This window comes from Anomaloglossus baeobatrachus, chromosome 8, assembly GCF_048569485.1.
Source record: "Anomaloglossus baeobatrachus isolate aAnoBae1 chromosome 8, aAnoBae1.hap1, whole genome shotgun sequence".
In the NCBI taxonomy this organism is placed as follows: domain Eukaryota; kingdom Metazoa; phylum Chordata; class Amphibia; order Anura; family Aromobatidae; genus Anomaloglossus; species Anomaloglossus baeobatrachus.
The window spans coordinates 4,973,072-5,117,250 of record NC_134360.1 but is presented as its reverse complement, the minus strand read 5'-3'; the positions used below and the strand labels follow the sequence as shown (position 1 = coordinate 5,117,250).

Genomic DNA, 144,179 nt, shown 5'->3' with positions numbered 1-144,179 from the left:
GTTGTCCACTATTTAGTACAATGATGATTTATCCCACGGATAAGTCATCAATATAAGATATGAGGGGATTGGACACCCGGCACCTGAACAGATCAGCTGTTATCAGCTCTGCCGGCGGCTGATGGAAACAATGTACGGAGCGGGGCCTACAGCTCTGTGTAATGCGTTTCCTCAAGTCCTGCAGCTCAGCTCTAAGGCTATGTGCCCACGGGACTATGTACCCGCGGATATATCCGCGTGTACGACCGCAGGTTTCCCGCAGCTGATCCCCGGAATACGCAGCTATCCATTGCTGCGGGATTCCAGCAAAACAGCTACGGTAAACCTGCGGACATTTGTGCGACTTACCTGCGGAAGTCCCAGCCTCTATCTCCATAGTGGAGACGTCCCGGCCTCTATGTCCATAGTGGAGAGGCGGGATTTCCGCAGGAATAATTGACATGCAGCTATGTGCGGCTGCGGGACATCCGCAGCCGTACATACCGCAGCATGGACACAGACACTCCCCATGTCCCATAGGATAACATGGGGAGTGTCTGTTGTGAGACAGGGGATATAGCTCAGCTGGGATCTTTGCGTTGGTCCAAGCGAGTGGCTATGGATTCACAGATGACAGCGGCAGGTTCCAAACAGATACGGCCACTGCCATGTTTATTGTGTACATTTATCCTTCAGTGTTACACATGCAAAAACAGGAAAATAAACGTCTAAGGCCGTCTGGCCACTAACAACAGAATGCTAACTACAAAATAAACCTATGTAACAAACAAAACAGTATTCTCTTACTGTGTGGGTTCCTCAGCACAGCCAGTGGAGGTATGGAGTCTCAGCCCCAGCAGCCATGAGCCTGTCCTGCTCTCCTCAGCACAGCCAGTGGAGGTATGGAGTCTCAGCCCCAGCAGCCATGAGCCTGTCCTGCTCTCCTCAGCACAGCCAGTGGAGGTATGGAGTCTCAGCCCCAGCAGCCATGAGCCTGTCCTGCTCTCCTCAGCACAGCAAGCAGAGGTATGGAGGCTCAGCCCCAGCAGCCATGAGCCTGGACTGCTCTCCTCAGCACAGCCAGTGGAGGTATGGAGTCTCAGCCCCAGCAGCCATGAGCCTGCACTGCTCTCCTCAGCACAGCCAGTGGAGGTATGGAGTCTCAGCCCCAGCAGCCATGAGCCTGCACTGCTCTCCTCAGCACAGCCAGTGGAGGTATGGAGTCTCAGCCCCAGCAGCCATGAGCCTGGACTGTTCTCCTCAGCACAGCCAGTGGAGGTATGGAGCCTCAGCACCAGCAGCCATGAGCCTGTACTGCTCTCCTCAGCACAGCAAGCAGAGGTATGGAGTCTCAGCCCCAGCAGCCATGAGCCTGGACTGCTCTCCTCAGCACAGCCAGTGGAGGTATGGAGCCTCAGCACCAGCAGCCATGAGCCTGTACTGCTCTCCTCAGCACAGCCAGTGGAGGTATGGAGTCTCAGCCCCAGCAGCCATGAGCCTGCACTGCTCTCCTCAGCACAGCCAGTGGAGGTATGGAGCCTCAGCACCAGCAGCCATGAGCCTGCACTGCTCTCCTCAGCACAGCCAGTGGAGGTATGGAGTCTCAGCCCAAGCAGCCATGAGCCTGGACTGCTCTCCTCAGCACAGCCAGTGGAGGTATGGAGTCTCAGCACCAGCAGCCATGAGCCTGTCCTGCTCTCCTCAGCACAGCCAGTGGAGGTATGGAGTCTCAGCCCCAGCAGCCATGAGCCTGGACTGCTCTCCTCAGCACAGCCAGTGGAGGTATGGAGTCTCAGCCCCAGCAGCCATCAGCCTGGACTGCTCTCCTCAGCACAGCCAGTGGAGGTATGGAGTCTCAGCCCCAGCAGCCATGAGCCTGTCCTGCTCTGCTCAGCACAGCCAGTGGAGGTATGGAGTCTCAGCCCCAGCAGCCATGAGCCTGTCCTGCTCTCCTCAGCACAGCCAGTGGAGGTATGGAGTCTCAGCCCCAGCAGCCATGAACCTGTCCTGCTCTCCTCAGCACAGCCAGTGGAGGTATGGAGTCTCAGCCCCAGCAGCCATGAGCCTGTCCTGCTCTCCTCAGCAGGCTCTCTGTTCTGAATGCCTCCTGATTATTTCAGCTGATCCAGTGAGGAATCAAAACCCTGGATTGAATGTGGAGAAGGGAGCAACTAGTCCCACTGCCATTCCTACTGATTGCTCCAGGAAAAGCCGAGCCCAAAATTACACTGAAATAAACAGGTTTCAGTGACTACCTTATTGCTGAGCCAGACATAACTTTCCCAACTTTTCCCAGCCCATTTGCATGGGCCAACCGCTCCACAATCAATACATGGAGACATATGAAATGAACCGAGGGGAAACATACCTGTTCTCTAGTACTTCTCCCCTCGGCATCTCACACTGTACTTGCTGAAACCTGCAGATTTATCTAGAAAATTAAGATAAATCCGCAGGTTTTCCGCGGCAAAATCCGCAGAAGCAAGCTCCCGTGGGCAAATAGCCTTATTGTCCGAGTTCCGTCACTAACGGAGTAAAGAGCCGCAGTACTCCGCTCCGTGCACCACTTACATATCCTCAACGCCAAAAGCGATAACTGCTGATCGGTGGGATGCAAAAGTATTGGACCCCTGGAGATGATGAGCTATTCTAACAAGAAGTCACAAATTTAATAGTGGACAACCCCTTTATTGGATTACACCGAGAGCTAAACTTTGGGGTCTTCCATTTTAGTAACAATCTATTAGGGTCAATAACCCCATGGCCCTTTGTACAAAATGTGCTAAATAGGTGCACAGACTGATCCCTTCAGTGATCATTAGTCAAAGAACTTAGGGATTGGGAATGGGGGTGTGAAGTGAAGGTTGATGGTAAAAGGTCAAACTTAAGTCAATTAGTTATAAATTGTCCCACAGCAGCCGCAAAACCAGTGTCATGGCTGCCAGGGTCTAGTAATGAGTGATGCAGAAGGTGTGCAAACAGGCTGAACAAACAAGTCACCCGAAAGTTCAGGTGTTATTGACATAGGTGCAGCTGTGAAAAACGAATCAAGTGTCACCAGACGCCGGATCGCTTACACAAAGCTAGTAACGGCCTTGGGAAACATAAATATATGAGCCGTGCGCTGCCGGAGAACACCGGCCGTCCACAGGAAAGTCCAACAAGTATCACCGATGAGCTGTGCGCTGCCAGAGAACACCGGCCGTCCATAAGAGACTCCAACAAGTATCACCGATGAGCCGTGCACTGCCAGAGAACACCGGCCGTCCATAAGAGACTCCAACAAGTATCACCGATGAGCCGTGCACTGCCAGAGAACACCGGCCGTCCATAAGAGACTCCAACAAGTATCACTGATGAGTCGTGCACTGCCAGAGAACACCGGCCGTCCAGAAGAGACTAACAATTATCACCGATGAGCCGTGCACTGCCAGAGAACACCGGCCGTCCATAAGAGACTCCAACAAGTATCACCGATGAGCCATGCACTGCCAGAGAACACCGGCCGTCCACAGGAAAGTCCAACAAGTATCACCGATGAGCCGTGCACTGCCAGAGAACACCGGCCGTCCATAAGAGACTCCAACAAGTATCACCGATGAGCCGGGCACTGCCGGAGAACACCGGCCGTCCATAAGAGACTCCAACAAGTATCACCGATGATCCGTGCACTGCCAGAGAACACCGGCAGTCCACAGGAGACTCCAACAAGTATCACCGATGAGCCGTGCACTGCCGGAGAACACCGGCCGTCCATAAGAGACTCCAACAAGTATCACCGATGAGCCGTGCACTGCCAGAGAACACCGGCCGTCCATAAGAGACTCCAACAAGTATCACCGATGAGCCGGGCACTGCCGGAGAACACCGGCCGTCCATAAGAGACTCCAACAAGTATCACCGATGAGCCGTGCACTGCCAGAGAACACCGGCAGTCCACAGGAGAGTCCAACAAGTATCACCGATGAGCCATGCACTGTCAGAGAACACCGGCCGTCCATAAGAGACTCCAACAAGTATCACCGATGATCCGTGCGCTGCCGGAGAACACCAGCCGTCCACAGGAGAGTCCAATAAGCGTCACCGATGAGCCGTGCACTGCCGGAGAACAACGGCAGTCCACAGGAGAGTCCAACAAGTATCACCGATGAGCCGTGCACTGCCGGAGAACACCGGCCGTCCATAAGAGACTCCAACAAGTATCACCGATGATCCGTGCGCTGCCAGAGAACACCGGCCATCCACCGGAGAGTCCAACAAGTATCACCGATGAGCCGTGCGCTGCCGGAGAACACCGGACGTCCACAGGAGAGTCCAACAAGCGTCACCGATGAGCCGTACACAGCCGGAGAACACTGGCCGTCCACCAGAGAATCCAACAAGCGTCACCGACATAAATATATGAGCCGTGCACTGCCGGAGAACACCGGCCGTCCACAGGAGAGTCCAACAAGTGTCACCAACATAAATGCTCCAAATCTATGGAAAAAATACAACTGCGACGTCTCATTCATCCAAAATGATCCCAGTGATGGAAGGCAGTGAAGTCCAGAATATTGATGCAGCACCAGAGAAGAGCTGGACGCAGAGGAATGCTCGATGCTTGATGTAGGCCACAAGAAGAAAGGTGGCAGAGAAGTCTGAAAAGTAGGAAGGTGCAGCACGGAGGAGAGAGTTATAGAATACTAAGTAGCTTTTCTATTTCGTTTTACAAGAAACCAATAACCTGAGTAACAGCAGTCAGTGAGAAGGGAATCCGGGGCATGACCGTGCAGGCACGCGGCCATTCTCACCGATACGGCGTCCGAATTCAGCCTACCGCAATGCCAGATCACAGGAGTCTGTCATTCAAGCTGATGTGACATAGGAGGGTTTCCATCTATACGCTGCACGGACCTTACAGCCAGCCAAAAAAGTACCGACACCCCATGGGCAAAAGTGCTGGGCCTCACAGTCATTCAATTCAGGTATTTTATTACAAACACTGTGCCTGCCAGGAGCTTCATTGCCGATCAGCTGCAGCAGACGTACATCACCAAGCACAATGCCGAGCCGTGCATCACCAAGCACAATGCCGAGCCGTACATCACCAAGCACAATGCCGAGCATCACCAAGCACAATGCCGAGCCGTACATCACCAAGCACAATGCCGAGCCGTGCATCAAGCACAATGCCGAGCCGTACATCAAGCACAATGCCGAGCCGTACATCACCAAGCACAATGCAGAGCCATACATCACCAAGCACAATGCAGAGCCGTACATCACTAAGCACAATGCAGAGCCGTACATCACCAAGCACAATGCCGAGCCGTACACCACCAAGCACAATGCCGAGCCATACACCACCAAGCACAATGCCGAGCCGTACACCACCAAGCACAATGCCGAGCCGTACACCACCAAGCACAATGCCGAGCCGTACACCACCAAGCACAATGCCGAGCCGTACACCACCAAGCACAATGCCGAGCCGTACACCACCAAGCACAATGCCGAGCCATACACCACCAAGCACAATGCTGAGCTGTATATCACCAAGCACAATGCCGAGCCATACACCAAGCACAATGCTGAGCCATACATCACCAAGCACAATGCTGAGCCGTACACCACCAAGCAAAATGCCGAGCCATACATCACCAAGCACAATGCCGAGCCGTACATCACCAAGCACAATGCCGAGCCGTACATCACCAAGCACAATGCCGAGCCGTACATCACCAAGCATAATGCCGAGCCGTACATCACCAAGCACAATGCCGAGCCGTACATCACCAAGCACAATGCCGAGCCCTACATCACCCAGCACAATGCCGAGCCGTACATCACCAAGCACAATGCCGAGCCATACATAACCAAGCACAATGCTGAGCTGTATATCACCAAGCACAATGCCGAGCCATACACCACCAAGCACAATGGTGAGCTGTACATCACCAAGTACAATGCCAGGCCGTACTGTTGTGAATGTCAGTTATGCTTTTGCTGCTGTGAGGCTCCCTCTTGTGGCCAGGAATGGTTTGGACAGAGACCAGGTGTGTTGAGCAATGGGCGTTTCCATTGCTAACTCTCTGCCTATTTAAACCCTGGTCTGCTGGCAGGCTATGCCGGATGTCAGTTGTTCTTTGTTCACCAGCCTGCTCCATCCTGCTCCAGACCACATATACCCCAGATAAGTGCTTGGCTCTTTATTTGTTGTTTGGTTCTTTTTGTTCTTATCTGAGTTTGTCATTTGCTGTGGTTGTTTTCAGTTTATTTGCATGCAGGAATCTTCCTAGTTGCTTAGCTGGGAAGCTCCCTGCAGCTATGTTTGGAGTATTGCTCCTATAGATCCATGTGTTTGTTGCTTCTTGAATTTGTAATGGTTCCTGCTTTCTGTTCATTGGTATGACAAGAGCGCCTGGTATAGGACGGAGTTCAGATCTAGCGATCTGAGGGCTTTTTTGTACTATCAGGTTTTTGGATTTTTGTAGGGTTTTTCTCTGGCCACCATCAGTCCCTTTCCTATCCTTTCCCATTTAGTTAGTGGGGGCCTCACCTTTTGCTAATCCTATCTTCTGTGTCTTGTGTTTTCCTATATCACCGCAGTCTTTGAATGTGGGGGGCTTGCTATTCTTGTCTATTTTCTGAGGCAGAGAGTTATTCATCTTTCCGTCCTTTATGATAGCTAGTTCTCCGGCTGGGTTCGCGGTGCACAGGATGTTAGTTCACCCCTCGGCTACTTCTAGTGTTGTTGGTTAGTAAGGGGAGGTCGGCCAGATTAGTTGCCAATGCTCTTGTCACCTTTTACCAATGGTTTATGGTGGTCTTCCATGGTTCCGGATCATAACAGTACATCACCAAGCACAATGCCGATGTTGGATGGAGTGGACACTGGAGGAGACCTGTTCAGTGCAGGTTCTCTATCTGGTGATCTGATCATCTGATGGACGAGTCTGGTGGAGAATGGATGCCGCTATGCAGATGAATAAAGCCCCTTATCCAATGCCTGCAAACCTTAATACTTCAGCATAAAAGCCCCTGTGAACAATTGTGGCTTTGGGGAAGAGCCTTTTCTGTTCCCAATGACTGGGTGCGGTGCACAAAAGGGGGATGAGGAATGGGGAATGAGGAATGGGGAATGGTGAATGAGGAATGAGGAACGGGGAATGAGGAATGGTGAATGAGGAATGGGGAATGGTGAATGAGGAATGGTGAATGAGGAATGGTGAATGAGGAATGAGGAATGGTGAATGAGGAATGGTGAATGAGGAATGGGGAATGGTGAATGAGGAATGGTGAATGAGGAATGGTGAATGAGGAATGGGGAATGAGGAATGAGGAATGGGGAATGAGGAATGGTGAATGAGGAATGGGGAATGGTGAATGAGGAATGAGGAATGGTGAATGAGGAATGGTGAATGAGGAATGGTGAATGAGGAATGGTGAATGAGGAATGGTGAATGAGGAATGAGGAATGGGGAATGGGGAATGAGGAATGGGGAATGGGGAATGAGGAATGGGGAATGAGGAATGGGGAATGCGGAATGGGGAATGAGGAATGGTGAATGGTGAATGAGGAATGGTGAATGAGGAATGAGGAATGGGGAATAAGGAATGGGGAATGAGGAATGGGGAATGGGGAATGAGGAATGGTGAATGAGGAATGGTGAATGAGGAATGAGGAATGAGGAATGGGGAATGAGGAATGGGGAATGAGGAATGGTGAATGAGGAATGGTGAATGAGGAATGAGGAATGGGGAATGAGGAATGGGGAATGAGGAATGGGGAATGGGGAATGGGGAATGAGGAATGGGGAATGGTGAATGAGGAATGGTGAATGAGGAATGGTGAATGAGGAATGGGGAATGAGGAATGGGGAATGAGGAATGGGGAATGAGGAATGGGGAATGAGGAATGGGGAATGGGGAATGGGGAATGGGGAATAAGGAATGGTGAATGGGGAATGGTGAATAAGGAATGGTGAATGAGGAATGGTGAATAAGGAATGGTGAATGGGGAATGGTGAATAAGGAATGGTGAATGAGGAATGGTGAATAAGGAATGGTGAATGGGGAATGGTGAATAAGGAATGGTGAATGGGGAATGGTGAATGAGGAATGGGGAATGAGGAATGGGGAATGAGGAATGGGGAATGGGGAATGGGGAATGGGGAATGAGGAATGGTGAATGAGGAATGGTGAATGAGGAATGGTGAATGAGGAATGGTGAATGAGGAATGGTGAATGATTAATGAGGAATGATTGGCCCCCGGATTAGCGCTTTGCTGGCTGCTAATAATGTTAAGACAGATAAATATGGAGCCGACCTCCATCGTACAGGAGTAGGTGACATTTTAGGCTTTGTTCTGGGGCCTCATCTGTTTTTTGGTTTTGCTGTTTTTTCGGGCAGGTTTCGGATGGAGGGGGGGGGGATTGAAGAAACAAACGAGCCAAAAAATGCAGCATCAGATACCGCATATGAGGAGGCACCAAAACCTGGGGGGCAACATCTGCATAACTGGGGCGCGGGGCGTCCGGCACCAACACACGGCGGCTTTATACTGAAAGCTTTATATCACGATGTATACGCTTCTGAGGTAAATGGGGCTGCGACACCTGCGCCCCACAGTCTGGGGGGTCTTCTCCATCTACCACCTTTATATATCGGGGTCTCCATGACACTAAGTCCTATGTGACAAGAGAAAACCATACTCACGTTTTTCATCATCTGCGTGGACTAAAGATGCCGCTCTCGACAGTACGTCTAATGGAGTCTCCATCCCTGGGAAGACCCTATAAAAAGAAACATGGGATTAGATACAAGGAATGTAGGAAGGATTTATATGGCACCCGGAGTCACAGAGCCGATACCGGGGGAAGATATGGGCAGAATTATGGACCCCCCCCCCCCCCCCTCATACAAGGAATCTGTCAGCAGGTTTTTGCCACCTAACCCGAGAGCAGCATAACATAGGGGCAGAGATCCTGATTCCAACAATGTGTCACTTACTGGGCTGCTTGGTGGAGTTTTGATAAAATCACTGTTTAATTAGCAGGAGATCATTACATGACTACTTGGCGTGCTGCAGGTAGTCCAGCATATTCATCAGCTCTGTATAACTGCGAGATCTGCAGCAGAGGAGACAGACAGCTCAGTAAGTGACACGTTGATGGAATCAGGGTCTCTGTCTCTACATCATGCTGCTCTCAGATGGTGGAGCAAAAACCTGCTGTATGTGTGAATTAGGACGTATTCAGGTAAAATATTCAGGTTACATGATGAGGGACAGGATACAAAGAAAGTAGAAAAATGAAAGTCAGGAACACTTTTTCCAGCGGAGTAAGATCTGCACCGGTGACGCCGCGTTCACAGGATTAACCAAATGCAATTCTATTGTGTCATAAAACAGGAATCATTACCAGATTAGGGACCATCCAGAAACCAACCACAGCACACAGTCAACCAGAGCGCAGCTCCGCAGGGCAGCGTTAACTATTCCACACCAGATTAACATATTGTACACAGAAATATAAACAAAGTATTCCAGATCTGTATTCATTCATTATATATAGATAGATAGATAGATAGATAGATAGATAGATAGATAGATATATGGTGGATGGGCTCTCACACACAGATCTGCGTCGCTGTCAGGTCCTCACCATTCCAGCTGCATTGCACTGCGGCTCTCACACACAGATCTGTGTCGCTGTCAGGTCCTCACCATTCCAGCTGCATTGCACTGCGGCTCTCACACACAGATCTGCGTCGCTGTCAGGTCCTCACCATTCCAGCTGCATTACACTGCGGCTCTCACACACAGATCTGCGTCGCTGTCAGGTCCTCACCATTCCAGCTGCATTGCACTGCGGCTCTCACACACAGATCTGCGTTGCTGTCAGGTCCCTCGCCGTTCCAGCTGCATTGCACTGCGGCTCTCACACACAGATCTGTGTCGCTGTCAGGTCCCTCGCCGTTCCAGCTGCATTGCACTGCGGCTCTCACACACAGATCTGCGTCGCTGTCAGGTCCTCACCATTCCAGCTGCATTGCACTGCGGCTCTCACACACAGATCTGCGTTGCTGTCAGGTCCCTCATCATTCCAGCTGCATTGCACTGCGGCTCTCACACACAGATCGGATACCAGAATCCCTCCGCACTAGTGATACTGCTTCCAGTCACCAGGGGGAGCCACCGCTGTAGAACGCAGGGGACCTGACAGTGAGGCAGATTTGTATGTGAGAGCCCATTCACTTGCCAACTCTAATTGTTTGGGGTCTGGTAAGTGTGATTCTTTTGGGGGGTGTCTGCTTTCTTTTGGGGGTAAACTTAGCAGTATATTGAGAATAATAAATGTTGCTCCAGAATATCATGGCATGATTATATGTGAATAAATGTGGCTTGTTGATGGGAAAATTAAGACATCTCTTGAATAAGCCCTAGCGCATCTTCTGGGGAACACAGTAGATCATGACACATCAATAAAAGGGAACTGCAGGCAATCAAGAGCGTGGGCCACCAGCCAAGGGGATAAATCAGCAGTACGGGGTCTGTGGGACCATCACACATCAGAAAGCCGGGTACCCAGATCTCCGTCCTGCCTGTGACAGCTCCACATCCGAGCAGAGGTGATCAGGAGGGGTACACAGCACAAAATGCAGTACTGTGATAGGGCAATGCCTTCACCCCTCTGTCCATGCTTCTTGCCCCAGGCGTGCGGCCCCAGTTCTGCGCATAATGGGGCGAGGGGCTGGTATGGATGCGGCCGGATTTCCCATCTACACTGTGACTGGCTACAAGCCGTTCAATCTGTACATGAAGCACGCACTGATCAGCGCAATGTGATGACGCCTCACCCCCTTCACTTGCATTGTAACACGCTGCAAATAGCCTGTAACATGCAGACAGCAGATACACAGCAGATACACAGCAGATACACAGCAGATACACAGCAGATACACAGCGTGTCCGCCACCTGTGACCGGGCCCCAGACATTGCTTTATACACAGCGTATCCGCCACATGTGAACGGGCCCCAGACATTGCTTTATACACAGCGTATCCGCCACCTGTGAACGGGCCCCAGACATTGCTTTATACACAGCGTATCCGCCACATGTGAACGGGCCCCAGACATTGCTTTATAGACAGCGTATCCGCCACATGTGAACGGGCCACAGACATTGCTTTATACACAGCGTATCCGCCACATGTGAACGGGCCCCAGACATTGCTTTATAGACAGCGTATCCGCCACCTGTGAACGGGCCCCAGACATTGCTTTATACACAGCGTATCCGCCACATGTGAACGGGCTCCAGACATTGCTTTATACACAGCGTATCCGCCACATGTGAACGGGCCCCAGACATTGCTTTATACACAGCGTATCCGCCACCTGTGACCAGGCCCCAGACATTGCTTTATACACAGCGTATCCGCCACATGTGACCGGGCCCCAGACATTGCTTTATACACAGCATATCCGCCACCTGTGAACGGGCCCCAGACATTGCTTTATACACAGCATATCCGCCACCTGTGAACGGGCCCCAGACATTGCTTTATACACAGCATATCCGCCACCTGTGACCGGGCCCCAGACATTGCTTTATACACAGCATATCCGCCACCTGTGAACGGGCCCCAGACATTGCTTTATACACAGCATATCTGCCACATGTGACCGGGCCCCAGACATTGCTTTATAGACAGCGTATCCGCCACATGTGAACGGGCTCCAGACATTGCTTTATACACAGCATATCTGCCACATGTGAACGGGCCCCAGACATTGCTTTATAGACAGCGTATCCGCCACATGTGAACGGGCTCCAGACATTGCTTTATACACAGCGTATCTGCCACATGTGACCGGGCCCCAGACACTGCTTTATACACAGCGTATCTGCCACATGTGAACGGGCTCCAGACATTGCTTTATACACAGCGTATCTGCCACCTGTGACCGGGCCCCAGACACTGCTTTATACACAGCGTATCTGCCACATGTGACCGGGCCCCAGACACTGCTTTATACACAGCGTATCTGCCACATGTGAACGGGCCCCAGACATTGCTTTATACACAGCGTATCCGCCACATGTGAACGAGCTCCAGACATTGCTTTATACACAGCGTATCCGCCACATGTGAACGGGCCCCAGACACACTGCTTTATACACAGCGTATCTGCCACATGTGAACGGGCTCCAGACATTGCTTTATACACAGCGTATCTGCCACATGTGAACGGGCCCCAGACATTGCTTTATACACAGCGTATCCGCCACATGTGAACGGGCTCCAGACATTGCTTTATACACAGCATATCCGCCACCTGTGACCGGGCCCCAGACATTGCTTTATACACAGCGTATCCGCCACATGTGAACGGGCCCCAGACATTGCTTTATACACAGCGTATCCGCCACATGTGAACGGGCCCCAGACATTGCTTTATACACAGCGTATCTGCCACATGTGAACGGGCTCCAGACATTGCTTTATACACAGCATATCCGCCACCTGTGAACGGGCACCAGACATTGCTTTATACACAGCGTATCCGCCACATGTGAACGGGCCCCAGACATTGCTTTATACACAGCGTATCCGCCACCTGTGACCGGGCCCCAGATTTTGCTTTATACACAGCGTATCTGCCACATGTGAACGGGCTCCAGACATTGCTTTATACACAGCGTATCCGCCACCTGTGAACGGGCCCCAGACATTGCTTTATACACAGCATATCCGCCACCTGTGAACGGGCACCAGACATTGCTTTATACACAGCGTATCCGCCACATGTGACCGGGCCCCAGACATTGCTTTATACACAGCGTATCCGCCACCTGTGAACGGGCTCCAGACATTGCTTTATACACAGCGTATCCGCCACATGTGACCGGGCCCCAGACATTGCTTTATACACAGCGTATCCGCCACATGTGACCGGGCCCCAGACATTGCTTTATACACAGCGTATCCGCCACATGTGAACGGGCTCCAGACATTGCTTTATACACAGCGTATCCGCCACATGTGAACGGGCTCCAGACATTGCTTTATACACAGCGTATCCGCCACATGTGAACGGGCTCCAGACATTGCTTTATACACAGCGTATCCGCCACATGTGAACGGGCTCCAGACATTGCTTTATACACAGCGTATCCGCCACATGTGAACGGGCCCCAGACATTGCTTTATACACAGCGTATCCGCCACATGTGAACGGGCTCCAGACACTGCTTTATACACAGCGTATACGCCACATGTGAACGGGCCCCAGACACTGCTTTATACACAGCGTATACCCAACATGTGAACGGGCCCCAGACATTGCTTTATACACAGCATATCCGCAACATGTGAACGGGCTCCAGACATTGCTTTATACACAGCGTATCCGCCACATGTGAACGGGCTCCAGACATTGCTTTATACACAGCGTATCCGCCACATGTGAACGGGCTCCAGACATTGCTTTATACACAGCGTATCCGCCACATGTGAACGGGCCCCAGACATTGCTTTATATGCAGGAATCATCGTGGTCACGATAGATTATAAACCGGACAGAAGTATTATCAGAATTCAGTTATCAGTGTAGATACAGAAACATGAGGATTTGTAAAAGATGACAATAACAAACATGCACCTCCTCCCCCCACAGCAGCGCAGTGCAGCGTCACACGTCCATGTGCAGCGGATCCCAGCGTGCACACTGTGTTCCCATAATAAACAGTGGAGTGCTGGGCCACGGCTGGTGACGGACTCCGTGGATGGCGATTGCTTCACTTCCCACCAGGACATTCCACACGCGTGTGACGCAGGAGGAGCCGGCTCATCGCTGTTACTGGAAGACAGCGTGTCACTGAACTTCCACAAATTGTTTCCAGAGAGAGAATGTGAAAAATGTGAAGGATTTCATCAATGCCACAAGAGCCGAACAATGCGAGCGCTCACCAGGCCGGCACAGCAGGCTGCGCGCAGGTCCAGACTACGGCTGACACCCAGGCCGAGCATCCACGGAGGACAGAGCCACGAATCACACAATAGCAGGCGGTCAGCACCATAATCCGGGGGACAGCAGCTCTGTACAATCACAAGCATTGTACCCAGCACAATACTCATCTGCATAGAGTATAATGGACAATGCAGCGTCTGCGCCCCCGAGAGATTCCGGGATGGTAATAATCCACACAATCATACTCTTTGCTGAGACCCCCGAGCACAGAGTGCTGTTGGCTGATCCCGCCGATATCACCAGGCTCGGCCGACAGTCTCATATTTGGGAGCGTTTTACGCTTGATGGTCGGCGGAGACGTCAATCACACGCATGACTCCGGAGATAAGCCACCGGCCGACATCTCAGAGAACATTGCCATCTAATGTGTACAGCGTCCTATTAAAGCCCAACATACTCTTCATCTCGCCGAGATTTCTCCACCTGAACGGTGGTTCTCCCAAAACCCTAAGATACCCCGTATCCAGAGAGGCGGATTGCTGAGGATTCAGGAGATGGACCCCGGCTATCCTGACAACAGGTCACTGTAGAGTTATAATTTGGATGGGGCAGAGGTAGTAGAGCTTCTCCTCTAATCATGGTCTATGGGACTTGTAAAAATAGCCGGGCACTGTACTCCGCAGCTCCAGCAGTCCCATAGACAATGCAAGGAGCAGAGGCCATGGGTGAGCACCTCCACTCCAGCAGTCCCATAGACAATGCAAGGAGCAGAGGCCATGGGTGAGCTCCTCCGCTCCAGCAATCCCATAGACAATGCAAGGAGCAGAGGCCATGGGTGAGCACCTCCGCTCCAGCAGTCCCATAGACAATGCAAGGAGCAGAGGCCATGGGTGAGCTACTCCGCTCCAGCAGTCCCATAGACAATGCAAGGAGCAGAGGCCATGGGTGAGCTCCTCCGCTCCAGCAGTCCCATAGACAATGCAAGGAGCAGAGGCCATGGGTGAGCACCTCCGCTCCAGCAGTCCCATAGACAATGCAAGGACCAGAGGCCATGGGTGAGCACCTCCACTCCAGCAGTCCCATAGACAATGCAGGGAGCAGAGGCCATGGGTGAGCACCTCCGCTCCAGCAGTCCCATAGACAATGCAAGGAGCAGAGGCCATGGGTGAGCACCTCCGCTCCAGCAGTCCCATAGACAATGCAGGGAGCAGAGGCCAAGCGGGAGCTCCTCCGCTCCAACAGTCCCATAGACAATGCAGGGAGCAGAGGCCATGGGTGAGCACCTCCGCTCCAGCAGTCCCATAGACAATGCAGGGAGCAGAGCCCATGGGTGAGCACCTCCGCTCCAGCAGTCCCATAGACAATGCAGGGAGCAGAGGCCATGGGTGAGCACCTCCGCTCCAGCAGTCCCATAGACAATGCAAGGAGCAGAGGCCATGGGTGAGCTCCTCCACTCCAGCAGTCCCATAGACAATGCAGGGAGTAGAGGCCATGGGTGAGCACCTCCACTCCAGCAGTCCCATAGACAATGCAGGGAGCAGAGGCCAAGCGGGAGCTCCTCCGCTCCAACAGTCCCATAGACAATGCAAGGAGCAGAGGCCATGGGTGAGTACCTCCGCTCCAGCAGTCCCATAGACAATGCAAGGAGCATAGGCCAAGCGGGAGGTCCTCCGCTCCAACAGTCCCATGGACAATGTAAGGCGCAGAGGCCAAGCGGGAGCTCCTCCGCTCCAACAGTCCCATAGACAATGCAGGGAGCAGAGGCCAAGCGGGAGCTCCTCCGCTCCAACAGTCCCATAGACAATGCAAGGAGCAGAGGCCATGGGTGAGTACCTCCGCTTCAGCAGTCCCATAGACAATGCAGGGAGCAGAGGCCAAGCAGGAACTCCTCCTCTCCAACAGTCCCATGGACAATGTAAGGCGCAGAGGCCAAGCAGGAACTCCTCCTCTCCAACAGTCACATAGACAATGCAAGGAGCAGAGGCCATGGGTGAGCTCCTCTGCTCCAGCAGTCCCATAGACAATGCAAGGCGCAGAGACAAGCGTGAGCTCCTCTGCTCCAGCCAAGATGGAGCCCGGAAGGGTCTGTTCTTGGGATTATTCCCCAGACATAATTCTAATACATTTCCCCACCTTCATAACATGAAAAAAGGTCCAACAACATAACCAAAACGGGTGCCGCCTTGTCATCTACACGCCATCACAGTCCCCCATAATAATTTTGGGGCTCATAGGGGGACACATTCCAGACGACAATGTCTATTACCAAAATCTCCAATGTTACACTGTATATTATTGCTCCAGCCGCATATTATTGAGCTCATGAACGTGGGGGCTAAAAGCAGCGAGCCTGTCCCTATGGATCTCTAGGGCCTCCCTAGTTTTTCACCAAATCACAAAGGTTCAGTCTACGAGCCTTACCCATCATCGCAGCGCCCCGGCCCCCGCCACACCCCTGTCTGTGGCGGCACTATTACTGCATTATACAATACAGTGGTCTCAGCCCCACGCCGGACAGACTGAGCTACCGGCACCCGCACGTCACCTTCATCACAGGGCACCCCACTATTACTTACACCGCGTATCTGGCATCCCACTATTCCTTACACCGCGTATCTGGCCCCCCACTATTCCTTACACCGAGTATCTGGCACCCCACTATTCCTTACACCGGGTATCTGGCCCCCCACTATTCCTTACACCGTGTATCTGGCCCCCCACTATTCCCTACACCGGGTATCTGGCCCCCCACTATTCCCTACACCGGGTATCTGGCCCCCCACTATTCCTTACACCGGGTATCTGGCCCCCCACTATTCCTTACACCGGGTATCTGGCCCTCCACTATTCCCTACACCGGGTATCTGGCCCCCCACTATTCCCCTACACCGGGTATCTGGCCCCCCACTATTCCCTACACCGGGTATCTGGCCCCCCACTATTCCCTACACCGGGTATCTGGCCCCCCACTATTCCCTACACCGGGTATCTGTGACCTGATTTCTTAGTCTTTACACTTGTTGATGAGATATTTCTTGGCGTTTGGACGGTTTCCAGCCATGACACACGCATCAATGTTTTATGTCCCGGGAGCAGCGGTGAGAGGACGGCCTTCCAAATCCTTCATTTGCAGCAATCTTCTTTACACTCGCATTAATGCAAGTATCAAATGTTCTACATCACCAGACGGTCATTGTAAATAAGGGGCCAATACACCCTGAAATAAAGGATCCCACACCCGGTGTGTTCAGACGACTCGGGGACATGGTTCTTTCTGAACTCTCCACCTCACAAATGTTTAACGATCAGACATGTTGGATTTCAACAGGCCCGATTGTTTTTCCCCCCCCAAGGGGTAAGCCAATACTAAAGGTGTATAGCGGCAGCGTATTCATAATTGTCAGCTGAAGACACAAACACTACAGCAAACAGCTATTAATAAGAGGAGCAAATAAAGCAAGTCATCGCTGAAGCCTGCACACGAGGAGTCGGGGGGGTGCACTGCTCACAGAACCTCCTTAAAAATGTATTTTATAGTTATCACATCGAATTGACCCCTATCCTTAGCGGTTCCCCTATAACAATACACCATCTGACAACCGAAATCCAAAAAAATGGTTAATATATTATAATATATATTACACACACACATATATATATCTACCTATCATTCAGATAGATTCAAACTAGGGCCTTTTGGGTGAGAGCCGCGGGCACAAGGTCGAGCGCTGCCAGATGCTTCTAGGGTAGTAAACTGTATGCACAGGTGTCCAACATAAGGTCTGAACAAGGGGGCGTGGCTCAGGACTTCCCTGGGGGAGCGTGGCTCAGGACTTCCCTGGGGGAGCGTGGCTCAGGACTTCCCTGGGGGAGCGTGGCTCAGGACTTCCCTGGGGGAGCGTGGCTCAGGACTTCCCTGGGGGAGCGTGGCTCAGGACTTCCCTGGGGGAGCGTGGCTCAGGACTTCCCTGGGGGAGCGTGGCTCAGGACTTCCCTGGGGGAGCGTGGCTCAGGACTTCCCTGGGGGGGGCGTGGCTCAGGACTTCCCTGGGGGGGGCGTGGCTCAGGACTTCCCTGGGGGGGGCGTGGCTCAGGACTTCCCTGGGGGGGGCGTGGCTCAGGACTTCCCTGGGGGGGGCGTGGCTCAGGACTTCCCTGGGGGGGCGTGGCTCAGGACTTCCCTGGGGGGCGTGGCTCAGGACTTCCCTGGGGGGGCGTGGCTCAGGACTTCCCTGGGGGGGCGTGGCTCAGGACTTCCCTGGGGGGGCGTGGCTCAGGACTTCCCTGGGGGGGCGTGGCTCAGGACTTCCCTGGGGGGCGTGGCTCAGGACTTCCCTGGGGGAGCGTGGCTCAGGACTTCCCTGGGGGGGCGTGGCTCAGGACTTCCCTGGGGGGCGTGGCTCAGGACTTCCCTGGGGGGCGTGGCTCAGGACTTCCCTGGGGGGCGTGGCTCAGGACTTCCCTGGGGGGGCGTGGCTCAGGACTTCCCTGGGGGGGCGTGGCTCAGGACTTCCCTGGGGGGGCGTGGCTCAGGACTTCCCTGGGGGGGCGTGGCTCAGGACTTCCCTGGGGGGGCGTGGCTCAGGACTTCCCTGGGGGGGCGTGGCTCAGGACTTCCCTGGGGGGGCGTGGCTCAGGACTTCCCTGGGGGGGCGTGGCTCAGGACTTCCCTGGGGGGGCGTGGCTCAGGACTTCCCTGGGGGGGCGTGGCTCAGGACTTCCCTGGGGGGGCGTGGCTCAGGACTTCCCTGGGGGGGCGTGGCTCAGGACTTCCCTGGGGGGGCGTGGCTCAGGACTTCCCTGGGGGGGCGTGGCTCAGGACTTCCCTGGGGGGGCGTGGCTCAGGACTTCCCTGGGGGGGCGTGGCTCAGGACTTCCCTGGGGGGGCGTGGCTCAGGACTTCCCTGGGGGGGCGTGGCTCAGGACTTCCCTGGGGGGGCGTGGCTCAGGACTTCCCTGGGGGGGCGTGGCTCAGGACTTCCCTGGGGGGGCGTGGCTCAGGACTTCCCTGGGGGGGCGTGGCTCAGGACTTCCCTGGGGGGGCGTGGCTCAGGACTTCCCTGGGGGGGCGTGGCTCAGGACTTCCCTGGGGGGGCGTGGCTCAGGACTTCCCTGGGGGGGCGTGGCTCAGGACTTCCCTGGGGGGCGTGGCTCAGGACTTCCCTGGGGGGCGTGGCTCAGGACTTCCCTGGGGGGCGTGGCTCAGGACTTCCCTGGGGGGCGTGGCTCAGGACTTCCCTGGGGGGCGTGGCTCAGGACTTCCCTGGGGGGGCGTGGCTCAGGACTTCCCTGGGGGGGCGTGGCTCAGGACTTCCCTGGGGGGGCGTGGCTCAGGACTTCCCTGGGGGGGCGTGGCTCAGGACTTCCCTGGGGGGGCGTGGCTCAGGACTTCCCTGGGGGGGCGTGGCTCAGGACTTCCCTGGGGGGGCGTGGCTCAGGACTTCCCTGGGGGGCGTGGCTCAGGACTTCCCTGGGGGGCGTGGCTCAGGACTTCCCTGGGGGCGTGTCTTTAGGCTGCTCTGCATAATTACCCTGTGAGTCACGCCCCCTTGTAAAGATCAGAAAAATTGGCTCCAAATAAAGAAGGCCGATATCTCTAACCATAAATCGGGATTTAACACTAGAACTACTGGACTTGTGACACCTATATAGAAATACAAAGTGCAAAGTGCAAAGTAGTCAAAATGACCACCTCAGTAGTTCTAGTGTTAATAGAAATGAACATTGAATACTTACTGGAGCAGCGGGAATAAAATAGAAGCAAAAACTGCCTCACTTTTGACTTCATTTGTTTTAGGCATTCTGGAAACATTCAGAAAGGAATTGCAGGTTTGGAAGAAATCTTGGAAAAGGACAGAAGAGCGCTGCCCCCGAGCCACCGATAGAAGCTAGTTTATCCTGGAATATTATGTGAGCAGCTGAGCGTAGACGGCGGCAGCGTGTGACAAGGTGAGGGCTGCAATAAAGACCACCATAGACTCACGTCCCGACCCAATCACACGGGCAGCAGGTTTGGGTCCCAAATTCTGTCACATTGTGCTCTGATGACCTTATGTTTAGCTTTGTTCCTGAAGGTTGTATCTGGGCACAAATATAATGGTTGGGTTTTCCCAGAAATGTTTATGTATAAGGCTTTACACCACGAAGACCCTCTGCTGTGATCGGTGGGCGTGCAGAGAATGGGGGTCCCATGCAGGGAGTGTGAATGGAGCAGCCATCAAGCATGGAAGCCACTGCCACACTGATGAGTGGTGGGCTCCGAAAAGGGACACGTGGGGCTCGGACACGCAATCCTAGAGATCTGTGGGGGCCCCAGAAATAGAAGCTAAATGATATTAAATGGCTGCATGTCAGGCCGTGTGCAGGGCAGAGCCATGTGCATGAAGACCAGCGCGGCACTCACATAGTCTACCGTCCTACACAGCTGGCGGCTTTATATGCTGCCATATGGCGCCTCCAAATAGCCCTGTACTAGATTTCCATGATACCACACCGGATGGACGCAACCTGCCACCATATCGGTTATTGGCTTTGTGCAAAGAGCAGTGGAGGGGGGAACCAAAAAAAAGAATATCGAAGGCCGGCACAAGAAATGTGATGGAGGCCGATAGACATCCATATTATAGCTCTGTACGAGGTGGGAGAATGGACAAAGCCATAATACAGTCGAGGTGCAACATACAGCCGGCGTACGAGGTGCAACATACAGCCGGCGTACGAGGTGCAACATACAGCCGGCGTACGAGGTGCAACATACAGCCCGGCGTACGAGGTGCAACATACAGCCGGCGTACGAGGTGCAACATACAGCCGGCGTACGAGGTGCAACATACAGCCGGTGTATGAGGTGTAATATACAGCCAGTGTATGAGGTGTAATATACAGCCTGGTGTATGAGGTGTAATATACAGCCGGCGTATGAGGTGCAACATACAGCCCGGCGTACGAGGTGCAACATACAGCCCGGCGTACGAGGTGCAACATACAGCCCGGCGTACGAGGTGCAACATACAGCCCGGCGTACGAGGTGCAACATACAGCCCGGCGTACGAGGTGCAACATACAGCCCGGCGTACGAGGTGCAACATACAGCCCGGCGTACGAGGTGCAACATACAGCCCGGCGTACGAGGTGCAACATACAGCCGGCGTACGAGGTGCAACATACAGCCGGCGTACGAGGTGCAACATACAGCCGGCGTACGAGGTGCAACATACAGCCGGCGTACGAGGTGCAACATACAGCCGGCGTACGAGGTGCAACATACAGCCGGCGTACGAGGTGCAACATACAGCCGGCGTACGAGGTGCAACATACAGCCGGCGTACGAGGTGCAACATACAGCCGGCGTACGAGGTGCAACATACAGCCGGCGTACAAGGTGCAACATACAGCCGGCGTACAAGGTGCAACATACAGCCGGCGTACGAGGTGCAACATACAGCCGGTGTATGAGGTGTAATATACAGCCAGTGTATGAGGTGTAATATACAGCCTGGTGTATGAGGTGTAATATACAGCCGGTGTATGAGGTGTAATATACAGCCAGTGTATGAGGTGTAATATACAGCCTGGTGTATGAGGTGTAATATACAGCCGGTGTATGAGGTGTAATATACAGCCTGGTGTATGAGGTGTAATATACAGCCGGTGTATGAGGTGTAATATACAGCCGGTGTATGAGGTGTAACATACAGCCGGTGTATGAGGTGTAATATACAGCCGGTGTATGAGGTGTAATATACAGCCGGTGTATGAGGTGTAATTTACAGCCCGGTGTATGAGGTGTAATATACAGCCTGGTGTATGAGGTGTAATATACAGCCGGTGTATGAGGTGTAACATACAGCCAGTGTATGAGGTGTAACATACAGCCAGTGTATGAGGTGTAATATACAGCCGGTGTATGAGGTGTAATATACAGCCAGTGTATGAGGTGTAATATACAGCCAGTGTATGAGGTGTAATATACAGCCGGTGTATGAGGTGTAACATACAGCCAGTGTATGAGGTGTAACATACAGCCAGTGTATGAGGTGTAATATACAGCCGGTGTATGAGGTGTAATATACAGCCGGTGTATGAGGTGTAATATACAGCCGGTGTATGAGGTGTAACATACAGCCGGTGTATGAGGTGTAATATACAGCCCGGTGTATGAGGTGTAATATACAGCCGGTGTATGAGGTGTAATATACAGCCGGTGTATGAGGTGTAATATACAGCCGGTGTATGAGGTGTAATATACAGCCGGTGTATGAGGTGTAATATACAGCCGGTGTATGAGGTGTAATATACAGCCGGTGTATGAGGTGTAATATACAGCCGGTGTATGAAGTGTATGAGGTGTAATATACAGCCGGTGTATGAGGTGTAACATACAGCCAGTGTATGAGGTGTAACATACAGCCAGTGTATGAGGTGTAATATACAGCCGGTGTATGAGGTGTAATATACAGCCGGTGTATGAGGTGTAATATACAGCCAGTGTATGAGGTGTAATATACAGCCGGTGTATGAGGTGTAATTTACAGCCCGGTGTATGAGGTGTAATATACAGCCGGTGTATGAGGTGTAATTTACAGCCCGGTGTATGAGGTGTAATATACAGCCGGTGTATGAGGTGTAATATACAGCCTGGTGTATGAGGTGTAATATACAGCCGGTGTATGAGGTGTAATATACAGCCGGTGTATGAGGTGTAATATACAGCCGGTGTATGAGGTGTAATATACAGCCGGTGTATGAGGTGTAATATACAGCCGGTGTATGAGGTGTAATATATAATAGTTGCGCTGTCGTGAGGCTGTAATGTGCGTCCATGCTGTGCATCTCCTGACAAGTCACTTACCGGACAAAACTCTCCAGGCGACATTGTAAGGGCTCATTCACGATCCAGAACAAAACATGGAGAATTGTACAAAACTGATGGTGAAATCTGACTGAAAATCAGATCAAAAACACCGGGGAAACTCAGAGCGCTTTTTGTGGAATTTTTTTCCATAAAATAAAAGTCACCGATGTCTGAATGAGGCCACGACACACACCGAGTATTTAGAGAGATTTGTACCTCAGAATTTGCAGCCTATACCAGGAGGGGTGATGAATCCGGCAGTGGACCTCGTGGGTCTATTATACGTCTCCTCTGATGGCTCCTCTTCTGGTTTTGGCTAGAAATTCTGAGGTAAAAACTGAAGTAAAAACCTCACTGAATACTGAAAGTGTGAATATGGCTTCAGTGCCTGAGTTGGGAAGATATCACCTCTCAAATAGGAATATACAGTCTCATAATACAACAGGCAGCGCACCCCCCCAGGGGGGGGGGAATATAGGCAGAGGCCCCCCGGGGGGGGGGGAGATATAGGCAGAGGCCCCCGAGGGGGGGGTATAGGCAGAGGCCCCCGGGGGGGGGGGCGGAATATAGGCAGAGGCCCCCGGGGGGGGGGAAATATAGGCAGAGGCCCCCGGGGGGGGGGGGGAGATATAGGCAGAGGCCCCCGAGGGGGGGGGGAGATATAGGCAGAGGCCCCCGAGGGGGGGGGTATAGGCAGAGGCCCCCGGGGGGGGGGGGGCGGAATATAGGCAGAGGCCCCCGGGGGGGGGGAAATATAGGCAGAGGCCCCGGGGGGGGGGGGGAGATATAGGCAGAGGCCCCCGGGGGGACACTCTCTTTGACCTCCTTTGATAGAAGCTCTGGAAGTACAGTTGAGCAGCGATTCACCAGACGCCGCCAGTCCAGCTCTATTCTGTGCTCCGGCTCAGAGCGCTGCGAGACTTCTACCTGCCGGTATCTGTGGCGCCTGCACTGATCCGCGGGTCCAGTCATGTCGCCCCACTAATCAGGATCCTGACAATCATCACCTACCTATAAACGGCAGCTTTTCTGGCCTCTACACCAAACACACAACTTGACGGCAGGTTCTCCATCCACATAGGCCGCCATTGCCATGTTTTATGTGGCGCACGCTGCTATTTGCATGGATTCTCAGGGCTCTTTTTTGCCGTCTCCTGCCCAGGCCTCATCATGCAAAAGAACGGATGTTAATAAACATCATAGAGAATTATTTCTATCTGGCGAAAGTGTAGATGTACCAAAAAGAAGGGAAGAAAATGCTCATTACCGGTATACGAGACAACAATTACACAAAATACCTCTTCATTGCTGCCACCAGAAGATCAAACCCCCCGAGTCTGCATCTGCTGAGCAAAGTGCTGGACCCGGAGAGCCGCCATACAGATTGTGAGCCGTGCGACTTTCATGCTGGGCACAAGATCGATGGTTCTCACTGGGACGTATGATATCGTATGGGACATGTCCAATTTTGATCCTAATGTTAAGTCCATGAGTCCGTGAACAAAAAAAAACAAAAACATCGTACAGCACTCGGAAGACACCGGTCTGAAATTCACAGACTGACAGAATGGAGAAGGTGGAACAAACGTTTTCTTCTTGTCCGAGAAAAACTTCTGCCACTGATCAGAAAAACCCGATACTTTGTTAGATGGAGTAAACAGTCATGTGCACCTTCCTTCAGAGAAAGCAGTCTGTATTCTGAACGTCCCGCGCCACACCCTCAACGTCCCGCGCCACACCCTCAACGTCCCGCGCCACACCCTCAACGTCCCGCGCCTCTTCAGAGCGGATTTAATATCCCATGAACGGGTCACATCCATAGTTGGCACAATTTTGGGAATGCAGACTGACTGTATGGGGCAATCCATAGAAATCACCTTCCAGCACGTTAGAAAAACTGCAGATTTTTGCGTTGCTGAAAGCACCATTAGGCCTCGGTCACACGTTCAGTTTTTGGAGTTTTATACCTCAGTATTTGTAGCCAAAGCCAGGAGTGGGTGATAAATCCAGCTGCGGTGCTCGTGTGTCTGTTAGGGAGGCTGCCCACGATCTGGACACGCTGCGCCCTGGACTCCGTCTCCTCTCTTCTGCGGAAACGCGAGTGTTATCCACGGGAGAACGCAGCGTCCGTTCACACCATCACGGTTCTGGGTGCTGCAGTTTTTGTTGTGTTCTTCCACTGAGAACCTTTGTGTCATGCTGCGGCTCGGGAAGCCACGGCGCAGGTCAGTTTACGCTGCGGAGAAAAGAAGCACAGAGGGCCGGAGATTTCTACTGTATAACGCAGCGAAAACACGGAGCGTCCAAACCACTGCAAAAACTGATCGTGGGAACGCGGCCTTATACGTCTCCTCTGACTGCTCCTCTTCTGGTTTTGGCTATAAAACCTGTGATAAAACTTCCCTGAATACTGAACATGTGAACGAGGCCGAACAGCGCCATAAAATGGAGATTTTACTCAGACCTCATCCACACGCTGCAGGGAAATCCGCAGAGAACGGACCCGCAGTGCAGATTATCAGTCTAATGTAATTAATGGTGAATTTCCACTGCAATGTACAGGGCAGATCTGCCGCATTTCCACTGCACAGTTCGGGGCAGTTGTTGCTGCTGCAGATCCGTTGCTTTCCATTTGTATTATTTCCAATTGTTGGAAACTCTCGGGCCTCATTCACACATCCGCGTGTTACTCACAGGCGCTGACTGGTTTTTTTCTCAGGTGTCATCCTAGTGGTTTCCAGTTGGTTTTTTTCCCTCACTGGAAAAAAAAACAAAATAAAACCCACACGGTGGGGTGAGACTTCCCGAAATCCCATGCATTTTGCTGAAACCGTAAGATGATGATTTTTTTCAGTGCAGAAAATGTTTGGGGTTTTTTTGTGATTTTTTGATATCACAATGGATTAATTTTGAGAAGTTGCTATCAGTATCTGCAGAAAAAAGATTGCACTTTTTATTTTTACCCCATAAAGTGCTTTTCAAAAATCTGTATCAGAAATTAGAAAAAGTGAAATGAATTGGAGAGTTTTCGGACAGCATTTGCTTACAGACGGATTAGGGGCAGGTTGTTAAATCGTGCACCGAGCATTGCTCACAAATGCAGCTGCGGAGCCCGGCCCATCACCCCGGGATGTCACCCCGGCATGTCACCCCGGCATGTCACCCCGGGATGTCACCCCGGGATGTCACCCCGGCCCATCACCCCGGCCCGTCACCCCGGCACATGCACAGACAGGAGCACCCAACACTTACCAGGACGCACAGCAGCACAGACAAAAACAAAACTTCTCTCCAACTTCCTTCATTCAGAGCCAAAGATCCCAGGAGCCGCCCGCCCTCCCCCACAGCGATGGCTGCTCCCCCTGCGTCCTCCTCCAGTGACTGCTGGCAGTGGAGTAACCCTCTCCTGGCCAGATGACCTCCAGTCTAGACGGCAGGACAGTGACCGCAGGTAGCGCCCTTCCTCAATGACGTGACAGCACATGTCAGGAAGGAAGAGCCGAATGCAAACTGCAGCAGAGTGCGCCGGCTCCACGGATCATTCTATATTTACCATGTCACATGGACTAATGGCAATCCGTAGCTGCAGGAGACAAACCATCCACAGGCCCGGCCCACGCGAGACAAACCATCCACAGGCCCGGCCCACGCGAGACAAACCATCCACAGGCCCGGCCCACGCCAGACAAACCATCCACAGGCCCGGCCCACGCCAGACAAACCATCCACAGGCCCGGCCCACGCCAGACAAACCATCCACAGGCCCGGCCCACGCCAGACAAACCATCCACAGGCCCGGCCCACGCCAGACAAACCATCCACAGGCCCGGCCCACGCCAGACAAACCATCCACAGGCCCACGCCAGACAAACCATCCACAGGCCCGGCCCACGCCAGACAAACCATCCACAGGCCCGGCCCACGCCAGACAAACCATCCACAGGCCCGGCCCACGCCAGACAAACCATCCACAGGCCCGGCCCACGCCAGACAAACCATCCACAGGCCCGGCCCACGCCAGACAAACCATCCACAGGCCCGGCCCACGCCAGACAAACCATCCACAGGCCCGGCCCACGCCAGACAAACCATCCACAGGCCCGGCCCACGCCAGACAAACCATCCACAGGCCCGGCCCACGCCAGACAAACCATCCACAGGCCCGGCCCACGCCAGACAAACCATCCACAGGCCCGGCCCACGCCAGACAAACCATCCACAGGCCCGGCCCACGCCAGACAAACCATCCACAGGCCCGGCCCACGCCAGACAAACCATCCACAGGCCCGGCCCACGCCAGACAAACCATCCACAGGCCCGGCCCACGCCAGACAAACCATCCACAGGCCCGGCCCACGCCAGACAAACCATCCACAGGCCCGGCCCACGCCAGACAAACCATCCACAGGCCCGGCCCACGCCAGACAAACCATCCACAGGCCCGGCCCACGCCAGACAAACCATCCACAGGCCCGGCCCACGCCAGACAAACCATCCACAGGCCCGGCCCACGCCAGACAAACCATCCACAGGCCCGGCCCACGCCAGACAAACCATCCACAGGCCCGGCCCACGCCAGACAAACCATCCACAGGCCCGGCCCACGCCAGACAAACCATCCACAGGCCCGGCCCACGCCAGACAAACCATCCACAGGCCCGGCCCACGCCAGACAAACCATCCACAGGCCCGGCCCACGCCAGACAAACCATCCACAGGCCCGGCCCACGCCAGACAAACCATCCACAGGCCCGGCCCACGCCAGACAAACCATCCACAGGCCCGGCCCACGCCAGACAAACCATCCACAGGCCCGGCCCACGCCAGACAAACCATCCACAGGCCCGGCCCACGCCAGACAAACCATCCACAGGCCCGGCCCACGCCAGACAAACCATCCACAGGCCCGGCCCACGCCAGACAAACCATCCACAGGCCCGGCCCACGCCAGACAAACCATCCACAGGCCCGGCCCACGCCAGACAAACCATCCACAGGCCCGGCCCACGCCAGACAAACCATCCACAGGCCCGGCCCACGCCAGACAAACCATCCACAGGCCCGGCCCACGCCAGACAAACCATCCACAGGCCCGGCCCACGCCAGACAAACCATCCACAGGCCCGGCCCACGCCAGACAAACCATCCACAGGCCCGGCCCACGCCAGACAAACCATCCACAGGCCCGGCCCACGCGAGACAAACCATCCACAGGCCCGGCCCACGCGAGACAAACCATCCACAGGCCCGGCCCACGCGAGACAAACCATCCACAGGCCCGGCCCACGCGAGACAAACCATCCACAGGCCCGGCCCACGCGAGACAAACCATCCACAGGCCCGGCCCACGCGAGACAAACCATCCACAGGCCCGGCCCACGCGAGACAAACCATCCACAGGCCCGGCCCACGCGAGACAAACCATCCACAGGCCCGGCCCACGCGAGACAAACCATCCGCAGGCCTGGCCCACGCGAGACAAACCATCCGCAGGCCTGGCCCACGCGAGACAAACCATCCGCAGGGCAGGGGAGGACGATCCTCATTCAGTGCATGAACATTTTTCTGCAGATTGCAATATTGCATTGTTGTGAATGCCTGAGCCAAATGTATCGAGGTTTTTACTCCGCTCCAAACTTAACATTGCAAGAAAAGGAGAGTGCCGTTATCCTTATTGAGTAATGTACGACATATTATTGTGTTTCTACATAAAACTTGCTAAAAACAAACAAACACCTGCATATTCTAAATGTCATAGTGGTCTTTAAAAAAAAAAAAGAAGAGGTGCGGAGCATGTTGATTTATTTTGCAGCCACTCCATATAAAAAGTTGCCATTTTGCACCAGATAATACCTTACAGTTCGGTATCTGACACATTGTCCTCAGGCTCTTATCGAGCATTATACAGAGGTTGTGCCGCAGCATTTTTTGCCAGATTTGGAGCTGAGCCAAGTGCACTGGAGATTTCACATAAATTTAGGCCTTTTTGGGAAGCTGTGGGCCAATCAGAATTCAGCTAAAAGATTCCCATTGCATGGGCCACAACATGAATTACTAAAAACAAGACATGAAAGGGGCCTAGAAAGCATCAGAAGCTCCGGGCGGTCCCGGCGGAGGGGAGACTGCCCCTGGTCCGGAGCCCGGGGGACGCGACACAACAACGTTTCCTGAACGCTACGCTTTCTCCACTCTTCCGGAGTTTCTCCCTTTTTAGTGGCTTTCCTATTGTAGCTTTATTCTCTACACTATTCAGGCCACTTTTTAGGCTGATTTCTTGTATTTGCGGCTTCATCTTTGCTTATCCAGGCTTTAGACAGAGTCACGCCATGCACCTTTTACCAAATGTCTCTTTTCTTGGCGCATCAAATCCGTTCTCTGCCGGGAGCAGCGTCTGGAGGAGATTTCATCTTGGTGCGGTAAAAAGACAAAAAATAAAGAATGTTTTTGATTTTACAACATGAAGCTCATGAACCATCGCAAAGAATCTGTGGCAAAAAAAAGTGACTTCAATAAATCAGAAGTGATGAATTGGGCCCGGTGCGTCCCGTCAGGTGATCCGGGCCGGCTGGGGAGGACAACAGAGGAGGCACCGGACACAGATCCAACTCCGCCCTGGATCTGCCCCGCGAAGGGCAGAAAAAAGAAATGTAACGACGTTGTCCATGACCGGCGCTGGAACCAAGGAAATCTCAGTGCAGAATCCGAGCAGAAATCTGACCCAATAGAAAGTAAAAAATATAAAGACATTTCACACAATCCACTGACAATGGGGAGGCCACGTTCTCCTCCACGGCCCCGAGCAGATCCACAAGCCACTGAATACAGCACCGAGGCTCAGAGCACGGAGCGGCAATCAATTCCCCCAGAAATAAGAGATGCCTGGGCTATATCACTATAATAACCATAGAGGAAGGGAAAGTGAAGAGGAAAAGAGAAGGAAAAAGGGGGACAAAAGGGAAAAAGGGAAAAGGAAAGAGAAGGAAGGAAGGGGAGAAAGGGAAGGGAAAAGGAAGAGGGAAAGAGAAGGAAGGAAAGGGAGAAAGGGAAGGGAAAAGGAAGAGGGAAAAAAGGGAAAGGAAAGTGAGAAAGGGAAGGGAAAAGGAAGAGGGAAAGAGAAGGAAGGAAAAGGGAGAAAGGGAAGGGAAAAGGAAGAGGGAAAGAGAAGGAAGGAAAGTGAGAAAGGGAAGGGAAAAGGAAAAGGGAAAAAAGGGAAAGGAAAGTGAGAAAGGGAAGGGAAAAGGAAGAGGGAAAGAGAAGGAAGGAAAGGGAGAAAGGGAAGGGAAAAGGAAGAGGGATAGATGATAGACAATGGGTAGGAGAAAGATGCAACACAGTTCTCTGGGCTGTAGGGTCACATCTCAGACACAATAAGCAGTGACAGATACTGGAGTCTCAGATCTGAGCCCTGACTGCACACTGTATACACTCTGCGCACACACACTGTATATACTGTATACACTCTGCACACACTATACAGATATATACACTGTTTACAGTCTCCACTCACTGTATATATACACTCTGCACTCACTGTATACACTCTGCACACACACTGTATACACATATAGACACTATATACCACACTCTGCATACTGTATACACACATATTCACTGTACACACACTGTATACACATATATACACTATTCACACTCTGCACACATGGTATATACACTGCACTCACTGTATATATACACTCTGCACACACGGTATACACTGTACACACTCTGCACACATGGTATATACACTGTATACACTGCACTCACTGTATATATACACTCTGCACACACGGTATACACTGTACACACTCTGCATACTGTATACACACATATTCACTGTACACACACTGTATACACATATATACACTATTCACACTCTGCACACATGGTATATACACTGTATACACTGCACTCACTGTATATACACACTCTGCACACACGGTATATACACTGTATACACTCTGCACACACTGTATACACTCTGCACACACTGTATACACTCTGCACACACTGTATACACTCTGCACACACTGTATACACTCTGCACACACGGTATATACACTGTACACACTCTGCACACACTGTATATATATACACTGTATACACTCTGCACACACTGTATATATACACTGTACACACTCTGCACTCACTGTATACACTGTACACACGGTATATACACACGGTATACACTGTACACACGGTATATACACTCTACACACTCTGCACACACGGTATATACACTGTACACACTCTGCACACACGGTATATACACTGTACACACGGTATATACACTGTACACACTCTGCACTCACTGTATATATACACTGTACACACTCTGCACACACGGTATATACACTGTACACACTCTGCACACACGGTATATACACTGTACACACTCTGCACACACGGTATATATACACTGTACACACTCTGCCACTCACTGTATACACTCTGCACACACGGTATATACACTCTACACACTCTGCACACACACGGTATACACTGTACACACTGCACACACGGTATATACACTGTACACTCTGCACTCACTGTATATATACACTGTACACACTCTGCACACACGGTATATACACTGTACACACTCTGCACACACGGTATATACACTGTACACACTCTGCACACACGGTATATACACTGTACACACTCTGCACTCACTGTATATATACACTGTACACACTCTGCCACTCACTGTATACACTCTGCACACACGGTATATACACTCTACACACTCTGCACACACACGGTATACACTGTACACACTGCACACACGGTATATACACTGTACACTCTGCACTCACTGTATATATACACTGTACACACTCTGCACACACGGTATATACACTGTACACACTCTGCACACACGGTATATACACTGTACACACTCTGCACACACTGTATATATACACTGTACACACTCTGCACTCACTGTATACATTGTACACACTCTGCACACACGGTATATACTGTACACACTCTGCACACACGGTATATACTGTACACACTCTGCACACACGGTATATACTGTACACACTCTGCACACACGGTATATACACTGTACACTCTGCACTCACTGTATATATACACTGTACACACTCTGCACTGACTGTATACACTCTGCACACACGGTATATACACTCTACACACACACGGTATATACTGTACACACTGCACACACGGTATATACTGTACACACTGCACACACGGTATATACTGTACACACTGTATATACACTGTACACTCTGCACTCACTGTATATATACACTGTACACACTCTGCCACTCACTGTATACACTCTGCACACACGGTATATACACTCTACACACACACGGTATACACTGTACACACTGCACACACGGTATATACTGTACACACTGCACACACGGTATATACTGTACACACTGCACACACGGTATATACACTGTACACACTGCACACACGGTATATACACTGTACACACTCTGCACACACGGTATATACACTCTACACACACACGGTATACACTGTACACACTGCACACACGGTATATACTGTACACACTGCACACACGGTATATACTGTACACACTGCACACACGGTATATACACTGTACACTCTGCACTCACTGTATATATACACTGTACACTCTGCACTCACTGTATATATACACTGTACACACTCTGCACACACGGTATATACACTGTACACACTCTGCACTCACTGTATACATTGTACACACTCTGCACACACGGTATATACTGTACACACTCTGCACACACGGTATATACACTGTACACACTCTGCACACACGGTATATATACACTGTACACACTCTGCACACACGGTATATACACACTCTGCACTCACCAGAGCAGCCGCTTTGTGCGGACCAGTCGCTGGCGCCGGGAGCGGAGCGGCCACTACACAGGAATCCGCCAATATCTGGAGCCGCAGACCTCGGAGCCCAGCGGTGAATGGAGCGGGGCTCTGCAGAGCGGCCCGAGCTCTCCGGTTGCTGAGCGGGCGGAAGTGCCGGCTCCGGGGGCCCCTGGCGCTGCTCGCGGGAGTGCGGGACCCCGGGATCCTCTGCGCCGCGCTCCGCACCAGGAATGTGAGGAATGGGGGAATTCTCTTCCTGGCAGGTGGGCAGCACAGCGCTCGCTGATTGGTGGAGCGCCGGGTGAGGTCAGCATACATTAGCATAATGAGAGCGTGACGTCACGGGCCAGGCAGCAGCTGCAGCAGGTAGTGCGGGGAGTGTGTGAGGGCAGGGGAAAGGGACGAGAGCGAGGGACGAGGGCAGGAGAAAGGGACGAGAGCAAGGGACGAGGGCAGGGGAAAGGGACGAGGGCAGGAGAAAGGGACGAGAGCGAGGGAAAAGGATGAGAGCGAGGGACGAGGGCAGGGGAAAGGGACGAGGGCAGGAGAAAGGGACGAGGGCAGGGGAAAGGGACGAGAGCGAGGGACGAGGGCAGGGGAAAGGGACGAGGGCAGGGGAAAGGGACGAGGGCAGGAGAAACGGACGAGAGCAGGGGAAAGGGACGAGGGCAGGGGAAAGGGACGAGGGCAGGAGAAACGGACGAGAGCAGGGGAAAGGGACGAGGGCAGGGGAAAGGGACGAGGGCAGGGGAAAGGGACGAGGGCAGGGGAAAGGGACGAGAGCGAGGGACGAGGGCAGGAGAAAGGGACGAGGGCAGGAGAAAGGGACAAGGGCAGGGGAAAGGGACGAGGGCAGGAGAAACGGACGAGAGCAGGGGAAAGGGACGAGGGCAGGGGAAAGGGACGAGGGCAGGGGAAAGGGACGAGAGCGAGGGACGAGGGCAGGAGAAAGGGACGAGAGCGAGGGACGAGGGCAGGAGAAAGGGACGAGGGCAGGAGAAAGGGACGAGGGCAGGGGAAAGGGACGAGGGCAGGAGAAACGGACGAGAGCAGGGGAAAGGGACGAGGGCAGGGGAAAGGGACGAGGGCAGGGGAAAGGGACGAGAGCGAGGGACGAGGGCAGGGGAAAGGGACGAGGACAGGGCAAAGGGACGAGAGCAAGTGACGAGGGCAGGGAAAGGGACGAGAGCGAGGGACGAGGGCAGGAGAAAGGGACGAGAGCGAAGGACGAGGGCAGGGGAAAGGGACGAGGGCAGGGGAAAGGGACGAGAGCGAAGGACGAGGGCAGGGGAAAGGGACGAGAGCGAAGGACGAGGGCAGGAGAAAGGGACGAGAGCGAAGGACGAGGGCAGGGGAAAGGGACAAGAGCGAGGGACGAGGGCAGGGGAAAGGGACGAGAGCGAGGGACGAGGGCAGGGGAAAGGGACGAGAGCGAAGGACGAGGGCAGGGGAAAGGGACGAGAGCGAGGGACGAGGGCAGGGGAAAGGGACGAGAGCGAGGGACGAGGGCAGGGGAAAGGGACGAGGGCAGGGGAAAGGGACAAGAGCGAGGGACGAGGGCAGGGGAAAGGGACGAGAGCGAGGGACGAGGGCAGGGGAAAGGGACGAGAGCGAGGGACGAGGGCAGGGGAAAGGGACGAGAGCGAGGGACGAGAGCAGGGGAAAGGGACGAGAGCGAGGGAAAAGGATGAGAGCGAGGGACGAGAGCAGGGGAAAGGGACGAGAGCGAGCGACGAGGGTAGGGGAAAGGGACGAGAGCGAGGGACGAGGGCAGGGGAAAGGGACGAGAGCGAGGGACGAGGGCAGGGGAAAGGGACGAGAGCGAGGGACGAGGGCAGGGGAAAGGGACGAGAGCGAGGGACGAGGGCAGGAGAAAGGGACGAGGGCAGGGGAAAGGGACAAGAGCGAGGGACGAGGGCAGGGGAAAGGGACGAGAGCGAGGGACGAGGGCAGGGGAAAGGGACGAGAGCGAGGGACGAGGGCAGGGGAAAGGGACGAGAGCGAGGGACGAGGGCAGGGGAAAGGGACGAGAGCGAGGGACGAGAGCAGGGGAAAGGGACGAGAGCGAGGGACGAGGGCAGGGGAAAGGGACGAGAGCGAGCGACGAGGGCAGGGGAAAGGGACGAGGGCAGGGGAAAGGGACGAGAGCGAGGGACGAGGGCAGGGGAAAGGGACGAGAGCGAGGGACGAGAGCAGGGGAAAGGGACGAGAGCGAGGGACGAGGGCAGGGGAAAGGGACGAGAGCGAGCGACGAGGGCAGGGGAAAGGGACGAGAGCGAGGGCAGGGGAAAGGGACGAGGGCAGGGGAAAGGGACGAGAGCGAGGGACGAGGGCAGGGGAAAGGGACGAGAGCGAGGGACGAGGGCAGGGGAAAGGGACGAGAGCGAGTGACGAGAGCAGGGGAAAGGGACGAGAGCGAGGGACGAGGGCAGGGGAAAGGGACGAGAGCGAGGGACGAGAGCAGGGGAAAGGGACGAGAGCGAGTGACGAGGGCAGGGGAAAGGGACGAGAGCGAGCGACGAGGGCAGGGGAAAGGGACGAGAGCGAGGGACGAGGGCAGGGGAAAGGGACGAGAGCGAGGGACGAGAGCAGGGGAAAGGGACGAGAGCGAGTGACGAGGGCAGGGGAAAGGGACGAGAGCGAGCGACGAGGGCAGGGGAAAGGGACGAGAGCGAGGGACGAGGGCAGGGGAAAGGGACGAGAGCGAGGGACGAGGACAGGGGAAAGGGACGAGAGCGAGGGACGAGGGCAGGGGAAAGGGACGAGAGCGAGTGACGAGGGCAGGGGAAAGGGACGAGAGCGAGGGACGAGGGCAGGGGAAAGGGACGAGAGCGAGTGACGAGGGCAGGGGAAAGGGACGAGAGCGAGGGACGAGGGCAGGGGAAAGGGACGAGAGCGAGGGACGAGGGCAGGGGAAAGGGACGAGAGCGAGGGACGAGGGCAGGGGAAAGGGACGAGAGCGAGTGACGAGGGCAGGGGAAAGGGACGAGAGCGAGGGACGAGGGCAGGGGAAAGGGACGAGAGCGAGGGACGAGGGCAGGGGAAAGGGACGAGAGCGAGGGACGAGGGCAGGGGAAAGGGACGAGAGCGAGGGACGAGGGCAGGGAAAGGGACGAAAGCGAGGGACGAGGGCAGGGGAAAGGGACGAGAGCGAGCGACGAGGGCAGGGGAAAGGGACGAGAGCGAGCGACGAGGACAGGGGAAAGGGACGAGAGCGAGGGACGAGGGCAGGGGAAAGGGACGAGAGCGAGGGACGAGGGCAGGGGAAAGGGACGAGAGCGAGTGACGAGGGCAGGGGAAAGGGACGAGAGCGAGTGACGAGGGCAGGGGAAAGGGACGAGAGCGAGGGACGAGGGCAGGGGAAAGGGACGAGAGCGAGTGACGAGGGCAGGGGAAAGGGACGAGAGCGAGGGACGAGGGCAGGGGAAAGGGACGAGAGCGAGTGACGAGGGCAGGGGAAAGGGACGAGAGCGAGGGACGAGGGCAGGGGAAAGAGATGAGAGCGAGGGCAGGGGAAAGGGACGAGAGCGAGGGACGAGGGCAGAGGAAAGGGACGAGAGCGAGGGACGAGGGCAGGGGAAAGGGACGAGAGCGAGGGACGAGGGCAGGGGAAAGGGACGAGAGCAAGGGGAGAGGGACGAGGGCAGGGGAAAGGGACGAGAGCAAGTGACGAGGGCAGGGGAAAGGGACGAGAGCAAGTGACGAGGGCAGGGGAAAGGGACGAGAGCGAGGGACGAAGGCAGGGGAAAGGGACGAGAGCAAGTGACGAGGGCAGGGGAAAGGGACGAGAGCAAGTGACGAGGGCAGGGGAAAGGGACGAGGGCAGGGGAAAGGGACGAGAGCAAGTGACGAGGGCAGGGGAAAGGGACGAGAGCGAGGGACGAGGGCAGGGGAAAGGGACGAGAGCGAGGGACGAGGGCAGGGGAAAGGGACGAGAGCGAGTGACGAGAGCAGGGGAAAGGGACGAGAGCGAGGGACGAGGGCAGGGGAAAGGGACGAGAGCGAGGGACGAGGGCAGGGGAAAGGGACGAGAGCGAGGGACGAGAGCAGGGGAAAGGGACGAGAGCGAGTGACGAGGGCAGGGGAAAGGGACGAGAGCGAGCGACGAGGGCAGGGGAAAGGGACGAGAGCGAGCGACGAGGGCAGGGGAAAGGGACGAGAGCGAGGGACGAGGGCAGGGGAAAGGGACGAGAGCGAGGGACGAGGACAGGGGAAAGGGACGAGAGCGAGGGACGAGGGCAGGGGAAAGGGACGAGAGCAAGTGACGAGGGCAGGGGAAAGGGACGAGAGCGAGGGACGAGGGCAGGGGAAAGGGACGAGAGCGAGGGCAGGAAAGGGACGAAAGCGAGGGACGAGGGCAGGGGAAAGGGACGAGAGCGAGGGACGAGGGCAGGGGAAAGGGACGAGAGCGAGGGACGAGGGCAGGGGAAAGGGACGAGAGCGAGGGACGAGGGCAGGGGAAAGGGACGAGGGCAGGGGAAAGGGACGAGAGCGAGGGACGAGGGCAGGGAAAGGGACGAAAGCGAGGGACGAGGGCAGGGGAAAGGGACGAGAGCGAGCGACGAGGGCAGGGGAAAGGGACGAGAGCGAGCGACGAGGACAGGGGAAAGGGACGAGAGCGAGGGACGAGGGCAGGGGAAAGGGACGAGAGCGAGGGACGAGGGCAGGGGAAAGGGACGAGAGCGAGGGACGAGAGCAGGGGAAAGGGACGAGAGCGAGTGACGAGGGCAGAGGAAAGGGACGAGAGCGAGCGACGAGGGCAGGGGAAAGGGACGAGAGCGAGCGACGAGGGCAGGGGAAAGGGACGAGAGCGAGGGACGAGGGCAGGGGAAAGGGACGAGAGCGAGGGACGAGGACAGGGGAAAGGGACGAGAGCGAGGGACGAGGGCAGGGGAAAGGGACGAGAGCGAGTGACGAGGGCAGGGAAAAGGGACGAGAGCGAGGGACGAGGGCAGGGGAAAGGGACGAGAGCGAGGGACGAGGGCAGGAAAGGGACGAAAGCGAGGGACGAGGGCAGGGGAAAGGGACGAGAGCGAGGGACGAGGGCAGGGGAAAGGGACGAGAGCGAGTTACGAGGGCAGGGGAAAGGGACGAGAGCGAGGGACGAGGGCAGGGGAAAGGGACGAGGGCAGGGGAAAGGGACGAGAGCGAGGGACGAGGGCAGGGAAAGGGACGAAAGCGAGGGACGAGGGCAGGGGAAAGGGACGAGAGCGAGCGACGAGGGCAGGGGAAAGGGACGAGAGCGAGCGACGAGGACAGGGGAAAGGGACGAGAGCGAGGGACGAGGGCAGGGGAAAGGGACGAGAGCGAGGGACGAGGGCAGGGGAAAGGGACGAGAGCGAGTGACGAGGGCAGGGGAAAGGGACGAGAGCGAGTGACGAGGGCAGGGGAAAGGGACGAGAGCGAGGGACGAGGGCAGGGGAAAGGGACGAGAGCGAGTGACGAGGGCAGGGGAAAGGGACGAGAGCGAGGGACGAGGGCAGGGGAAAGGGACGAGAGCGAGTGACGAGGGCAGGGGAAAGGGACGAGAGCGAGGGACGAGGGCAGGGGAAAGGGATGAGAGCGAGGGCAGGGGAAAGGGACGAGAGCGAGGGACGAGGGCAGAGGAAAGGGACGAGAGCGAGGGACGAGGGCAGGGGAAAGGGACGAGAGCGAGGGACGAGGGCAGGGGAAAGGGACGAGAGCAAGGGGAGAGGGACGAGGGCAGGGGAAAGGGACGAGAGCAAGTGACGAGGGCAGGGGAAAGGGACGAGAGCAAGTGACGAGGGCAGGGGAAAGGGACGAGAGCGAGGGACGAAGGCAGGGGAAAGGGACGAGAGCAAGTGACGAGGGCAGGGGAAAGGGACGAGAGCAAGTGACGAAGGCAGGGGAAAGGGACGAGGGCAGGGGAAAGGGACGAGAGCAAGTGACGAGGGCAGGGGAAAGGGACGAGGGCAGGGGAAAGGGACGAGAGCAAGTGACGAGGGCAGGGGAAAGGGACGAGAGCGAGGGACGAGGGCAGGGGAAAGTGACGAGAGCAAGTGACGAGGGCAGGGGAAAGGGACGAGAGCGAGGGACGAGGGCAGGGGAAAGGGACGAGAGCAAGTGACGAGGGCAGGGGAAAGGGACGAGAGCGAGGGACGAGGGCAGGGGAAAGGGACGAGAGCAAGTGACGAGGGCAGGGGAAAGGGACGAGAGCGAGGGACGAGCGCAGGGGAAAGGGACGAGAGCGAGGGCAGGGGAAAAGGACGAGAGGGAGGGACGAGGGCAGAGGAAAGGGACGAGAGCGAGGGACGAGGGAAGGGGAAAGGGACGAGAGCGAGGGACGAGGGCAGGGGAGAGGGACGAGAGCGAGGGACAAGGGCAGGGGAAAGGGACGAGAGCAAGTGACGAGGGCAGGGGAAAGGGACGAGAGCGAGGGACGAGGGCAGGGGAAAGGGACGAGAGCAAGTGACGAGGGCAGGGGAAAGGGACGAGAGCGAGGGACGAGGGCAGGGGAGAGGGACGAGAGCGAGGGCAGGGGAAAGGGACGAGAGCGAGGGCAGGGGAAAGGGACGAGAGCGAGGGACGAGGGCAGAGGAAAGGGACGAGAGCGAGGGACAAGGGCAGGGGAAAGGGACGAGAGCGAGGGACGAGGGCAGGGGAAAGGGACGAGAGCAAGGGGAAAGGGACGAGAGCAAGTGATGAGGGCAGGGGAAAGGGACGAGAGCGAGGGACGAGGGCAGGGGAAAGGGACGAGAGCAGGGAAAAGGGACGAGAGCGAGGGCAGGGGAAAGGGACGAGAGCGAGGGACGAGGGCAGAGGAAAGGGACGAGGGCAGGGGAAAGGGACGAGAGCGAGGGCAGGGGAAAGGGACGAGAGCGAGGGACGAGGGCAGAGGAAAGGGACGAGAGCGAGGGACGAGGGTAGGGGAAAGGGACGAGAGCAAGGGGAAAGGGACGAGGGACGAGGGCAGGGGAAAGGGACGAGAGCAAGGGACGAGGGCAGGGGAAAGGGACGAGAGCGAGGGCAGGGGAAAGGGACGAGAGCGAGGGATGAGGGCAGAGGAAAGGGACGAGAGCGAGGAACGAGGGCAGGGGAAAGGGACGAGAGCAAGGGGAAAGGGGCGAGGGACGAGGGCAGGGGAAAGGGACGAGAGCAAGGGACGAGGGCAGGGGAAAGGGACGAGAGCGAGGGCAGGGGAAAGGGACAAGAGCGAGGGACGAGGGCAGAGGAAAGGGACGAGAGCGAGGGACGAGGGCAGGGGAAAGGGACGAGAGCGAGGGCAGGGGAAAGGGACAAGAGCGAGGGACGAGGGCAGGGGAAAGGGACGAGAGCGAGGGACGAGGGCAGGGGAAAGGGACGAGAGCGAGGGACGAGGGCAGGGGAAAGGGACGAGAGCGAGGGCAGGGGAAAGGGACAAGAGCGAGGGACGAGGGCAGGGGAAAGGGACGAGAGCAAGGGACGAGGGCAGGGGAAAGGGACGAGAGCGAGGGCAGGGGAAAGGGACAAGAGCGAGGGACGAGGGCAGGGGAAAGGGACGAGAGCGAGGGACGAGGGCAGGGGAAAGGGACGAGAGCGAGGGACGAGGGCAGGGGAAAGGGATAAGAGCGAGGGCAGGGGAAAGGGATGAGAGCGAGGGCAGGAGAAAGGGACGAGAGCGAGGGCAGGAGAAAGGGACGAGAGCGAGGGCAGGGGAAAGGGACAAGGGCGAGGGACGAGGGCAGGGGAAAGGGACAAGGGGAGGGACGAGGGCAGGGAAGAAGGACGAGGGAGAGAGCAGGGAAAAGTGACAAGGCTAGGGGAAAGGGACCAGGGCAGTTTCGTCTGTTAAAAATCTCTGTTCTTTATTAATTTTCCTACAACGCGTTTCGGACGATGCATTTATCACAGCCATCACTATCGGTGGGATATTCAGCCAGCGTTGGTGTGATGTGCATGGGGCTTTAGACTCTCTCGGCGATGTCTGCAGTACATGGGGTTTGCCCACAGCCGCCCCCCGGTTCCCCCAGGCTTATCAGCGCTCACATTCATGCGCTTTCTTTAGGGTTATTCTCATCTCTTCTTTTCATGGTTGACTCAGGAACAATTCCTTCCAGTGCTACTATATAAAAATGGCCAAACGGCCAAGAGGTCGCCAGAAATTCCAACATGTATGTCGTAGGAGGTCGCAGGCAACAATGTGACACCATGGGAAATCATTAGCTGCGATGTCACAATGCAACGCTGCGGTTTCAGCGTCCCAGAGCACGTCGCCATGTAGTCCAAGCCTTATTACCTTTAGGAGACAGATGCCACAAATTTAAGAGAATATTTTACAATTTAAGAGGTGTATAATAAGAATATGGGCAAAAGAACACAGACATTGGACAGAGGAAGATTGGAAAAAAGTGTTATGGACGGACGAATCCAAGTGTGAGGTGTTTGGATCACACAGAAGAACATTTGTGAGACGCAGAACTACTGAAAAGATGCTGGAAGACTGCCTGACGCCATCTGTCAAGCATGGTGGAGGTAATGTGATGGTCTGGGGTTGCTTTGGTGCTGGTAAAGTAGGAGATTTGTACAAGGTAAAAGGGATTTTGATAAGGAAGGCTATCCCTCCATTTTGCAACGCCATGCCATACCCTGTGGACAGCGCTTGATTGGAGCCAATTTCATCCTACAACAGGACAATGACCCAAAGCAACCTCCAAATTATGCATGAACTATTTAGGGAAGAAGCCGGCAGCTGGCTGGTGTCTATCTGTAATGGAGGGGCCCAGTCACCAGACCTCAACCCTATAGAGCTGTTGTGGGAGCAGCTTGACCGTATGGTGCCAAAACGTGCCCATCAACCAATCCAACTTGAGGAGGGGAAGCATGGGGCGAAATATCTCCAGATTACCTCCGCAAATTAAAACCTAGAATGCCAGAGCTCTGCAAAGCTGGAATTATGCAAAGGAGCGATCTGTGCCGAAAGCCAAGTGTGAAGAGAAGATTATTATTACACCTAAAAATCATTATTTCTATTCAAATGAGTTTTATTAGGTTTTGTAGTTAACAAATCTTGAAATCATGCGTTACAAAATTTAAGGACATATAAATAGTAATAACAAGAATAAGAAAATGCACATATTTTGACCCTCCAGAAAATGCACATATTTTGACCCTCCAGTTTGTTAGTGTTGATACATCAGGCAGTATATTTTGTTGGTCAAATCAATTGCTTATGAATTAACTTTTTGCAAAACATAACTAAACAACAAATAAAAATCATTATTTCTCCCCTCGTCACTGTCTGCACGAGATTCTCTATTCATTATACAGCTCATCTGATAAATACAAGGAGGAGATTCATGGAAAAGACAGAATTGTCTGGTGACCCCAAACGTTTGACCTGTAGTGTACATACAGTGGCTCAGTGGTTAGCACTGTACTTGTGGCTAAGTGGTTAGTACTGTACTTGTGGCCAGTGGTTAGCACTGTACTTGTGGCTCAGTGGTTAGCACTGTACTTGTGGCTCAGTGGTTAGCACTGTACTTGTGGCTCAGTGGTTAGCACTGTTACTTTGCAGCGCTGGGTCCTGGGTTCAAATCCCACCCAGGAGCACATCAGCCAGGATTTTGCATGTTCTCTTCGTGTTCTCCTGGGTGTCCTAATAGGGAATGTAGATAATGAGCCCCAATAGGGACAGAGCTGATGCCTGTAAAGTGGCGATAGATAAGGTATATAAGCTGCCGGGAGAGCTTGGTATGTGGGTTATGAGTATGGAGGAGCCATGTCTCGACCACATACAGGTCCCACCTCTCCGTGGACCAGTGCATGAAGGAAAGGGTCTGTCCATCACTTTCTTGGGGACTAGCTGCAGCACCAGATAGGGCATATGAGCATTTGCTGCTATTTCTGGGAATAATAAGTTCAGGACACACTTTTTAGTCCTCGTTGGTCCTGGTAGGTCCTGTAGATTATTGGATGGCTGATAGCATTGCTTCTTACACGCTCGTTGGGCTGCATTCACATGACGGCTTCACACTCCATGCACAGATTGCAGTTTTCGCTGAACTCAGTGGCCTGACGGGCATAGATGTCGCAGGAGACTCCAGGTGAAGAGACCGGCGACCGGTCTGGAAATCACGGACCATGGATCGCGGTCAGAATAGACAATGATATTGTATCCGTATAATGGACCTGAACTTTGGGCAAAAGAAGCCGCGGTGTTAATTCTTGGTTTCCAAACAATTAATGATGATGACATAAGCCCAGGATTATGCACCATGGAAAGAAGGGAACAGATTCTAGTTGTCTGAGACGTAAAGGCTGGACCGGACGATGAAACCGCTCCCATCTAACAACCTGCAATAATGTGGAGCTGCACAAATCCAGGATCTCCGAGATCAAAGGCTCCAGGGAACAGATTCCAACAAGTGTCATACATGGAATGTGGAGAGGTCCGGAGCTTAGGAGCGAGCACCGGGATTACATTATTACCTTCCTGCTGCAGCCGAAGAGGGCCAAATACTGGCGAATCAACTCTGAGTCGCAGCACAGAGGGCAAAGCACGATGTCATGTTCAAAATCCCCCGAAAAATGACGGCTTCAGGCGACATTCACATTAATGCATTGTGTCAGACGCTAAATGGAAGCACTCCGGCCGACAGATATATGGAAACACTCCGGCCGATAGATATATGGAAGCACTCCGGCCGACAGATATATAGAAACACTCCGACCGACGGTAAATGGAAACACTCCGGCCAATAGATATATAGAAACACTCCGACCAACAGATATATGGAAACACTCCGGCCGACGGTAAATGGAAACACTCCGACCGACAGATATATAGAAACACTCCGACCGACATATATAGAAACACTCCGACCGACAGATATATGGAAGCACTCCGGCCAACAGATATATGGAAGCACTCCGGCCGACAGATATATGGAAACACTCCGGCCGACAGATATATGGAAACACTCCGGCCGACAGATATATGGAAACACTCCGGCCGACAGATATATGGAAACACTCCGGCCGACAGATATATGGAAACACTCCGGCCGACAGATATATGGAAGCACTCCGGCCGACGGATATATAGAAACACTCCGGCCGACATATAGAAACACTCCGGCCGACAGATATATGGAAACACTCCAGCCGACAGATATATAGAAACACTCCGGCCGACAGATATATGTAAACACTCCGGCCGACAGATATATGGAAGCACTCCGGCCGACGGATATATGGAAACACTCCGGCCGACATATAGAAACACTCCGGCCGACAGATATATGGAAACACTCCAGCCGACAGATATATAGAAACACTCCGGCCGACAGATATATGTAAACACTCCGGCCGACAGATATATGGAAACACTCCGGCCGACAGATATATGGAAACACTCCGGCCGACAGATATATGGTAACACTACGGCCGACAGATATATGGAAACACTCTGGCCGACAGATATATGGAAACACTCTGGCCGACGTATAGAAACACTCCGGCCGACAGATATATGGAAGCACTCTGGCCGACAGATATATGGAAACACTCCGGCCGACAGATATATGGAAACACTCCAGCCGACAGATATATGGAAACACTCCGGCCGACAGATATATGGAAACACTCCGGCTGACAGATATATGGAAACACTCCGGCCGACAGATATATGGAAACACTCCGGCCGACAGATATGGTATAAAGATAACAGAGCAGGTCAGGAACGTCTAAACAGATTCTGTGTCTGTGGTCTTGGGACTAAAGGTCCAGTCACACTAAGCAACTTACCAGCGATCCCAACAATGATAGGGATCGCTGGTAAGTTGCTAGGAGGTTGCTGGTGAGATGTCACACTGCGACGCTCCAGCGATCCCACCAGCAACCTGACCTGGTAGGGATCGCTGGAGCGTGGCTACACGAGTTGCTGGTGAGCTCACCAGCAACCAGTGACCAGCCCCCAGCGCCGCGTGGAAGATGCTGCGCTTGGTAACTAAGGTAAATATCGGGTAACCAACCCGATATTTACCTTGGTTACCACCGCACGCAGCTACACGTGCAGAGAGCAGGGGGCAGCGCACATTGAGCGCTGGCTCCCTGCTCTCCTAGTTACAGCACACATCGGGTTAATTACCCGATGTGTCCTGCAGCTAAATGTGCACAGAGCAGGGAGCAGCGCACAATGCTTAGCGCTGGCTCCTTGCTCTCCTAGTTACAGCACACATCGGGTTAATTAACCCGATGTGTGCTGCAGCTAAATGTGCACAGAGCAGGGAGCAGCGCACAATGCTTAGCGCTGGCTCCTTGCTCTCCTAGCTACAGCACACATCGGGTTAATTAACCCGATGTGTGCTGCAGCTAAATGTGCACAGAGCAGGGAGCAGCGCACAATGCTTAGCGCTGGCTCCCTGCTCTCCTAGCTACAGCACACATCGGGTTAATTAACCCGATGTGTGCTGCAGCTACATGTGCACAGAGCAGGAGCCGGCACTGACAGTGAGAGCGGAGGAGGCTGGTAACAAAAGGTAAATATCGGGTAACCAAGGACAGGGCTTCTTGGTTACCCGATGTTTACATTGGTTACCAGCCTCCGCAGAAGCCGGCTCCTGCTGCCTGCACATTTTAGTTGTTGCTGTCACACACAGCGATCTGTGCTTCACAGCGGGACAGCAACAACTAAAAAATGGCCCAGGACATTCAGCAACAACCAACGACCTCACAGCAGGGGCCAGGTTGTTGCTGGATGTCACACACAGCGACATCACTAGCAACGTCACAAAAGTTGTTCGTTAGCAGCGATGTTGCTAGCGATGTTGCTTAGTGTGACGGGGCCTTTAACCAAACCACAGCCCAAGGATAAGCAATTTTACCAAATTTTGGGGTAAATTGCTTTTGTTAAGTTGCAAAATTTGATTAAGCTACGTCCAGTCTCAAAAAAGTTGCTTGAACTGTTTGGAACTGGCAAAAAAAAACGGCAAAAGTTGCAACATTATTGCGAAGTAAGAGTTTTGAAAAATAATTGGCAACTTTTCCCAATAGACGCATTTTATTAACTGACTAGAATGACCTGTGCTGATGTCATACCCATGTGACCAGAAGGGGCGGCGCCTCAGCTAACATAGCTGATACCAGGAATCAACGCTATTTTTCTGTTGGCAGAGGCTCCGCCCATTTTGGTCACATGGGTATGACATCAGCACAGGTCCTTCTACCCACTTAGTAAAACACTTATATACAGTAATAGAATTAGCATAAATAAAAGGGGAGGATGGACAGGCAGGGGGCGGGAATCACTATGAATATCCACTCCAGCAATCAGCTGATCGGCTCATCCTGATAGTGCCAGTATAGCACTGTATGTATAGAATCAGCCTGATAGTGCCAGTATAGCACTGTATGTATAGAATCAGCCTGATAGTGCCAGTATAGCACTGTATGTATAGAATCAGCCTGATAGTGCCAGTATAGCACTGTATGTATAGAATCAGCCTGATAGCGCCAGTATAGCATTGTATGTATAGAATCAGCCTGATAGTGCCAGTATAGCACTGTATGTATAGAATCAGCCTGATAGTGCCAGTATAGCATTGTATGTATAGAATCAGCCTGATAGTGCCAGTATAGCACTGTATGTATAGACTCATCCTGATAGTGCCAGTATAGCACTGTATGTATAGAATCAGCCTGATAGTGCCAGTATAGCACTGTATGTATAGACTCATCCTGATAGTGCCAGTATAGCACTGTATGTATAGAATCAGCCTGATAGTGCCAGTATAACACTGTATGTATAGAATCAGCCTGATAGCGCCAGTATAGCACTGTATGTATAGAATCAGCCTGATAGCACCAGTATAGCACTGTATGTATAGAATCAGCCTGATAGTGCCAGTATAGCATTGTATGTATAGAATCAGCCTGATAGTGCCAGTATAGCACTGTATGTATAGACTCATCCTGATAGTGCCAGTATAGCACTGTATGTATAGAATCAGCCTGATAGCGCCAGTATAGCACTGTATGTATAGAATCAGCCTGATAGTGCCAGTATAGCACTGTATGTATAGAATCAGCCTGATAGTGCCAGTATAGCACTGTATGTATAGAATCAGCCTGATAGCGCCAGTATAGCACTGTATGTATAGAATCAGCCTGATAGTGCCAGTATAGCACTGTATGTATAGAATCAGCCTGATAGTGCCAGTATAGCACTGTATGTATAGAATCAGCCTGATAGCGCCAGTATAGCACTGTATGTATAGAATCAGCCTGATAGTGCCAGTATAGCACTGTATGTATAGAATCAGCCTGATAGTGCCAGTATAGCACTGTATGTATAGAATCAGCCTGATAGTGCCAGTATAGCACTGTATGTATAGAATCAGCCTGATAGCGCCAGTATAGCACTGTATGTATAGAATCAGCCTGATAGCGCCAGTATAGCACTGTATGTATAGAATCAGCCTGATAGTGCCAGTATAGCACTGTATGTATAGAATCAGCCTGATAGTGCCAGTATAGCACTGTATGTATGGAATCAGCCTGATAGTGCCAGTATAGCACTGTATGTATAGACTCATCCTGATAGTGCCAGTATAGCACTGTATGTATAGAATCAGCCTGATAGTGCCAGTATAGCACTGTATGTATAGACTCATCCTGATAGTGCCAGTATAGCACTGTATGTATAGAATCAGCCTGATAGTGCCAGTATAGCACTGTATGTATAGAATCAGCCTGATAGTGCCAGTATAGCACTGTATGTATAGAATCAGCCTGATAGCGCCAGTATAGCACTGTATGTATAGAATCAGCCTGATAGCACCAGTATAGCACTGTATGTATAGAATCAGCCTGATAGCGCCAGTATAGCACTGTATGTATAGAATCAGCCTGATAGTGCCAGTATAGCACTGTATGTATAGAATCAGCCTGATAGTGCCAGTATAGCACTGTATGTATAGAATCAGCCTGATAGTGCCAGTATAGCACTGTATGTATAGAATCAGCCTGATAGCGCCAGTATAGCACTGTATGTATAGAATCAGCCTGATAGTGCCAGTATAGCACTGTATGTATAGAATCAGCCTGATAGTGCCAGTATAGCACTGTATGTATAGAATCAGCCTGATAGTGCCAGTATAGCACTGTATGTATAGACTCAGCCTGATAGTGCCAGTATAGCACTGTATGTATATAATCAGCCTGATAGCGCCAGTATAGCACTGTATGTATAGACTCAGCCTGATAGCGCCAGTATAGCACTGTATGTATAGAATCAGCATGATAGCACCAGTATAGCACTGTATGTATAGAATCAGCCTGATAGCGCCAGTATAGCACTGTATGTATAGAATCAGCCTGATAGCGCCAGTATAGCACTGTATGTATAGAATCAGCCTGATAGTGCCAGTATAGCACTGTATGTATAGAATCAGCCTGATAGTGCCAGTATAGCACTGTATGTATAGACTCAGCCTGATAGCGCCAGTATAGCACTGTATGTATAGAATCAGCCTGATAGCGCCAGTATAGCACTGTATGTATAGAATCAGCCTGATAGTGCCGGTATAGCACTGTATGTATAGACTCAGCCTGATAGTGCCAGTATAGCACTGTATGTATAGAATCAGCCTGATAGTGCCAGTATAGCACTGTATGTATAGAATCAGCCTGATAGCGCCAGTATAGCACTGTATGTATAGACTCAGCCTGATAGTGCCAGTATAGCACTGTATGTATAGAATCAGCCTGATAGTGCCAGTATAGCACTGTATGTATAGACTCAGCCTGATAGTGCCAGTATAGCACTGTATGTATAGAATCAGCCTGATAGCGCCAGTATAGCACTGTATGTATAGAATGAGCCTGATAGTGCCAGTATAGCACTGTATGTATAGAATCAGCCTGATAGTGCCAGTATAGCACTGTATGTATAGAATCAGCCTGATAGCGCCAGTATAGCACTGTATGTATAGAATCAGCCTGATAGTGCCAGTATAGCACTGTATGTATAGAATCAGCCTGATAGCGCCAGTATAGCACTGTATGTATAGAATCAGCCTGATAGTGCCAGTATAGCACTGTATGTATAGAATCAGCCTGATAGTGCCAGTATAGCACTGTATGTATAGAATCAGCCTGATAGTGCCAGTATAGCACTGTATGTATAGACTCAGCCTGATAGTGCCAGTATAGCACTGTATGTATAGAATCAGCCTGATAGTGCCAGTATAGCACTGTATGTATAGAATCAGCCTGATAGTGCCAGTATAGCACTGTATGTATAGACTCAGCCTGATAGTGCCAGTATAGCACTGTATGTATAGACTCAGCCTGATAGTGCCAGTATAGCACTGTATGTTTAGAATCAGCCTGATAGTGCCAGTATAGCACTGTATGTATAGAATCAGCCTGATAGCGCCAGTATAGCACTATATGTATAGACTCAGCCTGATAGTGCCAGTATAGCACTGTATGTATAGAATCAGCCTGATAGTGCCAGTATAGCACTATATGTATAGACTCAGCCTGATAGCGCTAGTATAGCACTGTATGTATAGAATCAGCCTGATAGTGCCAGTATAGCACTGTATGTATAGACTCAGCCTGATAGTGCCAGTATAGCACTGTATGTATAGAATCAGCCTGATAGCGCCAGTATAGCACTGTATGTATAGAATGAGCCTGATAGTGCCAGTATAGCACTGTATGTATAGAATCAGCCTGATAGCGCCAGCATAGCACTGTATGTATAGAATCAGCCTGATAGTGCCAGTATAGCACTGTATGTATAGAATCAGCCTGATAGCACCAGTATAGCACTGTATGTATAGAATCAGCCTGATAGTGCCAGTATAGCACTGTATGTATAGAATCAGCCTGATAGCACCAGTATAGCACTGTATGTATAGAATCAGCCTGATAGTGCCAGTATAGCACTGTATGTATAGAATCAGCCTGATAGTGCCAGTATAGCACTGTATGTATAGAATCAGCCTGATAGTGCCAGTATAGCACTGTATGTATAGAATCAGCCTGATAGTGCCAGTATAGCACTGTATGTATAGAATCAGCCTGATAGTGCCAGTATAGCACTGTATGTATAGAATCAGCCTGATAGTGCCAGTATAGCACTGTATGTATAGAATCAGCCTGATAGTGCCAGTATAGCACTGTATGTATAGAATCAGCCTGATAGTGCCAGTATAGCACTGTATGTATAGAATCAGCCTGATAGTGCCAGTATAGCACTGTATGTATAGAATCAGCCTGATAGCGCCAGTATAGCACTGTATGTATAGAATCAGCCTGATAGTGCCAGTATAGCACTGTATGTATAGAATCAGCCTGATAGTGCCAGTATAGCACTGTATGTATAGAATCAGCCTGATAGTGCCAATATAGCACTGTATGTATAGAATCAGCCTGATAGTGCCAGTATAGCACTGTATGTATAGAATCAGCCTGATAGTGCCAGTATAGCACTGTATGTATAGAATCAGCCTGATAGTGCCAGTATAGCACTGTATGTATAGAATCAGCCTGATAGTGCCAGTATAGCACTGTATGTATAGAATCAGCCTGATAGTGCCAGTATAGCACTGTATGTATAGAATCAGCCTGATAGTGCCAGTATAGCACTGTATGTATAGAATCAGCCTGATAGTGCCAGTATAGCACTGTATGTATAGAATCAGCCTGATAGTGCCAGTATAGCACTGTATGTATAGAATCAGCCTGATAGTGCCAGTATAGCACTGTATGTATAGAATCAGCCTGATAGTGTCAGTATAGCACTGGCTTTAGGTTATATAGGAAAATCCTGGTGATTGGTGCGCTTTAACCAAAGTTCATAGACGTTACATATCTGAAGTTTGCCTGTTCCTCTTATATAGCACTGATGGGCGCAGTGATCTCTCCAGACTGTTTTCACAACACTGATGAGCATGGTTTTTCCAGCTCGGCCAGTTCGGAGCGAGGTTGCATACATGGTGTACTGTTTAGCGCTGGCAATGTGTTTGTTCATGGTCATGTCTGAGCTTGTCGATGACTTCTTCTCGGAGCTCCAGGTCTATTGAGCCGACAGTGGCAGAAACACAGCGAAGGGGAACGGCGCTCATTTACATCCGAGACTCACGGCCGGGGTAGACGAGCTGCAATTAATATGTAGGCCGATTTCAGAATAAAGACAGCATAGGGGGCAATTTTTATTTATTTTTTTTACTTAAAGGGGTTGTCCACCATGTTAAAAGTTTACTTAGATTAGGCCAAGAGTTTTTAATAAATAAAACTAAAACTCTAGTGACCTACTGGAACAGCGTCGCTCCTCCGCACTGAGGACAGTCTTCCACAACAGTCTCCTGGCATCAATATCCAGGGAGCTGTCACATGACCACTGCAGACGATCAGCACCCACCGATTGCCTGCAGCCTTCACATCCCATCACAGGTATTAACATGTCTGTTCCTAAGGAGACTGCGTGAAGCCCCCACTAGATAGACCGGCAGGAGCAAAAGCGCTGAGTGCCAAGTAGCGGCCCCGGTCTGGTAGGCGAGTATATATATATTATTTCTTACACCATATTAGGTTCATTCAGACAGATTTTTAAAGTAGAGCACAACGCTGTTATATACAAGCTCTCCAAAAGACATCCGGATAGGGAACTTAGATTGTGAGCCCCAAAGGGGACAGTGATGATGATGTATGTAAAGTGCTATGGAATATGATGGCGTTATATAAGTGAGTAAATATTATTAGTTTTTTACAATGGAATTTCCATGAAATTTCGGAGCCGTTTTGCTTCCACCTGTCCTGAGATCCCCTATATGTAACTGGCGGCAGAACGCCCCTGTGAATCCGTCTGTGAACTCACCCTGGCAATAGGGTTTGTGCCGCTCATCTTTCTTCTCCCGACCTCCTCTAAACCAATATTTGACCACATCAAAGTTTACCAGAACGTTGCATTAGCTGTAGTCTTGTGTTACTCCAGAGCTGGATTATACCCAAGAGCTGAATTCACAGTTCTGCTGGTTGTGGACGGAGCAGTCAGACACATTGTTCTCATACACATCACTTGTGTAGCTCGGCCTCTGTAACATTAGATTACTGTACGGTGCTCGGTAGAGATTACAATCCCCAGACTGCTCTGTGTTCTGGAATATTTCAATCTTCAGGTCTGCAGAAGTATGAATTCAGCTCTTGAGTAAACTGCAATTAGTGTTTTACTGTTGTGTTAATCACAGCTAGAAGTTACAGTCTCGGTGGTGGAAGGTTCTGAATTCTTATGCCCCAATGTTAAGCCTTCTTTTTCTTTGTTCCTCTTAGGGTATGTTCATACGTTGCTTTTTTGCTACAGTTTTTTTGCTGCAGTTTTTTTTGCATTTTTTCATGCATTTTCTGCAAATTAAAGCTGCTTTTTACAATATCAGCAAAAGCTGTGAGATTTCAGAAACCTCCTGCACACACTTGTTTTTTCTTCCTGCCTGAAATGAAAAACTGCTGCGCTTTTTAAAGAAGCGGCGGGTCAATTATTTCAGCATTTTCAGTTTTTTTCACCATTGAAAATAATGAGTGAAAAACTCCAACAATTGTTGTATTTTTTGCTGCTTTTGTGGTGAATTAAATTAAACATGTCCTGTAGACAAGTGACACCAAAGACGCAGGTAAAATCGGCACAGCAAAAAAAAGCAGCAAAAACGCTGCAAAACCTGCTTTTTGGAAGCAGTTTTATTACTGCCAAGAGAGCAAGTTTTGCTGCAGATAAAAAGCGTTGTGTGAACACGGCCGTAAAGTGATGTGGATCTAATGTTGTAGAATATATGAAGACGGCGTCACACCTCAGTGGACGCAGGGAGCAAAGTGGCCCAATCTTTAATATATGATCCAAATTATAACTCAACAGCCACATTCACATTGTTTGTTAATGCTTTTCCGCCATGTACGCTGGGACAGACTCTCTTCCCCGCCAGGGACGCGCATGTTCCTCTGTAGATACCAAACCCTTCCAAAGGCTGAGCCTTGGCCCAGCACAAATGTGGACTAGCCAGGTCGTCACAGGTAACACTCACACACCTCCACCCCCACTAGACAGTAACATTAGCCAAACATAAAACCCTTGTTGCCTCTCTCCAGAGTCTGATGTCCACACAAGGTGGGGCGGAGCAAACGGTTGGCCCCACCCACCGTGGAGTTCACAGGCCTGGAGGCGGGAAAAGTGTCAGTTAGAAGTTGGAGAACAGTGGAGGAGGTTGAAGTGAGAGGAGTGAAGTGGAGAGTGTCTGGGTTTGTGGCCCAGGTACTGACAACAAGGTTGGCAGATGATGGTGGCCGTCTGCAGGAGTGGTGAATCAACGCGGAACCGTAGGACTGGGGTCGGGCGTTGGCCCGCCGGTACCGACCGGGGAGCGAAGTGAAGCCAGCACACACAGGCAGGGCCATCGGACCCCGACCAGGCTTGGAGTCGCCGTCAACAGTCAAATCCGAGTGTGACAGGAACCCCAGGGGTTCCCTAACAGCCAAAGACCCGTTAGAAGGCAACCGCCCACACTGTGAGGGTATACAGCTACCGCCTAAGGCTAGAGACCCAAGGGCCAGCGCCTGCGGGCAAACGGGCTCCTCCGGCATCCATACATCGGGGAGCGGACTACCGTTGGGGATCCACCGTAGTCAAACAAGTACACAAAGGTGCAGGGAAAGACAGCCACCATCACCTGTCCGGGGAGAGACACTGCAGCCGGCTGCGGGACCCGTCCATCCAGCCGTTTGGTTTACCGAGGACTTTGTGCATCTCTTGCTGAGTGAGTACACCCGTGCCATCCGGCACCGAGCCGCGCTGTCCCTGCAACCCTGCACCTCACCAACCCTGCCTCCCCGTCACACCACCGGGCCCCGGGACCACCGATCCCTACCCACGGAGGGGGGAAACAACAACATCCCAGCTGCTCCCTACCATCGCTCCCGGGATCCCCGTCACCAGCAGCGGTGGTGCCTATCTTCACCACAACCCGTGGGTGGCGTCACAGACTAAATCCCCTAAACCGACCGCCCTTTTCACTCACGGGCGAGGAGCGCCGCTCGAGTCCCCGGATCCGGCCCACCGCTCGAGCCACTGAGCAGCAGCAGCGCCGGACCCGAGTGTTAGCGAGCACAGCGGCGTCCCCTCCGCCCGCGACAACTTGGCGTCACGAACAGAATTGGACCCATCTACTTACCAGTAGAAGTGCACCTTGTGGTCTCCACCGGCGGTGTCCAGCCGAAAATTTTGAAGCGCCGCCATCTTGGCGCAAAAATCTCCTGCTCGAGCGTCTTCTCCGAGCAGGGAAGGCGCGAAAGCAAAGCCCCGCCCCCAACAAGCGGAAGTGCTGAAGAGAACCAAGGGGGGGCGGGTGTGTGTCTGCCTAATGTAGCCGAGGCTATAGAAAGCGGGGACGCCAGGACTCTGCAAGATACCCGGTTCCTGGAAGCAGCTTGCAACATGTCCGCACCACCTGAAAGGCCCGTGTCTCCGGAGCCTGCCCCCGGGACGGCGGCTCGACTGAACACCCAAGTGATGCTATTGTGCTGCCGTAACCGGGCCCAAGTACGGGACCTGTTAGATCGCTGGACCGCTGAGATGGAGGAGCTGGCTGCGGTTGTGCGGGCGCATGAAATAGAGACCATGCTAGAGGAGTTGGTGAGTGACCTACACCCTTGTGTCCCTAAAGGACCGGCCGCTACGGCTGAAGGATTCGGTCTACCCCTGGCCCCAGCAGGGCCCGCTCCATTGCCTGTGCTGACCGTCCGTACAACCCCGCTCAGGCCGCCGTCCCCGATGGAGGTGTCGGAGTCCGTGTTGCCCCGCCAGGGCCCGGAGGCCCGAGAGGACGCCCGCCCATCAATGGCTGGATCAGTTGATTTGGAAGAACTGAGGGTGGGCCTCCGTACACCGGCTGACGACGGGTCACCTGCCACTGAGGAGCCACGAGTCTGGGCTCAGCTGGAAACCGTTACCGGCCTGCCGGGTCCCACCATTAACCCCCTGGAGTCAGATGACAGCGGCTCGGGGGCTGACACGGAGCCTGTCTTGGAGGAAGAGGGAGTCCTCGGCTTGTATGACATGGAGGCCACTTACATTCCTCGGAGCGGAAATAATGGATACCGGGCAGCTCTTCCTAGTCGCGCCTGCCGTGCACTGGAGGGGCTGGAATCCGTGCTTCTTCACCTGGAGCTGGGTGAGGAGTACGGAAGTGAGCAATAGTGGCAGCGGTCCTCCGTTGCAAGCAAGTTGTCCCCGTTGGGACCCTCAGCAGTTTGAATGAATCAGAATCAAAACTGAAGCTTCACCTGATTAGCTATTGTGATTATTCCGGCCGTTGCCGGCAAGTTGTCCCCGGAGGGACTCTGTGCGTTTTTACCACCCACTTAAGGAACTGCTCATGAACATGGCCGAGAACTGGCAGGCCACCCACGAACTGGTGGGCTTGTAAATAGTTTTGTGGGATGGAAATCGTTGCCGCCTCCGGAGAGGCAGATTGGAGGAAGGGCCCGCAGCAGAGCAGGCTGGGGCCCGGCCACCACCAGGACCGGTGGCCATCCTCCGGGGGTGAGGGGTCCCCCTGGACGTGGGGTCCCCTGAAGTGACAGCCGGGTGCGAGTATCCGTACCCGTTCCTGCTCGGGCAGCCTGAACCTGGACTGGGGTCAAGGGGTGCTGCCCACTTCTTAGGGGCAGCATCAGGGCTAGGTTGCTTGGGTGGGAGAGCAGAAGACATCCGTCCGTCCGTCATTATTAAAAGTGTTTTTATATGTGTAACGTTCAAGTGACCTGACAAAAATGCCTATGTTTGATATGTTTACATGTTAATTTATATTTTACAGTTTTGAAAAATAAAACCGGTGATGGACGGGCATCCCGCAGACGGTCTGCATTTCACCAAGGGGGAATGTGGCACCCTGGACTAGCCAGGTCGTCACAGGTAACATACATACACCCCCACCCCCACTAGACAGTAACATTAGCCAAACATAAAACCCTTGTTGCCTCCCTCCAGAGTCTGATGTCCACACCAGGTGGGGCGGAGCCAAGTGGTTGGCCCCACCCACCGAGGAGTTCACAGGCCTGGAGGCGGGAAAAGTGTCAGAAGTTGGAGAACAGTGGAGGAGGTTGAAGTGAGAGGAGTGAAGTGAAGAGTGTCTGGGTTTTTGGCCCAGGCACTGACAACAAGGTTGGCAGACGGTGGTGGCCGTCTGCAGGAGTGGTGAATCAAGGCGGAACCGTAGGACCAGGGTCGGGCGGTGGCCCGCCGGTACCGACGGGGAGCGAAGTGAAGCCAGCACACACAGGCAGGGCCATCGGACCCCGACTAGGCTTGGAGTCGCCGTTAACAGTCAAATCCGAGTGTGATAGGAACCCCAGGGGTTTCCTAACAGCCAAAGACCCATTAGAAGGCAACCGCCCACACTGTGAGGGTATACAGCTACCGCCTAAGGCTAGAGACCCAAGGGCCAGCGCCTGCGGGCAAACGGGCTCCTCCGGCATCCATACACCGGGGAGCGGACTACCGTTGGGGATCCACCGTAGTCAAACAAGTACACAAAGGTGCAGGGAAAGACAGCCGCCATCACCTGTCCGGGGAGAGACACTGCAGCCGGCTGCGGGACCCGTCCATCCAGCCGTTTGGTTTACCGAGGACTTTGTGCATCTCTTGCTGAGTGAATACACCCGTGCCATCCGGCACCGCGCCGCGCTGTCCCTGCAACCCTGCATCTCACCGACCCTGTCTCCCCGTCACACCACCGGGCCCCGGGACCACTGACCCCTACCCACGGAGGGGGAAAACAACATCCCAGCTGCTCCCTACCATCGCTCCTGGGATCCCCGTCACCAGCAGCGGTGGTGCCTATCTTCACCACAACCCGTCGGTGGCGTCACGGACTAAATCCCCTAAACCGACCACCCTTTTCAATCACGGGCGAGGAGCGCCGCTCGAGTCCCCGGATCCGGCCCACCGCTCGAGCCACCGAGCAGCAGCAGCGCCGGACCCGAGCGTTAGCGAGCGCAGCGGCGTCCCCTCCACCCGCGACACAAGCATCGACATGCCAGAGCCAAGGCTCCAAAACCTCGGCCCCCTTTCTGGTAGACACTATGGCGCTTTCCTTGCTAAACATCTTCATAAACTCTCAGCACAGGAGTCCTTCAATAGACCCCCTCATCTTCTCCCCTCCATGTGATGGCAAACACATGGGAAGAGAGGATGGTACTCCCATCATCCGCTGATCGAGGGGCCCATTAGAATGGACTGCTAACGACAATGCTCAGCTTTTTCTATTGGTCCCATAAAGACTGTATGGAGCATGTCTGGCCGCAGCTTTGATCACAATGGGCTCTTCAAAGACCCATTTTTAGGATTGGTCCAGAGACCCATTTTTAGGATTGGTCCAGAGACCCATTTTTAGGATTGGTCCAGAGACCCATTTTTAGGGTTTGTCCAGAGACCCATTTTTAGGATTGGTCCAGAGACCCATTTTTAGAATTGGTCCATAGACCCATATTTGGGATTGTTCCACAGACCCATTTTTAGGATTGGTCCATAGACCCATATTTGGGATTGGTCCAGAGACCCATTTTTAGAATTGGTCCAGAGACCCATTTTTAGGATTGGTCCAGAGACCCATTTTTAGGATTGGTCCAGAGACCTTTTTTAGGATTGGTCCAGAGACCCATTTTTAGGATTGGTCCAGAGACCCATTTTTAGGATTGGTCCAGAGACCCATTTTTAGAGTTTGTCCACAATCCATTTTTAGGATTGGTTCAGAGACCCATTTTCAGGATTGGTCCAGAGAGCCATTTTTAGGATTGGTCCAGAGACCCATTTAGGAGATCCAGTGGTGGGAACCGCACCCCATTGATCAAGTAATCCTTCTAAGGAGAGGTAATACCTTCTAAAGATAGGACAACCCTTAAAGCTCCATCTTGATGACTCGCAACCTTCATTTTTTTCTCTCCTTGAAGGAACGTCATGAAGACTCATGGATGACATGAAGATGCCTTGCATTGACCTCTTCTAGGTTCTTCGTAAAGTGGAAGCAGAAACTTTTTCATGTCGGGTAAATGTATTGAATTGTAAAATAATTGTGTTTTAGGCTAAGCATTGACTTCATTGTCCTGTGCCGGACGAGGCATGAATGAGGCCGTTACACCACACGGCAATATGCAAATTACCCATGTAAATTAGCTTGTCTATACAAATATCCTATTTGCATTTTATACGTTGATTTCTGCCATTTCTGGAAGGATTTTTTATCAGATAAGCTAATGTAAGCGTTAAACAACATTAGTTGGAACGAATCTGCGAAGGTGTCAGGAAAAATCCAGCTCCCGGGCTGAGACACACATGCAACGTATTAATGTCAGCAGCTCCAGTGTTCTCCGAACAATGACTACAATGCCGCCATTGTCACCCCAGCATTCATTAAAACCCAACACCAAGCCACCGGTGGGGGTTACTTCTGGGTGAATTGTTCTGAGTGAAGAAATAGCTGCTCTTGAGACCTCCCTACTTGTCACCTGAATTAAACCTGATGGTTAACCCCAACAATCCCAGACATCAACGGAAGGTCAAGTCTGAGATTGTACGGGGCACTATCACTTTTTGGATATTGCAAATCAGTGGTTCGGAGAAGTTTGCTAGGATCTTCTGCTTTCATTACCAACATAGTCTTGGCTTGTTTGTTTTTTTTCTCTGTTCTGAAAAATGTGACTGTGCCATATATAAAATAAATAGTATACAAAGATGTGGTCTATCAATGTCCACTCCAAAAAGAAAAAGGACACCGATAAACCTTTCTCCATCCTTCGAGACCAGAAGACTACAGTGAAGGACAATGAGCGTTGGCTTCTCCTTCCCAACACGTAGGACAAGCCGGTCATGCTCCCGACATCCACCTGGGTCACCACCACAGCGTGACTAAGTCGGCTCCTCTCCCCAAGGAATCAGATCAGGGGATTTGTAGGGGGAGAGGGACCTAATGGCCACACACCTAACCCCCAGACCGATCATGAAGGAGTCCTAATGGGAACCACAGCCTGAAGGAGCCTTGGTGACAGATTTCAGGTGATCGTGGCCTGGAGTAAAGGGGCCTTTTCTAGTCCTCACTTTGGTTCTTCATCAGATGGATTCAACAAATTCTGACCACACTTCATTCCACCATATCTATAAGCTGCCATACTGCACAGATTTCACAATGCTATGTTCTCGATTACTTTCTCTCATGGTTTACATCAGTGTTTCTCAACTCCAGTCCCCAAGACCCATTAACAGATCATGTTTTCAGGTTTTCCTCGATATTAGACAGGGAATAATTCCATCACTTGTGCAACCTTAAGGAAATCCTGAAAGCCTGCTTGAGGAAAACCTGAAAACATGATCTGCTGGTGGGTCTTGAGGACTGGAGTTGAGAACCACTGGTCTACATAGATTGTCATTCGGGAAAAAAAACCCACCATAAAGTATAAGGACAAAATCCGCGATCGTCTCCCCAGATCGGTTTTCTGGGTTTTGGGTTTTATTAATGGGGATGAAATGTTGGACACCGATTCCTTTCCAGTTGTTGAAAATGATTTCACTCAACGAGAAGCTAAAAATATCCAACATCTCAACTGGTGTATTTCACCGATAGTCGTCTCCGGTTGACGTCTGACTCAATCTTTCATGTCCCGAGATAAAAAATGTAGATCAAAGGCAACAGGTGGTCAAAATGTGAAATGATGGGGACAAACATGAATGGTTTGGCCGGTGGATCTTCCCTCACATACCGGACCATGCAGACGGTGAGATAATAACCGGACTGGTTACTATGAACAGCGGCTTCACTTGTATTTTCTTTGATTTCTGATTTTCAGAATTTTCCCCCAATATTGATTTTTTTTCTTTTTACCATCACAACAAAATATCCCCTTATATAAGAGCATCAGGACCGGGGTCAGATGTAAGTGTGCAGGACACAATGGATGGATGTGGCATTATATATACATTATATGCATTCATGCAGCTTGCTATACGCCATGATGACCACCTAAAAGAAGCCAAAACCCACAGTGACGCTCTGCTTTCCCTTCCCCTCTTCTCAGGGTATGTTCACACCTGGCATTTTTTTTCTTGTTTTTTTAGCGCACTAAAAACATTGTTTTGCAGAATCAGCAAAGTAAATTATATCTAAAAACCTCTTTCACACGCTGCCGCTCTCACACGCTGCCGTTCTCACGCGCTGCCGCTCTCACGCGCTGCCGCTCTCACACGCTGCCGTTCTCACGCGCTGCCGCTCTCACACGCTGCCGCTCTCACACGCTGCCGTTTTCATATGCTGCCGCTCTCACGCGCTGCCGCTCTCACGCGCTGCCGCTCTCACACGCTGCCGCTCTCACACGCTGCCGCTCTCACACGCTGCCGTTTTCATATGCTGCCGCTCTCACACGCTGCCACTATCACACGCTGCCGCTCTCACACGCTGCCGCTCTCACGCGCTGCTGGTTCTCACACGCTGCCGCTCTCACACGCTGCCGTTTTCATATGCTGCCGCTCTCACGCGCTGCCGCTCTCACGCGCTGCCGCTCTCACACGCTGCCGCTCTCACACGCTGCCGTTTTCATATGCTGCCGCTCTCACACGCTGCCACTATCACACGCTGCCGCTCTCACACGCTGCCGCTCTCACGCGCTGCTGGTTCTCACACGCTGCCGTTCTCACACGCTGCCGCTCTCACACGCTGCCGCTCTCGCACGCTGCCGCTCTCGCGCGCTGCCGCTCTCACGCGCTGCTGGTTCTCACACGCTGCCGTTCTCACACGCTGCCGCTCTCACACGCTGCCGCTCTCGCACGCTGCCGCTCTCACACGCTGCCGCTCTCACACGCTGCCGCTCTCACACGCTGCCGCTCTCACGCGCTGCTGGTTCTCACACGCTGCCGTTCTCACACGCTGCCGCTCTCACACGCTGCCACTCTCACACGCTGCCGTTTTCATATGCTGCCGCTCTCACACGCTGCCGTTCTCACACGCTGCCGCTCTCACACGCTGCCGCTCTCACATGCTGCCGTTTTCACACGCTGCCGCTCTCACACGCTGCCGCTCTCACACGCTGCCGTTTTCATATGCTGCCGCTCTCACGCGCTGCCGCTCTCACGCGCTGCCGTTCTCACACGCTGCCGTTCTCACACGCTGCCGCTCTCACACGCTGCCGTTCTCACACGCTGCCGCTCTCACACACTGCCGCTCTCACACGCTGCCATTTTCATATGCTGCCGCTCTCACACGCTGCCGCTCTCACACGCTGCCGCTCTCACACGCTGCCGTTCTCACACGCTGCCGCTCTCACACGCTGCCGTTTTCATATGCTGCCGCTCTCACACGCTGCCGCTCTCACACGCTGCCGCTCTCACGCGCTGCCGTTCTCACACGCTGCCGTTCTCACACGCTGCCGTTCTCACACGCTGCCGCTCTCACGCGCTGCCGTTCTCACACGCTGCCGTTCTCACACGCTGCCGCTCTCAGACGCTGCCGCTCTCAGACGCTGCCGTTTTCACACGCTGCCGCTCTCACACGCTGCCGCTCTCACACGCTGCCGCTCTCACACGCTGCCGTTCTCACACGCTGCCGCTCTCACACGCTGCCGTTCTCACACGCTGCCGCTCTCACACGCTGCCACTCTCACACGCTGCCGCTCTCACACGCTGCTGGTTCTCACACGCTGCCGTTCTCACACGCTGCCGCTCTCACACGCTGCCGCTCTCACACACTGCCGCTCTCACACGCTGCTGTTTTCATACGCTGCTGTTTTCACACGCTGCGGCTCTCACACGCTGCCGCTCTCACACGTTGCCGTTCTCACACGCTGCCGTTTTCACACGCTGCTGGTTCTCACACGCTGCCGCTCTCACACGCTGCCGTTTTCACACGCTGCGGCTCTCACACGCTGTTGCTCTCACACGCTGCTGCTCTCACACGCTGCTGGTTCTCACACGCTGCTGTTTTCACACGCTGCGGCTCTCATACGCTGTTGCCCTCACACGCTGCTGTTTTCACACGCTGCCGCTCTCACACGCTGCCGCTCTCACACACTGCCGCTCTCACACGCTGTTGCTCTCACACGCTGCTGGTTCTCACACGCTGCCGCTCTCACACGCTGCCGCTCTCACACGCTGTTGCTCTCACACGCTGCCGTTCTCACACGCTGCCGCTCTCACACGCTGCCGCTCTCACACGCTGCCGCTCTCACACGCTGCCGTTCTCACACGCTGCCGCTCTCACACGCTGCCGCTCTCACACGCTGCTGCTCTCACACGCTGCCGCTCTCACACGCTGCTGCTCTCACACGCTGCCGCTCTCACACGCTGCTGCTCTCACACGCTGCTGCTCTCACACGCTGCCGCTCTCACACGCTGCTGCTCTCACACGCTGCCGCTCTCACACGCTGCCGCTCTCACACGCTGCCGCTCTCACACGCTGCTGCTCTCACACGCTGCCGCTCTCACACGCTGTTGCTCTCACACGCTGCCGTTCTCACACGCTGCTGGTTCTCACACGCTGCCGCTCTCACACGCTGCTGTTTTCATACGCTGCTGTTCTCACACGCTGCTGTTCTCACACGCTGCCGCTCTCACAAGCTGCCGCTCTCACACGCTGCCGCTCTCACACGCTGCCGCTCTCACACGCTGCCGTTCTCACACGCTGCCGCTCTCACACGCTGCCGCTCTCACACGCTGCCGCTCTCACACGCTGCTGCTCTCACACGCTGCCGCTCTCACACGCTGCTGCTCTCACACGCTGCCGCTCTCACACGCTGCCGCTCTCACACGCTGCCGCTCTCACACGCTGCTGCTCTCACACGCTGCCGCTCTCACACGCTGCCGCTCTCACACGCTGTTGCTCTCACACGCTGCCGTTCTCACACGCTGCTGGTTCTCACACACTGCCGCTCTCACACGCTGCCGCTCTCACACGCTGTTGCTCTCACACGCTGCCGCTCTCACACGCTGTTGCTCTCACACGCTGCCGTTCTCACACGCTGCTGGTTCTCACACGCTGTTGCTCTCACACGCTGCTGTTTTCATACGCTGCTGTTCTCACACGCTGCTGTTCTCACACGCTGCTGTTCTCACACGCTGCTGTTCTTGTGAAGCCCCTCAGGTGTCGTGTCGGTGTCAGTGCATTACCTTCAGGGACTCCACGTAGCTGGATCTGGTCACAGGTAGGGAATCTTCGGTTTTGATCGTGACGCCACTCTCAGTATTGCGGCCAGTAGGGACCGCCACTGCAGGTTGAGGGTCGCCTGGGGCTGATGGTATGTGCAGTTAGTTGGAATAGCCTCCTGAGAGTGAGGCAAGCCCCAGGGCCCGATGTAGGTTTGTAGTACCACAAGTCGCAGAATGACTCACACAGGCAGAACTGTCTTTCAAGGGCTTTACTCACATTTGATGGCAGGGTGAGTAGCCCGGGCGTAGCTGAGATGAACCAGGTGGGAACCAGGTATCCTTCAGGCTGACTTTATGAGGGTGACTACCAACTCGCCTTCCTTAGCCCTTGGTGGTTTGGGGTGACCCCGACTTTGAGTCCCTATGGGGGTCACCCAGGGAAGTTGCTGAAGCCTCACTCCCCCTTTTGGTTGCCGTTTGCTTGTTCCCCGGACCAGGCCACTCCAGCTGCTTGCCTCCTGTGACCTATGGGCCCTCACTGCGGTTACGTGGCTGCGGCTTTTGTGGTGTGGGCTTTGAGAGCCCCACACCGGCAGGTTTAGCAGAAGAAAGCTGGATCTATCTTCGCTTCAGGATCTGCCGCCCGGTTGGGCCTGGTGCTCTCTAGCAGTCTCCTTACTTCCCACTCCGTGCTTTCTCTCTAGCTGAAGATGGATTTCGGGTAGCACTCCTAGTTGACCGTTCTCCCCCGTCGGTAGCCACTGCGCGGGCGCTGTTAGACAGCAACAGCCCCACAGGTCTGCTCCTCACTGAGCCCTATGGAGTTCTCTGCTCTAACTGACTCACTGCTCCTCCTCTCCTGTTCTTGCCTACGCCACCTAGCAACCAGACTCTCTTACCACACCCCTTGAGAGGAGATGGAGGCTCTACCCCCTCCACTATTCCAGTGAAGGTGAAGGCTTGCCCCCTCCTGGGATCCCCAGGGGTCCTCTCATGGGTACATGTGTGAGACCTGATCACTATGCGCCTGTGTTCCACACCCCTGTCAGCCTTCTGGATTACCTGTATTGTACTGTCCCCAGCATGGGTGCAGTACTCAGTGGTGCCTGACCAGGTCAGGGGCGCCACATTCCCCCTTAGTTATCACCAGCACGTCCTCGGGCTGCAAGACAACATATTAAAATGCATAAAACAGTAAAACATGTTAAAACATTTAAAAGCACCAGGTACCATACATCACCACCCTCCACCCACAAGTCCGTTAACCCACCCAAAACCCTTTCACGTTGGCCGCGACTTCAGCCACTTCTGGCAGGATGTAGAGGCGGCTTTCATGGGCTGGTGGTCTTCAGGGTATACCTGGCCTGGTGGATCCGCGCCTTCAGCCTCTTCTAGCAGGATGCAGAGGCGGCCTCCACAGTTGGTGCTGACCAGGTACCCTCTTTGTGGTGGAGAGCCAGGCCCCATAAACAGGCATGCTCTCTGGTTGCAGGTAAGCCAAGGCCCTATATACGGACGGGCTCCTCCTGGTTGCAGACGAGCCAAGCCCCTAAACAGGCTGACTCTGGTGGTGGTGGTGCCCTCTGGTGTAACTATTTACACTGCGAGAGTTTGTGGCTATAGCCAGTTCATAGCCTTAAAGTTTATTTCTCACAATAGTTTTTGTGGGCGCATTTCTTAAACGTTGCAAACAAAACTTGTCAAAACTGGTCAAAACTGTAACTTCTTACTTTCCTTTACTTTACTCCTCTTTTTCACCAGGGCGTGGGCATGTTGGGCACTGGCACCTGTGACTTTCTTGCTCTCCGTCGTCGTCCGTGGTTGTTTCATCTGTAGGATCTTTGTCTGTGGTTGTTGCATCTGTAGGGTCTTTATCTTTCCTTTCTTGGTCTTCGTCTGTTTCTTTTTCTGTATCTGTTTCTTTATCTCTGTCTTTTCTTTCTTGTCTTTCTTGTCTTTCTTGTCTTGGACATGGTGCTACGTCTAAGGCATAATAGCCCCTTTCTCCTTGATGTAAGGTGAACTGTACTAAGTCCCCAATTTTCAGATTTCTGCCTGAATGTCCTCTGGGCAGGTGGGCTTGAACATCTCTCCGATTTACGAATATGCCCTCTTTTATTCCTTTCACGACAATGAAGCCGTATCCGCTTTTCAGGTTGAAGTCCTCTACTATCCCTCTGTAAAGGGGTCCTCTAGCCTGGGCTTCGGACCTTCTTAGGCACCTTTTCTCCTCCAGGTCTCTGGCTGTGACCTCCCTCTGCTCTGGAGACTGTGGTGTTGGAGGATACTTTGCTCTGCTGCGCCGTGTCTTGCGGACTGGGTTCATGCTTGCAGGCTCCCAGGTGAGGTCTTTGGGCTGATCTTCGTCTGCTGACGGGGTCAGATCTTCCTCATCCCAGCGTGAATAGGGCAGCATCTCCGGCTCTGAGTATAGATCCACTGCTGGTGGCTCCGGAGTCAGCTCCTCAGCTTCCTGGCCTCCTCTCCCCCTTAGTTCTTCGCTGCACTCCTTTGGTGGCAGTGCTGGGGATGGGCTTTCTTCAGCTGGTCTGGGCGGTGGACTCTCTGGCGCAGCTGCAGGGGTTGTCTGAATCTCCTTGGGGGTATACGGAGGGAGCAGGTACCGATCCACCATCTCTTGTGGGAACTGGGCCTCTAGGTCAGCCTTCAGCTTCCAGTATTCGGGGTCCTCTCCTATCAGGGTCTTCCTAGCAGGGACCTCTCTGGACTGGGGAGCGGTGTCTGCTCTGGCCTTGCAGGCCGGGGAAAATAGTGATGCAATCTCTTGGCGGGCCGCGCCCTGTATGGCGGCGGCCTGGTCTTGGCGGGCCGCGCCTGGCATGGCGGCGGCCTGGTCTTGGCGGGCCGCGCCTGGCATGGCGGCGGCCTGGTCTTGGCGGGCCGCGCCCGGCATGGCGGCGGCCTGGATCGGCGTTTCTGTCGCGGCCGGTTCCTGGCGGGCCGGACTGGGCACTGCAGCCGCGGTCTCGCTTGGCGTCGCAGCCTCGATGGGGTCCGTGCAGGCTGAGCCGGGCGTCGCTGCAGTGATCGGAGCTTGGCGGGCCGCACCCGGCGGGGCTGCGGCCTGGTTCAGCATATCACTTGCGGCGCGGACGAGCGTCGCTGCTGCGTTGGGGTCTTGGCGGACCGGGTTTAGCAGGGTGGCAGCCTGGGTCAGCGTCACACCTGCAGCACGGATGAGCACTGCCGTGGTGGTCGGAGCCCTGCGGGACAGGCGGGGCATCGCTGCAGCGGCCTGGGCTTGGCGGGCCGCACCTGGCGTGGCTGCGGCCTGGCTCAGCGTCGCCGCGCCGGGCGCCTCTTCAGGGACCGCGAGCGTGGCAGCAGGGGTCGGGGCACTTGCACTGGCCGGGGCATCACTCGACTCACCCACCGGTGGCAGCATCGGGGTCTGCGTCATCGCCGTCCTGTCTGGCACTCGGCGCACGGCTCTCCTTTCATAGGCCCGAACCGCGGCAGCCATCTCCAGCAGTTCCATTCGTTCTTCCCGGATCTGCTCCACAACCCGGTTCTCCAGTCGGTCGCAGAACTGGGCCAGCTCCCGATACCACCAGGCAGCGGAGCCCGGTTCTGGATTTCTGCGGTCAGACGCCATTTCTTCTGCGCCCTCTTCTGCACGACTCTCCAGCTGTGGACTCGCCGTTGCCTCTGATAGCAAGCTGTTCAGTTTCTGCTCTGCCTCTTTCAGCAGCTCCTCTCCCAGCAGCAGGCTTGTGGCTCTCTTTCCTTCTCGCCGTCTCTCGACGCTTCCACTCTCATAGCTGGCAAGGTCAGAACTCTGCAGGGGATCTCTGGGTAGCCACACCTCTTCGTGGGCGGTAACTTCTTCCAGCGCGGGCTGCTGTTGTTTTTCAGCGCGCTTTTCATGGTGGCAATATGGCGGCGCTTCCAATTTTTCAAGCGGACCGCCCAGGCACATGGTCACCTGTCTCAACAGGTCTAGTCCTTATCCTGTTCGTGACGCCAGATGTGAAGCCCCTCAGGTGTCGTGTCGGTGTCAGTGCATTACCTTCAGGGACTCCACGTAGCTGGATCTGGTCACAGGTAGGGAATCTTCGGTTTTGATCGTGACGCCACTCTCAGTATTGCGGCCAGTAGGGACCGCCACTGCAGGTTGAGGGTCGCCTGGGGCTGATGGTATGTGCAGTTAGTTGGAATAGCCTCCTGAGAGTGAGGCAAGCCCCAGGGCCCGGTGTAGATGCGTAGTACTACAAGTCGCAGAATGACTCACACAGGCAGAACTGTCTTTCAAGGGCTTTACTCACATTTGATGGCAGGGTGAGTAGCCCGGGCGTAGCTGAGATGAACCAGGTGGGAACCAGGTATCCTTCAGGCTGACTTTATGAGGGTGACTACCAACTCGCCTTCCTTAGCCCTTGGTGGTTTGGGGTGACCCCGACTTTGAGTCCCTATGGGGGTCACCCAGGGAAGTTGCTGAAGCCTCACTCCCCCTTTTGGTTGCCGTTTGCTTGTTCCCCGGACCAGGCCACTCCAGCTGCTTGCCTCCTGTGACCTATGGGCCCTCACTGCGGTTACGTGGCTGCGGCTTTTGTGGTGTTGTGGTGTGGGCTTTGAGAGCCCCACACCGGCAGGTTTAGCAGAAGAAAGCTGGATCTATCTTCGCTTCGGGATCTGCCGCCCGGTTGGGCCTGGTGCTCTCTAGCAGTCTCCTTACTTCCCACTCCGTGCTTTCTCTCTAGCTGAAGATGGATTTCGGGTAGCACTCCTAGGTGACCGTTCTCCCCCGTCGGTAGCCACTGCGCGGGCGCTGTTAGACAGCAACAGCCCCACAGGTCTGCTCCTCACTGAGCCCTATGGAGTTCTCTGCTCTAACTGACTCACTGCTCCTCCTCTCCTGTTCTTGCCTACGCCACCTAGCAACCAGACTCTCTTACCACACCCCTTGAGAGGAGATGGAGGCTCTACCCCCTCCACTATTCCAGTGAAGGTGAAGGCTTGCCCCCTCCTGGGATCCCCAGGGGTCCTCTCATGGGTACATGTGTGAGACCTGATCACTATGCGCCTGTGTTCCACACCCCTGTCAGCCTTCTGGATTACCTGTATTGTACTGTCCCCAGCATGGGTGCAGTACTCAGTGGTGCCTGACCAGGTCAGGGGCGCCACATTCTCACACGCTGCCGTTCTCACAAGCTGCTGTTTTCATACGCTGCTGCTCTCAAACGCTGTTGCTCTCACACGCTGCTGCTCTCACACGCTGCTGTTCTCACACGCTGCTGTTTTCATACGCTGCTGTTCTCACACGCTGCCGCTCTCACACGCTGCTGTTCTCACACGCTGCTGTTTTCATACGCTGCTGCTCTCACACGCTGCTGTTTTCATACGCTGCTGTTTTCATACGCTGCTGTTTTCATACGCTGCTGTTTTCATACGCTGCTGTTTTCATACGCTGCTGCTCTCACACGCTGCTGTTCTCACACGCTGCTGTTTTCATACGCTGCTGTTCTCACACGCTGCTGTTTTCATACGCTGCTGTTCTCACACGCTGCCGCTCTCACACGCTGCTGTTCTCACACGCTGCTGTTTTCATACGCTGCTGCTCTCACACGCTGCTGTTTTCATACGCTGCTGTTTTCATACGCTGCTGTTTTCATACGCTGCTGTTTTCATACGCTGCTGCTCTCACACGCTGCTGTTCTCACACGCTGCTGTTTTCATACGCTGCTGTTCTCACACGCTGCTGTTTTCATACGCTGCTGTTCTCACACGCTGCCGCTCTCACACGCTGCTGTTCTCACACGCTGCTGTTTTCATACGCTGCTGCTCTCATACGCTGCTGTTTTCATACGCTGCTGTTTTCATACGCTGCTGTTTTCATACGCTGCTGTTTTCATACGCTGCTGTTCTCACACGCTGCTGTTTTCATACGCTGCTGTTTTCATACGCTGCTGTTCTCATACGCTGCTGTTCTCACACGCTGCTGTTTTCATACGCTGCTGTTCTCACACGCTGCTGTTTTTTTTTGTTGTTGGGCGATTCTGAAATCTGCAGCATGTCAATTGTTGCAGCATTTTTGCAGTGTTTCTCACCCATTGAAAATGATGGAAAAATGTGGCAAAAATACAACAAAAAACCTGATTATTTTTTTCTGCCAACACTTTGTTTTTTTGGCGCAAAAAAAAATATTGCACAAAGGCAATGTGTGAACGCGCCCTTAGGGTCCTCTTACAGCGGCTGATAGTCTGTACGTAGCCCTGATTGACCAGGTTTCCATTATTGGGCTTTTTTATCTTCTCATTTGTAGGATGGTCCCATGCGGGTTCCTTATTGTCGGCACTATACGTATGATATGGGTATGATATGTGCAGTGTATGGCGGCTTTACTCCCTATTTACACACTTTTCCCAGGAGCCATTGGCCACCCGTAATCTGAGGACTCGGATCAGGTTCAGTGACCGCTCTCCAAGGTTCAGCAGAGGACACCAATGTCACCGGCCACAAACAGACACGGGATTATCCTCTACTTAACATGTCAAAGGTTAAACACACGGGAGAAAAAGATGCTTTATCTTCCTTTAAGTGCTCTTGTAGCTCACACCGGCTTCTGGAGTAATAAACCTTTTCACTTTTTTAGGAGACATCTAGCCAACGGTCAGGAATGGGTCCAGAATCACTGAAGGACGATGGAGGGAGCGGACACATCAAAGCCACCACAGATACGTTCTTAGGTTGATGCTTCGCTCCGTTTTTCATTGATGGACATGGTAATGTTGTGTAAACAATGGAAAAATGGAAATAAAACATTCAAAACATCAGATTCATACAGCATCTCGCAGAGATCCCGGCCTTTCCAGTCTTGGCTGCTACCGGTGATGTGAAGAATGGTCGTCTGAGGAAAGTTCTGCCGAACTCCATGTACTTGGACGAATCATCAAGATCCACCGCTGGCAGCTCCATTTACAATTGCCAAACGATAACGTCCCAAATGTCTTTGATGGGAGACAAGTCCAGAGACGCTGCAGCCATGACATGACGATTAGGCCACGCAGGCGGCCCACAGGAACATGAGCGACACGCGGCCTGGGGTTGTCATGTTTGAAAACGGCTCCTGGGACACTTTTACGCTTCCTCGTGTGTTGTCCGCTCAGTCTCTGGCTATCATTGCATCCAAGTCAAAAGTGGCATTCATCATTGACGAGGCTAGACCTCCATTACATGATAGCCCTCTCCCCCATGATAGTCTTTGAGAGCGGTGAGTAAGGTCAATGCCTGTATCTGGACGCCCGGCTCATAGCTCAGTGCTGTGCAGACGCCTTCTGATGGTTTGTGTAGACCCTGACATCTCAGGCATGCCATGTGGTCAGATTTAACGTGCAGTACAGAATGGATCAGCTCCACCATGTTTCTTTCCTGATAAGGCTGCATGGGCAACACTGTCTATGAGGTGGTCTTCATAAGGAAACCTTGCAGCGGTCCTACTCATGGGATTATGGTAAGAGGTAGCTTAATATACAGTAGCCAGACTGTCCCAGGAGCAGTTTTTCAACATGACAATGCTACTGTGAGCATCCTGCAGTGCCTAAACGTGATACCATGACCTGCATCGTCTCCAGACTTGTCTCCCTGGGCTGCAGCGTCTTCGGACATGTCTCCCTTGGCTGCAGCGTCTTCGGACATGTCTCCCTTGGCTGCAGCGTCTTCGGACATGTCTCCCTTGGCTGCATCATCTCCGGACTTGTCTCCCTCGGCTGCAGCGTCTTGGGACATGTCTTCCTTGGCTGCAGCGTGTTGGGACTTGTCTCCATTGAGCACATCAGGGATGTCATTGCTCGGTGATTACACAGGAGCTGCCAGCAGTGGATCTTGATAATTTGCCCAAGTGCATTCAGTGGCAGGACCTTCTTCAGACGACCATTAATAACTGCACTGATAGCGACCCAGGCTGGAGGTGCCGGGATTTCTGCATGGGGCTAATACTCCATACTGAGTAAATCAAGATGTTTTTGAAAAATGTGTTTCCATTTATTCGTAATTTGCATATCATTAACATGTCTATTGATTCTGTGATTTCTATAAATTTCCTTCTTGGTTTTGCAATTTCAATGTAGAGATGCCTCAAATTCCCCTCAATAATTGTCACGACAGCGCAGAGAGATTCCCAACATGTGGAGCAAAAGATGGGAAGAAACCAGCGGAAAAAGAAAAAGGGGGCCCTGACGATATGGAGTGGGGTGACCCCTAAACACTCACCTGACACTGAACCCTGCACTCCCTATAATCCCTAGACGGGTCCTTCCCCCCGTGTGTGATCATGTGCCTAAGCCCTGGGCAAACCCTGGCTAGTGAGCTGGTCAACAAGACGCTAGTCTTACTACTACACAAGGACGACAGGGGGAGAGCGACAAACAAATGGGAATAAAGTAACAAACGCACTCCACAGCTTCCACAAGGACAACTTCTCCTGGGAGGTTAGCATAGAAGAACTACCGAATATCACAAAAGTGAGTACACCCCTCACACTTATGTGTCAGATCTTCAGTGAAAAGATATAAAATATATGTACCGTGTACTCCGTGTTGTGATTTACTGTGTAAGTGGCAGATGGGAGCGTAAGGCGCGAGGTTAAGTAATGAAGAGGAGTGGCTGCAGCTGAGATTAGACCTCTTAACTCCTTCACCTCCAAATGAAAATAAATCCGCTCTGCTCATGTTATGGAGGACCTCCGATCTGCGAATCTGTGTGACCCTGTAATCCCGATACCGCAGAGGTCTCAGCCGGACGAGGCACCCGAGACATTAATGCTTTTATTACATTGGGTAATAATCATCAGACTTTTACATCTACGACAAGTTTACACATTTTACACTGAAGTTTGTCGCAACGATCAGTGACGGAAAATCTGCTCTATTGTCAGAAAATGTGTGAATGTCGTCTGTCAGAAAAGGACATTCCTGTAACGTCTGCACGGAGCGGGATATTGATGGCGTCCGGTGTATCGCCAAGAGGAGAATGATGGAAGAAAATCAGTGTAGGAATTGTGCGCGCCCCGGCGGACCTGATGCCCGCCCCTGTGGACATGACGCGCCCTCCTGCGGACCTGATGCCCGCCCCTGTGGACATGACGCGTCCTCCCGCGGACATGACGCCCTCCTGTGGACATGATGCTAGCCCCTGTGGACATGACACACCCTCCTATGGACATGACGCGCCCTCCTGCGGACCTGATACCCGCCCCTGCAGACAAGACGCGCCCTCCTATGGACATGACGCTCGCCCCTGCGGACCTGATGCCCACCCCTGCGGACATGACGCGCCCTCCTGAGGACCTGATGCCCGCCCCTGTGGACATGATGCGCCCTCCTGCGGACATGACGCGCGCTCCTGCGGACATGATGCGTGCTCCTGCGCATACAATGCGTGCTCCTGCGGACATGATGCGAGCTCCTGCGCATACAATGCGTGCTCCTGCGGACATGATGCACGCTCCTGCGCATACAATGCGTGGTCCTGCGGACATAATGCACGCTCCTGCGCATACAATGCATGCTCCTGCGGACATGATGCGCGCTCCTGCGGATATGATGCGCGCTCCTGCGGACATGATGTGCACTGCGTCCCCATCTGACATGATGTACACTATGTCCCCATCTGACATGATGCCCACCCCTGCAGACATGATGCGCGCTCCTGCGCATACTATGCATGCTCCTGCGGACATGATGCGCGCTCCTGCGCATACTATGCATGCTCCTGCGGACATGATACGCGCTCCTGCGCATACAATGCGTGCTCCTGCGGACATTATGCACGCTCCTGCGCATACAATGCGTGCTCCTGCGGACATGATACGCGCCCCTGCAGACATGATGCGCGCTCCTGCGGACATGATGCGCGCTCCTGCGGATATGATGCGCGCTCCTGTGGACATGATGCGCGCTCCTGCGGACATGATGTGCACTGCGTCCCCATCTGACATGATGTACACTATGTCCCCATCTGACATGATGCCCACCCCTGCAGACATGATGCGCGCTCCTGCGCATACTATGCATGCTCCTGTGGACATGATGCGCGCACCTGCGGACATGATGCGCGCTCCTGCGCATACAATGCGTGCTCCTGCGGACATGATGCACGCTCCTGCGCATACAATGCGTGCTCCTGCGGACATGATACGCGCCCCTGCGGACATGATGCGCGCCCCTGCGGACATGATGCGCGCTCCTGCGGACATGATGCGCGCCCCTGCAGACATGACGTGCGCTTCTGCGCATACAATGCGTGCTCCTGCGGACATGACGTGCGCTCCTGCGCATACAATGCGTGCTCCTGTGGACATGACACGCACTGCGTCCCCATCTGACACATTCGCACTCATAACTTCTTGGCCCAATAGTCTGATGTGTGCACGGTAAGGAGCGCAGGCGGCCGGCTGTGAGGGTCAGGTAAACACTGCACATATGAGGAGTGAATTATTTACATAACTCAGCACCTGACGGTCAGTGTGTACAAGGCGCTAACACCGAGCAACCAATAGATCCCTGTGAGTCTCTTACATGAAGTCACTGGTTACGGGGAGGACACCGGGGACTCTACGGCTCCTGGTAACTGGATTGTTTTCCTGATGAGATCATTCCATATAAATATCTACAGTAACGTTCTGCAGAAGAAATGCAGGAGTATTGCCTCGGCCAAAGTCCGACCTGAGCGGCCAAGAAACCGGCGATACCATAGTACCCTGCATGACATCATGGGGACGGCCATCGCCTCTAAGGTGCTCCATTAGACATTAATGAAGCTCAGTGTTGGCGCCCAGAAGAGGATTGCAGTTACAGGTTTTGTTATACACAGGTTTATTTCCTTTTTGTACTGGAACAAAACAAAAAAATACAGAAGAAAAAATGCAAATTGGACATAACTTCACACAAAACTTCAAAAATTGTCCGGACAGAATGGCTGCCCCCTGCTCTTAATATTTGGTTGCTCGCTTTACCCTCTGGAATAAATCCCTCCATCAGTCGCCTCCTGTCCACAGCTTCTTCCTCCTCTCACCTGGAATCTCAGAGTCTTCTTTATAAACGTCTCCAGGTCTCTCATATCTGAAGGCGTCTCCTCTCCTCTCTTCTCTCCTCTCTTCTCTCTTCTCCTCTCCTCTCTTCTCTCCTCTCTTAATTTTCTGATCTCTGCACAGGTGTGAATGGGATTTAGATCCGGACTCATTGCGGCCTCATCAGAACTCACCAGCGTTTTGTTTCCATCCATTTCTGGGGCTTCTTGAAGTGTGTGGGGTCATTGTCCTGCTGGAGACCCCTGACCTAGGACTATACCCGGCTTTCTGGCATTGAGCTCTATATTGCCACCAATGACCCTTTGGTAATCGTCAGATTTTATGATGTTTTGCACATAGTGAAGACCCCCAGTGCCACAGGCAGCAAAACATCCCCAACACATCTCTGACCTCCACCATGTGTGACTGTAGGTGCTGTGATCTTTTTCCTTGTAGCCTCATTATGTTTTTGGTAAACAGTAAAATTATGTACTATACCAAAAAGCTCCATCTTGGTCTCATCTTTCCCCAAGACGCTTTCCCAGAAGGATTTTGGTTACTCCCACACATTTTGGCTTTTTTTCTGTCTATGTGTCAGCAGTGGGGTCCTCCGGGGTCTCCTCCATAGCGTTTCTTTGATTTCAGATGTGGACAGATAGATTGCACTGAGCCTCCAGCTTGAATTTCTTTGGATCTTGATTGGGGCTTATCCGTCATCCGTCATATCTTGCGTTACAACCTTTCATCAATCCTTTTCTGCTGTCCACGTCCAGGGAAATTAGCTGCAGCGCCATGGGTTGTAAACTTCTTGATTATGTTTCACACTGTGGAGAAAGAAACATTAAGATCTCTGGAGATGGACTTGTAACTTTCAGATTGAGGACATTTTTCAGCTATTTTGGTTCTCCAGCCCTCAGACCGTTCTCTCCTCTTTCTGTTCTCCATGCTTAGTGCGACACACACAGACACACAATGCAAAGATGGAGGCAACTTCTCTCCTTTTTACCTGGTTTCAGGTGTGATTTTCATATTGCCCAGGAGAGCTTGAATGATCATCACATGCTTGAGACAAAGTTGTCCACTCACAATTTTGGAAAGGGGCAAACAGTTTTCAGGCCCATTTTTGGGGGGTTTTGTCCGAAATTACGTCCATTTTGTCTTTTTTTTCCCATTTTTTGTTTGTGCTGTTCCAGTACAAAGGAAATAAACCTGTGTATAACGCAACGTGTAATTGCAATAAGTTTCTGGAACAATTTTAAGGGTGCCAACACTTTCGCCCCTGATTGTATATGATCTAACGCTGATTGCATGACACCACTAGAACTCGATCATCAAGCTTGGACCCCGACACTTCGCATTTATACACATGACACAGGAGATTTTGGCTTACGAATAAGCCCAATGACCTACAAATGAAACCGGGACCAGACACGCTGTCCGTGGCCAAGACAAGGATTTGACATTGAGGTTCTCTTCCAGCTGATGCTCCTCCATACTTACACATCTTAAAGGGGTTGTCCAGGTAAATAGGCAGGATAGGTGATGAGTTGCTCATCAGTGGTGGGGTCTGACCAGCGGGACCCCCACTGCTTATCAGCATTGAGGGTCTTTACTCCCCCCTAGAATGGGGTGGCACTGAGCATGCTCGACCACCGCTCCTTTTTTTTCCTGTGGGACAGCTGAGCGCTGCACTCGCCTTTTTCCGGCAGCCACACAGAGCGTAAATGACGCGGCTCTTGGCCGTCCGTCCGGTCACTCCTCTAGTAACAGATAAAAGTGCCCGTTGGGGTTGCACAGATTCTCCCGTAGTAGGTCGGATCGGTGACGCCCTGTGTTTACTGAACACCCTCATTACTGCTGCCGCCCCTCCATGTGTCTGAGTGAAGCCCACCTCTCTCCATCTACATACACTGCGGCCCCTATCATAGAGTCTATATTTAATGGCAGCCCCTGATGCCGGCAGCAGCGGAGCCCTACCACAATCCCAGACAAAGCGTCCATAGCTTGAGCCCCCCCTTAGTACTGCCAGAACCGCATCCTACTATGCACAGCGCTCTTGTAATTCACAGTGTGACGTTTCCATAAGTTGATTTAACAGGTAACGGATTCACTCTTCATCCCTTTAATAAAGTGTTAATTATGGGATCACATAAAGAGACAATAGGAAAGAAAACTGCAAGAAAGTTATGTGTCTCCATGGTAACAGACGACAAACAAACCAAGTGTAGTCAGATCCGCAGCCACGCTTCCTTCCATTTGTACGTTCGATGGCGGACGCCAATCATTCCTTCCTGCAGGAGGAGACGCTGTATTGCAGTAATCCGTGCCATCGGTGGCAGTATATCATTTACATCCAAACAGTGCAACGTTTCATCTCACAATCGAGGCTAGAAACCCAGAACGAGTACTAATAGGAGCAAAACCAATGAATCCTTCTCCGTTATGAAAGGTCCCGGTCCCCGGCCGCTCTTTACTTTTTACACTCACGGCTGTCAATCACCGCCTGAGACGGGCGACGGCGACCGCCCGATATTGTCTGAGCAGCAAATACTGAAGGGATGAAGACGACCAGAAAATAAAGAACGCGCGACGTGTCAGAGGAGAATTCGGGCGGAGTTGGGGTAACGTGCAATTCTGAGATTTTATTTTTATTTGTTTTTTTTTATCGTAATGGACGACCCCTTTAAAGGAATTTCTCGAATGAGAAAATAGTTCTGGAATTGCCATTCAGATTTATATTAGTTACAGGCAATCCCCGCTCTATAGTGAATGCAGTGTATGGCAGCACAATATGAGGAGACACCAAAGATAAATCTGCACCGTGCAGGCAATTTCCGCTCTATAGTGAATGCAGTGTATGGCAGCACAATATGAGGAGACACCCTAGATAAACCCGCACCCTGCAGGCAATCCCAGCTCTATAGTGAATGCAGTGTATGGCGGCATAATATGAGGAGACACCCTAGATAAACCCGCACCCTGCAGGCAATCCCTGCTCTATAGTGAATGCAGTATATGGCAGCACAATATGAGGAGACACCCTAGATAAACCCGCACCCTGCAAGCAATCCCCGCTCTATAGTGAATGCAGTGTATGGCAGCACAATATGAGGAGACACCCTAGATAAACCCGCACCCTGCAGGCAATCCCCGCTCTATAGTGAATGCAGTATATGGCGGCATAATATGAGGAGACACCCTAGATAAACCCGCACCCTGCAGGCAATTTCCGCTCTATAGTGAATGCAGTGTATGGCAGCACAATATGAGGAGACACCCTAGATAAACCCGCACCGTGCAGGCAATCCCCGCTCTATAGTGAATGCAGTATATGGCGGCACAATATGAAGAAACACCCTAGATAAATCCACACCGTGCAGGCAATCCCTGCTCTATAGTGAATGCAGTATATGGCGGCACAATATGAAGAAACACCCTAGATAAATCCACACCGTGCAGGCAATCCCTGCTCTATAGTGAATGCAGTGTATGGCGGCACAATATGAGGAGACACCCTAGATAAACCCGCACCCTGCAGGCAATCCCCGCTCTATAGTGAATGCAGTATATGGCAGCATAATATGAGGAGACACCCTAGATAAACCCGCACCCTGCAGGCAATCCCTGCTCTATAGTGAATGCAGTATATAGCGGCATAATATGAGGAGACACCCTAGATAAACCCGCACCCTGCAGGCAATCCCCGCTCTATAGTGAATGCAGTATATAGCGGCACAATATGAGGAGACACCCTAGATAAACCCGCACCGTGCAGGCAATCCCCGCTCTATAGTGAATGCAGTATATGGCGGCATAATATGAGGAGACACCCCAGATAAACCCGCACCCTGCAGGCAATCCCCGCTCTATAGTGAATGCAGTGTATGGCAGCACAATATGAGGAGACACCCCAGATAAACCCGCACCCTGCAGGCAATCCCCGCTCTATAGTGAATGCAGTGTATGGCAGCACAATATGAGGAGACACCCCAGATAAACCCGCACCCTGCAGGCAATCCCCGCTCTATAGTGGATATAGGGAACAACATGACTTGTAATCACTTCTGGCCTTGATCCAAGGAGAGGAAACAAACCGAAGACCTGGCCACTCGAGAGACATTCTGCAAATCATCCATACTGTGCCAAGAAAATAAACCGTCCTCACGTCACAGAGCCCAGAGTGCAGTGAGAGGAGCCGGTGCATGGCTGGAGAGCAGGAGACAGCGGGGCCTCACCCTGCGCTTCCCTCCGGAATAAGAAGCCACTGACCACAAAGACATCTCTCAATAGTAGGAGAAAGACGATCGCCAAGGTCCTCGAGGACATGCGATATCTTCTCAGGTTACCGGCAAACATTGCTATAAACCTGCAAGAAATCTGCAGCTGGCGCAGCTCGGGGAGGATCCTGCAGCTCGGGGGGGGGATCCTGCAGCCGGCGCAGCTCGGGGGGATCCTGCAGCTCGGGGGGATCCTGCAGCCGGCGCAGCTCGGGGGGATCCTGCAGCTCAGGGGGATCCTGCAGCCGGCGCAGCTCGGGGGGATCCTGCAGCTCGGGGGGATCCTACAGCTGGCGCAGCTCGGGGGGGATCCTGCAGCTCGGGGGGATCCTGCAGCTCGGGGGGATCCTGCAGCTCAGGGGGATCCTGCAGCCGGTGCAGCCCGGGGGGGTCCTGCAGCTCGGGGGGATTCTACAGCTCGGGGGATCCTGCAGCTCGGGGGGATCCTGCAGCCGGCGCAGCTCGGGGGATCCTGCAGCTCGGGGGGATCCTGCAGCTCAGGGGGATTCTGCAGCCGGCGCAGGTCGGGGGGGATCCTGCAGCCGGCGCAGCTCGGGGGATCCTGCAGCTCGGGGGGATCCTGCAGCCGGCGCAGGTCGGGGGGGATCCTGCAGCCGGGAGGAGGCATCTGTGCGGTGTAGAAGCCGCTCATTGGTGCACAGAGAACTCTACGGGCAGACGGCCTTCACTTTCCTCGGTTTTTCGGTCTTGATCCATCATGTGTGGGGTTATGTTACTTTTCTTCTTTTTGTCTAGTGCTATTCATTCACAAATTTGCACAAAACAAAACATTTTTTGACCTGTTTCGTGAACTTTTTGCAAAATGGCACAAACATTGCACCAAAATATCGGAGGAGAATAAAATCATCCTAAAGAGGGGGCGAGCGCCACAAATTGTGCAACTCTTCAAAAAGCCGGAATTTATGAACCGGTCAAAAATATCTGGAAACAGCGACCTGCGCCCACAACATAAGACAGGCGGACACATAAACTAGGCTTTAAAAAGGAGGCGCAGATTTACAGAATGAGGCGCAAATGAAAATACCGAAACTTAGACAACAAAAGGTGCAAAAGCAGCAAAGACTCAAACTCGTCACTATACAAACAATAAGACATTGGTAATGGAGGCGCCGGAGTCTTCGGGGCCATCTTATGGCTATATACGAGCTGTAATAAAATGACAAACTAAACCGTATTGATTGCACAATGCATAGTGCCGTGGCTTTCTCCGTGGTGCACATCATGTATAGGCAGGTATCGCACTGTGGCACCTGCACTGGTGGCTGCACCTTCATTAGCCGGCACCTAATAACCGGTGCGGGAGATTTCATTACACGGCGTCACAATAAAGCGTTTGTCTGAGCCTCGTACACATGCAAATCTCCAGCAGCCGCACGGATCCAGCTCACGGCCCCTTTTGTGGCAGCGTAACCGGAGATCCACTGAATCCAGCTTCCAGTAATGCAGGCGGCGTATACTGGAGGGAGCGTGACCGCTACTGGTCCTCCGAGAGGAGCGTCTGTATACGAGGGAAACCTCCTGTGCACCTTATATACAGGGTGTGTCCGGCCCGGGATACACAGATTGTCCCATAGTGCTGGAAAGCCGCAGTAGCCCCCCTCCCCCTAACAAGCCGGTGAGCAGAGCCTATAGCGGGCGGCTGCTGAGGACACGAGGACGTCTCTTCACTGGGGCACTTCATGATTTGGGGGAAATGCTCTTGATTATAGCACACGGAAGCTGCGAAAAATGTTCCACCTTTTAGGATCTTTAAGCCTTTGTTACATTCACACGGACATATTTCATGGTCCATACACAAACCATAATGCCCGGACTGACCGCCAACAAAACATTGCCGTCCACACGTACCGCCCATGATACGCCGCTGTGAGCACAGACAGATGTTAGCCGAATTATCGCTCAGCTAACGGCTATCACCCGTATCCCCGCACACACAGGTCTGCTGCACTCTGCCAAGCGTTCCGGTGTCCTCTATGAGAGCTGCTGCCAGACTCCTCAGGGGCTGCTGCACTCTGCCAAGTGCTCCTGTATCCTCTATGAGAGCCGCTGCCAGACTCCTCGGGAGCTGCTGGACTCTGCCAAGCGTTCCAGTGTTATCTATGAGAGCCACTGCTGGACTCTGCCAAGCGTTCCGGTGTCCTGTATGGCAGCCGCTTTCAGACTCCTCGGGGGCTGCTGGACTCTGCAAAGTGCTCCAGTGTCCTCTATGAGAACCGCTGCCATACTCCTCGGGGGCTGCTGGACTCTGACAAGCGTTCCGGTGTCCTCTATGCTGCCAGACACCTCAGGGGCTGCTGGACTCTGCCAAGCGTTCCGGTGTCCTCTATGCTGCCAGACACCTCAGGGGCTGCTGGACTCTGCCAAGCGTTCCGGTGTCCTCTATGCTGCCAGACACCTCGGGGGGCTGCTGGACCCTGCCAAGCATTCCTGTGTCCTCTATGCTGCCAGACACCTCGGGGGCTGCTGGACTCTGCCAAGCGTTCCGGTGTCCTCTATGCTGCCAGACACCTCAGGGGGCTGCTGGACCCTGCCAAGCATTCCTGTGTCCTCTATGCTGCCAGACACCTCGGGGGCTGCTGGACTCTGCCAAGCGTTCCGGTGTTCTCTATGCTGCCAGACACCTCAGGGGGCTGCTGGACCCTGCCAAGCATTCCTGTGTCCTCTATGCTGCCAGACACCTCGGGGGCTACTGGACTCTGCCAAGCGTTCCGATGTCCTCTATGCTGCCAGACACCTCAGGGGCTGCTGGACTCTGCCAAGCGTTCCGGTGTCCTCTATGCTGCCAGACACCTCAGGGGGCTGCTGGACCCTGCCAAGCATTCCTGTGTCCTCTATGCTGCCAGACACCTCGGGGGCTGCTGGACTCTGCCAAGCGTTCCGGTGTCCTGTATGGGAGCCGCTGCCAGACACCTCGGGGGCTGCTGGACTCTGCCAAGCGTTCCGGTGTCCTGTATGGGAGCCGCTGCCAGACACCTTGGGGGCTGCTGGACTCTGCCAAGCGTTCCGGTGTCCTGTATGGGAGCCGCTGCCAGACACCTTGGGGGCTGCTGGACTCTGCCAAGCGTTCCGGTGTCCTGTATGGGAGCCGCTGCCAGACACCTCCTCCTTGGGGGCAGCTTCATTCCAAGAGAGCAAAAGGATCAGACTGAAACCTGAAGAGCCGAATCCTTCCTCCCCTGTGAAGAATTGTCAGGTGGGGGGGGTCCTCCGTACACTATCAGATAATGCCGGCACTATTGAAGAGTTCATCCACCTTTATTCATGGGGTCTTAGTTAGATGCCAGCTGAGTGTGTTTGGCGGGCTATCCTACTTTCCGACTCTTGGAAGTAAGACTGCTACTTGACACCTTATCTCCCCCCAGACGTCCATCATACCTTATACCTGACAGTGGGGGAAGAGGTGAAAACCCTCATTCACATTAGTTGAGCTTTTGTGCCCCTAAAGGGCGGACGTAACTAAAGCTGGCCGGACACATGTGGCGCCATCCATAATCATGCCATGTACGGCTCGGCATGGAAACTCTGTCATTCTATTGTGTAATACTTGGGGAATTTTGTTTTTTTGGGGGGAGTTTTTCTTCCTTTTTTCTTTTAAGTCATCCCTAGAAAACAGAATTACTATAAATAATGGGAAAAAGCAAAAAACAAACATTGCACTGCCGTATGGAGTGGAGTAAAAGTGATCCCGAATCCTCCGCAGATCTCTCCTCAGTGCAGACGTCTTAGAAATTGGCCATTTCTTGAGAAGCGATTACTCACGGCCAAGCCCACGTCGTCGGCCTTCCTTGGAGCCTGCAGCCTCATGATCTCCGGATGGGCAGGTCTGCACATGAGCCATGGCTTGGAGGCTGCAGAATGACGATTCCTCCCCTTCCCCGACTCCGCGCCGTGACTTGTCCACTTACGTAAGGTGGAACATGAAAGCGAGTGTCGGGATTCACGCCCCGGCCGCGGAGAAGACGCATTTTATAAAACAGAAACAACGTCCATCTTGACCTTCCGGGGATCGGTGCGGTTTTATGCTGCGTGCATTCACTATTTTCTACACCTGCAAAAAATACATAAATCATAGATCTGCAGGAACAGAAAAGTGAAAATAATATGAATATTTGCTGTGAACTTTCCCCCAATGCAGCCATGAGATGAATCCTGCGGCCGCTGCGGGAGGAAAGCAACTGATGCAAAAGTATCAGCGCCGCGTGGACGAATTCTCAGCTCTCGTTCACACAATGTTTTTTTTTTCTGTACTTTTCAGGGGTAAAAAAATGCTGCAATTTATAGTCCCAGGAGAGTGACGGAGATTTCTGAAATATTATGATTGTCTCTCCAGTAAAGGAGACAAACTCTAGCACAGCGCCACCTATTGGAAGTAGCGATCCTAAAAGTCACAAGTGGATTTTCAACAATCCATTGCAATATGACTCAGGATATATAAGCCAGATCAGAATCCCAATTTGCAGACACGGTGTTTCGGGGTGCTTGCCCCTCGTCAGTGCAAAGTATGGGGGTGTCTGATCTGGCTCATGAGAAAGCTATGTGGGGACCACGGGGGAACACTATTCTCCTTAAGGAGACTTTGCAAGCCAGTCTGGCTGCCAGGTAAGGGGACTTATAGCTGCAATGCCCCTCTGGGAAATATTCAAATTGTCTCTCCAGTAAAGGAGACAAACTCTAGCACAGCGCCACCTATTGGAAGTATTGGAAGTAAATATTATGCACATGCTGCTTATTTTTTCCCTCGCAGACATATATATAAGTGTGAGTATATACGAGAGCATATAATGGGAAAGCAACAAATGCCCGGCTTATTTCATAAACCCGCAACAAGCGGGAATCCCCGTGATGCTGCGCAATTCTCAGTCTTTGTCCAATTATCCCAATATGTGAAGCCCGGAAGCTGCACCTCTGAGGCTGTGGCCATTAAATCCTTCTCCGCTTCGTCTCCCGGTGCTACGCGCACATACCACATACAAATATTATGGCGATGGGTGTGTAAAGGGTTAATCTGGAAACCGTACATAAAGGAGCCGTAGTAGAGACGTGAATGTGATCAATAAATCGCCAGCAAGTTCCAATGGTTTGGGGGGTTTTTAATAGAAAGTAAATGAAATCTATATAAATAATGAGGCGCTTGCACCCACAGACGCGGTCACTGGTTGCGCAGGCTCCGCAGCATTTTGTACAGCTTCTTTACACTGTAGGAAACGGTTTTCTTTACTCCTGGAAGCGAGAAAAACAGAAATAAGTGGACCTGTTCACACTGACCGGAGATGTCCAGACTAGCACAGAACACAGACACATCACGGGCGAATGGTAAAGCGCAGCAAAAGGTCAGTCAGGGCAGAGCTCCGAGGTCGCGTTGGGCCGAACCCAGAGAGATCGTGTCGGAGCAGGGCCCGGGGCTATGTGGCATCAGAGCGGGGGGGAGGAGGGGGGCAACAGTTACGGGGGTGGGGAAGCGCCCGCCAACGGTCTCGAGGGGGGACAGTCAACAGTCTTGGGGGGGGGGGGTCTTTTCGGGCAACAGCCACGGGGGTGGGGAAGCGGCCGCCAACAATCTTGAGGGGGGGGGCAGTCAACAGTCTCGGGGGGGTTTTGGGGCGGCCTACGGCCACTGTGGGCAGCCGACGGTCACGGGCTCTTACCTGCAGTGACTATTCCTTTAGCGCTTTGACTCCAGCTGGAGGATTTCACGATGCCAAATAACGCTGCGGAGAGACAGAAACCAGACATTGCTCCCCCGTCACCGAGCACAGTGCGACAGTCACAGACCAGGTCACTGTTATCCCCCAGAGCCGCCGGCTTCTGGAGGGGTCCTCCCATCTCAGCTTATCCGCGGGAGGGCACAGGGGCTGGATGAGGAGCAGAGGGGGGCACTGGATCGGGCATTACACCAGGTCACTGTTATCCCCCAGAGCCGCCGGCTTCTGGAGGGGTCCTCCCATCTCAGCTTATCCGCGGGAGGGCACAGGGGCTGGATGAGGAGCAGAGGGGGGCACTGGATCGGGCATTACATCAGGCCAATGCCATGCCAGGGTCACTGCCCCTTTACAAGAGGTTGTCCGGTGAAGACAAGTTATCACCCATCCAAAAGGACAATGCATTGATTGTGGGGTCCAACCGCAGGGACCAGCGCCAAATCGGCAGAAGAGGGAACTTTTATCCCTCGTAAAATAAAGCGGCAGTGCTCGTGCTGCGCCAGCGCTCGCTTCACTCAGTCCCTGCAGCGCTGCGCTTGGCTTTGTCCAGCAGCCCCATAGGGAATGATCGGAGCAGCGGTCCAGGGTCGGATTTGCTGCTCTATTTTGTAGCGGAGATAGAAATTGCCCGTTTTGCTGTTGGGTGCGGGTCCCAGTGATTGGACGCCCACGGACCAGATCCTTGTCACCAATCCTGGGGTGTGAGGACTTTTTTTCACCAGAGAAACCCTATAAAGGACTGAGCTCAATCTGTTGACTTGTGATCTACTGAGGGGATCTCTGCTGTCAGCCTCAGTAACAGGAGGTGAACGTGTAGGAAGGACCAGTCCAGCGCTCAGTCTCCCCGTGACCCGAGGGATCATTCACCGTCTCCACCTCATTCTATCACCCCCCGGGGACAAGCAGAAGACAGAGCAGAAGAAGGGGTGCAGGAGAGTTATGGGACCCCCGGGGACAAGCAGAAGACAGAGCAGAAGAAGGGGTTCAGGGGAGTTATGGGACCCCCGGGGACAAGCAGAGGACAGCGCTGAAGAAGGGGTGCAGGGGAGTTATGGGACCCCCGGGGACAAACAGAAGACAGCGCTGAAGAAGGGGTGCAGGAGAGTTATGGGACCCCCGGGGACAAACAGAAGGCAGCGCTGAAGTAGGGGTGCAGTAGAGTTATGGGACCCCCGGGGACAAACAGAGGACAGCGCTGAAGTAGGGGTGCAGGAGAGTTATGGGACCCCCGGGGACAAACAGAAGACAGGGCAGAAGAATGGGTGCAGGAGAGTTATGGGACCCCCGGGGACAAACAGAAGACAGCGCTGAAGTAGGGGTGTAGGAGAGTTATGGGACCCCCGGGGACAAACAGAAGACAGAGCAGAAGAAGGGGTGCAGGAGAGTTATGGGACCCCCGGGGACAAACAGAAGACAGCACTGAAGAGGGGTGCAGGAGAGTTATGGGACCCCCGGGGACAAACAGAAGACAGCGCTGAAGAGGGGTGCAGGAGAGTTATGGGACCCCCGGGGACAAACAGAAGACAGCGCTGAAGAGGGGTGCAGATGAGAGGGCCGATGAGATGGACGCTCTGGAGACACAGAGCCGACACCGCTGAAATGGTGCCATTGCGAGAGGTGAGTATCTGTATCTTTTTTTGTTTACACTAAGGAATATGAAGATTTTTGGTACTCCTCTTTTTCTTATGGTCTTAAAGCAGAGCTCCTGTCAAAATTTGTATCCTTTTAATATATTGCAGTCGTCATATTACTCAGCACTGTATGCTTACAACTGCTCATTTTCCCTTCTACCCAGTTAATTCCTCTCTTTTCCATTACGTCTATGACATCATATGATTAAACACAGATTCCCACACCCCTTCAAAGCTCCATGAAGAAATGGAAGTCTCTTTTCCCCGCATGAATCATCATTAGAACTACAAACCTAGGTCCCTGAAAACACTTTGTAGTTCTAATAATGACTCATGCGGGGGACATGGACGCCCTGATTCTAGATACAGCTTAGAATGGTTTAGCGCGAATGTGTTTACTGCTGTGATGTGATAGCCCTAAATGGAAAACAGGAGAATTAACCGTGTAAAAGGGAAAATGAGCAGCTGTAAGCACAGAGTGCTGCGTAATAGGAAGACAGCCATATATGAAGAGGATACAAAGGATGGGAGCGCGGATTTAATTGGGGGACACCGGAACCAAGGGTTACTCTGCTGCCACCTGGAGGCTGACACTAATAATGCAGCTCAACAAACATCTCGGCTCATCCTCAACAGACTGCACCTTGCGTGCACCAGGCCTCCTCAGCAAGAAGCAAAAAGGACCGAAGCCTGAAAGGAAAAATACCACAATGGGCAACCAAGGACCGGTGCGGTGTCCTCTAATGAAGGCTATGGGAAAGATTTTACAGTGAGTACCCATAATCTTCATTTCTTGGTGGCTTCATTGGGGGACACAAGCAGCATGGGACGTCCTACAGCTGTCCCTGGGATGAGGAGGACAGAAAAAGGGAAAGAAGGTCAGCACTTACCTGGCCCACTGAGGTCAGGACAAGTCTGGGACTCGGCCCCCGTCTGCCCCTGAATGACACCAGCTAAGCTGAGGAGCAGACGGCACAGACCGTGTATGCTTAGTGTCAGCCTCCACGTGGCTTCAGACTAACCCATGGTTTCAGTGTCCCCCAATGAAGTGACCGAAATAAAAGTATATAAGAAGGGGCTGACCACATTGTGGACAACCCCTTTAAGAACTCAATCCGTAGAGAACCATGGTACCATTAAGCATTGTGTGCATGTACCGGGCAGAGCGGCGGGGGGGCCACTGGAGCGCTTACCTTGCTGCACCACATGCCCACAGTCCGGGTCCTGAGCCACTTGCAGTAATACCTCTTCCACGTCTCGATTCCTTCCCGGCTGGTCCATGAGACCCGTTATATTCTGCTGTAGATGCTTTGGTAAACTCATCAGCTGCAGAAACTGCCCCTCCGGACTCTTATCCACCTACAAAGAGGGAAAGCGTTTACATTCAGCTGAAAAGTGAATTTTCAATGGAATTTCCAAAAAAAAAGTGACCTCCCCCCCTGCTCCCATGAGGTCTGTACACGATATTAATCCAGAAAGCTCCGAGGGAATGAGCCAAACCCATCCATGGCCGGGCCGCGCTGGGGCCTGCAATCTACCAATGTATCAATCAGCGCGGAGGATTATCGGGATGTGAAAGAGCAGGACCCGGAGTCGGCTGATGTCCCGGTCACATGTTTGGGCTCATGAAGCCGTACACCTGTGCGAGATCTCTGACCACAATGCACAGCGGGCGGCCGGTCACCTGACCAGAGTACAACATAGATTTTTATGAGGCGCTCGGGAAAGTCGCTGCCAGTCCGTGCACCGTGGTCCGAGGTGCAGGAGCCAGAACTGTTCCTGGTCGGACCCATGCTGCCTGAACCACGGGACACATGACGCAGGCAGGAAAGTGCTTCTCTGAATTATTGTGGAGTTTCGGAATAAAAATATGGAGGAATTTAATGTGGATTTTTCTGGATATTTAAACTCAAACTGATTGATAGCAGCATTTAAATGGAGATTGGAGCAAGCTCTGGTCGCTGCTGGAACAGGCAGGAGCCGGCATCTGCCCGGTATAATACACGCACACCCTGAGGGGTACAAAGGGGTTAAATAGAATATCTCACAGAGCAGCAGATATGAATACGGGGCCCCATCCCCCGTTACCTCTATTCGGCCCTGTGCCGGCTTGTACACGGCCTGCGGACACTCCTGCACTATGTGGCGGTACAGCTTCTGGAAATGGCCCAGGTTCGGACGCACGATATTCGGCACTTTCCCTTTATCTTCCCCGATTATCATCCGGAAGTCGCCTGAAGACGAGAAAAAAGGGACAACATCAGTCCAAGGAGGATACAATGTATATTATGTGCGCGCAAAACGGGGACCAATCGCAGAAGAGTCAGTGCGGCCCCGAAATAACACAACAATGGACCGCAAACATCACCCTCATCACACATCACATCATGGACGCCGGCACATACACATCATCACACATCACATCATGGACACCAGCACATACACATCATCACACATCACATCATGGACGCCAGCACATACACATCATCACACATCACATCATGGACGCCGGCGCATACCCATCATCACACATCACATCATGGACGCCAGCACATACACATCATCACACATCACATCATGGACGCCGGCACATACACATCATCACACATCACATCATGGACGCCAGCACATACACATCATCACACATCACATCATGGACGCCGGCACATACACATCATCACACATCACATCATGGACGCCAGCACATACACATCATCACACATCACATCATGGACACCAGCACATACACATCATCACACATCACATCATGGACGCCAGCACATACACATCATCACACATCACATCATGGACGCCAGCACATACACATCATCACACATCACATCATGGACGCCAGCACATACACATCATCACACATCACATCATGGACGCCGGCGCATACCCATCATCACACATCACATCATGGACGCCAGCACATACACATCATCACACATCACATCATGGACGCCGGCACATACACATCATCACACATCACATCATGGACACCGGCACATACACATCATCACACATCACATCATGGACGCCAGCACATACACATCATCACACATCACATCATGGACGCCGGCACATACACATCATCACACATCACATCATGGACGCCGGCGCATACCCATCATCACACATCACATCATGGACGCCAGCACATACACATCATCACACATCACATCATGGACGCCAGCACATACACATCATCACACATCACATCATGGACGCCAGCACATACACATCACATCATGGACGCCGGCGCATACCCATCATCACACATCACATCATGGACGCCAGCACATACACATCATCACACATCACATCATGGACGCCGGCACATACACATCATCACACATCACATCATGGACACCGGCACATACACATCATCACACATCACATCATGGACGCCAGCACATACACATCATCACACATCACATCATGGACGCCGGCACATACACATCATCACACATCACATCATGGACGCCGGCGCATACCCATCATCACACATCACATCATGGACGCCAGCACATACACATCATCACACATCACATCATGGACGCCAGCACATACACATCATCACACATCACATCATGGACGCCAGCACATACACATCATCACACATCACATCATGGACGCCGGCGCATACCCATCATCACACATCACATCATGGACGCCAGCACATACACATCATCACACATCACATCATGGACGCCGGCACATACACATCATCACACATCACATCATGGACACCGGCACATACACATCATCACACATCACATCATGGACGCCGGCACATACACATCATTACACATCACATCATGGACGCCAGCACATACACATCATCACACATCACATCATGGACGCCGGCACATACACATCATCACACATCACATCATGGACGCCGGCGCATACCCATCATCACACATCACATCATGGACGCCAGCACATACACATCATCACACATCACATCATGGACGCCAGCACATACACATCATCACACATCACATCATGGACGCCAGCGCATACACATCATCACACATCACATCATGGACGCCAGCACATACACATCATCACACATCACATCATGGACGCCGGCGCATACCCATCATCACACATCACATCATGGACGCCAGCACATACACATCATCATACATCACATCATGGACGCCGGCGCATACCCATCATCACACATCACATCATGGACGCCAGCACATACACATCATCACACATCACATCATGGACGCCAGCACATACACATCATCACACATCACATCATGGACGCCGGCGCATACCCATCATCACACATCACATCATGGACGCCAGCACATACACATCATCACACATCACATCATGGACGCCAGCACATACACATCATTACACATCACATCATGGACGCCAGCACATACCCATCATCACACATCACATCATGGACACCAGCACATACACATCATCACACATCACATCATGGACGCTGGCGCATACACATCATTACACATCACATCATGGACGCCAGCACATACACATCATCACACATCACATCATGGACGCCAACACATACCCATCATCACACATCACATCATGGACACCAGCACATACACATCATCACACATCACATCATGGACGCCGGGGCATACACATCATTACACATCACATCATGGACGCCAGCACATACACATCATCACACATCACATCATGGACGCCAACACATACCCATCATCACACATCACATCATGGACACCAGCACATACACATCATCACACATCACATCATGGACGCCGGCGCATACACATCATTACACATCACATCATGGACGCCAGCACATACACATCATTACACATCACATCATGGACGCCAACACATACCCATCATCACACATCACATCATGGACACCAGCACATACACATCATCACACATCACATCATGGACGCCGGGGCATACACATCATTACACATCACATCATGGACGCCAGCACATACACATCATCACACATCACATCATGGACGCCAGCACATACACATCATCACACATCACATCATGGACGCCGGCACATACACATCATCACACATCACATCATGGACGCCAGCACATACCCATCATCACACATCACATCATGGACGCCGGCACATACACATCATTACACATCACATCATGGACACCGGCACATACACATCATCACACATCACATCATGGACGCCAGCGCATACACATCATCACACATCACATCATCACACATCACATCATGGACGCCAGCACATACACATCATCACACATCACATCATGGACACCAGCACATACACATCATCACACATCACATCATGGACACCAGCACATACACATCATCACACATCACATCATGGACACCGGCACATACACATCATCACACATCACATCATGGACGCCAGCACATACACATCATTACACATCACATCATGGACGCCAACACATACCCATCATCACACATCACATCATGGACACCAGCACATACACATCATCACACATCACATCATGGACGCCAGCACATACACATCATCACATATCACATCATGGACACCAGCACATACACATCATCACACATCACATCATGGACACCGGCACATACACATCATCACACATCACATCATGGACACCAGCACATACACATCATCACACATCACATCATGGACACCAGCACATACACATCATCACACATCACATCATGGACGCCAGCGCATACACATCATCACACATCACATCATGGACGCCAGCACATACACATCATCACACATCACATCATGGACGCCAGCACATACACATCATCACACATCACATCATGGACGCCAGCACATACACATCATCACACATCACATCATGGACACCAGCACATACACATCATCACACATCACATCATGGACACCAGCACATACACATCATCACACATCACATCATGGACACCAGCACATACACATCATCACACATCACATCATGGACACCGGCACATACACATCATCACACATCACATCATGGACGCCAGCACATACACATCATCACACATCACATCATGGACACCAGCACATACACATCATCACACATCACATCATGGACACCAGCACATACACATCATCACACATCACATCATGGACACCGGCACATACACATCATCACACATCACATCATGGACGCCAGCACATACACATCATTACACATCACATCATGGACGCCAACACATACCCATCATCACACATCACATCATGGACACCAGCACATACACATCATCACACATCACATCATGGACGCCAGCACATACACATCATCACATATCACATCATGGACACCAGCACATACACATCATCACACATCACATCATGGACACCGGCACATACACATCATCACACATCACATCATGGACACCAGCACATACACATCATCACACATCACATCATGGACACCAGCACATACACATCATCACACATCACATCATGGACGCCAGCGCATACACATCATCACACATCACATCATGGACGCCAGCACATACACATCATCACACATCACATCATGGACGCCAGCACATACACATCATCACACATCACATCATGGACGCCAGCACATACACATCATCACACATCACATCATGGACACCAGCACATACACATCATCACACATCACATCATGGACACCAGCACATACACATCATCACACATCACATCATGGACGCCAGCGCATACACATCATTACACATCACATCATGGACACCGGCACATACACATCATCACACATCACATCATGGACGCCGGCACATACACATCATCACACATCACATCATGGACGCCAGCACATACACATCATCACACATCACATCATGGACGCCAGCACATACACATCATCACACATCACATCATGGACACCGGCACATACACATCATCACACATCACATCATGGACGCCGGCGCATACACATCATCACACATCACATCATGGACACCAGCACATACACATCATCACACATCACATCATGGACGCCGGCGCATACACATCATCACACATCACATCATGGACGCCGGCGCATACACATCATCACACATCACATCATGGACGCCAGCACATACACATCATCACACATCACATCATGGACGCCGGCACATACACATCATCACACATCACATCATGGACACCGGCGCATACACATCATCACACATCACATCATGGACACCGGCGCATACACATCATCACACATCACATCATGGACGCCAGCACATACACATCATCACACATCACATCATGGACGCCAGCACATACACATCATTACACATCACATCATGGACGCCGGCGCATACACATCATCACACATCACATCATGGACACCCGCGCATACACATCATTACACATCACATCATGGACGCCGGCACATACACATCATCACACATCACATCATGGACACCGGCACATACACATCATCACACATCACATCATGGACGCCGGCACATACACATCATCACACATCACATCATGGACGCCGGCACATACACATCATCACACATCACATCATGGACGCCGGCACATACACATCATCACACATCACATCATGGACGCCGGCGCATACACATCATCACACATCACATCATGGACGCCGGCACATACACATCATCACACATCACATCATGGACGCCGGCGCATACACATCATCACACATCACATCATGGACACCAGCACATACACATCATCACACATCACATCATGGACGCCGGCGCATACACATCATCACACATCACATCATGGACGCCAGCACATACACATCATCACACATCACATCATGGACACCGGCACATACACATCATCACACATCACATCATGGACGCCAGCACATACACATCATCACACATCACATCATGGACGCCGGCACATACACATCATCACACATCACATCATGGACGCCGGCACATACACATCATCACACATCACATCATGGACGCCAGCACATACACATCATCACATATCACATCATGGACACCAGCACATACACATCATCACACATCACATCATGGACACCAGCACATACACATCATCACACATCACATCATGGACGCCAGCACATACACATCATCACATATCACATCATGGACGCCAGCACATACACATCATCACACATCACATCATGGACGCCAGCACATACACATCATCACACATCACATCATGGACACCAGCACATACACATCATCACACATCACATCATGGACACCAGCACATACACATCATCACACATCACATCATGGACGCCGACACATACACATCATCACACATCACATCATGGACGCCAGCACATACACATCATCACATATCACATCATGGACACCAGCACATACACATCATCACACATCACATCATGGACGCCGACACATACACATCATCACACATCACATCATGGACGCCAGCACATACACATCATCACACATCACATCATGGACACCGGCACATACACATCATTACACATCACATCATGGACACCAGCACATACACATCATCACACATCACATCATGGACACCAGCACATACACATCATCACAGATCACATCATGGACGCCAGCACATACACATCATCACACATCACATCATGGACGCCAGCACATACACATCATCACATATCACATCATGGACACCAGCACATACACATCATCACACATCACATCATGGACACCAGCACATACACATCATCACACATCACATCATGGACGCCAGCACATACACATCATCACACATCACATCATGGACGCCGGCACATACACATCATCACACATCACATCATGGACGCCAGCACATACACATCATTACACATCACATCATGGACACCGGCACATACACATCATCACACATCACATCATGGACGCCAGCACATACACATCATCACACATCACATCATGGACGCCGGCGCATACACATCATCACACATCACATCATGGACGCCAGCACATACACATCATCACACATCACATCATGGACACCAGCACATACACATCATCACACATCACATCATGGATGCCGGCGCATACACATCATCACACATCACATCATGGACGCCAGCGCATACACATCATCACATATCCCATCATGGACACCAGCACATACACATCATTACACATCACATCATGGACACCAGCACATACACATCATCACACATCACATCATGGACGCCAGCACATACACATCATCACACATCACATCATGGACACCAGCACATACACATCATCACACATCACATCATGGACACCAGCACATACACATCATCACACATCACATCATGGACGCCAGCACATACACATCATCACACATCACATCATGGACGCCAGCACATACACATCATTACACTTCACATCATGGACGCCGACACATACACATCATTACACATCACATCATGGACGCCGGCGCATACACATCATCACACATCACATCATGGACACCAGCACATACACATCATCACACATCACATCATGGACACCAGCACATACACATCATCACACATCACATCATGGACACCGGCACATGCACATCATCACACATCACATCATGGACGCCGGCACATACACATCATCACACATCACATCATGGACGCCAGCACATACACATCATCACACATCACATCATGGACGCCAGCACATATACATCATCACACATCACATCATGGACGCCAGCGCATACACATCATCATACATCACATCATGGACGCCAGCACATACACATCATCACACATCACATCATGGACGCCAGCGCATACACATCATCACACATCACATCATGGACACCAGCACATACACATCATCACACATCACATCATGGACACCAGCACATACACATCATCACACATCACACATCACATCATCACACATCACATCATGGACACCAGCACATACACATCATCACACATCACATCATCACACATCACATCATGGACACCAGCACATACACATCATCACACATCACATCATGGACGCCAGCACATACACATCATCACACATCACATCATGGACGCCGGCACATACACATCATCACACATCACATCATGGACGCCAGCACATACACATCATTACACATCACATCATGGACGCCAGCACATACACATCATCACACATCACATCATGGACGCCAGCACATACACATCATCACACATCACATCATGGACGCCAGCACATACACATCATCACACATCACATCATGGACGCCAGCACATACACATCATCACACATCACATCATGGACACCAGCACATACACATCATCACACATCACATCATGGACGCCAGCACATACACATCATCACACATCACATCATGGACGCCGGCACATACACATCATCACACATCACATCATGGACGCCAGCACATACACATCATTACACATCACATCATGGACGCCAGCACATACACATCATCACACATCACATCATGGACGCCAGCACATACACATCATCACACATCACATCATGGACACCAGCACATACACATCATTACACATCACATCATGGACGCCAGCACATACACATCATCACACATCACATCATGGACGCCAGCACATACACATCATCACACATCACATCATGGACGCCAGCACATACACATCATCACACATCACATCATGGACACCAGCACATACACATCATCACATATCACATCATGGACGCCAGCACATACACATCATCACACATCACATCATGGACGCCAGCACATACACATCATCACACATCACATCATGGACACCAGCACATACACATCATCACACATCACATCATGGACGCCAGCGCATACACATCATCACACATCACATCATGGACACCAGCACATACACATCATCACACATCACATCATGGACGCCGGCGCATACACATCATCACACATCACATCATGGACGCCAGCGCATACACATCATCACACATCACATCATGGACGCCGGCACATACACATCATCACACATCACATCATGGACGCCGGCACATACACATCATCACACATCACATCATGGACGCCAGCACATACACATCATCACACATCACATCATGGACGCCAGCACATACACATCATCACACATCACATCATGGACACCAGCACATACACATCATCACACATCACATCATGGACGCCAGCACATACACATCATCACACATCACATCATGGACGCCAGCACATACACATCATCACACATCACATCATGGACGCCAGCACATACACATCATCACACATCACATCATGGACGCCAGCACATACACATCATCACACATCACATCATGGACGCCGGCACATACACATCATCACACATCACATCATGGACACCGGCGCATACACATCATCACACATCACATCATGGACGCCAGCACATACACATCATCACACATCACATCATGGACGCCGGCACATACACATCATCACACATCACATCATGGACACCGGCGCATACACATCATCACACATCACATCATGGACGCCAGCACATACACATCATTACACATCACATCATGGACGCCGGCACATACACATCATCACACATCACATCATGGACGCCAGCGCATACACATCATCACACATCACATCATGGACGCCAGCACATACACATCATCACACATCACATCATGGACGCCAGCACATGCACATCATTACACATCACATCATGGACGCCGGCGCATGCACATTATCACACATCACATCATGGACGCCGGCGCATGCACATCATCACACATCACATCATGGACGCCAGCGCATACACATCATCACACATCACATCATGGACGCCAGCACATACACATCATCACACATCACATCATGGACGCCAGCACATACACATCATCACACATCACATCATGGACGCCAGCACATACACATCATCACACATCACATCATGGACGCCAGCACATACACATCATCACACATCACATCATGGACGCCAGCACATACACATCATCACACATCACATCATGGACACCAGCACATACACATCATTACACATCACATCATGGACGCCAGCACATACACATCATCACACATCACATCATGGACGCCAGCACATACACATCACCACACATCACATCATGGACGCCAGCACATACACATCATCACACATCACATCATGGACGCCAGCACATACACATCATCACACATCACACCATGGACGCCAGCACATACACATCATCACACATCACATCATGGACGCCAGCACATACACATCATCACACATCACATCATGGACACCAGCACATACACATCATCACACATCACATCATGGACGCCAGCACATACACATCATCACACATCACATCATGGACGCCGGCACATAAACATCATCACACATCACATCATGGACGCCAGCACATACACACCATCACACATCACATCATGGACGCCGGTGCATACACATCATTACACATCACATCATGGACGCCAGCACATACACATCATCACACATCACATCATGGACGCCGGCACATACACATCATCACACATCACATCATGGACGCCAGCACATACACACCATCACACATCACATCATGGACACCAGCACATACACATCATTACACATCTCATCATGGACACCAGCACATACACATCATCACACATCACATCATGGACGCCAGCACATACACATCATCACACATCACATCATGGACGCCAGCACATACACATCATCACACATCACATCATGGACGCCAGCACATACACATCATCACACATCACATCATGGATGCCGGTGCATACACATCATTACACATCACATCATGGACGCCGGTGCATACACATCATCACACATCACATCATGGACGCCAGCACATACACATCATCACACATCACATCATGGACACCAGCACATACACATCATCACACATCACATCATGGACAACAGCACATACACATCATTACACATCACATCATGGATGCCGGTGCATACACATCATTACACATCACATCATGGACGCCGGTGCATACACATCATCACACATCACATCATGGACGCCAGCACATACACATCATTACACATCACATCATGGACGCCAGCACATACACATCATCACACATCACATCATGGACGCCAGCACATACACATCATTACACATCACATCATGGACGCCGGCACATACACATCATCACTCATCACATCATGGACGCCAGCACATACACATCATCACACATCACATCATGGACGCCGGCACATACACATCATCACACATCACATCATGGACGCCGGCACATACACATCATCACACATCACATCATGGACGCCAGCACATACACATCATCACACATCACATCATGGACGCCGGCACATACACATCATCACACATCACATCATGGACACCGGCACATGCACATCATCACACATCACATCATGGACGCCGGCACATACACATCATCACACATCACATCATGGACGCCGGTGCATACACATCATCACACATCACATCATGGACGCCAGCACATACACATCATCACACATCACATCATGGACGCCGGCACATACACATCATCACACATCACATCATGGACGCCAGCACATACACATCATCACACATCACATCATGGACGCCAGCACATACACATCATCACACATCACATCATGGACGCCAGCACATACACATCATCACACATCACATCATGGACGCCGGCACATACACATCATCACACATCACATCATGGACGCCGGCACATACACATCATTACACATCACATCATGGACACCAGCACATACACATCATCACACATCACATCATGGACACCAGCACATACACATCATCACACATCACATCATGGACACCAGCACATACACATCATCACACATCACATCATGGACGCCAGCACATCCACATCATCACACATCACATCATGGACGCCGGCACATACACATCATCACACATCACATCATGGACACCAGCACATACACATCATCACACATCACATCATGGACGCCGGCACATACACATCATCACACATCACATCATGGACACCAGCACATACACATCATCACACATCACATCATGGACGCCAGCACATACACATCATCACACATCACATCATGGACGCCAGCACATACACATCATCACACATCACATCATGGACGCCAGCACATACACATCATCACACATCACATCATGGACGCCGGCACATACACATCATTACACATCACATCATGGACGCCGGCACATACACATCATTACACATCACATCATGGACGCCGGCACATACACATCATCACACATCACATCATGGACGCCAGCACATACACATCATCACACATCACATCATGGACGCCAGCACATACACATCATCACACATCACATCATGGACGCCGGCACATACACATCATTACACATCACATCATGGACGCCGGCACATACACATCATTACACATCACATCATGGACGCCGGCACATACACATCATCACACATCACATCATGGACGCCAGCACATACACATCATCACACATCACATCATGGACACCAGCACATACACATCATCACACATCACATCATGGACGCCAGCACATCCACATCATCACACATCACATCATGGACGCCGGCACATACACATCATCACACATCACATCATGGACACCAGCACATACACATCATCACACATCACATCATGGACGCCGGCACATACACATCATCACACATCACATCATGGACACCAGCACATACACATCATCACACATCACATCATGGACGCCAGCACATACACATCATCACACATCACATCATGGACGCCAGCACATACACATCATCACACATCACATCATGGACACCAGCACATACACATCATCACACATCACATCATGGACGCCAGCACATCCACATCATTACACATCACATCATGGACGCCAGCACATACACATCATCACACATCACATCATGGACGCCAGCACATACACATCATCACACATCACATCATGGACACCAGCACATACACATCATCACACATCACATCATGGACGCCAGCACATCCACATCATTACACATCACATCATGGACGCCGGCACATACACATCATCACACATCACATCATGGACACCAGCACATACACATCATCACACATCACATCATGGACGCCGGCACATACACATCATCACACATCACATCATGGACGCCGGTGCATACACATCATCACACATCACATCATGGACGCCGGCACATACACATCATCACACATCACATCATGGACGCCAGCACATACACATCATCACACATCACATCATGGACGCCAGCACATACACATCATCACACATCACATCATGGACGCCAGCACATACACATCATCACACATCACATCATGGACGCCAGCACATACACACCATCACACATCACATCATGGACGCCAGCACATACACATCATCACACATCCTAAAGGCCTCTTTACACACTGAGACTTTCTAGCGTTCCTATCACTGATCTGGACCTGACCGGGATCGCTGGAAAGTCTCTAACAGTCGCTGGTGAGCTGTCAAACAGGCAGATCTGGCCAATGACGCAGCAGCGATACGGTCCTGCAGAACGACCTCGCTGGAAAGGGAACGCTAGCACGCCTATGGGCTGGGTCGCTAACGATGTCGTTGTAACGGTGTCAAACACACCAATACATGCTGCGCAGCGGGAAACAAAGGACCAAAGAATGGTCCTGAATGACTTGTAGCGATCAGCGACCTCACAGCGGGGGCCGGGTCACTGATGTGTCACACACTGCAATGTCGCCAGGCCACGTACCCCAATCCTGACCAAGCCACGTACCCCAATCCTGACCAGGCCACGTACCCCAATCCTGACCAGGCCACGTACCCCCCGATCCTGACCAGGCCACGTACCCCCCGATCCTGACCAGGCCACATACCCCCCGATCCTGACCAGGCCACATACCCCCCGATCCTGACCAGGCCACATACCCCCCGATCCTGACCATGCCACATACCCCCTGATCCTGATCATGCCACATACCCCCTGATCCTGATCATGCCACATACCCCCTGATCCTGATCATGCCACATACCCCCTGATCCTGACCAGGCCACATACCCCCTGATCCTGACCAGGCCACATACCCCCTGATCCTGACCAGGCCACATACCCCCTGATCCTGACCAGGCCACATACCCCCTGATCCTGACCATGCCACATACCCCCTGATCTTGACCATGCCACATACCCCCTGATCCTGACCATGCCACATACCCCCTGATCCTGATCATGCCACATACCCCCTGATCCTGACCAGGCCACATACCCCAATCCTGACCAGGCCACATACCCCCTGATCTTGACCATGCCACATACCCCCTGATCCTGACCAGGCCACATACCCCCTGATCCTGACCATGCCACATACCCCCTGATCCTGATCATGCCACATACCCCCTGATCCTGACCAGGCCACATACCCCCTGATCCTGACCAGGCCACATACCCCCTGATCCTGACCAGGCCACATACCCCCTGATCCTGACCAGGCCACATACCCCCTGATCCTGACCAGGCCACATACCCCCTGATCCTGACCAGGCCACATACCCCCTGATCCTGACCAGGCCACATACCCCCTGATCCTGACCAGGCCACATACCCCCTGATCCTGACCAGGCCACATACCCCCTGATCCTGACCAGGCCACATACCCCCTGATCCTGACCATGCCACATACGCCCCGATCCTGACCATGCCACATACCCCCCGATCCTGACCAGGCCACATACCCCCTGATCCTGACCAGGCCACATACCCCCCGATCCTGATCAGGCCACATACCCCCTGATCCTGATCATGCCACATACCCCCCGATCCTGACCATGCCACATACCCCCTGATCCTGATCATGCCACATACCCCCTGATCCTGACCATGCCACATACCCCCTGATCCTGACCATGCCACATACGCCCCAATCCTGACCATGCCACATACACCCTGATCCTGACCATGCCACATACGCCCTGATCCTGACCATGCCACATACCCCCTGATCCTGACCAGGCCACATACCCCCCGATCCTGATCAGGCCACATACCCCCTGATCCTGATCATGCCACATACCCCCCGATCCTGACCAGGCCACATACCCCCCGATCCTGACCAGGCCACATACCCCCTGATCCTGACCAGGCCACATACCCCCTGATCCTGACCATGCCACATACCCCCTGATCCTGACCATGCCACATACCCCCTGATCCTGATCATGCCACATACCCCCTGATCCTGACCAGGCCACATACCCCCTGATCCTGACCAGGCCACATACGCCCTGATCCTGACCATGCCACATACCCCCTGATCCTGACCAGGCCACATACCCCCCGATCCTGATCAGGCCACATACCCCCTGATCCTGATCATGCCACATACCCCCCGATCCTGACCAGGCCACATACCCCCTGATCCTGACCAGGCCACATACCCCCTGATCCTGACCATGCCACATACCCCCTGATCCTGACCAGGCCACATACCCCCCGATCCTGATCAGGCCACATACCCCCTGATCCTGATCATGCCACATACCCCCCGATCCTGACCAGGCCACATACCCCCTGATCCTGACCATGCCACATACCCCCTGATCCTGACCAGGCCACATACCCCCTGATCCTGACCAGGCCACATAACCCCTGATCCTGACCATGCCACATACGCCCTGATCCTGACCATGCCACATACCCCCTTATCCTGACCATGCCACATACCCCCTGATCCTGATCATGCCACATACCCCCTGATCCTGACCATGCCACATACGCCCTGATCCTGACCATGCCACATACCCCCTGATCCTGACCAGGCCACATACCCCCCGATCCTGATCAGGCCACATACCCCCTGATCCTGATCATGCCACATACCCCCCGATCCTGACCAGGCCACATACCCCCTGATCCTGACCAGGCCACATACCCCCTGATCCTGACCAGGCCACATACCCCCTGATCCTGACCAGGCCACATACGCCCTGATCCTGACCATGCCACATACCCCCTGATCCTGACCAGGCCACATACCCCCCGATCCTGATCAGGCCACATACCCCCTGATCCTGATCATGCCACATACCCCCCGATCCTGACCATGCCACATACCCCCTGATCCTGACCAGGCCACATACCCCCTGATCCTGACCAGGCCACATAACCCCTGATCCTGACCATGCCACATACGCCCTGATCCTGACCATGCCACATACCCCCTTATCCTGACCATGCCACATACCCCCTGATCCTGATCATGCCACATACCCCCTGATCCTGACCAGGCCACATACCCCCTGATCCTGACCAGGCCACATACCCCCTGATCCTGACCAGGCCACATACCCCCTGATCCTGACCAGGCCACATACCCCCTGATCCTGACCATGCCACATACCCCCCGATCCTGACCAGGCCACATACTCCCCGATCCTGACCAGGCCACATACCCCCTGATCCTGACCATGCCACATACCCCCTGATCCTGATCATGCCGCATACCCCCCGATCCTGACCAGGCCACATACCCCCTGATCCTGACCATGCCACATACCCCCTGATCCTGATCATGCCACATACCCCCTGATCCTGACCAGGCCACATACCCCCTGATCCTGACCATGCCACATACCCCCTGATCCTGACCAGGCCACATACCCCCCGATCCTGACCAGGCCACATACCCCCTGATCCTGACCAGGCCACATACCCCCTGATCCTGGCCATGCCACATACCCCCTGATCCTGATCATGCCACATACCCCCTGATCCTGATCATGCCACATACCCCCTGATCCTGATCATGCCACATACCCCCTGATCCTGACCATGCCACATACCCCCTGATCCTGACCATGCCACATACCCCCTGATCCTGATCATGCCACATACCCCCTGATCCTGATCATGCCACATACCCCCTGATCCTGACCATGCCACATACCCCCTGATCCTGATCATGCCACATACCCCCCGATCCTGACCAGGCCACATACCCCCCGATCCTGACCAGGCCACATACCCCCCGATCCTGACCATGCCACATACCCCCTGATCCTGATCATGCCACATACCCCCTGATCCTGACCAGGCCACATACCCCCCGATCCTGACCAGGCCACATACCCCCTGATCCTGACCATGCCACATACCCCCTGATCCTGATCATGCCACATACCCCCTGATCCTGACCATGCCACATACCCTCCGATCCTGACCAGGCCACGTTCCCTGCCTCCCGATCCTGACCAGGCCACGTACCCCCCAATTCCTGACAAGGCCATGTCCCCCCCCCGATCCTGACCACGCCGCATACTTCCCCACTCCCGACTCTGACCAGGCCACGTACCCCCCAATCCTGACCAGGCCACATACCCCACAATCCTGACAAGGCCACGTACCCCCCCCCCCCCCGGATCCTGACCAGGTCGCTTACCCCCCCTACCCTGAACAAGACCAGGCTATTTCCCCCCCTCAATCCTGACCAGGCCACGTATCCCCTTGATCCTGACCAGGCCATGTGGCACCACCGGTCCTGATCAGCCATATTTAGATTTTTTATGCGGTTTAAACAGATGTAAAAATGTGTCTTATTCGGATTTTCAGATCATTTTTGCCTCTTTAGTGACAGGGGCCCAGATTTTATGCTCATACTTTTTTTGCAGATATCCGTGGAATAATAAAGAATTATGGTTGCTCTTTTTAGTCAATTAATGGGGGTGACTGGACTTATTCAGTGCCGTGTCTCCTCCAGAGCTGGACTCACAAGACTGGGGCGACGTTCCATGCATTGGTGGTGGGCGCAGCCACGTCCCGTTCATTTTGTTGCCTGAGCTGGATAGAGCTGCATAAAACCTAACGTTGCACCATTCTTCCCTGCTTCTGAGCTGCACAAACCTGTGGCCTCATTCAGTGACCGCGCTCCGAGCCTGTGCAGTGGATCCGCGGTCACTAAAGCCTGGAGCGGTGATGGTTGTATGCTCCATCTTGGGGCGCGCTGACACCCCCATATACCGCGACCGTGTGCGGTGCGATCATTTATCGGATAGCGCCTGCTCCAATGTTATTTGATTTGTCAAATTTGGAGCCGTTTCCAGTTTTACAAAATCTACAGAAAAAAAAAAATTCTAGGATCTGAAAAGAAAAGATGATTAATAATCAGAGGAACGAGACGAGGCGCACAAGTGACTGCTCAATAACTAAACCCGCAGAGCTCGCCTGTATCCGGCCGTCCTATAGACAATGAATGGAGCGGCGGTCACTGAGCGCACTGTGTCCAGACGAGGCGCACAAGTGACTGCTCAATAAATAAACCCGCAGAGCTCGCCTGTATCCGGCCGTCCTATAGACAATGAATGGAGCGGCGGTCACTGAGCGCACTGTGTCCAGACGAGGCGCACAAGTGACTGCTCAATAACTAAACCCGCAGAGCTCGCCTGTATCCGGCCGTCCCACAGACAATGAATGGAGCGGCGGTCACTGAGCGCACTGTGTCCAGACGAGGCGCACAAGTGACTGCTCAATAACTAAACCCGCAGAGCTCGCCTGTATCCGGCCGTCCTATAGACAATGAATGGAGCGGCGGTCACTGAGCGCACTGTGTCCAGACGAGGCGCACAAGTGACTGCTCAATAAATAAACCCGCAGAGCTCGCCTGTATCCGGCCGTCCTATAGACAATGAATGGAGCGGCGGTCACTGAGCGCACTGTGTCCAGACGAGGCGCACAAGTGACTGCTCAATAAATAAACCCGCAGAGCTCACCTGTATCCAGCCGTCCTATAGACAATGAATGGAGCGGCAGTCACTGAGCGCACTGTGTACAGACGAGGCGCACAAGTGACTGCTCAATAACTAAACCCGCAGAGCTCGCCTGTATCCGGCCGTCCTATAGACAATGAATGGAGCGGCAGTCACTGAGCGCACTGTGTACAGACGAGGCGCACAAGTGACTGCTCAATAACTAAACCCGCAGAGCTCGCCTGTATCCGGCCGTCCTATAGACAATGAATGGAGCGGCAGTCACTGAGCGCACTGTGTCCAGACGAGGCGCACAAGTGACTGCTCAATAACTAAACCCGCAGAGCTCGCCTGTATCCAGCCATCCTATAGACAATGAATGGAGCGGCGGTCACTGAGCGCACTGTGTCCAGACGAGGCGTACAAGTGACTGCTCAATAACTAAACCCGCAGAGCTCGCCTGTATCCGGCCATCCTATAGACAATGAATGGAGCGGCGGTCACTGAGCGCACTGTGTCCAGACGAGGCGCACAAGTGACTGCTCAATAACTAAACCCGCAGAGCTCGCCTGTATCCGGCCGTCCTATAGACAATGAATGGAGCGGCGGTCACTGAGCGCACTGTGTCCAGACGAGGCGCACAAGTGACTGCTCAATAACTAAACCCGCAGAGCTCGCCTGTATCCGGCCGTCCTATAGACAATGAATGGAGCGGCGGTCACTGAGCGCACTGTGTCCAGACAAGGCGCACAAGTGACTGCTCAATAACTAAACCCGCAGAGCTCGCCTGTATCCGGCCGTCCTATAGACAATGAATGGAGCGGCGGTCACTGAGTGCACTGTGTACAGACGAGGCGCACAAGTGACTGCTCAATAACTAAACCCGCAGAGCTCGCCTGTATCCGGCTGTCCTATAGACAATGAATGGAGCGGCGGTCACTGAGCGCACTGTGTCCAGACGAGGCGCACAAGTGACTGCTCAATAACTAAACCCGCAGAGTTCGCCTGTATCCGGCCGTCCTATAGACAATGAATGGAGCGGCGGTCACTGAGCGCACTGTGTCCAGACGAGGCGCACAAGTGACTGCTCAATAACTAAACCCGCAGAGCTCGCCTGTATCCGGCCGTCCTATAGACAATGAATGGAGCGGCGGTCACTGAGCGCACTGTGTCCAGACGAGGCGCACAAGTGACTGCTCAATAACTAAACCCGCAGAGCTCGCCTGTATCCGGCCATCCTATAGACAATGAATGGAGCGGCGGTCACTGAGCGCACTGTGTCCAGACGAAGCGTACAAGTGACTGCTCAATAACTAAACCCGAAGAGCTCGCCTGTATCCGGCCGTCCTATAGACAATGAATGGAGCGGCGGTCACTGAGCGCACTGTGTCCAGACGAGGCGCACAAGTGACTGCTCAATAACTAAACCCGCAGAGCTCGCCTGTATCTGGCTGTCCTATAGACAATGAATGGAGCGGCGGTCACTGAGCGCACTGTGTCCAGACGAGGCGCACAAGTGACTGCTCAATAACTAAACCCGCAGAGCTCGCTTGTATCCGGCCGTCCTATAGACAATGAATGGAGCGGCGGTCACTGAGCGCACTGTGTACAGACGAGGCGCACAAGTGACTGCTCAATAACTAAACCTGCAGAGCTCGCCTGTATCCGGCCGTCCTATAGACAATGAATGGAGCGGCGGTCACTGAGCGCACTGTGTACAGACGAGGCGCACAAGTGACTGCTCAATAACTAAACCTGCAGAGTTCGCCTGTATCCGGCCGTCCTATAGACAATGAATGGAGCGGCGGTAACTGAGCGCACTGTGTCCAGACGAGGCGCACAAGTGACTGCTCAATAACTAAACCCGCAGAGCTCGCCTGTATCCGGCCGTCCTATAGACAATGAATGGAGCGGCGGTCACTGAGCGCACTGTGTACAGACGAGGCGCACAAGTGACTGCTCAATAACTAAACCTGCAGAGTTCGCCTGTATCCGGCCGTCCTATAGACAATGAATGGAGCGGCGGTAACTGAGCGCACTGTGTCCAGACGAGGCGCACAAGTGACTGCTCAATAACTAAACCCGCAGAGCTCGCTTGTATCCGGCCGTCCTATAGACAATGAATGGAGCGGCGGTCACTGAGCGCACTGTGTACAGACGAGGCGCACAAGTGACTGCTCAATAACTAAACCTGCAGAGCTCGCCTGTATCCGGCCGTCCTATAGACAATGAATGGAGCGGCGGTCACTGAGCGCACTGTGTACAGACGAGGCGCACAAGTGACTGCTCAATAACTAAACCTGCAGAGTTCGCCTGTATCCGGCCGTCCTATAGACAATGAATGGAGCGGCGGTAACTGAGCGCACTGTGTCCAGACGAGGCGCACAAGTGACTGCTCAATAACTAAACCCGCAGAGCTCGTCTGTATCCGGCCGTCCTATAGACAATGAATGGAGCGGCGGTCACTGAGCGCACTGTGTACAGACGAGGCGCACAAGTGACTGCTCAATAACTAAACCCGCAGAGCTCATCTGTATCCGGCCGTCCTATAGACAATGAATGGAGCGGCGGTCACTGAGCGCACTGTGTACAGACGAGGCGCACAAGTGACTGCTCAATAACTAAACCCGCAGAGCTCGCCTGTATCCGGCCATCCTATAGACAATGAATGGAGCGGCGGTCACTGAGCGCACTGTGTCCAGACGAGGCGCACAAGTGACTGCTCAATAACTAAACCCGCAGAGCTCATCTGTATCCGGCCGTCCTATAGACAATGAATGGAGCGGCGGTCACTGAGCGCACTGTGTACAGACGAGGCGCACAAGTGACTGCTCAATAACTAAACCCGCAGAGCTCGCCTGTATCCGGCCATCCTATAGACAATGAATGGAGCGGCGGTCACTGAGCTCACTGTGTCCAGACGAGGCGCACAAGTGACTGCTCAATAAATAAACCCGCAGAGCTCGCCTGTATCCGGCCGTCCCATAGACAATGAATGGAGCGGCGGTCACTGAGTGCACTGTGTCCAGACGAGGCGCACAAGTGACTGCTCAATAACTAAACCCGCAGAGTTCGCCTGTATCCGGCCGTCCTATAGACAATGAATGGAGCGGCGGTCACTGAGTGCACTGTGTCCAGACGAGGCGCACAAGTGACTGCTCAATAACTAAACCCGCAGAGCTCGTCTGTATCCGGCCGTCCTATAGACAATGAATGGAGCGGCGGTCACTGAGCGCACTGTGTCCAGACGAGGCGTACAAGTGACTGCTCAATAAATAAACCCGCAGAGCTCGCCTGTATCCGGCCGTCCTATAGACAATGAATGGAGCGGCGGTCACTGAGCGCACTGTGTCCAGACGAGGCGCACAAGTGACTGCTCAATAACTAAACCCGCAGAGCTCGCCTGTATCCGGCCGTCCTATAGACAATGAATGGAGCGGCAGTCACTGAGTGCACTGTGTCCAGACGAGGCGCACAAGTGACTGCTCAATAACTAAACCCGCAGAGCTCGCCTGTATCCGGCCGTCCTATAGACAATGAATGGAGCGGCGGTCACTGAGCTCACTGTGTCCAGACGAGGCGCACAAGTGACTGCTCAATAAATAAACCCGCAGAGTTCGCCTGTATCCGGCCGTCCCATAGACAATGAATGGAGCGGCGGTCACTGAGTGCACTGTGTCCAGACGAGGCGCACAAGTGACTGCTCAATAACTAAACCTGCAGAGCTCGCCTGTATCCGGCCGTCCTATAGACAATGAATGGAGCGGCGGTCACTGAGCTCACTGTGTCCAGACGAGGCGCACAAGTGACTGCTCAATAAATAAACCCGCAGAGTTCGCCTGTATCCGGCCGTCCCATAGACAATGAATGGAGCGGCGGTCACTGAGTGCACTGTGTCCAGACGAGGCGCACAAGTGACTCTGCTCAATAAATAAACCCGCAGACAGGGTGGATAAAAATCTTGATTTTTTTAAAAAAATCAAAGAAATCAGATTTTTTTGATTTAAATCAGATTTTTTTGATTTAAATCATTTGATTTAAATCAGATTTTTTAATCAAGTTGTACACAAGCAAAACTTTGTCTTTTTGCAAATCTAATTGTTTTACACAAATAAAAATATTAAAACAGTTGATTATGAAACCTAATAATTTTTATTTGCACTATTAAACACTCAGAATTGAACTACAGAGAGTAAGTAGTTTTTAACAATAGCCTATCTCTAACGTTTGAAGTAAGCAAACATCTTCAGTGAATACATCAGTCCTTTAAGCCTACTGTTTATTTAGGACTTTTAATAGGAAAACCAGTTGTCCTGCTTTAGCAGTTCCTAAGCGGTTAATTGCCAGACTTACCACTAGTACTAGGCTCCTGGTGCATAAGAAGCTGTGGGGGTTCATTGACATTAGTTGTATCACTATCAACATCTTCATTTCCCTTCTGGTTGCAGTTTTCATAATGTGATTTCAAACGGCAAACAAGTCCTTGGATATCCTTTTGACAGTATTTGCACTTTGCTCTTGCACCTTTCTTTCCAAGATCTGCTGCTGGCATCTCAACAAAATGAACCCAAATAGGGTCTCTCTTACGACCTGCTGCCATGGCTCACACAGATCACTTATGAAGTTTGATTGTTACTACAGCCTGAGCCAAGCACTGCTGATGTTACTACAGCCTGAGCCAAGTACTGCTGACTATCCAACAAGTTTGGGCATGTCAACTGAATGCAGGGAAAAAGAAACTAAACCAAAACTGAAACCAAGCTAGAAGTGTGGAATTAAAGGGGCAGTATGAACAAAATGTGGAGGCTATTAATAGTTTATACAATTAAGACATGCTGCTTTTAAACACCTACCTATTGCCATATAGTAAAACAAAAAAGATTTTTACTTACTTTGGGGTCCCCCCCTCACCCTGGCGTTAGATCGTTGCCCCTAGTTTCGTCCGTGTAACTATGGGCGCACATGCACACTGCTCTCACTTCTCATTTTAATCGTGATTTATATTAAAAAAAATCTTTTGATTTAAATCGTGATTTAAATCATGATTTAAATCGGCGTGATTTAAATCAATCCACCCTGCCCGCAGAGCTCGCCTGTATCCAGCCGTCCTATAGACAAAGAAAAAAGCAGCGGTCACTGAGCGCACTGTGTCCACACGAGGCGCACAAGTGACTCTGCTCAATAAATAAAACCTGCAGAGTTCGCCTGTATCCGGCTGTCCTATAGACAATGAATGGAGCGGCGGTCACTGAGCGCACTGTGTCCAGACGAGGCGCACAAGTGACTCTGCTCAATAAATAAAACCTGCAGAGCTCGTCTGTATCCAGCCGTCCTATAGACAATGAATGGAGCGGCGGTCACTGAGCGCACTGTGTACAGACGAGGCGCACAAGTGACTGCTCAATAACTAAACCCGCAGAGCTCGCCTGTATCCAGCCGTCCTATAGACAATGAATGGAGCGGCGGTCACTGAGCGCACTGTGTCCAGACGAGGCGCACAAGTGACTGCTCAATAAACCCGCAGAGTTCGCCTTTATCCGGCCGTCCTATAGACAATGAATGGAGCGGCGGTCACTGAGCGCACTGTGTCCAGACGAGGCGCACAAGTGACTGCTCAATAACTAAACCCGCAGAGCTCGCCTGTATCCAGCCGTCCTATAGACAATGAATGGAGCGGCGGTCACTGAGCGCACTGTGTACAGACGAGGCGCACAAGTGACTGCTCAATAAACCCGCAGAGCTCGCCTGTATCCGGCCGTCCTATAGACAATGAATGGAGCGGCGGTCACTGAGCGCACTGTGTACAGACGAGGAGCACAAGTGACTGCTCAATAACTAAACCCGCAGAGCTCGCCTGTATCCGGCCATCCTATAGACAATGAATGGAGCGGCGGTCACTGAGCGCACTGTGTACAGACGAGGCGCACAAGTGACTCTGCTCAATAAATAAACCCGCAGAGCTCGCCTGTATCCAGCCGTCCTATAGACAATGAATGGAGCGGCGGTCACTGAGCGCACTGTGTCCAGACGAGGCGTACAAGTGACTCTGCTCAATAAATAAACCCGCAGAGCTCGCCTGTATCCGGCCGTCCTATAGACAATGAATGGAGCGGCGGTCACTGAGTGCACTGTGTACAGACGAGGCGCACAAGTGACTGCTCAATAACTAAACCCGCAGAGCTCGTCTGTATCCGGCCGTCCTATAGACAATGAATGGAGCGGCGGTCACTGAGTGCACTGTGTCCAGACGAGGCGCACAAGTGACTGCTCAATAACTAAACCCGCAGAGCTCACCTGTATCCGGCCGTCCTATAGACAATGAATGGAGCGGCGGTCACTGAGTGCACTGTGTCCAGACGAGGCGCACAAGTGACTGCTCAATAACTAAACCCGCAGAGCTCACCTGTATCCGGCCGTCCTATAGACAATGAATGGAGCGGCGGTCACTGAGTGCACTGTGTACAGACGAGGCGTACAAGTGACTGCTCAATAACTAAACCCGCAGAGCTCGCCTGTATCCGGCCGTCCCATAGACAATGAATGGAGCGGCGGTCACTGAGCGCACTGTGTCCAGACGAGCGGATCCGATAGCTCTCACCGGTCCCGCAGACGCGGGTGACACTTCCCTGCTTTTACCTTCCGCACATGTAAGGACTATCCTGCGCCCCCCGACCCTATAGCGAGGGCTCACCGGAGTAGGACAGGCCGGCGATCTGCAGGTACAGCTCTTCTTCAGAGAAGCTTTCGGGTAACATGAGGAATGAGGCGATCACCGCGCTCTTCAGGTTCGCGGTCAGCGCTGTCTGGAGCCGCGCGTCCTCTTTCTGCACCAGAATTTTCACCTGTAATAATAATAATCATCACATAAACACATAAAGGCTCGGGTCACCGCTGATCCCCGCACTGTGCACCAGGGGGCGACACAGACCGATATCAGGCTCCCTGCCAGACCCGGCACAGGACACCTTCACCCCCCCCCCCGAGGACGTCGCCAATATGGAGAGTAATGCAGCTTCTAGGAAGGAGGACGGAGGACGGACAGGCGAATAACGGCAATAATGCGCTAAATTACACAACGCGGTGGAGAAGTAACGTAGCGCCATCTAGTGGAGAACAGGAGAACGGTCAGCTCCACGCAATATGGAGGAAATTCTGGTGTCATGAAGCAAAACAGAGACATATATATATTATATATACACACGGCGCGGAGAAAACCACCGGGACAAACGTCCGTCATTGCATTTAGCATTGTTAATCAGTTCTATTGCTCCCAGTGTATAACCTCCGCCCCCCCAGTGTATAACCTCCGCCCCCCCCAGTGTATAACCTCCGCCCCCCCCAGTGTATAACCTCCGCCCCCCCCCCAGTGTATAACCTCCGCCCCCCCAGTGTATAACCTCCGCCCCCCCAGTGTATAACCTCCGCCCCTCCCCCCAGTGTATAACCTCCGCCCCCCCCCCCGGTGTATAACCTCCGCCCCCCCCCCCGGTGTATAACCTCCGCCCCCCAGTGTATAACCTCCGCCCCCCCCAGTGTATAACCTCCGCCCCCCCCAGTGTATAACCTCCGCCCCCCCAGTGTATAACCTCCGCCCCCCCAGTGTATAACCTCCGCCCCCCAGTGTATAACCTCCGCCCCCCCAGTGTATAACCTCCGCCCCCCCCCCAGTGTATAACCTCCGCCCCCCCCCCAGTGTATAACCTCCGCCCCCCCCCCAGTGTATAACCTCCGCCCCCCCCCCAGTGTATAACCTCCGCCCCCCCCAGTGTATAACCTCCGCCCCCCCCCGGTGTATAACCTCCGCCCCCCCCCCCCGGTGTATAACCTCCGCCCCCCCCGGTGTATAACCTCCGCCCCCCCCCGGTGTATAACCTCCGCCCCCCCCCGGTGTATAACCTCCGCCCCCCCCCCCCCCGGTGTATAACCTCCGCCCCCCCCAGTGTATAACCTCCGCACCCCCCCCAGTGTATAACCTCCGCACCCCCAGTGTATAACCTCCGCCCCCCCCAGTGTATAACCTCCGCACCCCCCCAGTGTATAACCTCCGCACCCCCCCAGTGTATAACCTCCGCACCCCCCCAGTGTATAACCTCCGCACCCCCCCAGTGTATAACCTCCGCACCCCCCCAGTGTATAACCTCCGCCCCCCCAGTGTATAACCTCCGCCCCCCCAGTGTATAACCTCCGCCCCCCCAGTGTATAACCTCCGCCCCCCCAGTGCATAACCTCCGCACCCCCAGTGCATAACCTCCGCCCCCCCAGTGCATAACCTCCGCCCCCCCAGTGCATAACCTCCGCCCCCCCAGTGTATAACCTCCGCCCCCCCAGTGTATAACCTCCGCCCCCCCAGTGTATAACCTCCGCCCCCCCAGTGTATAACCTCCGCCCCCCCAGTGTATAACCTCCGCCCCCCCAGTGTATAACCTCCGCCCCCCCAGTGTATAACCTCCGCCCCCCCAGTGTATAACCTCCGCCCCCCCAGTGTATAACCTCCGCCCCCCCAGTGTATAACCTCCGCCCCCCAGTGTATAACCTCCGCCCCCCCAGGCCATCTGCCATTACTACCCTGTGACAGAGCGGTCGGGGGTGCGGAGCTCACAGATACCAGCGCATCCTGTAATAGGAGTCACCGGGTAACAATGTGTTCCTGATATTTCCCCTTCTGGATCTCCTCCATCACCTGTGTCTAATATTATTGAGAAGTGGAAAGAACAGCAGCAACTCAGCCCCAAAGTGAAGACCCCGTAATGTTACAGAGCGGGGGGCCGAGTGCTGAGGCGCAGAGGGCAGAAAAGTCCCCACCGCTCTGCTGCCCCCATAACTGCAGAGTCCAGACCTCCTCTGGGAACATCAGCACAAACACTGCGACCGCTGGGGGCTTCATGACTGAGCAGCTACAGCCGTACATCACCAAGCACAACCCGAGCAGCCACAGCCGTACATCACCAAGCACAACCCGAGCAGCCACAGCCGTACATGACCAAGCACAATGCCGAGCAGCCACAGCCGTACATGACCAAGCACAATGCCGAGCAGCTGCAGCCGTACATCACCAAGCACAATGCCGAGCAGCTACAGCCGTACATCACCAGGCACAATGCCGAGCAGCTGCAGCCGTACATCACCAAGTACAATGCCGAGCCATACATCACCAAGCACAATGCCGAGCAGCTGCAGCCGCACATCCCCAAGTACAATGCCGAGCCATACATCACCAAGCACAATGCCGAGCAGCCACAGCCGTACATCACCAAGCACAATGCCGAGCAGCCACAGCCGTACATCACCAAGCACAATGCCGAGCCATACATCACCAAGCACAATGCCGAGCAGCCACAGCCGTACATCACCAAGCACAATGCCGAGCCATACATCACCAAGCACAATGCCGAGCAGCTGCAGCCGCACATCCCCAAGTACAATGCCGAGCCATACATCACCAAGCACAATGCCGAGCAGCCACAGCCGTACATCACCAAGCACAATGCCGAGCCATACATCACCAAGCACTATGCCGAGCAGCTGCAGCCGCACATCACCAAGTACAATGCCGAGCCATACATCACCAAGCACAATGCCGAGCAGCCACAGCCGTACATCACCAAGCACAATGCCGAGCAGCCACAGCTGTACATCACCAAGCACAATGCCGAGCAGCCACAGCCGTACATCACCAAGCACAATGCCGAGCAGCTGCAGCCGCACATCACCAGGTACAATGCCGAGCCATACATCACCAAGCACAATGCCGAGCAGCTACAGCCGTACATCACCAAGCACAATGCCGAGCAGCTACAGCCGTACATCACCAAGCACAATGCCGAGCAGCCACAGCCGTACATGATCAAGCACAATGCCGAGCAGCCACAGCCGTACATCACCAAGCACAATGCCGAGCAGCTGCAGCCGTACATCACCAAGCACAATGCCGAGCAGCCGCAGCCGTACATCACCAAGCACAATGCCGAGCAGCCACAGCCGTACATCACCAGGCACAATGCCGAGCAGCTACAGCCGTACATCACCAGGCACAATGCCGAGCAGCTACAGCCGTACATGACCAAGCACAATGCCGAGCAGCTACAGCCGTACATGACAAAGCACAATGCCGAGCAGCTACAGCCGTACATCACCAGGCACAATGCCGAGCAGCTACAGCCGTACATGACCAAGCACAATGCCGAGCAGCTGCAGCCGCACATCACCAAGTACAATGCCGAGCAGCTACAGCCGTACATCACCAAGTACAATGCCAAGCCATACATCACCAAGCACAATGCCGAGCAGCTACAGCCGTGCATCACCAAGCACAATGCCAAGCAGCCACAGCCGTACATCACCAAGCACAATGCCGAGCAGCTGCAGCCGTACATCACCAAGCACAATGCCGAGCAGCTGCAGCCGTACATCACCAAGTACAATGCCGAGCCATACACCACCAAGCACAATGCCGAGCAGCTGCAGCCGTACATCACCAAGTACAATGCCGAGCCATACACCACCAAGCATAATGCCGAGCAGCTACAGCCGTACATCACCAAGCACAATGCTGAGCCGTACATCACCGCCGTACATCACCAAGCACAATGCTGAGCCATACATCACCAAGCACAATGCCGAGCAGCTACAGCCGTACATCACCAAGTACAATGCCGAGCCATACACCACTAAGCACAATGCCGAGCCGTACATCACCAAGCACAATGCCGAGCCGTACATCACCAAGCATAATGCCGAGCCGTACATCACCAAGCACAATGCCGAGCCGTACATCACCAAGCACAATGCCGAGCCGTACATCACCAAGCACAATGCCGAGCCGTACATCACCAAGCACAATGCCGAGCCGTACATCACCAAGCACAATGCCGAGCCGTACATCACCAAGCACAATGCCGAGCCGTACATCACCAAGCACAATGCCGAGCCGTACATCACCAAGCACAATGCCGAGCCGTACATCACCAAGCACAATGCCGAGCCGTACATCACCAAGCACAATGCCGAGCCGTACATCACCAAGCACAATGCCGAGCCGTACATCACCAAGCACAATGCCGAGCCGTACATCACCAAGCACAATGCCGAGCCGTACATCACCAAGCACAATGCCGAGCCGTACATCACCAAGCGTAATGCCGAGCCGTACATCACCAAGCGCAATGCCGAGCCATACACAACCAAGCACAATGCAGAGCCGTACATCAAGCGCAATGCCGAGCCGTACATCACCAAGCGCAATGCCGAGCCCTACATCACCAAGCACAATGCCGAGCCCTACATCACCAAGCACAATGCCGAGCCATACATCACCAAGCACAATGCCGAGCCATACATCACCAAGCACAATGCCGAGCCATACATCACCAAGCACAATGCCGAGCCGTACATCACCAAGCACAATGCCAAGCCGTACATCACCAAGCACAATGCCGAGCTGTACATCACCAAGCACAATGCTGAGCCGCACATCACCAAGCACAATGCTGAGCCGCACATCACCAAGCACAATGCTGAGCCATACATCACCAAGCACAATGCCGAGCCGTACATCACCAAGCACAATGCCGAGCCGTACATCACCAAGCACAATGCCGAGCTGTACATCACCAAGCACAATGCCGAGCCATACATCACCAAGCACAATGCCGAGCCGTACATCACCAAGCACAATGCCGAGCTGTACATCACCAAGCACAATGCCGAGCCATACATCACCAAGCACAATGCCGAGCCGTACATCACCAAGCACAATGCCGAGCCGTACATCACCAAGCACAATGCTGAGCGTTGGATGGATCGGTGTAAAGCTGCCGACAGTGGATTCTGGAGGAGACGTGTTCTGTGCAGGGATGGATCACACTTCTCTAGCTGCAGCTGATGGAGGAGTCTGGGTTTTTATGATGGAGGATGTTACCCCCTGACTGCATTGTGCCCCTGTACAGATGGTGGAGGAGGAGGATGATGCTCCGGCTGTTATCAGGGGCGGCCGCTGCCTCATAGCTCCACTGATGGGACATTTTACTGCTTCAGCCCAATTCACACAATTGCAGTTTCCGGCTGTGAAGATGTAATTTACCCTCTCACTGTATATGCTGTGATACTATGTCATGATATGTATATTTCCCTGGTTGTATTAGTTGTAATTCATGTATTTTCTTGGGGGAGCTACTGGTCTCAATGTGTCTCTCTCATACAATTGTAGTCTTGGCATCTAATGTGATTATGTAAATAGCCTGTCCTCTTCTTTCCAGAGTTGTGTATCTAGTCTGTAATTGCATTGGCCAGTGAAGGAATAGTCATTGTTCTGCACAGCAGGGGATCCCTTCATCTAATGTGGCTGGCAGACATATCGGAGCCCTGTGATGGACCAAACCATTGATGATAGGATGTGTGACCCCTACCCCCTGAACAAACATGGTGGGCTGGTCAAGGAGCACAGACAATGCATTTCCCTTTTTGTAACTTCAGAGTGAGCTGAAACTTGGAAGAAGAAGGAGCCCCAGCCTGGGTGGCTGTGGACACGGACGGAGCTAGGCCTGTGTGGCGGCCCGTGGAATTGTGTGGAACTCTTTGGACTACTGTAAGGACGATTGCTTTGTAATCCGGTCCGAGGATTGTCGGCAAGGGCCCCCGAATCTGTTTTACGTGGACTTATCGTGTGCTGTTCCTGTATTCCTGTTAATAAACCTGTTGGATCGTCCCTCGGCCTCGTCCATCCTTTGCTCTGTTGTACAACCCCGTCACACCGGCATTGTGGTATCAGTTTGGAGAAGGCCTTTTTCTGCTCCCGATGACTGCTCCACATAAAGAAAGGTCCATACAGAGAAGGTTGGGGGAGCTGGGAGGAAGAACATGACGGCCGTACAGAGCCGGACCCCAGCCCCCGTCCGGACCCCAGCCCCCGTCCAACATCTTTAGGATGGCCTAAAACAGAGACTGGAATCCCGGCCCCCAACATCAGGGTCACCTCACAAATGCTCTTCAGGATGAAGGGGCAAAAATTCCTACAGACGCCTCCAAAACCTTATAGAAATCCCAGAAGAGCGGAGCCGTTAGAGCTGATCAGGGGCCATATTAATCTATGGATGTAGCTGGGGAACAGAGACGCTCCTGTACGGGGAATTCCTAGATGTCCCACTACTTCTATCCATATAATGTAAAGCCCGTGACTGGTAGCAGCGGTGATGTTACAAATACATTGTCCATCACCAATAAAGTCAGTCACTGAGTTCAGCAGCTCAGACAATGTAGACAACACAGGTCGCTGAGCTCAGTGACTGGCTGCAGCTGATGTAGAGGACACAGGCTCCTGAGCTCAGTGACTGGCTGCAGCTGATATAGAGGACACAGGCTCCTGAGCTCAGTGACTGGCTGCAGCTGATGTAGAGGACACAGGCTCCTGAGCTCAGTGACTGGCTGCAGCTGATGTAGAGGACACAGGCTCCTGAGCTCAGTGACTGGCTGCAGTTGATGTAGAGGACACAGGCTCCTGAGCTCAGTGACTGTCTGCAGCTGATGTAGAGGACACAGGCTCCTGAGCTCAGTGACTGGCTGCAGATGATATAGAGGACACAGGCTCCTGAGCTCAGTGACTGGCTGCAGCTGATGTAGAGGACACAGGATCCTGAGCTCAGTGACTGGCTGCAGCTGATGTAGAGGACACAGGCTCCTGAGCTCAGTGACTGGCTGCAGCTGATGTAGAGGACACAGGCTCCTGAGCTCAGTGACTGGCTGCAGCTGATATAGAGGACACAGGCTCCTGAGCTCAGTGACTGGCTGCAGCTGATGTAGAGGACACAGGCTCCTGAGCTCAGTGACTGGCTGCAGCTGATGTAGAGGACACAGGCTCCTGAGCTCAGTGACTGGCTGCAGCTGATGTAGAGGACACAGGATCCTGAGCTCAGTGACTGGCTGCAGCTGATGTAGAGGACACAGGCTCCTGAGCTCAGTGACTGGCTGCAGCTGATATAGATAATACATCTCAGTGACTGGCTGCAGCTGATGTAGAGGACACAGGCTCCTGAGCTCAGTGACTGGCTGCAGCTGATGTAGAGGACACAGGCTCCTGAGCTCAGTGACTGGCTGCAGTTGATGTAGAGGACACAGGCTCCTGAGCTCAGTGACTGTCTGCAGCTGATGTAGAGGACACAGGCTCCTGAGCTCAGTGACTGGCTGCAGATGATATAGAGGACACAGGCTCCTGAGCTCAGTGACTGGCTGCAGCTGATGTAGAGGACACAGGATCCTGAGCTCAGTGACTGGCTGCAGCTGATGTAGAGGACACAGGATCCTGAGCTCAGTGACTGGCTGCAGCTGATGTAGAGGACACAGGATCCTGAGCTCAGTGACTGGCTGCAGCTGATGTAGAGGACACAGGCTCCTGAGCTCAGTGACTGGCTGCAGCTGATGTAGAGGACACAGGCTCCTGAGCTCAGTGACTGGCTGCAGCTGATGTAGAGGACACAGGATCCTGAGCTCAGTGACTGGCTGCAGCTGATGTAGAGGACACAGGATCCTGAGCTCAGTGACTGGCTGCAGCTGATGTAGAGGACACAGGCTCCTGAGCTCAGTGACTGGCTGCAGCTGATATAGATAATACATCTCAGTGACTGGCTGCAGCGGTGATATGGTCACTGCTGCAGACAAAACAGAGCGGCGCACCAGCAGGAGTCGGCGCTGGACCTGGGGAGGATGAGAACTCTTTGACTGTTATTAAATGTTTGGGTTCCACTTTTCTAAAAGAAGAAACCCCCTTTAAGACTCATGGGGTACTCATCAGTCTACACCCCGGAGCGCTCCGTGTACCCGGCCGCTTTCATTTCATGACGTACCGGCTTGTGCAGGCGGCCGGCGACGTACAGCGTCCTCCAGTGCAGCAAATCCTCTACAAGCGCCTCGGTGCTGACCACCCCGTACTTTATCACCTGGAGAGAGGAAGCAAAGGGTTAATATATAATGGCAGAGAGGAGAGAAATCCACTGTGCTGCTCCCACCCCACAGATCACTAATCCAGTGGATGCGTCCCACCCCACAGATCATTCATCCGGTAGACGTGTCCCACCCCACAGATCATTCATCCGGTGGACGTGTCCCACCCCACAGATCATTCATCCAGTAGACGTGTCCCACCCCACAGATCATTCATCCAGTAGACGTGTCCCACCCCACAGATCATTCATCCAGTAGACGTGTCCCACCCCACAGATCATTCATCCGGTGGACGTGTCCCACCCCACAGATCATTCATCCGGTGGACGTGTCCCACCCCACAGATCATTCATCCAGTAGACGTGTCCCACCCCACAGATCATTCATCCGGTGGACGTGTCCCACCCCACAGATCATTCATCCGGTGGACGTGTCCCACCCCACAGATCATTCATCCGGTGGACGTGTCCCACCCCACAGATCATTCATCCGGTGGACGTGTCCCACCCCACAGATCATTCATCCGGTGGACGTGTCCCACCCCACAGATCATTCATCCGGTGGACGTGTCCCACCCCACAGATCATTCATCCGGTGGACGTGTCCCACCCCACAGATCATTCATCCGGTGGACGTGTCCCACCCCACAGATCATTCATCCAGTAGACGTGTCCCACCCTACAGATCATTCATCCGGTGGACGTGTCCCACCCCACAGATCATTCATCCGGTGGACGTGTCCCACCCCACAGATCATTCATCCAGTAGACGTGTCCCACCCTACAGATCACTAATCCAGTAGACGTGTCCCACCCCACAGATCATTAATCTGGTGGACGTGTCCCACCCCACAGATCATTCATCCGGTGGACGTGTCCCACCCCACAGATCATTCATCCGGTGGACGTGTCCCACCCCACAGATCATTCATCCGGTGGACGTGTCCCACCCCACAGATCATTCATCCGGTGGACGTGTCCCACCCCACAGATCATTCATCCGGTGGACGTGTCCCACCCCACAGATCATTCATCCGGTGGACGTGTCCCACCCCACAGATCATTCATCCGGTGGACGTGTCCTACCCCACAGATCATTAATCGAGGAATCAGGAGCTACTTGTAGAAATGGAAAAATGACAACTACCATTGGTGTAATCCAATAACCAGGTCTGTGCTCGGTGGCACCGAGTCGTGGTTGGAGGCGGCGGGGGACACGTCCTCACCATCATTGATGCCAGGACACAATGCAGGGGGAAAAAGTTACTTGCTCAGGTCTGTTCTCTTATATAGATATTAGGATTTGGTCGGGGTCTGCAATTCATTTAGGGGGTGTAAATATATCAGTGGCTCCGGTGTCTGATATTAACCCCCTGGTCTCAGGCTGTGATTTAAGATACAAACATACCAATTGTGCACTGCTCCCCCTCCCCAGGTCCAGCGCTGACTCTCTGCCGCTGCTCCCGGTGTCTGGTGTTGTCTGCAGCGGTGACGTCAAGTGAACATCTCTGCAGCCAATCACGGAGCTCAGCGGATCTGAACGACTCGTGCTGTCAACTTGGACAGAGCCAATGAGCTCACTGATTGGCTGCAGCGCTGTCGACATGATGTCAGACAATATCAGACCCTGGAAACAATGCTGGAGACTTAGCGCTGGACCCGGGGAGAGTGAGTCTAGACCTTTTTTGCTGCAGCTGGGGAGGTAATACTTATCTTACCGGTTCCGCTCCGCTTTCTGCACCCGGCTCCCGGTATTGATGTCTTTACAGGGACATGTGACGTCTTTTGCGGTGATCACAAAGATGGAAACATCATCCATGGAGACCCGGAGGCAGAGACCGGGGAAGGAGCCCGGTATGGAGGGAATCAGCCACGTTACCAGGGCTTCTCTCTCTGCTTCTGCACGGATTTGGTCCTTCTCGGCCACCGTAGAGACATCGTAGCCGCCCTTAAAGAGCATTTTACAAATTGCAAGTTTCAACCTGTAAGCCGGCTTTCACACTACGTTTTTTTAACATGCGTCCTAAACATTTTTTTAACGCAAAAACGGATGCAGTGCAAATGCGTTTTCATTTCAATGCATTTGCAATGGACTCGCGTCAACATGCGTCACATGCGTTTGCGTGCGTTATAGTGAGGATCCAGCGACTTGCAGTTTTTTAACTTTTTCAAAAACGCTACTTGTAGTGTTTTTGAGCTGCGTCCAAATACTGCAAATTGCTGGATCCTGACTATACTGCACGCAAACGCATGTGAACACTGGCGTGCTGATAGACAGGATCCTGCTTGCTCTACTGAGCATGCCCAGAAACCAGCCTCGGGTGATCAATTTCTCTCTCCCTCTCCTCTCTCTCTCCCCCTCCCTCTCTGTCCCCCACCTGAGAGCGGCAGAGGCTCGTAACCAAGGTAAACATTGGGTAACTTGCTTGGATACCCGATATTTACCTTGGTTACGTGTGCAGGGAGCCCGGCTCCTAGCAGCTGCAGACACTCGTAACCAAGGTAAATATCGGGTATCCAAGCAAGTTACCCGATGTGTACCTTGGTTACGAGCCTCCGCAGCTGTCAGATGCCGGCTCCCAGTCTCATGTTCAGTTCCCCTCACTCCCGATCACATGACTCCAATGCCTGCCCATAAACTTAAAGTGACAGGATCCTGCAAAATAATACATGCATTTTTCTTTGTAAAAACAGGAACCGCTTTTACAGCAAAAAAAGTAGTGTGAAAGCCGCCTTATTCCCATCTCCCCCTCAGCTCATTCTTATCTTTACATTTTATTATATGCACATTATTATTTTCATTTCTTATGTACACAAGATGATGCATTTCCCCTCTTCACACCCCTGTATACCCTGCATACCCTGTATACCCTGCATACGCTGTACACCCTGTATACCCTGCATACCCTGCATACCCTGTATACCCTGTATACCCTGCATACGCTGTATACCCTGCATACGCTGCATACCCTGCATATCCTGTATACCCTGCATACCCTGCATACCCTGCATACCCTGTATACCCTGTATACCCTGTATACCCTGCATACCCTGCATACCCTGCATACCCTGTATACCCTGTACACCCTGCATACCCTGTATACCCTGCATACCCTGCATACCCTGCATACCCTGCATACCCTGCATACCCTGCATACCCTGCATACCCTGTACACCCTGTATACCCTGCATACCCTGTATACCCTGCATACCCTGTACACCCTGTATACCCTGCATACGCTGTATACCCTGTACACCCTGTACACCCTGTACACCCTGCATACCCTGTACACCCTGTACACCCTGTACACCCTGTATACCCTGTACACCCTGTACACCCTGTACACCCTGCATACCCTGCATACCCTGTATACCCTGCATACCCTGTATACCCTGCATACCCTGTACACCCTGTATACCCTGCATACCCTGCATACCCTGTATACCCTGCATACCCTGTATACCCTGCATACCCTGTATACCCTGCATACCCTGCATACCCTGCATACCCTGTACACCCTGTATACCCTGCATACCCTGTATACCCTGCATACCCTGCATACCCTGCATACCCTGCATACCCTGTATACCCTGCATACCCTGTATACCCTGCATACCCTGTATACCCTGCATACCCTGTACACCCTGCACACCCTGTACACCCTGCATACCCTTTATACGCTGTACACCCTGCATACCCTGTACACCCTGCATACCCTGTACACCCTGCATACCCTTTATACCCTGTACACCCTGTATACCCTGTACACCCTGTATACCCTGTACACCCTGTATACCCTGTACACCCTGTATACCCTGCATACCCTGTACACCCTGTATACCCTGCATACCCTGCATACCCTGTATACCCTGCATACCCTGTATACCCTGCATACCCTGTATACCCTGCATACCCTGCATACCCTGTACACCCTGTATACCCTGCATACCCTGTATACCCTGCATACCCTGCATACCCTGTATACCCTGTATACCCTGCATACCCTGTATACCCTGCATACCCTGTATACCCTGCATACCCTGCATACCCTGCATACCCTGCATACCCTGTATACCCTGTATACCCTGTATACCCTGCATACCCTGCATACCCTGCATACCCTGCATACCCTGTATACCCTGTATACCCTGCATACCCTGTACACCCTGCATACCCTGTACACCCTGCATACCCTTTATACGCTGTACACCCTGCATACCCTGTACACCCTGCATACCCTGTACACCCTGCATACCCTTTATACGCTGTATACCCTGCATACCCTGTACACCCTGTACACCCTGTATACCCTGTACACCCTGTATACCCTGCATACCCTGTATACCCTGTATACCCTGCATACCCTGTATACCCTGCATACCCTGTATACCCTGCATACCCTGTATACCCTGCATACCCTGCATACCCTGCATACCCTGTATACCCTGTATACCCTGCATACCCTGCATACCCTGTATACCCTGTATACCCTGCATACCCTGCATACCCTGCATACCCTGCATACCCTGCATACCCTGTACACCCTGCATACCCTGTACACCCTGCATACCCTGTACACCCTGCATACCCTTTATACGCTGTACACCCTGCATACCCTGTACACCCTGCATACCCTGTACACCCTGCATACCCTTTATACGCTGTATACCCTGCATACCCTGTACACCCTGTATACCCTGTACACCCTGTATACCCTGTACACCCTGTATACCCTGTACACCCTGTATACCCTGTATACCCTGCATACCCTGTACACCCTGTATACCCTGCATACCCTGTATACCCTGCATACCCTGTATACCCTGCATACCCTGCATACCCTGCATACCCTGCATACCCTGCATACCCTGTATACCCTGCATACCCTGCATACCCTGCATACCCTGTATACCCTGCATACCCTGTATACCCTGCATACCCTGTATACCCTGTACACCCTGCATACCCTGTACACCCTGCATACCCTTTATACGCTGTACACCCTGCATACCCTGTACACCCTGCATACCCTGTACACCCTGTATACCCTGTACACCCTGTATACCCTGTACACCCTGTATACCCTGTACACCCTGTACACCCTGTATACCCTGCATACGCTGTATACCCTGTACACCCTGTACACCCTGTATACCCTGCATACCCTGTACACCCTGTATACCCTGCATACCCTGTACACCCTGTACACCCTGCATACCCTGCATACCCTGTACACCCTGTACACCCTGCATACCCTGCATACCCTGTATACCCTGTATACCCTGCATACCCTGTATACCCTGCATACCCTGCATACCCTGCATACCCTGTATACCCTGCATACCCTGTATACCCTGCATACCCTGTATACCCTGTACACCCTGCATACCCTGTATACCCTTTATACGCTGTACACCCTGCATACCCTGTACACCCTGCATACCCTGTACACCCTGCATACCCTTTATACGCTGTATACCCTGCATACCCTGTACACCCTGTATACCCTGTACACCCTGTATACCCTGTACACCCTGTATACCCTGTACACCCTGTATACCCTGCATACGCTGTATACCCTGTACACCCTGTACACCCTGTATACCCTGCATACCCTGTACACCCTGTACACCCTGTATACCCTGCATACCCTGTACACCCTGTACACCCTGTACACCCTGCATACCCTGCATACCCTGTACACCCTGCATACCCTGTATACCCTGTACACCCTGTACACCCTGCACACCCTGCATACCCTGTACACCCTGTACACCCTGTATACCCTGTACACCCTGTACACCCTGCATACCCTGTACACCCTGTACACCCTGTACACCCTGCATACCCTGCATACCCTGTATACCCTGTACACCCTGTACACCCTGCATACCCTGTACACCCTGTACACCCTGCATACCCTGCATACCCTGCATACCCTGTACACCCTGTACACCCTGTACACCCTGCATACCCTGTACACCCTGTACACCCTGTACACCCTGTATACCCTGCATACCCTGTACACCCTGTATACCCTGCATACCCTGTATACCCTGTATACCCTGTACACCCTGTATACCCTGTATACCCTGCATACCCTGCATACCCTGTACACCCTGTACACCCTGTATACCCTGCATATCCTGTACACCCTGTACACCCTGTACACCCTGCATACCCTGTACACCCTGTATAGCCTGCATACCCTGCATACGCTGTATACCCTGCATACCCTGTACACCCTGTATACCCTGCATACCCTGTACACCCTGTACACCCTGTATACCCTGCATACCCTGTACACCCTGTACACCCTGTACACCCTGTATACCCTGCATACCCTGTACACCCTGTACACCCTGTACACCCTGTACACCCTGTATACCCTGCATACCCTGCATACCCTGTATACCCTGTACACCCTGTACACCCTGCATAGCCTGCATACCCTGCATACGCTGTATACCCTGCATACCCTGTACACCCTGCATACCCTGCATAGTGACTGCAATCTCATCAAGAAGCGTCACATGTCTGTCCTCTGCACTGGACGGTCACATTCAGACTTGGACTGGCCCAGCGGAGGAGCGGAGGAGCGGAGGAGCGGAGGACTCCCCGGGGGGCCCCGTGCACCGGATGCACTATATTTATTTATCAAACTACTCATTTTATTATTTGTTGTTTGTTTGTGGGGGGAGGGGGGCATGGGCTGAAATGATAAAGCAGCAGCAATCCCATATTAGACCCAGAGACCTAAACCTCAGCGCACGAGAGTGCGAGGTACTGAAGTAAAGGGAGGCGACTGAAGATAAGTGTGGCATAGTTTTAACACAATCTCATAGTGGTGATAACTGTAGCTGTTTAAGAAGAGAAGAGTCGCCGTAAGCTGATCGATTGCTGGGACTTGCCGGGTCTCGCTGTTTGAGGACTTTCGCCTGTCATACGCTACATCAGCATTATGGAAGAGAAGAAAATCCACATGGTCACCTGCAACACATGCTACATGTTTACGGATCTGCCGCACAAGAAATTCAACTTCACCTGTCAAAAGTGCAAACTTGTTGCCCTCTTAGAGGAAAAGGTGCAGGGACTGGAGGAAAGAAGAGCAACGCTGAAGCTAATTAAAGAACATGAGGACTTCTTGGACGAGGCAGAAGCAGCCATTCAGGATATGGAAAGTGAGAAAAGCTTCAGAACACATACAGAGGCTGAAAAGTGGACACATGTGACCAAAAGAAGCCAGCGGATCAAGTGGTCGGCACCACCCACACAGCTTACAACCAATATGAAGCCCTCATGCTGGAGAAGGAACATGGCACAGCTCAGGATGATACCGTCTCTACAGGAGAAGACACAGTATCATCAAAAGAAGCCGGCGGATCAAGTGGTCGGCACCACCCACACAGCTTAGCAACCAATATGAAGCCCTCATGCTGGAGAAGGAACATGGCACAGCTCAGGATGATACCGTCTCTACAGGAGAAGACACAGTATCATCAAAAGAAGTTACTTTGTCAACAAAAGCAGAAACAAAAGACACTGAAAAACACTCAGGAGCAACAAGCCGTGCGTCCAGAAAGAAAAGAAGAGTGGTAGTTATGGGCGACTCACTACTAAGAGGCACGGAGGCAACTATCTGCAGGCCGGACATAACCGCACGAGAAGTATGCTGCCTCCCTGGAGCAAAAATCAAGGATGTGGCCAACAGGATACCAACTATCTGCAGGCCGGACATAACCGCATGAGAAGTATGCTGCCTACCGGGAGCAAAAATCAAGGATGTGGCCAACAGGATACCAACTATCTGCAGGCCGGACATAACCGCACGAGAAGTATGCTGCCTACCGGGAGCAAAAATCAAGGATGTGGCCAACAGGATACCAACTATCTGCAGGCCGGACATAACCGCACGAGAAGTATGCTGCCTACCGGGAGCAAAAATCAAGGATGTGGCCAACAGGATACCAACTATCTGCAGGCCGGACATAACCGCATGAGAAGTATGCTGCCTACCGGGAGCAAAAATCAAGGATGTGGCCAACAGGATACCAACTATCTGCAGGCCGGACATAACCGCACGAGAAGTATGCTGCCTCCCGGGAGCAAAAATCAAGGATGTGGCCAACAGGATACCAACTATCCTCGGATCCAAGGACGAATACCCGTTCCTATTGATACATGTAGGAACAAACGACACGGCAATAAATGATCTGCCAACTATTTGTGAAGACTTTGAAATTCTGGGGAAGAAAATAAAGGAACGGAACATACAGGTTGTTTTCTCATCAATCCTCCCAGTCGATGGCCATGGTGTCAGAAGATGGAATAGGATACTAGATTTGAACAACTGGCTACGACGGTGGTGCCGGCAGCAAGGATTTGGATTCTTAGACCATGGAGTGAATTACCTCTACGATGGACTTCTCGCAAGAGACGGGATACACCTCACAAAACCTGGGAAACACACGTTCAGCAGAAGGCTTGCCACACTCATCAGGAGGGCATTACACCAGAAGAAGAGGGGATGGGAGAAAAGACAGCAGACAAGAACATGCAGCAGAAGGACAAACTAATCAAGGATACTAGATGCCGTAAAGAGGACCCAAGACAGGGTACTAAGAAGGAAGCTGAGAAAAGGGGAGCAAAACTTCTTTCCTGCATGCTGACCAATGCAAGAAGCCTGACCAATAAGATGGAGGAACTGGAGCTGGTAATGTATGAGGAAAAATACGACATAGTAGGAATAACTGAGACATGGTTAGATGATAGTTATGACTGGGCGGCTAACCTGCAAGGATATGAATTGTTTAGGAGGGATCGTAAAAAAAGGAAAGGGGGTGGAGTCTGTCTATATATAAAGTCCAGGGGGTGGAGTCTGTCTATATATAAAGTCCAGGGGGTGGAGTCTGTCTATATATAAAGTCCAGTTTAAAGCCCAGACCAAGAGAAGATATTCAAGAGGGAAATGAAGAGGTGGAGTCTCTATGGGTGGAGATACAAGGAGGGAAAACTAATAAAATCCTCATAGGGGTTTGTTATAAGCCACCAAATATAACAGAAACCACTGAAAATGTATTATTGAAACAAATAGACAAAGCAGCAAATCACAATGAGGTGATTATTATGGGGGACTTCAATTACCCCGATATAGACTGGGAAACTGAAACCTGCGTATCTCAGAAAGGAAACCGGCTTCTGTCAGTAACTAAGGATAATTATCTGTCCCAACTTGTGCCGGGCCCAACTAGAGGGGCAGCCCTTCTGGAGGCCAGATAGAGGGACAGCCCTTCTGGAGGCCAGATAGAGGGGCAGCCCTTCTGGAGGCCGGATAGAGGGACAGCCCTTCTGGAGGCCGGATAGAGGGGCAGCCCTTCTGGAGGCCGGATAGAGGGACAGCCCTTCTGGAGGCCAGATAGAGGGACAGCCCTTCTGAAGGCCGGATAGAGGGGCAGCCCTTCTGGAGGCCGGATAGAGGGGCAGCCCTTCTGGAGGCCGGATAGAGGGGCAGCCCTTCTGGAGGCCAGATAGAGGGACAGCCCTTCTGGAGGCCGGATAGAGGGGCAGCCCTTCTGGAGGCCGGATAGAGGGGCAGCCCTTCTGGAGGCCGGATAGAGGGACAGCCCTTCTGAAGGCCGGATAGAGGGACAGCCCTTCTGGAGGCCGGATAGAGGGACAGCCCTTCTGGAGGCCGGATAGAGGGGCAGCCCTTCTGGAGGCCGGATAGAGGGGCAGCCCTTCTGAAGGCCGGATAGAGGGACAGCCCTTCTGAAGGCCGGATAGAGGGACAGCCCTTCTGAAGGCCGGATAGAGGGGCAGCCCTTCTGGAGGCCGGATAGAGGGGCAGCCCTTCTGGAGGCCGGATAGAGGGGCAGCCCTTCTGGAGGCCAGATAGAGGGACAGCCCTTCTGGAGGCCGGATAGAGGGGCAGCCCTTCTGGACTTAATTTTAAGCAACAGGCCAGATAGAATAACAGACGTACGAGTGGATGGGCGCCTAGGGAACAGTGACCACAATGTAATACAATTCCACTTGTCCTTCAGTAAGGGGCCTTGGAGGGGGGTTACAAAAACGCTGAATTTCAGGAAAGCAAAGTTTGATCAACTTAGAGAAGACCTTCGCCAAATTGATTGGGACAATGTCCTCAAAAATGGGAGCACAGAAAATAAGTGGGAAATTTTTAAATCGGTATTAAACAGCCACTGCGAGCGAGCCATACCATACGGAAATAAAAGGGCTAGGAACAGGAGAAAACCAATGTGGCTTAATAAGGATGTAAAAGGGGCAATGAATAATAAGAAAAAGGCATTTAAAAAGCTAAAACAAGAAGGCAGCGAGGAAGCATTAAAAATATATAGAGAAAAAAATAAAATGTGTAAAAAACAAATATATTTAGCAAAAGTAGAAACTGAGAGACTCATTGCTAAGGAAAGCAAAAGAAATCCCAAACTATTCTTTAATTATATAAACAGAAAAAGAAGGGAATTTTGTTACTTACCGTAAATTCCTTTTCTTCTAGCTCTTATTGGGAGACCCAGACGATTGGGTGTATAGCACTGCCTCCGGAGGCCACACAAAGCATTACACTAAAAAGTGTAAGGCCCCTCCCCTTCTGGCTATACACCCCCAGTGGGATCACTGGCTCACCAGTTTTAGTGCAAAAGCAAGAAACATCGGAGAACTGAAAACCATTCAACATGAACAACATGTGGACCCGAAAAACCAACCAAAAATCCCGAAGGACAACAGGGCGGGTGCTGGGTCTCCCAATAGGAGCTAGAAGAAAAGGAATTTACGGTAAGTAACAAAATTCCCTTCTTCTTCGTCGCTCCATTGGGAGACCCAGACGATTGGGACGTCCAAAAGCTGTCCCTGGGTGGGTAACAAAATACCTCAAGTTAGAGCTGCAAGACAGCCCTCCTCTATGAGGAGGCCACTGCCGCCTGCAGGACTCTTCTACCTAGGCTGGCGTCCGCCGAAGCATAGGTATGCACCTGATAATGTTTGGTGAAAGTGTGCAAACTCGACCAGGTAGCTGCCTGGTACACTCGTTGAGCCGAAGCCTGGTGTCGTAATGCCCAGGACGCACCCACGGCTCTGGTTGACTGGGCCTTCAGCCCTGAAGGAACCGGAAGCCCCGCAGAACGGTAGGCTTCCAGAATTGGTTCTTTGATCCATCGAGCCAGGGTGGCTTTAGAAGCCTGCGACCCCTTGCGTTGGCCAGCGACAAGGACAAAGAGTGCATCAGAGCGGCGCAGGGGCGCCGTGCGGGAAATGTAGATTCTGAGTGCTCTCATCAGATCTAACAAATGTAAATCCTTTTCATACCGGTGAACCGGATGAGGACAAAAGGAAGGTAAGGAGATATCCTGATTAATATGAAACGAGGATACTACCTTATGGAGAAACTCCTGAATGGGGCGCAGCACTACCTTGTCCTGGTGGACCACCAGGAAGGGAGCCTTGGATGACAGCGCTGCTAGCTCAGACACTCTCCGAAGAGACGTGATCGCTACCAGAAAGGCCACTTTCTGTGATAGTCGAGAGAGTGAAACATACGTCAGAGACTCGAAAGGCGGCTTCTGGAGAGCAACTAGTACCCTGTTCAGATCCCATGGATCTAACGGCCGCTCGTACGGGGGGACGATATGACAAACCCCCTGCAGGAACGTGCGTACCTGCGGACGTCGTGCTAGACGCTTCTGAAAAAACACCAATAGCGCCGAGACTTGCCCTTTAAGGGAGCCGAGCGACAAGCCCTTTTCCAACCCAGATTGCAGGAAGGAAAGAAAAGTAGGCAATGCCAATGGCCAGGGGGACACTCCTTGTACAGAGCACCAGTAAAAGAAAATCTTCCACTTCCGTGGTAGATCTTAGCAGACGTGGGCTTCATAGCCTGTCTCATGGTGGCAACGACCCCTAGGGATAATCCTGAGGACACTAGGATCTAGGACGCAATGGCCGCACAGTAGGTTCAGGGCCGTAGAATTCAGATGGAAAAACGGCCCTTAGGACAGTAAGTCTGGCCGGTCTGGTAGTGCCCACGGTTGACTGACCGTGAGATGCCTGTCGCCAGAGCTCTTTGATCGTCATGAAAACCGGGACCTTGCCGTTGTGCCGATTTGTGAAACCCGTCCGGGTGCAGAGACCATTCTCCTGCGTCCACGCCCTGGTGACTGAGGAAGTCTGCTTCCCAGTTTTCTACGCTCGGGATGTGAACTGCGGATATGGTGTATGCTCTGTCTTCCACCCCTAGCAGAATCCGGCGGACTTCCTGGGAGGCTCGCCGACTGCGTAGTCCGCCTTGGTGGTTGATGTATGCCACCGCTGTGGATTGTCCGACTGAATTCGGATCTGTTTGCCTTCCAGCCACTGCAGGAAGTCTTGCAGGGCAATATACACTGCCCAGAGCTCCAGACAATTGATCTGAAGAGTGGACTCCTCTGAAGAGAGTCCTTGATCGTCTGAGAAAAGGGGAACGTTCCTGTGTAGGGACATCGACTTCCCCTCCCATTAGCGAAGAATGTTCTATTGAAGTGGACGCAGATGAAACTGCGTGAAAGGGACTGCCTCTGGATGAGGTGTCTCCTTGAAGGAGAGACTGCACCCCCGTCTGTAGTGACCGCTGTTTGTCCAGTGGAAGCTTCACCATCGCTGAGAGAGTGTGAAACCCCAAGCTAAGATATGCCAGCGATTGGGTTTAACTTTGAAAAGTTGAGGACCCACCCGAAACTCTGGGAAGTCTCCAGCGCCATGTTCAGGCTGTGTTGGCATGCCTCTTAAAAGAGTGCCTTGACAAGTAGATGGTCTAAGTAAGGGATCACAGGGTGACCCTGAGAGTGCGGGAGTGGTCCCACTGCTGCCATGAACTTGGTGAAAACCCGTGGTGCTGTCGCCAGACCGAAGGGTAGGGCTACGAACCGAAGATGCTCGTCTTCAATAACGAATCGTAGCAAACGCCGGTGCTCTGGAGCAATCGGCACGTGGAGATAAGCATCCTGATGTCTATTGATGCTAGGAAATCTCCTTGAGACATTGAGGCAATGCCGGAGCGGAGGGATTCCATCCGGAACCGCCTGGTTTTCACGTGCTTGTTGAGCAGTTTAAGGTCTAGAATGGAACGGAAGGAGTCGTCCTATTTTGTCACCCCGACCAGAACGGAGTAAAAAGAGTCTCTTGTTCCTGAGGAGGAACCGGGATTACGACTCCTACTGCCTGCGGAAGAGCCTCGGCTCGGCCGGTGAGGAAGTTTTTGCGACAAACTGTCTCTCACCCACCGGCCATTGACCTGTGGCAGTTAAATGTCGCTAAAGCGGGGGAGTCTGCCACCGACCGCGGATGCGGAGAGAGAGGGCTGAAAGTCATGAGGAAAACCGCCTCGGTAGCGGTTCCTCCGGCTGCCTTCTCCGGGCGTGATTGAGCCCGCCAGGAACCTGCGCCCCTCTGAGCCTTTTGAGTCCTGTTGGACGAGGGCAATTGGGACGTGCCCGAGCCTGGGAAGGACCGAAACCTCGACTGTCCCTTCTCCTGATGGGTCTTGTTTGATAGCTGGGGTAAGGAAGAATCCGTACCCTTGGACAGTTGAATGATTTAATCCAACCGCTCACGAAACAGTGTGTCACTAGATAAAGGCAATCTGGTTAAGCACTTTTGTGGAAGCAGCATCTGCTCCAATCCCTTAACACTAGGAGCGTAACAACACGGAGTTGGCGGACGCCACTGACGTACGGCTCGTAGAGTCCAGGACAGCATAAACAGCTTGAGTCGCAATGCCGACATTGCGAGGTGAAGGACGCTACTGCGGCCAAGATGTACATGTGACCGCGTCCCTCTGCGCAATACTAGCTGAAATAGCTTGGAGTGCCTCTATGGCTGCGAATGCCGGGGCAACCGACCCGCCGATAGCTTCATAGACAGATTGCAACCAGAGGGCTATCTGTCTGTCAATGGCATCTTTAAGTGAAGTCCCATCTTCCACTGCAACTATAGATCTAGCCGCAAGCCTGGAGATTGGGGGATCCACCCTTGGAGCGCTTGAGCACGTCAGGGGGGAAGAGACAACGCGTATCCTCAATACGGTTGGAGAAACGCTTATCGGGATAAGCGTGGTGTTCCTGGACTGCTTCTCTGGAGTCAGAGTGACCAGAAAAGTACTCAATATACGCTTGAGATACCGAAATAGGGATTTCTTCTGCTGTGAAGCTGACCCCTCCACTGGAGGAGTTGAGGGAGAAATACCCAACCTTCCATTGATGGCCGCTATAAGATTATTCACTATAGCGTCCCCATCCGGTGTATCCGGATTGAGAGCGGTCTCAGGATCAGAGTCCTGAACAGCTACGTCTGCCTCATCATACAGAGAGTACTGTGATGAAGTCGAGGGCCGTTCTTAGGGAGCTCGCTTAGGCCGTCTGGGACTGTCATCCGTGTCAGAGCCTGCACCCTGGGATGCATGGGACCCTCCTGGAGCCATGATTTGTTTCGAAATCAGGGTGGCCAGGGGCATCGAATCAACATTGCCCAAGGTCTGTCTGGACTGCAAAGTCTGTAAGATGTTAGTCATAGTCACAGACAATATATCAGCGGAAACTGCAACTCCGTCCCTGTCCCTGGACAGGGATCACAGGTGGTTCTTTTGGCCACCTGTAGCAGAGACCCCGTTGAGTAATTGCACACACTGGGGGTCCTGGAACAGTATCGCATGCAGTACAAGCAGCATAGAAAGCCTGTGCCTTGGCACCCATGCTTTTTTTTTTTTTTTTTTTTGCTGTTGCTGTCTAGCCATCTAGGAGCATTAGCCAAGAATAGCGACCGTACAGTGCAATGTATAGCATACAAGCATGAAGTACAATAAACACTTCAGCACATGCAGTACAAGGAGCATAGAAAGCCTGTGCCTTGGCACCTTTGCTTTTCTGCTGCCGTTGTCTAGTTATTCATGAGCATTAGCCAAGAAAAGCGACATACAGTGAATGTATAGCATACAAGCATGAAAATAACCACTGCAGCACATGCAATCCAAGCAGCATTGAAAGCTTGTGCCTTAGCACCCTTGCTTTTCTGCTGCTGTTGTCTAGTCATCAAGGAGCATTAGCCAAGAATAGCGACATGCAGTGAATGTACAAGCATGAAAATAAACTCTGCAGTACATGCAATCCAAGCAGCATTGAAAGCTTGTGCCTTAGCACCATTGCTGTTTGCTGCCGCTGTCTAGCCATCTAGGCGGGTAGACAGCCAAGAATAGCCCTTACAGTGCAATGTAAAGCATACAAGCATAAAGGACACATGACACTGCAGCACATGCAAGACAAGCAGCATATAGAGTCTGTGCTTTAGCACCCCTGATCTTTTGCTGCTGTTTCTAGGTCTGCATCCTGAATAGCGACCGTACAAACGTACAACAGGACACTTCGGCATTAGTGGGTCAGCACTTTAGTTGCCGCTTACCGCCCGCACAAAAGCGGGTGTGTGGCGCCGGAATCCTGTGCTGGTAGCTCAGCGCTTGTCTCCGTTTTCCCGCTCTGCGTGCCGGAATGGCTGCCGGCGTCCAGAGGAGAGGGGCGGGCCGAGGGCGTGCCCGAGACAAGAGCGGGAACCCGGCGCCCACTGTGTCTAGTGAAGGGGGCTGGAGAATGCAAATAAGGCTCCAGCCCTCGGCGCTGCTATAGAACAGCGTGTCTCCCCTTCCCTGAGTGACAGGGTGGGGGCGGGAACGAAGCGGCGCTAGGCCGCAAAAGCCGGGGACTAAAGTTAGAAGCGCCGCCGCCGTAAAAGCGCGGTCGGCGCGTCCCCGGCGCACTACAAGTCGCAGCTGCGCCGCCGCTCCAGGGGCGGTCGGCGCGGCGGTCCCCACACGTAAAGTCCCCCAGTAATCTGCAGGGACTATAAGCCCAGCGCACAGCGCTACAGTCCCCGGCGCACTAGCACACCCAGCAAGCCTGGAGTGTGCGTGGCCTGCCATACGGGGACACAGAGTACCTGAAAGTTGCAGGGCCTTGTCCCTGAACGGCACTCCCGCTCCACATCCAGCAGGTTCAATGGGTCTGTGGATGGAGCCCGGCCTCAGGGCTTGGTGGCCGGAAAGATCCCACTTCCTCAGAGCCCCTCAGGGGGATGGGGAAGGAAAACAGCATGTGGGCTCCAGCCTCCGTACCAGCAATAGGTACCTCAACCTTACAAACCGCAAGTGGGGTGAGAAGGGAGCATGCTGGGGGCCCCATATGGGCCCTCTTTTCTTCCATCCGACATAGTCAGCAGCTACTGCTGACTAAACAGTGGAGCTATGCATGGATGTGTGCCTCCTTCGCACAAAGCTTGAAAACTGGTGAGCCAGTGATCCCACTGGGGGTGTATAGCCAGAAGGGGAGGGGCCTTACACTTTTTAGTGTAATGCTTTGTGTGGCCTCCGGAGGCAGTAGCTATACACCCAATCGTCTGGGTCTCCCAATGGAGCGACGAAGAAAGATTAAAATTGATGGTGTTGGCCCTTTAAAGAATAATGAGGGTAAAATCATAGAAAGCGATGTGGGAAAAGCAAATGTTTTAAATACTTTTTTCTCAACTGTGTTCACACAGGAAAAGCATATGCCAGGGGAAATGCAGAGTGATCATGTAAATGCCCCATTAAGTATGACCTGCCTAACCCAGGAAGAAGTGCAGAACCGACTTAGTAACATTAAAATTGACAAATCACCAGGCCCTGATGGCATTCACCCTCGGGTATTAAGGGAGTTAAGTAATGTGATAGACAGGCCTCTATTCCTTTTATTTAAAGACTCTATAGAAACTGGGTCTGTTCCACTGGATTGGCGGCAAATGTGGTACCAATATTCAAAAAAGGGTGCAAAAGGGAACCTGGAAACTATAGGCCGGTAAGCTTAACATCTGTTGTGGGTAAAATGTTTGAAGGGTTTTTAAGGGATACTATTATGGAATGTCCCAATGTTAATAACTGTTTAACTCCATATCAACATGGATTTATGAAGGATCGCTCCTGTCAAACTAACCTGATCAGCTTCTATGAGGATGTAAGCTCTCACATGGACCGAGGAGAATCATTGGATGTCATTTATCTCGACTTCGGTAAAGCATTTGACACTGTCCCACATAAAAGACTGCTAAGTAAAATGAGAAAGCTTGGGCTCGGGGAAAATGTGTGTAGATGGGTAGGTAGCTGGCTTAGTGGTAGAAAACAAAGAGTGGTTATTAATGGTGCATACTCAGATTGGGCCAGGGTTACTAGTGGGGTGCCACAGGGGTCTGTATTGGGCCCCCTACTATTTAATATATTTATTAATGATCTGGTGGATGGTTTACAGAGTAAAATATCAGTATTTGCAGATGATACAAAACTATGTAAGGTAGTTAACACAAAGGAGGACAGTTTGCAACTACAGATGGATTTGAGTAAATTGGAGAATTGGGCTGAAAAATGGCAAATGAGGTTTAACACAGATAAGTGTAAGGTTATGCACATGGGAAGGAGAAACAGATGCTACGATTACTTACTAAATGGGAAACTGCTGGGGAAATCAGACATGGAAAAAGACTTAGGCATCTTAGTGAATAAGAATCTAAATTGGAGTGCCCAGTGTCAGGCAGCAGCCACCAAAGCAAATAGGGTGATGGGATGCATTAGAAGAGGTCTGGGGGCACGAGATGAAAACATCATTCTCCCTCTGTACAAATCACTCGTCAGACCACACTTGGAGTATTGTGTGCAATTTTGGGCGCCGGTGCTGAAGAAAGACATTACTGAACTTGAAAGGGTTCAGAGGCGGGCTACTAAAATAATAAATGGAATGGGTGCATTACAATACACGGAAAGGCTATCAAAATTAGGTCTATTTACTCTAGAAAAGAGAAGACTTAGGGGAGACCTAATAAATATGTACAAATATATCAGAGGGCCATATAGAGATCTCTCCCATGATCTGTTTGTACCAAGGACTATGACAAGAACAAGGGGGCATTCTTTTCGATTGGAGGAAAGAAAATTCCTACATCAGCATAGAAGAGGGTTCTTCACGGTAAGAGCAGTGAGGCTCTGGAACTCTCTTCCTGAGGAAGTGGTGATGGCCAACTCACTGAATGAATTTAAGAGAGGAATGGATGCATTTCTTGTTAGCAAAAGTATAGAAGGTTATAAATAGCATAATCTTACAGGTAGATAGAAGAGCGACCTAGATTATTAGAGGAATGGGTGGGCTGCAACACCAAGACAGGTTATTAAACTTGGGGTTAGTTAGTTAGGAAAAACAAAGGCTTAGGGGGATCTAATCACAATGTATAAATATATGAGGGGACAGTACAGAGACCTTTCCAAAGATCTCTTTACACCTAGGCCTGCGACTGGAACACGGGGGCATCCGCTACGTCTTGAGGAAAGAATGTTTAATCATAATCACAGATGAGGATTCTTTACTGTACGAGCAGAGAGACTATGGAGCTCTCTGCCGTATGATGTTGTATTGAGGGATTCACAAGTAAAATTTAAGCAGAGCCTGATCGCATTAATTGAAAAATATAATATTACCAGTTATGTATATTGGATTTTATGACAGGGTGTTGATCCAGGGAACTAGTCTGATTGCCGGATGTGGAGTCAGGAAGGAATTTTTTTCCCCATTGGAGCTTATTTGACACATTGGGTTTTTTTTGCCTTCCTCTGGATCAACATGTTAGGCTACGGGTTGAACTAGATGGACTTAGAGTCTCCCTTCAACCTTAAAAACTATGAAACTATGAAACCCCAAGTGAAGGTCCCGGCACCGGCCGCGGTCGGACACGTGAGGTGCAGCCGGTGTCTGGCTACAAAGCTCGGACTCTGACAATTCCCTGCAATGTCAGCGTCTGGAGGAGGATTTTACAAGTTACCAATGCTGCAGGTGGGCTCGGGGGGGGATCTGACCTAACAGCATCATGATACTTATCCCACAAGGTCAACGCCCCAAGAAAAAAAATAACTGGACAAAACATAAACCAAAAACTAAACCCCGCTGTCCTACATGTCATAAAAGAGCAGAAAAGTCACAAAGACGTCAAAACGGTGATGATGAGAATTACAGCAAAAGAGATAACACAAGGCAGCAGGAGCCGCAGCGTCCGGGCGAGCCGGCACCCCCTTCCCCATGCACCGCACCCGCCGTCGCCTCCCACAGCACCCGCCGTCCCCTCGCGCCGCACCCGCCTTCCCCTCGCGCCGCACCCGCCTTCCCCTCCCGCCGCACCCGCCTTCCCCTCCCGCCGCACCCGCCTTCCCCTCCCGCCGCACCCGCCTTCCCCTCCCGCCGCACCCGCCTTCCTCTCCCGCCGCACCCGCCTTCCCCTCCCGCCGCACCCCGCCTTCCCCTCGCGACGCACCCGCCTTCCCCTCCTGCCGCACCCACCTTCCCCTCGCACCGCACCCACCTTCCCATCGCACGGCACCAGCGTGTTGTAGTACACCCCGGCGCCGTGCTCCTCCTGGATGTGACTGATCTTCTTTGGTCCCAGATATTTCAGCGCGGAGTAGTGACTGCGGTTCTGCATCAGGTTCATTGTGTGCCACGTGACGGGGTCATCAACCGCAAACACGAAGTCCACCATGTTCTGAGGGAGGAAGCAAAGCACCAGGGTCATTAGTGACAGTACGGAGAGGCGGGAATGTGACATTATATATATATACATACATACATACAGTATATATGGGGACACATCTGCTTATGTCTCTTTCAAGGAGCTTTACAGAAAAGGACAGGACTGTGGGGGTTAAAGGGAACCCGTCATCAGAAATTTTGCTTTAAACCTAAAAGTCTCCCCCTCTGCAGCTCCTGGGCTGATTCTAGCAGGTTCCTTTACTTTTTATGGCCCTTTTTAAACCAAATTAAATACTTTATAAACTTGTACCTTTTGCTATGTAAATGTTGTAAATCGTCCATGGGGGCGGGCTCTCTGCTGACCGTTGCTGTTCCTCCAGCAGATTTACGCCGCCCCCCAACGCTGAATTTCATATATCTCAGGACGCTGCCCCTGGGCACCCGTGGTCCCGCGCATGCGCTGTGCGACTGTAGCAGGACTGTGCACTGTGTGCACGTGTGACCACTGGTGACGTTTTGCGCAGGCACAAGGTTATGGGCGGTGCTGTGTCATCAGCAAATGCCGCCCATAACCTCGTGACCGCACTTTCCCCTCTTCCTCCAGCGTTCTGCGCGCTTGCTGGCCAGATGACCCGACGTCACCTCTTTCCCATCTTGCCGTGCTGCAGGGTAAGATGGGAAGGAGGTGACGTCAGGTCATTTGGCCGGCGAGCGCTTGCGCAGAAGGCTGGAGGCAGTGGGGGAAAGTGCGGTCACGAGGTTATGGGCGGGCACTTGCGATGCAATCAAAGCGCCGCCCATAACCTCGTGCTTGTGACACACGTCACCAGCGATCCTGGCGTGGGCGGCACCTCGGGCGCAGTGGGCGGCGTCCTGATGGATGAAATGGAGCGTGGGGGGACGGCGTCAGTGTGTAGGAGGAACAGCAACGGTCAGCAGAGAGCCCACCCCCATGGACGATTTACAAGATTTACATAGCAAAAGGTACAAGTTTATAAAGTATTTAATTTGGTTTAAAAGGGGCCACAAAAAGTGCAGGAACCTGCTAGAATCAGCCCGGAGCCGCAGAGGGGGGCACTTATAGGTTTCAAGCTGAATTTCTGATGACGGGTTCCCTTTAATATGTGGAAAATAAGAAGTTTACACAGAAATCTAAGGCAGAAAACCGAGACTGACCGTCAGAGTCTGGATCTGCAGATTGTGCTGTGGCCGCACTGATCATCTCCCGGACATTGGGCCGATCTGAATGTGGCTACAGCTCACCGCACCCAGAGCCCCCCAGGACCACTGACCCGAACTTTGCGCTCCCAGGTGCGGCTCCAGGAGGCGGCTTGTCCTCTGCAGCATCGGAGGAGCGCAGAGATCAGGTGCTAGGAGCGATCCGGCCCAGTGCAGCGCTGCCCCCTGGAACCACTGACGCGAACTCTGCGCTCCCAGGTGTGGCTCCAGGAGGCGGCTTGTCCTCTGCAGCATCGGAGGAGCGCAGGCGCAGAGATCAGGTGCTAGGAGCGATCCGGCCCAGTGCAGCCCTGCCCCCAGAACCACTGACCCGAACTCTGCACTCTCAGGTGCGGCTCCAGGAGGCGGCTTGTCCTCTGCAGCATCGGAGGAGCGCAGGCATCTGGTGCTAGGAGCGATCCGGCCCAGTGCAGCGCTGCCCCCCAGGACCACTGACCCAAACTCTGCGCTCCCAGGTACGGCTCCAGGAGGCGGCTTGTCCTCTGCAGCATCAGAGGAGTGCAGGCGCAGAGATCATGTGCTAGGAGCGATCCGGCCCAGTGCAGCGCTGCCCCCCAGGACCACTGACCCAAACTCTGCGCTCCCAGGTGCGGCTCCAGGAGGCGGCTTGTCCTCTGCAGCATCGGAGGAGCGCAGAGATCAGGTGCTAGGAGCGATCCGGCCCAGTGCAGCGCTGCCCCCTGGAACCACTGACGCGAACTCTGCGCTCCCAGGTGTGGCTCCAGGAGGCGGCTTGTCCTCTGCAGCATCGGAGGAGCGCAGGCGCAGAGATCAGGTGCTAGGAGCGATCCGGCCCAGTGCAGCCCTGCCCCCAGAACCACTGACCCGAACTCTGCACTCTCAGGTGCGGCTCCAGGAGGCGGCTTGTCCTCTGCAGCATCGGAGGAGTGCAGGCATCAGGTGCTAGGAGCGATCCGGCCCAGTGCAGCGCTGCCCCCGGAACCACTGACCCAAACTCTGCGCTCCCAGGTGCGGCTCCAGGAGGCGGCTTGTCCTCTGCAGCATCGGAGGAGCGCAGGCGCAGAGATCAGGTGCTAGGAGCGATCCGGCCCAGTGCAGCGCTGCCCCCGGAACCACTGACCCGAACTCTGCGCTCCCAGGTGCGGCTCCAGGAGGCGGCTTGTCCTCTGCAGCATCGGAGGAGTGCAGGCGCAGAGATCAGGTGCTAGGAGCGATCCGGCCCAGTGCAGCGCTGCCCCCGGAACCACTGACCCAAACTGCGCTCTCCGAGGTATTTGCTATTACATTATTATTACTCCATATCGGGAGAGGACCCTAGTGATGGGAGTGCCGCCATATGCAGCTCCTGGCAGTGCCTCTATACTGTGTGATACTCTCCCCGTCTCCTCCCTCTCACCTGCGCATTGCTCTGTGACGCCCCAATCTGCTTGAAGACGGCAGATCCGTAGGCAAAGGCGAGGCTGATATCCCGGGGGAAGAAACCCAGGATCCTGCGGAGCTGGTACCCGGTGCCCTGCAGAGCGGGCAGAGCCATGACGGAGCCGCCGCCTCATACACCGCACAGTGCGCTGCTAACGCTACACATCAGCAGGCCGAAAACACTGCAGACACTGCAGAGCACACTGACACCGCGGGAGAGCGGAGCACACCGACACCCCGGGAGAGCGGAGCACACCGACACCCCGGGAGAGCGGAGCACACCGACACCCCGGGAGAGCGGAGCACACCGACACCCCGGGAGAGCGGAGCACACCGACACCCCGGGAGAGCGGAGCACACCGACACCCCGGGAGAGCGGAGCACACCGACACCCCGGGAGAGCGGAGCACACCGACACCCCGGGAGAGCGGAGCACACCGACACCCCGGGAGAGCGGAGCACACCGACACCCCGGGAGAGCGGAGCACACCGACACCCCGGGAGAACGGAGCACACCGACACCCCGGGAGAACGGAGCACACCGACACCCCGGGAGAACGGAGCACACCGACACCCCGGGAGAGCGGAGCACACCGACACTGCACAGACTGCAGAACACACTGCACACAGCACAGACTGCAGGAGAGCAGAGCACACTGACACTGCACAGACTGCGGGAGAGCGGAGCACACCGACACCGCGGGAGAGCGGAGCACACCGACACCGCGGGAGAGCGGAGCACACCGACACCGCGGGAGAGCGGAGCACACCGACACCGCGGGAGAGCGGAGCACACCGACACCGCGGGAGAGCGGAGCACACCGACACCGCGGGAGAGCGGAGCACACCGACACCGCGGGAGAGCGGAGCACACCGACACAGCACAGACTGCAGAACACACTGCACACAGCACAGACTGC

At 52.8% G+C, this 144,179-nt stretch overlaps 2 protein-coding genes across 3 annotated transcripts in view; both read right to left on the bottom strand.

Moving 5' to 3' along the window:
- VGLL4 (vestigial like family member 4) overlaps positions 1-32,897 on the bottom strand; it is a 160,328-nt gene extending 127,431 nt beyond the window's left edge. The window contains exons 1-2 of one of the 2 annotated variants that reach the window (XM_075321264.1): positions 32,657-32,897; positions 8,681-8,757 (exon numbers count right to left, since the gene is read on the bottom strand). In XM_075321264.1, the coding sequence (XP_075177379.1) occupies positions 8,681-8,744 (64 nt within the window). In that variant the 5' untranslated portion in view covers positions 8,745-8,757; positions 32,657-32,897. Of the gene's footprint in view, positions 1-8,680; positions 8,758-26,047; positions 26,067-32,656 lie in introns of those variants that run through there. The other variant, XM_075321262.1, reaches the window with a different exon arrangement.
- A 50,290-nt stretch (positions 32,898-83,187) lies between these two features.
- Positions 83,188-143,718, bottom strand: TAMM41 (TAM41 mitochondrial translocator assembly and maintenance homolog). The gene is made up of 8 exons (XM_075320642.1): positions 143,237-143,718; positions 140,474-140,653; positions 120,967-121,059; positions 112,824-112,974; positions 87,532-87,677; positions 86,637-86,802; positions 83,759-83,821; positions 83,188-83,333 (listed from the first exon to the last, which is right to left on the bottom strand). Exons 1-8 carry the CDS (start codon positions 143,372-143,374, stop codon positions 83,263-83,265), a joined length of 1,008 nt encoding a protein of 335 aa, XP_075176757.1. The 5' UTR covers positions 143,375-143,718; the 3' UTR covers positions 83,188-83,262.
- Between the last annotated feature and the right edge of the window lie 461 nt (positions 143,719-144,179).

What these genes read in the sequence shown, in the direction of transcription:
- TAMM41 (XM_075320642.1), bottom strand. Translation starts at nt 143,374, where the DNA reads ATGGCTCTGCCCGCTCTGCAGGGCACCGGGTACCAGCTCCGCAGGATC. An exon ending in CGGCACAGGGCCGAATAGAG is followed by an intron (nt 86,803 to 87,531) that starts GTAACGGGGGAT and finishes CCCTCTTTGTAG; the next exon opens with GTGGATAAGAGTCCGGAGGG. An exon ending in TAAAGGAATAGTCACTGCAG is followed by an intron (nt 83,334 to 83,758) that starts GTAAGAGCCCGT and finishes TCTCGCTTCCAG; the next exon opens with GAGTAAAGAAAACCGTTTCC.